Source organism: Salarias fasciatus, chromosome 7, assembly GCF_902148845.1.
Source record: "Salarias fasciatus chromosome 7, fSalaFa1.1, whole genome shotgun sequence".
Lineage (NCBI taxonomy): Eukaryota > Metazoa > Chordata > Actinopteri > Blenniiformes > Blenniidae > Salarias > Salarias fasciatus.
In genome coordinates this window covers 3742544-3875538 of record NC_043751.1, presented here as the reverse complement: position 1 = coordinate 3875538, position 132995 = coordinate 3742544, and the positions used below count along the sequence as shown (strand labels likewise).

At 45.8% G+C, this 132995-nt stretch overlaps 7 protein-coding genes and 1 long non-coding RNA gene across 9 annotated transcripts; 7 read left to right on the top strand and 1 right to left on the bottom strand.

The window, feature by feature from the left end:
- The first annotated feature begins 6859 nt into the window (after positions 1-6859).
- LOC115392169 (mixed lineage kinase domain-like protein) lies at positions 6860-17323 on the top strand. The gene is made up of 10 exons (XM_030096708.1): positions 6860-6928; positions 9231-9633; positions 10415-10574; positions 10792-10892; positions 10980-11115; positions 12954-13038; positions 13801-13940; positions 14800-14849; positions 15165-15302; positions 15791-17323. The coding sequence occupies exons 2-10, from the start codon at positions 9237-9239 to the stop codon at positions 15862-15864; spliced, it is 1281 nt and encodes a 426-aa protein (XP_029952568.1). The 5' UTR covers positions 6860-6928; positions 9231-9236; the 3' UTR covers positions 15865-17323.
- Positions 17324-20261: 2938 nt separating this feature from the next.
- On the top strand, positions 20262-25373 carry LOC115392170 (uncharacterized). The gene is made up of 2 exons (XR_003931826.1): positions 20262-22739; positions 23147-25373. It is a non-coding gene; the product is annotated as an uncharacterized LOC115392170 (long non-coding RNA).
- Positions 25374-30487: 5114 nt separating this feature from the next.
- LOC115391510 (zona pellucida sperm-binding protein 3-like) lies at positions 30488-34440 on the top strand. Its single transcript, XM_030095784.1, has 10 exons — positions 30488-30547; positions 30777-31073; positions 31863-31981; positions 32053-32156; positions 32239-32416; positions 32584-32701; positions 32776-32858; positions 32993-33081; positions 34278-34357; positions 34405-34440. Exons 1-10 carry the CDS (start codon positions 30488-30490, stop codon positions 34438-34440), a joined length of 1164 nt encoding a protein of 387 aa, XP_029951644.1.
- A 5016-nt stretch (positions 34441-39456) lies between these two features.
- On the top strand, positions 39457-49509 carry LOC115392318 (ceramide kinase-like). Its single transcript, XM_030096907.1, has 13 exons — positions 39457-39783; positions 41808-41963; positions 42267-42389; positions 42481-42606; positions 42684-42750; positions 42826-42971; positions 43054-43128; positions 43872-44024; positions 44091-44196; positions 44391-44470; positions 45021-45226; positions 45304-45524; positions 45604-49509. Exons 1-13 carry the CDS (start codon positions 39648-39650, stop codon positions 45689-45691), a joined length of 1683 nt encoding a protein of 560 aa, XP_029952767.1. The 5' UTR covers positions 39457-39647; the 3' UTR covers positions 45692-49509.
- A 10431-nt stretch (positions 49510-59940) lies between these two features.
- LOC115391509 (cadherin-related family member 5-like) lies at positions 59941-72627 on the top strand. Its single transcript, XM_030095783.1, has 13 exons — positions 59941-60025; positions 64918-65099; positions 65617-65703; positions 65968-66069; positions 66142-66321; positions 68213-68303; positions 68397-68494; positions 68630-68833; positions 68914-69024; positions 69143-69209; positions 70123-70383; positions 71508-71680; positions 71767-72627. Exons 1-13 carry the CDS (start codon positions 59941-59943, stop codon positions 72343-72345), a joined length of 2220 nt encoding a protein of 739 aa, XP_029951643.1. The 3' UTR covers positions 72346-72627.
- A 9798-nt stretch (positions 72628-82425) lies between these two features.
- Positions 82426-99110, bottom strand: LOC115391396 (GRAM domain-containing protein 4-like). Of its 2 annotated transcripts, none has more exons than XM_030095636.1 (19): positions 98887-99110; positions 93472-93747; positions 93291-93396; positions 92696-92816; positions 92548-92615; positions 92337-92469; positions 92222-92247; positions 92041-92132; positions 91864-91955; positions 91514-91562; positions 91217-91288; positions 91087-91130; positions 90862-90971; positions 90530-90684; positions 88145-88292; positions 87934-88027; positions 87696-87786; positions 84620-84688; positions 82426-84196 (listed from the first exon to the last, which is right to left on the bottom strand). In XM_030095636.1, exons 2-19 carry the CDS (start codon positions 93655-93657, stop codon positions 84092-84094), a joined length of 1761 nt encoding a protein of 586 aa, XP_029951496.1. In that variant the 5' UTR covers positions 93658-93747; positions 98887-99110; the 3' UTR covers positions 82426-84091. The 2 variants fall into 2 exon arrangements, with proteins under 2 accessions (XP_029951496.1, XP_029951495.1); XM_030095635.1 differs by having other exon boundaries at positions 93472-93703.
- Positions 99111-100350: 1240 nt separating this feature from the next.
- On the top strand, positions 100351-103052 carry LOC115391404 (cytosolic 5'-nucleotidase 1B). The gene is made up of 6 exons (XM_030095646.1): positions 100351-100548; positions 101083-101196; positions 101259-101394; positions 101464-101586; positions 101668-101780; positions 101986-103052. The coding sequence occupies exons 1-6, from the start codon at positions 100513-100515 to the stop codon at positions 102220-102222; spliced, it is 759 nt and encodes a 252-aa protein (XP_029951506.1). The 5' UTR covers positions 100351-100512; the 3' UTR covers positions 102223-103052.
- Positions 103053-104370: 1318 nt separating this feature from the next.
- Positions 104371-122069, top strand: drd4a (dopamine receptor D4a). Its single transcript, XM_030095643.1, has 4 exons — positions 104371-105831; positions 110836-110948; positions 114238-114827; positions 121704-122069. The coding sequence occupies exons 1-4, from the start codon at positions 105571-105573 to the stop codon at positions 121907-121909; spliced, it is 1170 nt and encodes a 389-aa protein (XP_029951503.1). The 5' UTR covers positions 104371-105570; the 3' UTR covers positions 121910-122069.
- The last annotated feature ends 10926 nt before the right edge of the window (positions 122070-132995 follow it).

Genomic DNA, 132995 nt, shown 5'->3' with positions numbered 1-132995 from the left:
TTCACTCTCAACATGCTAACAGCAACATTTTGAGGCTGTTTGGCCTCATTCTAGTAGAACCTCAGCTAAAGTTTATCATCAAAAACAGACTTATCGTCCCAGAGGGACCTGTTGCTTTTAATTAAAAAGAAATGCGAGTTTTATTGAAAGATGTGAAAAGGGATGAATTTTATATTTTTATATTTGAACTGTAATGAAGAAGAATGCATCAAATTAAAGAAACACAATTAATTGTAAGATAGGTTTAAATGTGCACACTTTAGTGCAGACTTTTTTTTTTTAATATATTTAGAGATGACTGCCCCTTGGTTCACAGCTCACTGGACATTTAACACTGAACATAGAAAACTACAGAGCCTGGGACATGATATGGTTAAAAAAAAAAAAAAAAATGAAATTGTGGCCACAAATTACTAATTCGTTCCCTTGAAATAATAAATCGTGTGCACAGGTAGGTAGGGCAGGTGGAGCACAGCGCCACCAGGAGTTGCCATAAGGAACTTTTCAACCTCAATAAAACATTTTAATATCTTTTGTGATGATACATCGACTTACAGCTAGTTGAATGACCCCTCTGTCACGGCCTGAGGGCGTCAGTATTGCTTTCACTTGGACTGAGCAGCTGTGAGGAGGGTGGTAGGAACCCTGCACACTAAAAAACTCCAAATGTGTGAACTGCTTTACGGCACATCATGATATAACATTATTTAGCCACCATTAGATTCATTACCTCGTCGCTATCCGTCCTTCACTCAGCCACTGGAAACAAATGAAGGCGAGTTCAGTCCGACAGCACGCCACCGGGAGCAGCATTTTACCACGCCACGCGCTAGGCCTCATGGGAACTGTAGTATTCTTTCAGCTTTTGTCCACTGGCGCTGCCAAAATCAACGAAAACTGAAAGTTCTTTAGTATTGAACCGAGCAATCTGTCCATACAAAGGTCCAAGATGTCTAGATGCCAGAGAACAATAGAGAGAGAGAAGCGTATTGCTCTCTGCAGGTATGTGTGTGTGTGTGTGTGTGTGTGTGTGTGTGTGTGTGTGTGTGTGTGTTTTCATTGTACAAACAAATCCCAGCATGATAATTTTGTCTTTTACAGTATTTCTGCCTTTGCTATGAAACAGACGGTGTTTTCAGAATGTTTCTGGTCGGCTAAATTTCTAAATTTTGGCCCAAAGGCAGCATGTTTCACATCCTCTATTCAACAAACGTTAAAGCCTACAAGTGTTAAACTGTACTTGAACTCCGGGTCCATCACTGAGGTTTGAACTGCCTCCATCCATAAAAAGAGCTGAGTGTCCATCAGAGCTTGAGGGGCTGTGGCAGATAAAACAGCCTCCAGCTCTCTAAGAAGAGGCAGCTTCCTAATATATTAGCACTAATAGCTCACTATTTATATGAGACTAATGTGGCGTAATGAACTACACTGTTAATTACAGCACGGTCGGTTACATAACCGACTGTGTGACCTTGTTTCAGCTCTGATGGGAGGAGATCCAGAGCACTGCGAGTCTGAGAAGACACTTTCAGGAGATCATCTCTGGTGACAGACGCTCCAATATTTACTGAGTATGTCTTAAAATAAAATTGCGTTATTCCACATTAGTTTAAAAATATATTTTCCTTCCATGATCACATTAGCTGCTTCTTCTAAAGACCAATGTGAAGCTTATCGTATATTCCTCAGTGAACAGTGTGGAGTAACTATATCTAACTATATAAAAGAGACGTCAACATACTGATGGTCGTCGTGGAGACGAAATGCTTTACTGGAATTACTTGCACTGAAGAAGTGTTATGTTAATTCACTTCAATGCAATTTTATCTCTGTAGCGCCAAACAGAACAGTCATTTAGGAGATTAAACTCGACATCACGATTATCCTGGGATTAGCAATATTCTCACGATAATCATCAAAATATGTTTACAACTCTGAAAATGTCATCAAAACATGTTGGAATCAGTTTATAGAACATTTTGAAGGAAAACAGTTATTTCTTATTGCACTTTTCTTCAAAGTGATGAGTGAAAACAACATGAATTAATTTGAAGTTGTGAATTATCCTGTAACAAAAAGCTCCTAATGGCATCGTGGTGCAAAAAACATCAGTGCTGCCTTCAGACTTGAAAACCTGCCTTTCATACAGATTTGATTCGGTGCTCATCAGGACACAAAGTGTTTCAGATGTGCGACGAACTTAGAGACAGACTCACGAGAACACACACGAAGTTCAGTCCAAGGCGAAGACGTGAGGAGGTCATCCACAAGGTAACGCCAGGACACAGAGCAAGTCCGGAAACGCCTACAGCATGAAGGTACGACGATCTGGCGCCGAGACACGAGGGAGGGGGGTTCATGTCCACTGGGGGTGGGGACAGGGGAGGGGACGGGGGGGACAGACGACACATAAAACTGGTTAATAAAATTGATTTGAAGCCTCTCTGGACTCAGTCGGGATCCTCGAAGCCTTCAGCTCACAGAGTCGGTGCTGGAGCGTAAAGAGCTGCCGAGTCATCAGGCTCCTCCTGGACCTCCTGCTCCTCCCGGACCTCCCGTCCCGTTCCATCTGCTCGCCCTGAGCAACCTCCCCACCCCCACCCCCCGCCCCCGCTGCCCCCCTGCTGGGAGGCTCGTCTGACGACGGCGTTCTGATGAGGCGTCAAGCTGACGGCGGTGACGAGTTTCCCGCAGACGCGCAGCGAGCGATCAGCTCAGCCAGACGTCAGCTGCTCGGGTCTGGAGTTCATCTGCGTGAGACGGAGGCGAAGCCGACAGGAAGTGGCTGCTGAAGTTTTCTCAGCTTTGTCTTGGAGGCAGGTTTTAGCTACAAGCTTCAAAAGCATCGACTCTTTCAGATGGAACAACAAAGCTGCCGAGGAGCAGGCTGCGTCACATCTCCAAGAGGTTTCGTTGAAAACGACATCTGTTTACACAGAAACGGCAGAAATGCTGAAAACGCCGAATCCAGCCGGAGCTGTAGTTTTTTCTGCTTCATGGACGACCGAAAGCAAACCAACGCTTTGTGTTTCCCGCATGAAAACGTTGCCGTGTAAGCGTTTGTTCCTTTAAAAGCAGCTCTGGCCAGAACAGCAGTCATTTCTCTTCTTCTTTGTATTTTTTTTTTTCAGGTCGACAAAAGTGGCGTTCATTAAGGTCGTCCCCACAACTCGCTGCCATCATCATCATTAACAAACTGCTTCGTTTTGGAGGAGAAAACAGCCGAGTCTGCGGAAAAAACAACACAGCATTAAGCATTAAACTCAAACGACTCAACACACACACACACACACACACACACACACAGGTTTGTATTTCTATCCTTGTGAGGACACTCATTGATATAATGCATTTACTAGCCCCTAACCCTGACCCTTACCCTAACCCTAACCCACACCACAACACAGCCGAACCCTAAAGAAACGGTTTTGACCTTTTACTTTTTTCAGTAACAACAACATGGTCAAAAAAACACTGTTTCCTCTCATTAGGACCGGAAAAAGGTCCCACAAGGCACATCGTGCCAGGAAAACGCGCGCGCGCGCACACACACACACACACCCCTTTCCACTGGCGGTTAGCAGTTAATAAATAAAGGAAATGAGCAGAGAGAGCTCATTAATATCAGTGAAGGTGAGCGGCGAAGCGCCCCGGGAGGCTGCGGCTGTTTATACAGGAAATGGATGGAGGCAGACAAGCAGAGCGAACAGTAACAGCAACACTCAGACTCAGACGGACAGACACACTCCTCCGGCACAAACTTCCTGCTTTTAGTGTGTGTATTTATACTGTACAAGTGTGTTAAACATAGAAACAAGACGGCACACGACCATCCCTGATGGAGACGGACAGCTGCTGTGAGAAGTTCAGGGTTAAAACATTTCAACAGTTTAAGTTTAATCATCAAAACAGTGTGAGATTTGAGTATATTATAATTAATGGAGCTCATCTGACCTGTTTCCACAGCCTATAGCCGTCAAACATCAAATTCACAATGTCACGTGCACAATATCTGTGTCTGTCTCCAGGAAATCAAGTCCTGGTTCTCCTCTAATTTTCTCAAACTGAATAGCGACAAAACTGAGGTTCTCCTCACTGGCTCCAAATCAGTTCTCACCAAAATCAATAGCTTCACCATCACCATTGATAACTCCACCTTTTCTCCCTCCCTGCAGGTCAGGAGTCTGGGTGTCGTCCTTGATGGCACTCTGTCATTTAAAACTCACATCAACAACATCACCCGATCTGCTTACTTCCATCTCCGTAACATTAATCGTCTCCGTTCCTCCCTCACTCCTGCCAGCACCGCCATTCTGGTTCACTCTCTTGTCACCTCCCGTCTCGACTATTGTAATTCACTTCTCTCCGGTCTTCCACTTAAATCCCTCCATAAACTCCAAATGGTCCAGAATGCATCAGCCCGAATTATCACCAGGACTCCCCTCTTCTCACCACATCACCCCTGTTCTCCAGCAGCTTCACTGGCTTCCAGTCACTCACCGTATCATTTACAAAACCATTCTGTTAACATTCAAGGCCCTCCATAACCTCGCCCCTCCGCACCTCACTGATCTACTCCACATAAACACCCCCAGCCGGTCGTTAAGATCCTCCTCATCTCTCAGTCTCACTGTCCCCACCGCCCGCATGACCACCATGGGCTCCAGAGCCTTTAGCCCCGCCTCTGGAACTCCCTCCCACCTGACATCAGAAACATCAACTCACTACACATTTTCAAATCCTCTCTCAAAACCCACCTGTTCAGACAAGCGTACTCACTTTGATCTCCAGTCCTCCTTCTGTTTTAATCTGGTAAACTTGTGTTCGTAAATTCATTTTAACACTTTTTATGTTTTAACCTATGTATTTTAAACTGTTTTTATCTTGTTTCGTTGTGCGGTGACCTTGAGTGTCTTGAAAGGCGCCTATAAATAAAATGTATTATTATTATTATTATATTTAAAAAAAGAATTAAAGATCATTTTCAATATTTAAAACAATCCCTCCATTACTGAGCTGTCTTCTTTTTTCTGTGGTTGTCATAAAATAATGTCTTTTTTATCCATGTATTTTTTATCTTCGTTGACTCTTGTTTAACAATGAATCATTAGCAGGCCTGTGAACAATCACCCAGGATCTCCACTGTGCTACAACAATGAGGTGATCTCAATGTCTAAAGAGGTGATTCTCTAGATGGAGCGTGTTTAGTTTATGTGTCCATGTGTATTCGCTCAATCTGTTTACCAAAAAAGTCCTGAAAAAATCACATGAACCTGTATCAGAGTATGTATGTGTCCATGTATGATAATAATGTGTATAAAATATTATTAGCTTAGTAAAGTAACGGTAGTTACTTTCTAATGAATGGTAGAGAATAAACACTGCTTCTTAACACACGCTGAAAATATGGCGAATTATTTTCTCCATTGTTAAATATCTATTCAAAGGCATCTCTATTAAAGGTTTTAAGATCATCATGTTCCACTCTCACATCAGCTACAAGGAATTATTTCAATCATGTTTTATAAAAATGGCTCCAAACATGGTTTCCTTAATTTGGATCACTTTCCATAAAGTGACCACCAGATGGCAGCAAAGGAGCAGAAAACCTGCAGAGCTGCTTCTGCACCAGGTCCTCTCCAGATTAGTTTTTCTCAGTGGCTTTGCTGCAATTCACACCAGAGATGGCAAAAAATAACCAGATTCATTACTTGAGTAGAAATAAAATAATGGCTTGAGAAAAAGTAAAAGATATTGATCCTGATGCCTTCTCAAACAATGTACAAAGTACAGGCTGTGTGATGTACTCTAAAGTACTTTTAAGAGTTCTCAAACAAACAACTCGGCCGTGGTTTGGAGTTAAAAAAGTATTGTGTGACTGTAAAAACGCTGGCCTTTGCATTATCCAGCAGACTGTAAACCTGTTGTGCCGAGCAGCGCCCTGGCTGCTTCACAGATGCACTCTGGGAAAGCAGCGGGCTGTTAGCTTAGCTCCCGGCGTCAGTGAACTGTTAGCTTATAGTGTCTCACTAATTTGTGAGTAGGCAAAATATTTACAGTAGCACACGTTTCAGTTGATGTTACATTTATAATTTGGAGTTCAGGAAGACGGACAGTGCAGAATCCTTGCACTGAGCTCTTTGTGCTTAATTTTCCTGAGTTTGCTGAGTTGCATTAGCACGTAGTTATGAACATGTACAGATATTTTGATATGAGTGAAAAAAGACTGCGCTATAAAGACTGTTTGGCCTCGAGCTTTTTACTTGTCTTTTGTGCCTTGGACACAGTAAGTGTGGGAACCACTGGCTTCTGGTTCCAGATGGCTAAAAGAAAAAAAAAAAACACAATTTCATGCGTTTCTACTCAAACCTAAACCACCTCAGCTCACATTAATGCTAGCCAGCCTTCAGCATGAAGGCTGGCTAGCATGAAAACATGAAAACAACTGAGTAGTTTACAATAAATGATTTACAGCAGTACAACAGACACTACATGAGCTGTTGAAACACACACACACACACACACACACACGCACACACACACGCACACACACACACTGATCTGACAGACGCCGGTCAGCCTGTTTGTTCCTGCACCTGTTTCAGAGACATGAGGAAAGGCTGTGATGGTGGTTAAACATCTGCCGGCCTTCACTGGGCCTCTTCCTGCGAGCCTTCAGCGTAAAACACCGGGCAGGCAGGTCATCAGGTCATCAGGAACCTGACAGATTTATGCTCTGTGCCTCCTGACCTGAATTCCCGTTTAGAATAAACACATCTGGAATGCGTCAGCAGAGAAGCACAAATCACGCCCAGCAGGACGGAGGAGGAGGAGCCTGGCGCCTCAAAAGCCAGTTTCCTTTTCCCCTTACACTCAACAGACACGAGTCAGAAGCCAGGACGCCGTCTGCACCGTTTTCCTCTCTCCGGTAAGACACTTTTCGTCCTCTGAAGCAGGATTTAGCTTGTTGCATATTTAACTTCCTAGAGTTTTATGTGGGACTTCAGCTGATACTTTACAGCATGGACGTTCTGGTCAGGTCAGTGGACTGGGTTCTCTGGACAGCAGGACTCCAGTCTGGCTTATTCCTGAAGGGCAGCAATCATCAGACAGCCTCAGACCAGGCGCCAGTCGCTGCTGCTGACAAATGAATCCAAAGCTGAAATGCCTTCAGAAAGGCCGGGTCTCATTAGAACCCATTCCAAATGGTGGATTCAGAGTGTGAACAGTCATATTAAATCCTGATTTCATAACATGTTCTGGTCTCTATCACTGGTTTCATCAACCGTGGCGTCTTCACCAGGCTCCCGCCTTCATATCAGTCATCTTTTCATTTGATAATAGGAGTTAAAGTTTAGCATAAATCAGCCAATCACAGCCCCTCCTCTGTCCACGTGATGCGGTCATGTGACAGGCTGTACCAATCACATTTACATCTAGTTTACAGAGTTCAGTATGGAGACGACCTTCTGGAAGCTTCAGAACGCTGTGGGGGACGCCCCGTTGGCTCCACCCACCTCTTATCTACAGTCACTGGGCGAGGCCGATAACTGAACACTCTGAGTTTTCATTTCCCTGCAGTCATGAGTGTCTCAGACCAGTTTCCATGTGTTGACTGGAGTTAATAAGCTAAATGAGGGAAATAATGTCTTTTTTGTGGGATTATGTTATATTATATTATATTATATTATATTATATTTGATAGTGTCAGTTTCTCACTGATGGTTTTAATTTAAAAGCTGTGAAGAGGACGGACAGCAGCGCTGAGGCTCTGCAGTGGTTTTTCACCTTTAACAAAAACTACTGGAAATCTGCTGACATGATATCATTCTACTCACAATCCTCTCAACTGATGGACTAAAACACATGAACACAAGCGTCCACATTTACACCAAATGAAGCAGGTTATTGTCTGAGTGCGAGAATCAGGGACAGAAAGGGGCCGTCTGAGGAAAAGGAGCTGAAAAGTTCTACAGGAACACAATCAGTCACGTTCTGGATCAGTTTTGCTCTTGTTTTTTCACTGAAAGAGGAAGAGAAAAATCACACTTTAAAGGTGCATTAAGGAGTTTTACAACCTTAAAAATACTTATTTTCCACCATAAATATGTTACACATGTTTAATGATGTGTACAATGTGCCCTGACATATTCATTACAAGTTCCACTAACAGCGCTAAACTGTCACTTGAAAGTTGCAGTGCCGGTCCGGCACCAGCATTTTTTTGGGGAGAATTTGAAAGGAATGATGTAATGTGCGCTCCGGCTGGTTAGGTTTTGATTTGTGCTCCATTACTCCGCTAGATGCTCAGTGAGCAACAACTGAGCAGGATCTTCCAGAAGGTAAGAAAATAACGGCTTCTAGCACTGCCACAGCTCCACACAGACTCCACCAGGTAAAAGAAACTTAAATCTTACTTGAGCGCTACTAAAAGAGTGAGGAAGGAGTTCCTCTCTTCCGTGCACGCAAGCAGGGACGAGTTTTTCACTAAGCTGCATTACGCCCAAGGCCTGCAGGGGGCGCTGTTTCGCATAAAATGTGCAAACTCCTTAATGCACCTTTAAATAATCAAAGGGTTGATTAGTAGAAACTCTTTATGTTAAATTGCAGTATTAAGGGTTGAATCAGGTGAATGTGAGGACCATGTCCTTCCTTCTCTTTTAGCCTGAAGCTTTGTAAAAATAACAAATGAAAGGGAGGGTCACTGCTGTGTTGTTCTCAGATCTTGTCGGTTAACGCCTGCGTTGGTTTTTAAGATCAGTTACATTTAATGTGAAGCATTTTTAAGTTTCTATCACTTTGAGGCAGTTGTTTCCTGTCCTGTTTCCTGGAGTCAACACAGACTTCCTCTGTAGAGACTCACTCTCTCATCTCTGACTTCCTCATGGCAAATATACCAAATACCAGAGAAACTTATCAAACACCAAGTCCCCCAAAATAAGAACAGCCCGCCAACGTCAAAAACGGAATCAACCAGAGTTCTTATGGAGCTTCTTTTTAATTTTTTTTAAATTTTTTTTCTATTTTTCAATGCAACAACTGAGAAACGTCTTGGTTCTAAACAGAACTGAGGCGAGCACGGGGCTCTTTCCTGCATGTGTGTCACCGCACTGGGTGAACTGATGCGACAGACACCCTCACAGAAAAACCCTGTTCACATGGACTATGATGGGATGTATTAGAACCAGAATGTTTTCCTCAGATACAAATGACTCTTTCTGTTTTTACAGCTCGTCATGGACTTAATAGATCCCATCTTGTCCCTGGCCTCTGAGATTCACACCCTGGTGAAAAATGTGAAGGACAACAAGGATCGCTGCCTCTATGTTTCAAACCGAGTCGAAACCTTGGAGGGCCCGGTGAGGGGGATCAAGGAGCTGGGGGCGGCCCAGCTCAAGGACAAGGCCATGGTAGAGATAACCCTCAAGGACCTCAGGGACACCCTGCAGGCGGCAAAGAAGCTGATTGAAAAATACACCTCGGCCAACAAGGTGAAACTTTTCTTTAAGAGCAGCATCTACGGAGAAAGGTTCACCATTGTGAACGATCATTTGAACGACGCATCCCAGACCCTGTGTCTGGCTCTGCACGTGGTGAACATTAACAAGACGCCTGAACAGACCGGTGAGGCAGGTGAGGGCTCAGCTGTTCACACTCATAATCCTCTCATCATAAGGGTGACGGTTTGATTCCTGTTCCCACCTGTCCATGTCTCGGCAGTGTCGTTAAGAACCACGCCGAATCCCAAAATGCCACCAGTGGTGGGCAAGGACCATTTCCACATATGCACTAGTATTTGTGTCTGTGTGAAAGTGATGGACCACCCAAGCAAGACTTAAATCAGGCAGCTATGTGACAGCATGAATAGTGCACAAATACCAAGATCACAACGAGTCTTGTGTCGTGTGTTTTATGCCGGAGCGTGTTTCTGATCCTTCAGCTCCTCCGTCGTGAGACAGGATAGTTTCACCCTGCTCATGATGTGTTGCTGCAATAGCCATCCAACAGTGCAATAGCAACAGGGATTTATTACAACTGCAACACATCACCAGCAGTGTAAAACTCATCTTTCTCACAGCAGTCTGACATGGCCCGCGTTCCCTGATAGTGGGTGAAAATCAGGGAGGATCTTGGAACAACTCACAACGGAAATGTGGTTCTAGCAAAGTTTTGGACGACATTTAGGCCCTGTATCTATCTGGATAACACAACAGGGAATATGCCAGGCTGTGTGTAACTAAGGTCATCATTAAAAAGTGTAAAGATATCAAGGTTTTCCTCTTTGCTTTTGAAAAAAATACTGTTGGGTTAGAAAAAAAAGTTAGTGTTGCATGTGATGGGCAAAATGTTTCAAGGTTGTTTTTTTTTTTAGCAGAAAAATGATTGAATGGCTTTTTTGTTTTGTTTTTTTCAGTGGATAAATCTGCTGTGGCCCGGATCATTGAGCCAAAAGAGCTGCAGTATGAAACGGAACCTTTTATGAAAACACCAGCTTCAGAGGTCTACAAAGGAGAATTGAATAGATCCACAGTAGCCATAAAGAGATACCTCAACCCCCAGAGCATCAGCCCAGAGTTAGTACCACAAACCTGTATAACAGTGACATACCAAGTCCTTTTACATCTGGACAGTGCAAGCAAGGCTGAAACTCCAGATTTTTGACACTGTCTCAATATGTCTCACCCTGATACAAAACCAGTCTTTAAATTTTCTCAGAAGGCCAAAAATGATAAACAACAGCTTCCCTCCCATGAAATTAATTGTCTATATCAACATTTTCCCAATATCTAGGGACTTGAAGCGTATTTTCAACAAGGAAGTGGATACCATGAAATGCTTCGAGTCACCCAACATCCTGCAAATATACGGCATCTGCATTAAGAACGAGCAGTGTGAGTGGACCGCAGTGTGACCGTCAGCTCCCAGCCTCACGTCCTCACACTCCAAGTCACCTGTTCTGTCCTTTCAATCATCCAAAGCCCCAAACCCCGAATTCCTCATCGTCATGGAGTACTGTGAGAAAGGAAGCCTTCGACAGGTCCTGGACAACGAGCGCGACCTCCCGTGGACCAGGAAAGCCCAGATGTGTCTGGACGCAGCTCGAGGTCTCTATCGGTCAGTACCAGCACACGGGTCAGACTTCATTAGGAACATGATTAATGATTTGATACAAAATCAGCGTAGACAGGCATAGCCACATTTTCAACAGGTTTCAATGAAATTTATTTGTCTTGCTGAATTTTTTTCTAAGCCTTACCTAACTTTTATTTGGCATGGTACTAAAACTTTACATTCAGAATATCTCAGTCATTAAGCCTGAATCCCATTTCACCCCTCAGCCCTCCCCCTTGGCCCTAGGGGGAGGGGGAGGGCTGGTTTTGCGCATTCACGTGGAGTGGTAGGAGTGTCCCGATTTTCTTTTTTTTTTTTTCCCTTGTCCTGTTCGGCAGCTGGGGCGTGCAATATTGTATGATTGTAGCCTTTTACTATCCGAACAGATTTTAATGTTAGCAGCAGGACGAGACTGAGTCTCCTCCTGCTGCTGCCTTTATTTAAAGCTGGCATCCGGCATGGCTGCCGGACAGGACCGGGACGGAAATGTTCAGAGAGCAGGAACAGAAAGAGCGAAAGATAAAGAGAAGGAGAACGGGGGGGGGGCACAACCTATGTACAAAGTCACAATATAAAACAGTGTTGTCGACGCACCACACGCAACCTAGAATAATCCCAAACCCCCAATCTAGACAACACCAAAACAGAGCCGACAACCAACACAGAAAATTACAGAACCATACATACATTTTTTTTTTTTTTTCCCCCGAACCATATTAGTGAACAGACCAGGCCACAAAAATAAAAGGAGGTGTAGGGGAGGAAGGAAATGCAAGGACATGCTGCTCGAGGACAGGATGCTCGAGGTCTCTATCGGTCAGTACCGGCACACGGGTCAGACTTCATTAGGAACATGATTAATGATTTGATACAAAATCAGCGTAGACAGGCATAGCCACATTTTCAACAGGTTTCAATGAAATTTATTTTTCTTGCTGAATTTTTTTCTAAGCCTTACCTAACTTTTATTTGGCATGGTACTAAAACTTTACATTCAGAATATCTCAGTCATTAAGCCTGAATCCCATTTCACCCCTCAGCCCTCCCCCTTGGCCCTACCCCTCCGTTTTGCGCATTCACGTGGAGTGGTAGGAGTGTCCCGATTTTCATTATGACGGACGGGTAGAGGGAAGGGGTAGGGCTTTACACCCCTCCAAACGGAGATTTTCTTGAGGCACACTCCAAACGGAGGGGTATGATGCAGTGGCAAGGGGCGGCGGCGGGAGCACTTGAACTAATGGCGTTAGTTCACTTCCGCATTGGCGGGAGCGCTTGCTTCCACACCCGTGCATTCCAGGCGGGCAGTGCTAAAGAAACCAGTTTATTGAAAATAATTGTCTGTTGTGTTTGGAATGCGCCCGGAATGCGCGGGTGTGGAAACGAGCGCTCCCGCCAATGTGGAAGTGAACTAACACCACCCGCCACTCGCGGTGTAGGCGGACAAAACAGGCGCTCCCGCTGCTGCCCCTCGCCACCGGTCGCCACTGGGTATGACAGATTTCCCAGAAAGCCTTGCAAGATTGGCAAGATGGCGGCGTCCGCAACAAAAGAAATTCACAAATGTAAGTATTTTCTCAACGAGTAAAGTTTTAAAATGTAAGAAAAACATTCTTCTTCGGCAAACAATTGTTGCATCTGCCTACATCATCGGCAGCGGCGACTACTGATGTACGCGATTGTCGAAGGGGTGTCCCAATTCAGAGGGTTTACTTTCGGCCCTACTCCTTAACACTCCGTTTCAAAGGGGTAGAGGCAAGGGGTAGGGCTAAGGGGTAGGGCTAGAAAGAGAAATGGGATTGGGCCTAAAACACAAAGTGATGTTCATGTCCGCTGTCTTTCAGACTGCACCACACCGAAAAGAAAAGTAAAGTCCATGGGTGCCTCACCAGCTCAAACTTCCTGGTGGATGTTGGCTACAGAGTCAAGGTACTGGATCCAGAGCAGAGTTGAGATCACCTCGAACTCCACCACCAGCACTGACGTTGTTGCTGGTCTTTTAAAGGGATACTTCAACATTTTGGCAAATTGGCCCATTTAGCGCAATTCCTTAGTCATTTGAACAGCATACTGACTGTTTTGTGAGGATGAGCTGTTGTTTATTCAGAGGCGAGTCCGGGAAGGTTTTCGGGATGGACACAATGGAAGTGGATGGTATTTTTGTCAAACTCATCAAATACACAATCCAACAACCCCAAAACACTTTGGTGGACACGTTATAATCCGCACATTCACTACGCTGTGGAACACCAACAAATAATATTGTAGCGTTACGACACTGAAGCAAATACTGGGAACTACTTTTTCTTTGAAATCACTACGCCCAGACGCCATGTTTAGTAAGTAGTTCCGTCTTAGCAATCTTCGCTTAAACAACTCAATCTCGTAATTTTGCATTAGTAGTTCACAGCGTAGTGAATTATAACGTGTCCACCAAAGTGTTTTGGCGTTGTTGAATTGTGTATTTGATGAGTTTGACGAGGGGAACCAAAAATACCATCCACTTCCACTGTGACCGTCCCGAAAACCTTCCCCGACTCACCTCTGAATGAACAATAGCTCGCCCTCACAAAAAAGTAAGTATGCTGAATTACGCTAAATGGGCCAATTTGCCAAAATGTTGAAGTATCCCTTTAATGATGATGATGTTGTTGTTGATGTTGACGATGATGTTGTTGATGTTGTGTTCAGCTGGGAGGTCTTGAACTGGCAACAACTGAGACTTCGCTGAGAAGAAAATCGAATGACGCAGAGATCACATCGCTGTGCTACTGCTCTCCCCAGATGCTCAGTAAAAACAGCTACTACACCAAAGAGTGCGACATATACAGGTCAGCAGTCTCAAAGTCGTTTGATAACCTGCAAGATAAGCGTACAACTAATTTAAATATAATAACTACAGTATAATGGCTATTCTATCAAAAGAGTTTCACTCGTTCCACATTTGTTATGTGAATTTTCCCACTAAATGGATTAAGTTTTTTGGTTCCCACAGAATTCTAAACACATAATAATAATAATAATGACCCATAATGACAATGGGAAAACAGCAACTTAGATCAAAAGTTACACAGTATGTTAAGATAAGATAAGATAAACTTTATTGTCCCACGAGGGGAAATCTGTCTTTGGCCCATAGTGGCAGCTGCATGCAATCATACATGACAGTGTAGTGCAGAAGAGCCGCGGTGCTGCAGACGGTCGCAGCGGATGGATCACGTCACGGCTTTACAAACAGCTTCCAACTTACTTACGTTTTTATTTTATTTTATTTATTATTATTTTATATTGATTCTCATGAGTCAGTCTACAACCCGCAACCCGACCCGCAAGCTATTTTTCCCACCCAGATTCGAACCCGAAAAAAAGAAAAGCTTTTAAAAACCACCTGCAAATCAGCTGTTTTTGCGGGTACCGAGTGCAGGACTCTGCCGTGGAGACGCTCCTGCTGTGATGGGGGAGAGGCAGGCGGAGGGTTGTGGCTGGTCAGAGGACAGGAGTGGTGGGGGATGGACTCAGGACTTATGCTTGCTCATGTGGAATTGTTGGGCTTCTTGTGAAAGTATCAAGGACTATCTGTGTTGTATTTGGCACTATGTAAATAAAGCTGAATTTAATTGAAAAATTCCAGGTCACTTACAAGGCTTTTGTGATTCAAAAGAATTCTAATGTTCTTTTGTTGTTTTTCAGCTTTGGCATTGTTCTGTGGGAAATTGCAACTGGTGAAAAACCATTTAAAGGTGTGTATTTGTACGTCATCACTTCATCAACATCAAGTCTTGGGAGGAAGTCCCACCGTTCAGTCAGAAAGCACCAGTTTACCAGCAGACCAGCGCACATTTTGTTGGTCTTAGGAATTGATTTCCCTTGAAATAACAGCTCTCCATTTGAAAATCTTGGAATAAGTGTCTTCTGAGCTCATGTCTGTTCGACTTCTCTGAATGCAACCGTTCGTAGGGATGGCGAGTCACGCTACGACTAAGCCTGTTATGAAATGGCTGACTGTGTCCTTACTTTCAGTTTGCCGGCATGAAGTGTTCTCACATATCTTCCAGGAATGTCAGATGATGTCATCTATCAGAAAGTGTGTAAAGGGGATAAGGAGCCTCTTCCAGACGACTGTCCCCCAGCCCTGGCAGAGCTGATCGACGCCTGCCGGGCCCACGACAGCTTCAAGAGACCAACGGTTGTCGGTAAAGACCAGCAAACCCAACATCGTCCCTGCACTCAGGCCGATTCACCTTCTGAAAAATGGTCACATGTGGCTTTGAACTCTTTCAGCACAACACATCAGTATTATTATAAATCAGTATTATGAATTGCTTATGAGTCATTCAATGAAAATTTGTGTTTTAGTTGATGAGATAATTTGTGGTGCTGATTTAAATTTGCAGCGTTGTGTGCTGCGTCAGTTTGAAATTCATCTCTTTCTATGCACGTTTACTCTCTGGCTTTATCACATTTTCAGAACTTCCAGTAGATTTTTCATTCAGCGTGTTTTTGGTCCGGTCCTCTGGTGAAATGTCTTTCATTTGAATTTGATCCGCCCTGCAGGTGGGCTGCGCAGACCAGAGGGAGGCTCTGCTCCTCCATCCTGAAAGCTTTCTGTGGAAAATCTAACATTCATGAAGAGAGAAATCTCTCCTGTTCAAGTGGGTGATATCTGGTTTATTTCCTCCAGGGGTGGTGAATAAACTCCTCAGAATCGTGGATTGTCTGGCGGAGGCACCAGGCTCTTCCTCAGCCTCGGCCTGATGCGACCAGCTGCAACAGAAGACGCTCGACTGAGGAACAAACCGGCCTCTAACATGGAAGTCATCAGGAGAGGGGAAAAGAACGGAGTCACATGAGCGTCAGGATTTTTTTCTTCTTTCTTCAGTCTTTATTTGTATAGCACTTTTTAGATATAAAAAACAACACAAAATGCTTCACAGCATTGATAACACAAACCAACATAAAAAAATAATAAATTCACCCCAAAACCTTCAAATAGGTCATTCTAGTGTTACGTTGAGAATCCAGGTTCAACAATGGTGAATTTGCAGTGTATTATAGTTCATTTAAAGCAACACTAAGGAACTTTCAGTTTTCCTTGATTTTGGCGGCGCCAGTGGACCAAAGCTAAGGTTGAAAAGTTCCGTAGTGTCGCTTTAAAGCATCCTGTTTGTGTTTGTGCTCTGATGAAGGAGCAGTTTGCTTCAGAATCTCTGTGTCTTAAGCTCATTGTGGCAGAAAGGCTTTATGTGTGAAAATACTTCAAGAAAAGAGTTTGCTCCAAACTCCAAGTGTAGTTTCATCAACAACTTCGCCATCAGTACTATTGGTATACTTCTTTAATATTGTTGTAGTCATGTACATGTAATCCACTTTTTACTTTTCGAAAGTAGCTTCAAGTAACCTTTTAGATTTATTACTTTAACATGAATAAACAAGCCTACATTTGTTTATGAATGTTTTTTTTTTTGTATTGTACTGGGTTTTTTTTTGTATTATTTGTACTGTAATTTGCATTATGACTGGATTTCAGAAAACCATATTTTTTATGCTTGCAGTTTTGTTTCTTTCATACACAGAACTTGTTGTATAATGCATTTACATTCTAACCACTATGCTGTGATCACTCATTAATCCACCATATATAACCACATTCTAAATCATTTTGCTGAGATTCACTTGTTTATATACAGTTTTAATCACATTCTAATGAATATGTACTGATTCAACTGTTCACTATATTTTTACTTCATATATACGTATTCTGTGATTGTTTCATGATTTTGAGGCCTTCAGTATAACAGGCTGTGACTGAAAGCTCATTCTGTGTGCATTCTGACGGTCCCAGGCCGGTTTCAAGGTTAGGAGCAGGGAGTAGATCTACTCCCTGTTCTCTCCCCACATGAGAAAAGACCTGATTATTTCCTTCAAAGTACATGTGACCTTCATGAAACAATTACTGTCTGTTGGTCTTCGAGAAAAACAACCCTGTGACAGTCAGAGTGTTATCAGAATGTAACTATCAATCATATGCAAACCCAACAGTATAACTTCCCAAGCAGAGGAGAGATCGGGGCCATTTTCTGCTGGAGACTCTGATGCTGTCAGAGCTCACGGACATGGTCCAGGACTCCTGTTTTTCTTTTATTGCTAGCATTTAGGTTATCTCCCTGTCTGATCAACTTTCTATTGAATTAAAGATCTTGTGCAGAGACTTCTACGTTTCGAGCATTTTTAATTACTCTTTTCTTCAAGTTTTTGCTCAAGTCTCAACAATTGGCGTCACGACACAGGATTCAAGGAGGTGGATCAGACAGGACCGGCGTGTCCGATTCGGTCAACCAGGACCTGAGTGACCTGAGCCGGCACCATTTAAAAGGTAAGGCAGGCCTGTTTCTGAAAAGACAAATTTGCCATATTGAAAATATCCAAATTTTGGTCACTCTTGTTTCTGTATTGACTGGTGTCTTGGAGAAAACCGACATTTGGCCCATGTAGTTCCTGGCTGTGTGCGGGTGATGTTTTAGGAGAATAACTACATGGAAGACGCGACGCCGGGCTGTGTGTGGGAAATTGAGCGATCGCGTAGCCTGGAGGATTTTCTTGTCTGTGTGCTGGCGTTCAAATTTGGGAAATTTATAGTATAAATCCTCCAGTGCAGTGGTATTATAGTCTATGATCTTCGTGGCTGTGTGCGGGGTTTTAGAAGGTGTTTTAAGATCATAATTGGCTTATCGGAGTAGTGGCCAGGCTGTGTGCGGGGTTAAAGTAAATATAGACCACGATTCGGAAACACTGTGTTATAATTTATATTTTGTGTAGGAGGAATGAGGCGTAAAAATGGATGGTGAATTTGACAGTGGATTGGAAGAGTTTGACTTGAAAGACGTGCCGATTGCTGATGGGTACATCCAAGTGCAATTGCAATCTGTTGAAAAAGGTGTTTAAAAACATGACAAAATAAGAAAAAATGGGTAACTGTTGTTGTAAAAAGAAAGGAAAATTAGAGGGAGATGCTAAATATTTGTAAAAAAGCATAACCTGTGTCAACCCATAAATTGAAGAGATGAAAAAGTAAATATGAGTTTGAAAAAAAAAAAAGAGCCCTGCCTGCAGTCGCTGCCGACAGCGAGGCTGTTGGGAGGGGTGAGTGAGTCTGACAGTCTCAGCCGAGCACAGTCAGACTCAGTAAATCAGCTTGGAATTCGTTAAAATGCCAAATTCTAAACTTTTAACTATAATTTAGTCATATGAAGAAAGAAAACGTTTTATGAGAAACCACATCCGACATTTGATTAATCTAAAAAAAAAAAAAAAAAGGAAAACTCATTTGAGTTCACATGCACTGTTGAGCTGACCTGTGGAGACACTGCAGTTTCCTGCTGTGATCCAGCCCAGCAGATAAAGGGGGTTAAATGGTGCAAATTGGAGCTGTTGAATTTGTGGTGAAATTTTTAAATGTTATTTAGAAAATTACATTGAATAATCTGTTAAAATAACTTGGAATTATTATTATTATTATTATTATTATTATTATTATTGTTGTTGTTATTATTATCACTATTATTATTTTATTTTATTTTATTTTCATTTTTATTTTTATTTTAAGCATTGATTGAAATGTCAAAAAATGTTTTTTTTTACTTTAAGTATATTTTGTTTGGGTAATGAGTAATGAGAAGGAGAGAGAGAGAAGTACAGTGATTGGAGAAAGGTTTGGGAGCTTGCAGAAGCGGGGCTTCGCTTATCTTGAGAGAAAAGATTTATGGGTGTGTTGTGGAATGTTGGCTGAAAAGGCTGGAGGAGTTGAGAGGTTCTTCCATTCTGATGAAGGGAAAGCAGAGCTAAGATGCAGGAAAAGCCCATAGGCGCAAGATGTGTACATTATCGCATAATCTGGTGAATTTACTATCGGGCTCCCGCGTCGCTGCATGCGGGCGTGAAATTTCGGGCTCCCGTGCCGCTGAGCACGGTCGCGCAGCGATGTCAGCTGAAAACACAAATTCATCGTTGTCTGAGCCCGGAATCACCCCCTCCCTACAGCTCTCACAATCCCTCATTGCCGTCAATGGAACCTGCACTCTTGACCGTCAAGAAACTACTGAAAGTTAATTTGTGGAACTAACCGCCCAGCCCAAGGGGGAGGAGCCGTGAGCTCCACCCATTGGCATGTCAACGCCCATCTCCGAACAAGACAACCCTACGGAGGGGGGGCAAGAGTTCTTTACCACTCCTAAAGACTCACAGGCTCCATCTGCTGGACACAACCGATCACTAAAACATCACCCTGAAGATCTGGAAATGAACCGGCGTTGCCTGATACCATTCAGCATTCACCCCCACCCCTGTGGATCTAAGAACCTCCACAGAATAGGATCTACATACTGGAACAACTCAGCAAGAAGCTTTTGTCATTGACTGCTGGCACTGCCCTGGCATTGGGTGGTGTAAGAGCTTTAATAAGTACTGCCACCTCCACCTTTACCCTGGCAGAGAGTGAGAAATTAGCTGGTACAATCCAGAACCCAGACGCATTCGATTACTGCAGTGTTGGTGAAGCTGTTAATAATGCAATTCGACAGACATTCCCTCCCCCTCTGGGAGTCATGTCGTCCCTCAGCTTCGACTGGGACATTAACACTAGCCCAGCCACCTATCTTGATGAAGCCACCACTAAGTGGACCACAATTACAGGACTTCCCATACACTCCTCTGCAGGGGACATGCAACTTTTCAGGCATCAGGTGCTTCAGGGACTCCCACAACAGATTAGAGACACAATGACAGCTACACCATCTATTCTCAGCGCTGGCTATACTGAACAGCGAGACAATTTAATCTTTTATTGCCGCAAATATGCAGACGATAAGAAGAAAGACTCAGACAACACTGCTAAAATGCAGAGAGAGTTACTTCATCTGCAACTACAACAAGCAAAACGCAACTCATCAGAGTCACACAAAGTATCAAAAAGAAACACACAGATGGCAGTCACAGACACTCCAACACCACCTCAACCACAATCACAACCGCAATAACTGCAACCACAACCTCATGTACCAAACCCCCAATACCACATGCAGCCTGGACACCCATCTTGGGCCCCTCCACCACCGAGTCAGCCTTTCCCCCAGCAATATTTTGCCCGCCGAGGAAGAGGTCGGGGCAGGGCACAGCGTGGTAGGTATCAGGGTCCGCCACCCAGCCGACACCAGTACCTTCCTCAATATTATTCAGGAGAATGCTTCAACTGAGGTGCGCTGGATCATTGGGCTGCCAGATGCCCACTCGGGAGGATGGCTGCGCCACCAACAGGCCCACCGCAACACCAGCAGCCTCCTCCACAGGCACCAGAACCACAACACCAGCTCCCACCGAGTCAAGGTGCACTGCAATGCCCCACCTTTTCATGGGCACCCAGAAACCAGTACTACTCTGCCTAGGGGTGCCCAGGAGGAGCCGATCATAGGACCCAGTCAGAGCCCATGATGAACATTGAGGTGAACGACCACACTGTTCCTATGATGGTGGACACTGGCGCTCGCTATTCCACCCTCACTGATCTCCCTGAGGGAGCACTACTGTCAGGTGACGGCGTCACACTCACCGGCTTCTCTGGGAAACCCATGATCGTACCTCTGACTAATCTGCTTCCCACACGACTGGGAACCACCTGCTGTGATCATCAATTTGTTCTACAATCCTCCTGCCCAGTGAACCTCCTGGGAAGCGACTTATTCATCAAAGCCAAAGCCTCGATCCTCTGCTCGCCAGATGGACTGGAAATAATGTTTCCTTCAGGACAGATGCTACAAGTGTCTGCCCCTCTGGGACATGGAACTGACCTCTGTCACATCCCAGATGAACCAAACCCCGCTGTTCTTCACCAAGGAGCCAACATCTATTGGCTGCTCCTGCCTGAAGCTGAAACTCCTGGTGAACTCTCGGTACTTAAGGTGTTTCGCGACTGGTGGCCCTGGATTTCTACGCTGCACTCCTACCACCCCCCGATTGATCCTCCGCATTGTACTCTATTCTATGACAGGGTAGGCGATGAAGTTTATCAAGACGCCTTTCGAAATGACTTGGCAGGGACCTGCCATGTTGTCCAGTCTGACTTTGTTGTGGTTGGCCCACAGGGTGTCGCTTCAGCTGTCACACTCACACCTGATACACTCAGTTGGTACATGATGTCATCCACAGCCTACCCACACATTTCACTTGCACTCAGTCCCAACCACCAAGCGAGAGATTTAGACCCTATGGTGAAATGAGCAGTAGAGGCCACTGATTGGGCTCCAACGGGAACCTCTGGTCTGCTCTACTCTGCATCAACCGAATTGTACAAAATTCAGCAGTCTGCCACTGATTCTGCGGTGGCAGAAGAAGAGTGGTTTACCCGCTCTTACGGTTGTGAAAAGTCTGACTCGGATGGGGCTGCGGCGCTTCTGCAATCCATTCCTAACTCTCTGTGGTCACAAAGTCCGACAGATGTTGGACTGTATAAAATTACACCTGTAGCTATAACTGTTGACTATTCACATTCATATGCATTCTGCAGTATCCTCGCCCACAACATGAATGCTTAGGAATTGCTGACACAATCACAGGTCTCTTGTACTCAGGAGTCCTGGAACCCGCATCTGACAATGTGTGGAACACACCACTTCTACCAGTCTGTAAGTCGACACATGAATATGGTACATGACCTCCAACTTAGTAATCATGTGATTAAAGACTGGACAAGGGTTGCATAATTTGAATGCAAAACTAAATTTTATTCCTCTGGCCGACTCCGCTTTTTCTGCCGTAGAACAGGCTCTAGCCTAAGCTGCCTCATTGGCATGACCTGACAATTCTAGACCATTCTTTATGGATGTTTCTGAAAAATCCGGCTCCATTGCCGCCGTTCTTTTTCAGAAAAGAGAGGGGACAGGAGACAGACAAATTTTGACATATGTAAGCTTTTCTCTTGATCCATTGGAAGCTAAACAGCCACCCTGTGCCAGGTATGCTGCAGGTCTGACAAAAGTCATACTCAAAATCGATCACATTGTAATGGACACCCATACAGAACCCAGACTACTCCTCAGATCTGCTTACGCAGTCGTGGCAGACGTTGGCCAACGGACTTATTATGTTCAGGAAGCAGACCTCATCGGAGGTACACAGTCAGCCCAGTGGGCTGAACTCATCGCTCTCACTAGGGTTCTAGAGAGGGCGGATGGTTGAAGAGTCAACATCTACACTGACTCAGCATACGCTGCAGGCGTAGCGCATGTGGAACTCCCATGTTGGCTAAGAAATGGGTTCGTAACATCACCCGGAACCCCCGTTAAACATCAAGACGACATTACCAATCTGCATGCTGCCCTACTGCTCCCAAAACAGGTAGCGGTCATTAAATGCAAAGCACACACAGGAGGGACCTCCTATGTGGACTTAGGCAACCATGCAGCGGACGCTGCAGCGAAGAAGGCTGCAGGCTACAAAACTTCAAATTAAGTGGTCACTGCAGAAAAAAAAAAAAAAAGAAGAAATCACAATCGACCTCATCCTGAAAGACCAAGCAAAAGCCTCACCTGAAGAGAAAGCCGGCTGGTGTACTCTAGGGAAGGCAGTGAAAGACGACGCAGGTATGTACAGACATGATCAACACAGTAGGAGGACAAAGATATCTTCTGGTCATGGTGGATGCATACACCAGATGGCCAGAAGCATATCTCACTAGAAAAGAGGACGCTTTGTCTGTGATCAAATCATTGGCTAATCACTAAATTCCAACACATGGTTTTCCAAAAAGAATTCGGTCAGACAATGGTTCACATTTCAAAAACAAACATCTGCAAGAAGCAGAACGCATGTTGGGGCTCCGACATTCATTTGGCTCAGTCTATCATCCCCAGTCCCAAGGACTGGTGGAACGCATGAACCAGACAATAAAAAAAAAAAAAAAAAAAAAAACTTTCCAAAGCGTTGGCTTCTGCCAAGTTGAACTTGGTTGACGCACTGTCTATGGTTCTGTTATCAATTCGTTGTTCAGTCTCGTCCACCACAGGTTCCACCCTGTTCGAGCTGGAACACGGACAACCTCTTCCGGGACCAGGAACAGACCTGTCTCCGTTACAAGACCAGGTGAGTGTACTCCCAAAAACTTATCTCGAGTCTCTCCATGCTCTAGCTGCAGGATTCCAGATCCAGAGGAAAGACAACCCAGGCCCATCAATCCAACCTGAGCCATGGGAGACGACTCGACGGTCCCCACCAGCATTGGTGGTCCTGAAGTGGAAGTAGGCGGAGCCCAGATGGATGGGTCCATTCAGAGTGACGGAGAGGACGTCTCATGCGATCCAGCTGGAGGGGACGGGTTCGACATGGTTCAACTCATCCCAGTGTGCCCCAGCACCAGACCTGGAGGAGTCGAGCCACCCAGCAGCCACGGAGGACCGCCAGACCAGGGAGCCAACCCCAGAGCCGGAGATGATGAGGTCCTTTGGACCTACCTAGGATCACTCGTAAAGGGGAGACACGGTGCAAGACCGATCTTCCCCGACGGCAGGAGACGGCGCTACAGGCGGAACCCGCCGGGTGTCCTCTGTTGCGGCCTTCTTCTGCTAGCAGCAATCCCACCCCTACTGATATGGGCATTGTATGAGCCACGCACCACACATGCAGTCCTGACAACCCATGACGACCCCCCAATGTCACACACTACACGCACAACTCCATTCCTATCTCCTGATGAACCCACACTGCATGACTTTGAACTGACACCGCAAATCACACATGGAGCTCACTCAGTCAGGAGACGAAGAAGTTCCCCCATGGACCTGAACTCCATCGCACTGAATGCCATTTGTGCACCTGGACAACCTGGACCGTGCATTATGCAACCTGATAATCAGCATGTCACATTCTTTATTGACCTGTGCTTTACCTTTCGTTGCCCGATGAGAGACGATGCAGAGTACTATCTGACCGTTCCCAACCACTCCTGGGACGAAGTGGTGGCTGACACAGAATCGGACTGGGCCCCCACGTGCGACGGCGCTAGGTGAACCAGAAACGGTCGTAAGCATCTACCCGATGTCAAACTATCGAAAGCTGTAACAGAAATTGAAGGGTTTGGTTTGTTTGTTTCTGTTGATACCTGTCATCACAACATCACGGACTGGGAGTCGGACAACCACTGGGGTAAAACTAGAATTTTCAACGCCCTTAGTCCTGTGACCAGAGAGCTCGTGGTTGGGAGACCTGTTTGGTCGATGGTTTGGGAAATTCAAGGGGTTCTTCCTGGCAGTTGTCACATTGATCGGTGTTTTTCTTGCTCTTCTCATTACCTGTTGTTGTTTCTGTGCTCCTTTGCTCAGATCTCTTATTGCTCGAATGATTGCGTCCATGATTGAGAAGAACTCACCCCCGTCCTATCAGATGTTGGTCACTGATGATGCTCCACCTTATGTCACATTGCCTGTTAATGATGTACCGCTTCCGCTGTATTGTGAGAGTGAGGAAGGACACACTCTGCTGTAAAAATGTATGAGTGTAGTGAACCCAGCTTAGCTGGGTTCAAGAGAGGGAGTATCATTTTTCCTACTGCTGTGTGATCGCAGGTTGACTGCGATCAAGAGAGGGAATTGTCGTATAATGCATTTACATTCTAACCACTATGCTGTGATCACTCGTTAATCCACCATATATAACCACATTCTAAATCATTTTGCTGAGATTCACTTGTTTATATACAGTTTTAATCACATTCTAATGAATATGTACTGATTCAACTGTTCACTATATTTTTACTTCATATATACGTATTCTGTGATTGTTTCATGATTTTGAGGCCTTCAGTATAACAGGCTGTGACTGAAAGCTCATTCTGTGTGCATTCTGACGGTCCCAGGCCGGTTTCAAGGTTAGGAGCAGGGAGTAGATCTACTCCCTGTTCTCTCCCCACATGAGAAAAGACCTGATTATTTCCTTCAAAGTACGTGTGACCTTCATGAAACAATTACTGTCTGTTGGTCTTCGAGAAAAACAACCCTGTGACAGTCAGAGTGTTATCAGAATGTAACTATCAATCATATGCAAACCCAACAGTATAACTTCCCAAGCAGAGGAGAGATCGGGGCCATTTTCTGCTGGAGACTCTGATGCTGTCAGAGCTCACGGACATGGTCCAGGACTCCTGTTTTTCTTTTATTGCTAGCATTTAGGTTATCTCCCTGTCTGATCAACTTTCTATTGAATTAAAGATCTTGTGCAGAGACTTCTACGTTTCGAGCATTTTTAATTACTCTTTTCTTCAAGTTTTTGCTCAAGTCTCAACAAACTCTAGAAAAGAAAGTTCAAAGTAAAAAGATTGGCCTCAGATGTGATGTGGACTTTTTTCACATGGTCCAGGATTAAAGCTGAAGTTAAAGTTCATTGTGAAATCTCTCCTCATGTACTTTATCGGGAGTGACTGTGTTTTCCAAGCTTCGGCTGATCGTAAAGATTAAAAATCATCTCCAAGGAAAACATGTCTGAACCCGCCGAGATGTCACATTTGACATATCTGATGTTCAGATGTGAGAAACAAGCTGAGTTATGAATACTACTGTTGTATATTTAACGTGTGTGTGTGTGTGTGTGTGTGTGTGTGTGTGTGTGTGTGTGTGTGTGTGAGACCCTGGCTGGACTCATTTCGACAGTGAACACAGAGGGAGAGCTCGCTTCTCTGCCTCTAATGAGTCATAAACAATTTTAACAGGATGAACTCCATCAGGACCTTAATTAGTCTGTTACACACACACACACACACACACACACACACACACGTTCCATGACCGTGTGTGTAAATCACATCTTACTGCGTATTGTCGAAGACACAGATGTCAGCAGTATAAATTTCACGGCGTCGTTACTGAAACACTGCAGAAGGCCAGTTGAGGCAGGTGTGTGTTCAGCGCCTCCGGTTCCACCGCATTCCGGAGGAGCGGGGAGATCCGGGCGCCGTGGAGGACGGAGGTCGCCTCAGGACTCCCAGCTCATCCACAGGCCCAGGAAACCAATCAGGGGTGTCAAACAGATGGCGTGTGGGCCAAAAGTGGCCTGTCAGCGGGTCCAGGCTGGGATCCAGGACACGCAAAAAACACGATTGACACTATTTACACGCAACTTTCTGAAAGCGGCTCTAACAGTGGAGCTTCATGACAGGAAGCAGGGCTGCGTGTCGCTCCTGAACCCAAACGTGGTATGAAGGGTCAGAAAAGAGTAGAAAAACAAAAACAAAAACCTCTTCATACTAAAAAGTTACTGTTTTGAAAGAATCAACAGAACCAGATCTGTGCTGAAAGCCTGACTTCTTCAAACTTGGATAAACTTGAGAGCAGTGAAACAGCGAAGGTGTGAAGAGACTTTCATTAAAGTGCAGTGAGAGCGAATCCTCGGGGATGTGGAGCAGCATCATTAGACCTGGACCCGGTGTGGGTCTGATCCCGGCTGAGCCGGGGTTAGTCTGGAGGAAGCCGCTTTGTTCTGCCTCCTTCCTGTCTCACGGCAGGCCAGAGCGCCGCTGACGAGGGGCTGATGTGTTCAGATGAGGAGACGGGAAATGAGGGGAGACGGCCGGTCTGAGTGTGACGTCCCAGTGTCCCCAGTGCAGAGTCCTGCACGGGTCCAATTTTCAAGACCCGCCCCGGCCCGACCCGGGGACGTACAAACCCGCAACCGAACCGCAAACCCGCACATCAGCCTGATTGAAACACGACCCGCAGCCCGACCCGTAACCCGTATTTAAAGTGATCATTTTGGGTCACATTGTGTGAATACTGAACAGCATATCGCCACAGTTCAGGCATCACTGAGTAAACGACGCACCTGAATGAAGCAGCTCCTCCAATAAAAGCCTGACTTCAGTCATGAACCATCAGCCCTGCTGTTCTTCTCCCATACAACTGGAAAAACACTCGTTTTTACGTTTAATGCTTTTAAACTTTTAATCTCTGAAAGGGAACTTTACATGTGTCTTAGTAGACTGACTTTCTGTCCAGACTTCAGCGGCGTTCAGCAGCTACGAGCCGTGACATGTTTTAGAATCCATCAAGGAGAGAAGTAATCCATCAGGGAAACACTGTAATGTTTGAACACTTCAGGAACATTAAAAAGTGATAGTTGTACGTTTTATCCATTTATTTCTAAAACATCTAAATAGCTATTAACTGTTTTGGAAGTGGCGCTTGTTAGACGGCGGCAGACCGTTTGATGCTCTCGTCCAATCAGAAATTGTGTTATTATATGGTGAAACGCAATTAAACAGCTGAGCCAGTGACTGTCACAAAACAGCGGACGCGACCCTCAGAGAGTAAATAATGACCGAGATAGTTTTCTGTAGTTTGCTCAACTAACTGAAAAGCCTGGAAATGGATGCAGAAGAGCCGCGGTGCTGCAGACAGTCGCAGCAGATGGATCACGTCACGGCTGTACAAACAGCTTCCAACTTCTTATTTTATTTCATTTTATTATTATTTTATATTGATCCTCATGAGTCAGTCTACAACCCGCGACCCGACCTGCAAGCTATTTTTCCCACCCAGATCCGAACCCGAGAAAAGAAAAACTTTTAAAAACCACCTGCAAATCAGCTGTTTTTGCGGGTACCCAGTGGGTACCCGCGGGTACCCGATCCAGTGCAGGACTCTGCCCCAGTGTCCCCAGCATCTTGTCCCTGGATCAGCGGCTCCACCGGCCTGCTCAGTGTTTACTGCTCCACTCGGGGAAGGCTTTTAGCTTTTCTCTCTAACAGCCTTGAATGTCTGACAGAGAGATTCACTTCTGCTCACGAGAAGCTCAGGCTTCGTTTACGTGTCAAAATCATTTTTGTGTTTTCGTTTCAGCAGTTTTTTAATGTTTTGAAATGCTGAAAATGATGTAGTTTGATGTTGAGCCACTAGTCGGCAGTGTTTTTGAAATGAAATCTGAAAGCTGTGACTCAGTTGGTAGAGTGGATAATCCCTCAGTGGGCCCGGTTCTGGTCCGTGTAGCAGGCAGGTAAGCGGCTGTTCAGCGCTGTGTCCCACGTCGTAGACCAGAGAAATCCTGTCGACCCACAAAACCACCAAGCGAATGGGCAAAAGATTCAAAGAAAACATTGATATTTCTAATTTCTAAAGAGCCCTGAGCACAACAAAACAGGAGACCCTTCAGATGGTGAAGTGCATTTTCATTATTTCAGCAGCCACAATTGAACACTTCATGTTTTAGTTATCGTGGAAACATTCTGAGAGAATTAAAGAAATCCAGAGGACGTCCTCAGGGGAGTCAGGATGAATGCTGTTTATATGTCTTTCTTGGACATTAGATGGATGTCTCGTCAGGTCGTTGTATTGATGTCAAAGAAAAGACATCTTTGGGACGTGTCTTTGTGCAGTGGGGAGTTTACAGACTTCTTGTTAAAGGGCCTGTATCATGCTTTTTTAGCTCGTCCAAACCCTATGATTGGCATTAACATGGTAATAGTTTATTTTTGGCGCTAAGGAAAAGTCATTTTGTGTGAAATAAAAGATTTTCTGGGGCTAATTCTGAAACCTGGAAGAGAAAACGCTCAGTTTCACTGAAAATCCCGCCTCTCCCCCTGTGGACTTTGACTGACAGCGTACTTCAACCAATCGGAGCTACGTTAGCGTCTCTAAGGGTTAGCTTTAGCTCTTTAGCTTTAGCTTCTCTACACGCAAAGACATGCGAAAACATCTTTTCCTGTTAGAAACTCACCAAGCGCAGACCCTTCAGACCCTTCAGACCCTTCAGACTCTTGCTCTTGCTTGATGGTTGCTTTCAGACGATGATAAAAGTTTCTATCCGTAATTGGAGATACAATAAGCAGCAACGCTGATTGCCGAGGGCCTGCAAGGGGGGGCGGGGGGGCGGGGGGGGGGGGGGGGGGGGGGGGGGGGCTCCTCAGTGGAAAATGCGAATCAGCTGCTGCTGGTCAGAGGAGAGTGGGCTGTTGTCTGCAGGGGTGGGGTGGGTGAAGAGTGGTGGGGAGGAGTTCAACTTTTGTGACGTACTTAGGTTTGAAGAGTTTCAAAAGAGCTGTTTTCTACCCGAAGGGAGGGGCTGCTGTAGAGAGCAGCAGACTGGAAGAGATTACTCAGACATGCGTGGATGAAGGCAAATAACCTTTTGGGGGTGGCTTTTAAGGGAATTCAACTTTGGGGCATGCTAAAAACCTTAAAAATGTGGATTTCGCATGATATAGGTCCTTTAAACAAAAAAATGTAATTTACTTTGCAAGTTGCATTGACAACAGCAGTTCCATCACTGGGTTGAAAAAGCCTCATAATTTACTTGTGATTTAATGTTGTCAGTGTTACTGAATCAGAAGCATCAGTGGATTACATCGGTATCACCATCACCAAACATTTGGTTTAAATATTTCAGCATATTCATTGTCGGCACATCTCCAAAAATCATGAATCACTACTATAAATGTTAACAATCACAAGAATATTGAAATTTGTATGGACCAGATGAGAAAGTTGGATTACTAATCCTCTGAATTCTAAAACTTAAGTCCCATTTTTAACTTTTAATGAAATATCTCAAGGCTTTAAATAAGAAAAAGTGTCTTTTGAATTGTATTTAATAAATGTTGACAAAAATTCCATATTTCATGCCTTGTAACTGAAAATTCATGGGTGAGTGCATGTTTGAAGAAAAAAGTTATGTAATTTGAAAATGTTTCATGTGTGCATGTAATCAAATGTAGTGTCCAAAAGACAAAATGCAATTTTGATTGCTTTAATTCAAAATTTTTAAGCAAAATTGTAGAAACATGCTGAATTTCTTTTTTTCTTTTTTTAACCAATCATTAGTTTTAAGAGTGCATGAAAAATGACAGAAGGTTCCAATATAACCTTGAAACATGGTCCCATCTTGAGTTTTCAAGTGGCCAGAGTACTTATTGAAACACTGGCACCTCATTAGCATTAATAAGTGAAGCCATGTTGAGGCTTGCATCACATTTTCAAAGATTTTCCAGAGAGAAATGTCACAACTCTGACCTCTGAATCAGAGGAAGTACAAAGAAGCTCCTGATCCGGTACTACAGCGTGTCATTTCTCCTCTTCAGATTTCACTGGGATGTGTATTTGCACTGATTTCCATCACTCAGGTGGCTCTTCAGTAAATGAGGCGCAGCAGGTGGGCCATCAGTCCATCAGGAGGTGGGCGGGCCTTCGGCTTTACAAAGCCTCCTGCTGCTGCAGCCAGTCTGTCTCCAACGGAGGAACAAGACAGAGGATGTTTGACATGAAGCAGGCCTTCAGAATCGCTTTCTTCCTGTTGTACGGCGCTTTAGCAGCCACTCAGGACTTTAGCCAGAACCTCCACCAGAGCCTCCGCCATGCAGCACACAGGGTTGGAGACTTCAGGCCAAACCAGCGTCAAGGCGGCGATCCAGCAGGTAGACCCGCCCGACAGCTGAGAGGAGCCTGAAGTGACTCATTGGACCAGAGGATTGAGAACTAAATCCATCCAACAACAGAAAGACAGAGGGAGTTTTTAAATCTCTAAATGATGAAACTCATCAAGAATTGATGTTAAATGCAGCAAAGTGAAAACTTTGATATGTGTTTTCAGTAGTTATTGCTCCCCTTGGTAATCATTTGGTCTAAATTCCAGGTGTCCAGCAGGAAAAACAATCCTTCGAGGAGCCCTTGACATGGAAGTTTCCGGAGCTGCCGACTAAAGAGGCGCCTCGGTTACCTCCCAACTTTGAGGTGCAGACTCCAACGGCGGCCAACACCGTCTCCGCCGTATGTGGGACGAGCTCTGTTCGGGTGGAGGCCAAGAAAGATCTGCTGGGAATCGGCAATCCGGTCAACGGAGCGGACGTCACCCTGGGCGGCTGTCCCGCCACAGGGGAGGACCCCCAGAATCAGATCCTGATCTTTGAGTCGGCGCTGCACGAGTGTGGCAGTCAGCTGCTGGTGAGACTTGCTGTTTGGGAACTCTTGAATATTCAATTCACGGCAACTATGGAGCGCACGGTGCTCGCATAGTGGCGTTCAGCAGAGTAAAATGCAACTCCAGTAGTTCTTAATTTGACTTGACCTGTCTGGAGTTTCTTCAATCAGCATCTGAGGTTTCTAGGTTTCTAGACCTGCAGACTTTTTTCAGCTCACTGCTGTAAATTGGTTCAATGAAGAAAACAAGGAAATTACTTTATAAATGATTACAATGGATGTGTCAATACAACTTGAAACTGTTTGTCAGAACCTGCAGAGATCGTCTGTTCCATGACTGCAATGAGGACTTTTAAATAGTAGCATTTGGGAAATTTATTCAGTCATGTTACTTGTAAAAGCACTTTGTCTGGCCCGACCACACTGGTTGTACTCGATGCTGGAAACTGCGTTTTCCTGAGTTGGGAGCAACCACTTCTTGTGTTATTAGTATACTGTTTAACTGCAGCCCTGAATACATGCCTTGGGTGTTTCAAGGTGCTTGGACAGGTGAAGCCGGAGTTCTTTCAGATGTTTAGTTGCATTGCAAAGCATAGATTATCAGTGATTCAACACTGAAACGGAATCATTGCAGTTATACCGTGGATGACTGCAGTAGCTAATGTGCCTTAAATGCTGACTAAGCAGATGAAGAACCAACCTGTTGCCTGGATGTGGTGGAGGTCAGGTTCATGGCTAGATCATAATCCATGGTTCAAACCTGGCGGTATACTGGGTCGACGTGGAATTCATTGCCTTGTTGACGCGTTTCAGGTGTCGGAGGACTCGCTGGTCTACGTCTTCACGCTGCTCTACACTCCCAGTCCTTTAGGAACCAGCCCCATTGTCCGTTCCAGAGAAGTCTCCATCAGCATCGAGTGCCAGTACCAGAGGTCCGACTTGGTTCAGCATCACTCTGTGTTTTCTGGGTGACTCTCTGAAGCGGCTGTTTTCTCTCCTTTAGGAATCATGATGTGAGCAGTGGGCTGGTGAACCCAACCTGGGTTCCCTTCAGCGATAAGAAAACCTCAGAGGAGAGTCTCCACTTCTCACTCACTGTCATGACTGGTGGGTTTTCCTTGAAGAGTCCAGTTCTCCTTAATCCACATTCATTAAACATGTGATCGACGGTTCCTCGGATTTCTTTCAGATGACTGGAGCTCTCTTCGTCCGTCCGCTCAGTTCCTCCTGGGAGACATGATGAAATTCGAAGCTTCGGTCAAACAATTTCATCACGCTCCCCTCAGGGTGTTTGTGGACAGCTGTGTGGCCACCATGGTCCCGATCACCGACACGGTCCCTCGATACAACTTCCTGGCAAACAAAGGGTCGGTTTGTTCAGTTCACACTCCGGACAACTCTGAATAACCTGTCGTTCAGGTGGCTGAATGAGAGAAACTGGATTCACAATATGTGGTCAAGAGGTTTTTGAAGTCTGGTGCAACAAATGTTACTTGTGTTGTTGAGTGTTTGTGCTCCTTGCTGCTGCCTTCAGGTGTCTGTTTGACGGTCAGCTCACTGGCTCCAGCTCTCAGTTCTTGCCTCGCTCACAGGACGACAAACTGCGGTTTGAGCTGGAGGCCTTCAGGTTCCAGAATGAGTTCCATGATCAGGTGGGTTACAGCTAGCTGCTTACTGTCGGTCTGATTTCTTCTATTCGTAAAAAATAATGCGGCCTTTGTTCCAGGTGTACATCACCTGCAGCCTGAGAGCCACAGCAGCGAGCGCAGCCGTCGACGCCTCCAGCAAAGCCTGCTCCTTCTCCAATGGGTAGGACGCTGCCACTCAACAAATGTTTGTCACATTAACATGAAGAGAGGATACTCGACTGAAGTAGTGGGACGATCGGTTAAAATCCCTCATGATCTCAGATCTTTCACTAATGCCATGGAAATGTTTGACAGGTGGAAGGAGGTCAGTGGTCGAAATCAGGCCTGCTCCTGCTGCGACACGGAGTGCGCTCCAGGGCGCAACGTGGACCCGATCGGCTCAGGTATTCATTCACGCACCAAGCCTTCACCGTTGACTGCTCCTAAACACACAGCTCGTGATATGCAGGTTCAGTTTGAGTCTACACAGAGGAAAAAGTACTCTTTTCCCACTTGAAGTCTGCTTATCTTGAGCCTGAAAAGTAAATCCTCTAGAACGGTGCTAATGCTAACTTGAAATGGCAGTCTTGGATTGAAACGGGCAGACTTCACATGCTGTATGGCGAGGAGGTTAAAGTCTTTCTTCCAGGTGATTTTGTGATTTTTAGTTGGCATTAATGCTGTTGAGGCAGCTATCGTGTTTCCCTTTGGCCACAGAGGCCTGCATAGTATTTGTAGTTGGCGATCCTGCTTCATTATGCAGCAGGGCTGAAGATCAGCCGATGCAAAGGCTTAATTTTGAAGCTGCAGTGCAATTGATGCTGTTCCAATGTCATCTTAACACTGTCTTGCAGGAGTTCAGTGGGAAGAAGAAAGGACTGTTGGACCAATCACAGTGAAGGACAGACCCCTCAGATGAGACCTTCGCTAAATAAAGCTAACCCCAGTGAAGGAGAGACCCCTCAGATGAGAACCTCCCTAAATAAAGCTTTTAAGAAATAATTTAATCGTGTGTTCACTGTAGACCTCAACTATACATGGAACTGCTGCACTGTGTGGACAAAGCACCTACTGAACATGGTGACTGTTCTATGGAGCCATGTGGACTGTTTAACCACACTGATCTTGACGGTACAAAATAACTGGGTCACATTTAGCATCATGTTCATGGATCTGCAGTGTTTGACCAAACTGAGTAGAACTGGTCTTCTCCAATGCAGTTGATCAAATTATCCTACCAACTGGTATGATAAAGTACAAGGAAATGGCCAGGTTTTCTGTAGCACTCATTCCAGTATGTGAAACTCCATGGTGTCGTTTGGTTGTGTGCTTGTGGGAGCTCACTGCTCCAGCCAAGCACTAATGTGCAGAAAACTCCATGTTAAAAATCCCAGTTTCAGTTTTGTAAACGCAGACCCCCAAAATGAGCGGAAGTTTTCCATTTTCACTTGAAAATGTCGCGTGAACCTAACCTGAGTTGATCTTGGCACATTCCAACAGCACAAGCATGCAGCGCAGCAGTCCATACGGGATGTTAGAAAGTCCCATGATCGCCACTTTGCGTGTTGACGCCCCCTCTGATTCTGTTGGCGTCATGCAGTGAATCGCTGTCATGAACTCAAACCTGAATTCGCCCGGTCTGGAGGAGCCGTGAGGCTGAAGCTGCGAGTCGGATACAAGGTCAGTGGTCATCCCTGGAATCGGAGCTCGGGCTCGTGTGGAGCCAGCTGCCCCGCTCGTCGGACATCGTCCATTTCCTGTGACACCGCCGGAGCGGCCTCAGCTGTGGAGGCGGCGTCGCCATGTATCATAGACAGGACTGTTTTCTATAATAACCCTGACCTCCGCCCTCTCCTCGCCGTGTTACTGAAGCGTCGGCATCCATCACGGGCCTGAGAGGAGGCGTCATCCGTCTCTCGGGGGAGGAGAGGACGACTGCTGCTGTACGACCTCGGACCGAGGTCACCGGTCCAAACCCCACTACAGAGCCCTGAAGATTAAAGTCTGGAAGATGAAAGTCTGCATTTGATCCGAACGCAGATTAGGCTGCAGTAATTAGGTTTCTCCGTCTCTGTTTTCCTATCGTCATGCTAATCAAATCAACTCTGCAATGACATTCAAAAACAAATTGAAACCAAGGGATAACTTTTTGCTCGTTTTGAAAATGGACGTCATTTTGTTCTACTCAGCGACAACAGACTTTATTCAGACTGGACTTCTTCCAAGGACGTCAAAAAGCAACAGCCCCAAATTCAAATGAGTCCCGTTTGTCTTCACTGCAGTGTGTCGGCATGGCAGAGATGAGAGAGGGAGATGCAGACTTTCTTGAAGAAGGTGGAGGAGCCGTCCATGGAGATGGTCTGAGAGCGTTACTTCACAGCGAAAAGGCTCTGGGCTCCATCGCTGTGTGTTTCCTGCCTGCAGTTTCTCTGACTCATCAACACTTCTCTGGATTTGACAGAAGCCTTTGTGCCTCTTTCTTGACGTTTCACTGAATCTGTCCAAATGCATCAAACCAGAGCAAGAGTCAAACTTCAAAATCAGCTGAGGCCATCGAGGAACTGCAGCTTGGAGAGACGATCAGAGCTCAGGACCAAGCATCGGTTCAGCCTGATGTCTCCGACGGGAGGAGGAGTTCCAGGAGAACCCAGAACCTGGGTGGGTTCTGTAGGGGAGGCCGGCTCTCAGCTGGAGGAGCCGTGCAACATTCAGTCCCAGTGCCGTTGGTTCAATTCCTCAGCTTTCCCTGTCAAAGTTTCTCCCGATGCTCTGAGAAAACCTGACACACACACACACCAGTGGTGTGTGTGTGAGTAAATGGGATTACAGTTTTTCACAACTGCTAAAACACTAAACCCCACTGCCTGAACCAAACTCTCAGGGGCCTAAACTCATTTTTCGTATCAAACACTCTTTTGGCAAAAACTTAAACACTGTTCAGGTCCTACGCTAAATTTTCAAAACCCATCTGCTCTTTTTTGCAAAGCCTTAGACACATTCTCAGTCACTAAACCACATTTCGCAACATTTTTGCAAAATTGTAATCACTGGCAGCAAAATGTGAACACAACTCCAACACAACTGTCATCTTTTACACACAACAACTCAAAACTGAACACACATATTTCTAATGATGTGATCAGACCAGGTGCGCACAGAGACAAGATGCTGGAGACTGAATCTCCAGGACCGTGACCATGCAGTAGTGTGCTTTAGTTTTGTTTGTTTTGGATTTATTTTTTGTTATGACAGTGAAGTTAGATATCACTTTGACTTAGATCTTTTTTTTTTTTTTTTTTTTTCTAAATGCATTTACAATATGTAAACTAAAGATTTTCTGTGCACTACTCACTCTTAAAACTGCTGGGTTACTGTAAAAATAACTCACATACATGGGAAATTGCTGACCCAGCGCTGGGTCCAAAAGGGACCGAGCCATGCTGGGTTATTTCCAGCCGTTTGGGTTGAAGAGTTGACCCTGATACTGGGTCAGGATTGATCAGCGGGTCTGGGAAGGTTACATTATAGTAAAAATGTAATCCCTTAGAATTCACACACAACAGCGCCCTCTGCCATGCAAGGCTGTCAAACCCTCCACTGGAAACCAGCTGGGGTTCAGTGCAGTTCACTGACATGTAGAGGAAAAGATTTGAACTAAAAACCTCACAACTGCTGGACAACCACTCTACCGACGTAGCCATAGCCACACATGTCCATAGGGAGAGGGATGTGATAAGTCTTTTCCTCTAACCATTTCAGTAATCCTCAGTGAGAACACAGGACTCCAGTTTTCTGTATGTTGCCAGAAGTCTCCAGATGCGAGAAAGAGAAGGAGTTGCAGGAATGTTCAAAATGGTGATTCTTCTCTTCCCTTCAGCCACAGAATCATCAACTCACTCTGCTGGGTCGACACAAGTCACCTCATTCTGGGTAAAACTGAACCAATCTGCACAAAAACTAGGGCTACCCAGAAAATGTGTTGGGAAAATAACCCAGCAGGTTTCAGAGTGAGGACTGCTGCTGTGTCCTCAGTTATTTCATGTAGAGTCTAATGAACGATCTGAGGTGAACATGTTTTTACCTGCTGTGTGTGAGATCTGAACGCAGAGTGTGGTTTGGAACACAGGAGAACTGGTTTTGAGGTGATAGTTAAAGTTTGACAGAAACGTCTGAGGTTTTGTGAATGTAGTGTGGATTTTTGGATTTGTGTTCAAGGTTCTGAGAAAATGGATGGAGGTTTCAAGAAATGTGTTTTAGCAATTGTGAAAAACTGTAATCATGGGAGACGTGTTGAAACTGCCTGAACAGTCAAAGAAATAAAGTCCAGCTGGAGAAGTTAGTTCAGACTCCTGCTGCCAAAGCAGATTTAAGAAGAGTTCCCCCCTTTGAGCCATTCTGTCTAAAAGTACATTGCGTGTGTGTGTGTGTGTGTGTGTGTGTGTGTGTGTGTGTTCTCGTATTTCTATCCTTGTCGGGGCCAAATGTCCCCACAAGGATAGCAAAACGTGGAACGACGTGCCTTGTGGGGACCTTTTTCCGGTCCTAAGTAGGAGAAACAGTGTTTTCTTGACCATGTTGTTGTTACTGAAAAAAGTAAAAGTGCAAAAACATTTCTTTAGGGTTAGGCTTTGTTGTGGTGTGGGTTAGGGTTAGGGTAAGGGTCAGGGTTAGGGGCTAGACATGAATGGGAGTCAATGGACGGTCCCCACGAGGATAGAAATACGAGACTGTGTGTGTGTGTGTGTGTGTGTGTGTGTGTGTGTGTGTGTGTGTGTGTGTGTGTGTGTGTGTGTGTGTGTGTGTGTGTGTTTAGGTAAGACTGTACAGAGTTTGTGTATTTCAAAAGATGTGATTGACTCAAGGAGCACAACTACAGACCAATAAGTGTAAAAGCTTTTTTATTTATTCAGAGTTTGAATAAAATCCTACAGTGAGTATCAGAAACACACAAAATGATCAATTCTCTGGATGTCTGAAGCTAAAACACCCACCAGGTTCCACGGTTATCTTCTCACTGTGAATCTGGACGAAACAAATAAAACTAAGTCCATCTTCTGGGCCCTGGTGTTAAAAGGAGAGAAGCTGTTCACTCAGGATTGTTTCAGATAAACTGGTCTGCAGCAGGGAGCAGCCAGAGCAGTGAGTGAGGCAGCAGCGCCCCCTGCTGGACACGACACAACAGAAGGCAGATTTCTGAAAGAAAAAAAAACAGCTTGAATCGAGTGAGATAGTTCCCTTGTACTGACAGCTACTAAATTAGTTCTCAAGTTATTTTAACCTGAACCGAATACTTGAATTTTGATTTGCTACTGACAGAAAGAGATCATTTCAAGCCTTGATGCAGAGCAGTACCTCTTCACGCCATGCACCTGCAAAAACACATTGAATAAATCCATCTGCATCTCCTTCAGTGGGAAGAGGAGGATGTCAAACACATTTTAGTTCAGGCCAAATCCATCTTGAGTGACTCAGACTGGTAACATAGTGCCATAATAGCCTTTACATTTAAACTTTACAATTTTATATCGTTGTGAATTTATCCATTTTATATTATGTTGTTATATATAGCCCATCGAGTAAATTGCATATTGCAATGGATTATTGTATTATATACTGCTAATTTCAGAGGTTTATGACACATTTCAGTGTCTTTCCTGTTATATATTGCACATTTTGCAGTGGCATGTTGTATTAGATATTGCACATTTCTCTTTTTTGGTTTGTAATTTAAATATAGTGCCCTTTTATCTTGCCTACATTCTGTCTTTATTATTTTAATTCTTTTTGGGATGAAGTATGTTGTCTTTATTCTCTGTTCTTTATTCAAGGTGATATACAGTCTGTCTATATCTAGCTACACCATCGCAAGAGTGAATGAATTTGGATTCTACTCTGTGTTTTTTAAGTAAATCAGAATTGACAACAAAGCTGACTTTCACTCTGATTGGCTGGAGGCGGGTTACACCCTGGAAAGGTCATTGAGTGTAGATTAGATAAATAGATGAAAGATGAAAGAAACGCCTGGTGATAAAAAGGCAGACATTTGAACAAAGGCTATATCACTGTCATAACTAGACATCAGGGGGGAAAAGTCAATGCCAGTTCAGTTTATTTATGGAGAGGACATTCCAAACGAAAGTGGGATTTTTAAAAAAAAAATATTATTCCACTGGGATATATTGATTAAAAGTAGGCAAAATCCAAAAAGTTGAGCCCTAAGTTTTCATACGATTTCATAGCTGACTTATTAAAATACAGTCTTATAGTTCCATACAAAAAGAGCATCTTATCAATCACTATTAATCCACGTGCTCGACTGACGTTCCTACGTCTTCATTGACTTCAGTTGCACGACGTGATGACGACACACGCAACAGATTCCAGTGCGTTCCAGTACAGTTTGTAAAGTTGGAATTATGACAACTAAAAGAGTTCGTTTGCTGAATTCCCATAGAGTGAGGCATTTCAGTTGAAATATGTATATACAGGTTTACATTTGATCCACATTTAATGAATTTTGCAATTGATTAAAAATAATAATCGAAATAATAATAATGTATGTGAAAAGGAAAAGTAATTCTAAAAATAATAAAAATATTTACTTTTATTAGATTTTTTAAAAGATTTAAAAGATTGACATAAAATAAATTGGTCATTCTTTTCCATGAAGAAATTGTTAAAGTCAAACAAGCAGCAAGAGCGTCTCTGAGTTCTATGACTAATTCGAGCTGACGAGTTGCACCTGAACGCACCACGAAGCCCCTCCCACATCCGGAGAGAACCGCTATCTGTCAGAGGAAAACATCCCGAGAAGGAATCCGCTAGTCGGTCGCTCGTCCCCCGCTGCCGGAGCGCATTAACACGCCGTTACCTCCGGATGTCGACGCTCACAGAGAACATGCCCGGGCGGAGGTAACCGTGTCCGGACTGCTGCTGCGCTCTCAGCCGGCTGAAGGACGCACGGGCGCAGATGGAGAGGCCGGCCAGGCTGCTGCTGCTGTCCGAGCTCCGCGTCAGAAACGCCGCGTACGATGTGAGCCTGTGCCGGTCCCTGCTCACCTGGAAGCGACGGGCCTCCAGCCCGGTGTACCACCCGTTCAGACCCAGTAAGACTCCCGCAGACTGCGCGCTGTGTGCGTGGCCTTCAGAGCACCGCTACATCCTGCCTGATAAACAAAGAACACACACACACACACACACACACACACACACACACACACACACACACACACACACACACACTCACACTCTTACATAACATCATCCAGTCACCCAAATGCATGGAGGTCGGGAACAATAGCAAGCACTGCAGTGGTGTCAAACAGACGGCCCGCGGGCCCAAAGCGGCACCTGGCTGTAGTATTTAGTTACATAATTAAAGTAAAGTAACGTCGTGATTAAGATCTTGATACAGTTGAAGACAGAGGACAGTGTCCAGTCCTCAGACTGGGCCGTCTGAACCACACACCTGACAAGAAACACACTTTTATGTAAAAGCACTCAGAAATATGTCCAAAATAATTAAATATGTTCATGATGAAAGTTCAGAATTCGGATTCATGACCGGTTCACGTTACGTTCACACGGCATCCCATGAAGATGTCAGTCCGGGGGAACGCATCAGGGAGTCATCCTGGTATTTTTAGGTTTTTCACTAAAAATAACGGCCTGTGGTTTTCTCCGTCTCTGTTGAAACGTCACAAAAAGGGAACAGCTCTGCATAGAAGAGAAAAATCAGCCCACAGATCATGCCTGTGACAGATCTTTGCTTTAAATGTAGTGGAGTTTACAGATAATTTTATTTTATTTTTGTGACGCCTTTAGTCCTCATCCATTTCCACCACCCGAGGTGAGGGTGGGGAAGTAGGACAAACTGTAAGCTGAGATCTTTTGCATTCAGTCAGGTACAGTGACCTGACAGCATAAAAGACGTTAGAACCAAGAATATTGAATTTTCTCTCTCCAGCAGAAGAGAACCAACCATCCTTCTGTGGCAGCATGCTGGATTCCGTGTTTTAGGGAGGAGACAAACTGTCCTGAGCTGCATGCGATGGATGGAAATGTCTTGATTTGAATATTGAAAGCAGCTGATATAAAGCTTCAGACTTCAGACTGCTGCTGCGGCTGAAGCTGTGTGTTGTGATTGTGTTTCAGCTGTGAATTTTTAATGTGTGTTCTTGTTTCCAGCTCCTGCTGAGAGCCGTTTTCACTTCAATCCTCCGTCCCTCTGTGTGTTTGGACTTTATTATACTGGTTAAGTGTGCGACAGTTCTCATGAATGTTGCTGTTTAGGCGTCACTATGTTTGGGGTTTGTCGTCTCAAATCACGGTGCTTTTCCAGTTTCAACACAGTAGCGTCCTGTTAGTTCGTATGAAATAATGACATATAAAACACTGAGTTCTTCTCGCCAGAATGTGAATCACTGAAACAACTTCCCTGAATCAGGTTTATTAAACCAGCAGGAGCATCTTTGGTTGGTAACTGTGTGGTTCTTCTGCAGGATTTTGCGTCCCTTCGCTCCGTCGCCACGCGGACTCAGGTAGGAGACGTAGCTCCCACAATGCAGTGGGCCTCCTCCTGCCGGGCCGGAGGCGTAGTCGTAGCGCTGCTGCACTTCGCTACATGTTTCTGCGTTTGATGGTCAAACTGGAGCGCCGGTTTTATTTCCAAAATGTGATTTTTTTGGAATAAACAGTGTAGTTTTCATGGTGCCGAGTCCATCAACATCGGCGCCCGCAGAAACATGCGGCCCTGTACTTCCTGGTTCAGTGTGTGCTGTTGTAGCGTAGCGGCTGTAGTCTGTAGTTTCCAGTCTGTGGTTCGCTGCTGTGATGATGTTTCCCAGACCTGCTTTCTCCAGTGGAACGCAGGTATCACTGCGAATGACGTCAGAGGGGATGAGCGCTGGTGGTTTCCATGGAAACGACAGCGTGGCTTCACTCCCGGGGTTGATGGGAGCGTCAGAGGCCTCCGTTCAGCTCCGACCATCAGAGTTTTTAGAGCTGCTCCATTCCAACATGTTTCTGTTTCACTTCAGTAAAGTGGCGTCCGCTGGCCGCAGACAGCCGGCGGCGTCTTCACTTCCTGCAGAGAGAAACGCGTCCAGCAACCTGTCGTCCGTCTGTCCAGGTGTGAGCCACGCCGTGTCGGTGGCAGAGATCATCTCCGTCCGCGAGGAGGAGGAGGAGAAGAGCGGCGGCCGGCGCCGGGACGATGGCAGCTGGAGGAAAATCCAGGAGGGGGAGGGGGAGGGGGAGGGGCCGGACTGCAGGCAGGCCTTCACAGGTACACACTGCTGGAGACACACACACTGCTGGACACACACACTGCTGGAGACACACACACTGCTGGAGACACACACACTGCTGGAGACACACACACTGCTGGAGACACACACACTGCTGGACACACACACTGCTGGAGACACACACACTGCTGGAGACACACACACTGCTGGAGACACACACACTGCTGGAGACACACACACTGCTCAGCCTGTCAGCTGTGTAGCTCTTCTGAAACAGAAGCTCCGGTGTGTCTTCTTGCTGAAGTGTGTGTCCCGGCGTGTGTGTGTGTGTGTGTGTCCAGTGTCGTACGTGGAGCGGGGTCGGCAGCACCGCTGGCGGTGTGCCCAGGTCACCTTCACCTGCCCCACCGAGGCGTCGTGTCAGCGCTGGGTCGCCGGCATCCGAGAGCTGCTCGCCGCTAACGGTGAGACTCCGCCTCTGTCGCCGAGCCGCTTGGTCCTGAAGCGTGTGTGTGTGTGTGTGACGTGTGAGTGTGTGTGTGTTCGCGCCGACAGCCAGCAGACCCAGACGCCTCCTGGTCTACATCAACCCGTACGGCGGGAAGAAGCAGGGCAAGCGGATCTACGAGCAGAAGGTGGCGCCGCTGTTCGCCCGCGCCGGCGTCTCCACGCACGTCATCGGTGCGTCCTCACTTCCTGTCCCCGTCCCCCGCCTCGCGGAGCACACCCGTCACCAAAGTGTGTGTCTGTTTCCGCAGTGACGGAGTACGCCAACCACGCCAGGGACCACCTGAGGACGGAGGCGGAGCTGAAGCAGTTTGACGGGTGAGAACGGACAGACGGAGGCGTCCGTGACAGGAAGCCTGAATGAACGAATGTCTGACCTCTGACCCCTCTCAGCGTGGTGTGTGTCGGAGGCGACGGCATGTTCAGCGAGATCATCCACGGCCTGATCTGGCGGACGCAGGTGGACGGCAGCGTGGATCCCGGCTGCCCCGACGAGACGCTGTCGCCCTGCTCGCTGCGCGTCGGGATCATCCCGGCAGGTCGGCCCTCTTCCATGAACCTGCGGTGTTGTGCTGCTTTTCTTTCTAAAGCCGTAAACATGACGTAATGTTCTCCTCCCAGGGTCGACGGACTGCATCTGCTTCGCCACGGTGGGCACCAACGACCCCGTGACCTCTGCCCTGCACATCATCGTAGGTCAGTCGCACTGCGGCGCTCCTGACGACTCATGATCCGGAGGTCAGGCGGCCACAGAAACCTGCTTTCAGCTCTCAGAACTGCTTTCCTATAGTTTACAGTATGAGTGTCAAACATGAGGCCCGTGGGCCAAAACCGGCCTGTAGGAGCTCCAGTGTATCCCAACAAGCCACCAAGTGAATGGTCAAGATTTCAAAGAAAACATGGATTATTTTCAGCAGATTTCCACCCTCAGCGGCGCCCAGATTCTCTGAAAACACCACATCTATACACAGCTATATCTAGCTAGCGTTAGCCTCAAAGCAGTGCTGTCAGGGTGTGTTTGTAAAAACTCCCATAATGCAGCGGTTTTCTGGACGTTTCACTGTATTTTGGACCAGAGGGTTTCATTAATGTTGGCTTTATGTTGATATTGTGATATTTTTCTGTGGCTTTGGCTTTGTGAAAATATAGAGATTTTTTTTAATCACGTATCCTTTTTGCAAGCAACAGAGTAAAACTTTAAAGTTTAAATGTAAAGGTTATTGTGCCTCTTTTCAGTGACCCGGCCTCATCGAGACGATATTTGGTTTAGTTATTAGTTATTATTAATATTTTCATTGGTTTTTCTTTAGTCATTTTTTCTTTAATATGTATTTGGTTATAAGTGAGTAAAGTCATAGTGTGTGTGTGCGTGTGTGCGTGTGTGTGTGTGTGCGTGCGCGCGTGTGTTTGCGCGTGCGTGTGCGCGTGTGCGTGTGCAGGAGACTCCCAGGCCATGGACGTGTGCTCCATCCACCACAACAACACCTTCCTGCGCTACTCCGTCTCGCTGCTGGGATACGGTTTCTACGGCGACGTGCTGACCGACAGTGAGAGGAAGCGGTGGATGGGCCCGGCCCGATACGACCTGTCAGGTCTGAGTTCGGTCCTCCGCCCCGCCGCCTCTCCGGGACCCGCCGTTAACTTGCTTGACGTTGCAGGTCTGAAGATGTTCCTCACTCATCATTACTACGAGGGAACCGTCTCCTACCTGCCCGCCAGAGGCATCCTGGGAACGCCGCGAGACGGCGCCAGGTGTCGATCTGGGTGAGAGAAATGGGAAAGGCTAGCTCTAGCTAACGGGTAGCGCTGCAGGATGTTTTCTACGTTCATTTTCTCAACCTGTCCACGTCCATTACCACCAGTAAACTTATTCTAAGCCTCTAAATGTACTTGGAGACAATATCTTTTCTCTCTTTTGTGATTTTTCCAGTAATCTTTGTGTCCTTGTACTTTCGCAGCTGTGTGGTTTGTCAGCACAACGGGCAGCTGCTCTCAGAGAAGGCTGAGAGGTACGAGACGGAGAAGCAGTCGGACGATGGTGAGTCCGACAGACGCTCGTCCTGAGCTCAGTTTGTATTGAGACTGGATGTGTTCTGGTCTCATTCCTGTGTCCCATTATTGGAGAGAAAAAACCTGTGTGGTCTTTAAATAGAGCCCTGAGGGACACCACGTTAAAAGATTATAATAGGTAAATGCATTAATTTGCATTGAGCTGTCTTTGAGTGTTCATGGAATCAGCCTTGGCGATTTCTTTCCTGATTTGTTGATGATCTGAGAGTCTTCATTAAAGTCAGGAGAACTTTTGCACTGTCAAGAACAGCCTGAGGCCTCGTGTGCACGGCGACGTTTCTGGTGAAAACCCATCGTTTTAGTTTTGGTATGAGAACATTTTCTCATTTACACGATGCTTTCAATGAAATCGCGTCATTTTTAGGTTTTCATTTCAGAAAGGTTTTGTATTTATGCTACAACTTTGTGAAAACGATGTCCGTTTCTGTTCAAAACGATGTAGTTAACACGCCACGTAAACAGACCTCCAAAACACACACTTTTCTGTTTCCACTTGCTAACTGGGATTTTTGTTTCAGAGAGTGACGGCGAGTGGAGGACGATCCGAGGGAAGTTCCTCGCCATCAACGCTGCCAGTATGAGCTGTGCTTGTCCCCGCAGCCCGAAAGGCCTTTCTCCCGCCGCCCACCTGGCCGACGGCACCACCGACCTCATCCTGGTCCGGAAGTGTTCCCGCTTCAACTTCCTGCGACACCTCCTCCGACACACCAGCAAGGACGACCAGGTACCGCCGTCCGGCCGTCTGCGGGGCCGCTGGGCGCCACGCTCCAGAAATGACCCCCTCCTCTCCCCACCTCTCAGTTCGACCTCACCTTCGTGGAGGTCCACCGCGTCCGCCGCTTCCGCTTCACGCCGCGCCACTGCCAGAGCGACTCGGACCTGGAGCTGGACCTGCGGGAGAACAACAAGGGTCAGATCTTCAGCCAGATCTGCACCGACCACCCGGCTTGTGGCTGCGCGCCCGCCTACAGCAGCTGGAACTGCGACGGGGAGATCCTGACCCACACGGCCATCGACGTCAGGTACCGTCACTCTGCACGCCGTCCAGTGAAACGAACCGTCTAGAAAACACTCTCTTCATCTTTTATTTTTTTTTCCCAGAGTGCACTGCCAGTTGATCAAGCTGTTTGCACGAGGGATCGAAGAGCCGACCGTGTTCGAGGACCTCAGCAACCCCTGTGCAATATAACCCCCCCACCCCCACCTGCCCCGTCAGACACTGGAACCCTCCACCCGTCTCCGGCCGCCGCCGCCGCCTTCATCTCTGCCCCTCATGGCTCGCCGCCGTCACTCTGTCAGCAGCATGGACAAAAACTTGCCGGTTCTCTGCGGGTCTGACAGCTCAGAGCGGATCTCCACATAAAGTGATAAGTAGCTCAACCGATTGGAAAACCAGCACTGTTGGAAATGAGGAACTTCCCTCTCGTTGAGGCTGTCGGTGTTTTCTGGAGCGACCGGTTGGCGTCTGGAAGCGTCTTGGTTCAAAACTGAACCCTGATCCTCAAACGTCCCTCTTCTACCAAAGGTCAAAGCAGAAGTCCAGCTCTTCTTCCTCTGTTTCCAGATGGTTTGGATGTTTCAGAGTTTCCTTTACGTCCGTTTGGATTCAGACCGGTTCAGTCTTGTTGGTTCTTGACCGGTCTGTCCAGTCTCTGCACCGTTTACTGTCGTAGTCCAGTCTTTTCTGATCGAGTTCCACGTGTCGAACCCTGAGCTAAATGCAGGGCTCATCGGTCCAGGTGGATTCTCCGCACTCACCTGTTGTCATTTCTGTCACCAACCTGGTTTTTACGACAACGCGATCCTTTAAAAGACGTTAAACTCTGAAGTACCGTACAGCTCCAGGACCAGGGGCTGGAGTTTGGATCATTTAACTGTTTCCACACATCTGAACGTGTTTCAGTCTTTGACTGACAAGACTTGAATCGGGCTTGTGTGTCACTGTTACCTGATCGAGGCCAAGCAGGAGAGTTGGACCGCTGCTGGATCTGGACCTGATCTATCAGGATCTCAGGTCTTGTTGATGTCTGATGGGTATTTAGACCTCTTCTTGTCATGATCTGGACCTCAGAGCCATGGCGATGTTGTGGCTTTGGGTTTAAGGTTCTATTTGAGGGATTCCTGTCTCTTCTCGGTTCTCACCAGTTGTGGTCGGAGCACTTTGTTTGGAACTTATCAACTTTATGACTTGTTCTCTGGTCGTCTTTGTCTTTCCTGAACTGGAACTTGTCAAGAACTCGACTCTTGATTCAGTTACACACTTCAAAGTCTTAAATCACCTCACTCTAGAGACTTTTTCTGGTCTTTTGAAAGTATTTCTTAGTTTCAACCCTCAGTCTCCTGTGATCCGGAGCTGGGCTCCTGATCGGGAACAAGCTGGGAAAGCGTCACGTCCTTCAGTTCTGGTGTTGTTCTGGGTGTTGATGGGACTTACTGTAAACAGTCGGCCTCTGCTTTTGGCTTTTGTGTCATGGAGTCTGGTGGACCTGAATGTCTTGTCTTCCACATTTTGAAGTTGGTGATAAATTCCTCATTCTTTAGCTTTTTGAGATGATCAGTTGGGATTTTTGGAATCTGGCGAAACTCTCCCGGTTCGGTATTTTTTCAGTCTATGAGTGAACGAGACATTGTTACTTGTTGATAATCCTCATCTGGAGCTGTTTGCTGCATGTTTTGAAGCTGTCCAGACGCCTGCTGCTCGCTCCCGGGGGTTCGGGGTTAATCGGGTAGATCTGCAGCACGTGGCGCCTCCTGACGCCATGAGAGGAGGATTTCTTAGATCCTGCAGAGTTCCTCATTTCCGACGCCTCTCAGGGCCGCCTGAGCTCCGTCGTAGCTTTCAGATCTTATTTTTTACAGACTTCAGAAACGCTCAGCCTGAAAATGTGACTCGAGGAGGTTTTGTGTCAAACTGCTGGCAGCTCAGAAAGCTGAACACACCAATGCTGTTGATCTTCCATTCCTGCTCCATATGCAGCTGAAGCCTCCAGATAATCAGCTGAACCTCCGAACAAATGTGTGTTTTCACTTGGTTTCAGCGATCGGACGTGTGCAGACGATGCCAGTAGCAGCTGTCAGCTTTATCCTCATCTCAAAGCAACAGTTTGGATCCTTTCAAACGGGGTCGTATGTGGTGAATATGGTATCTGTGGGGGGGGGCGGTGAAGATCAGGGGGTCTGCAGCCTCTACTAAACAAACCTTTATCTGGTTTTAACTGTGTTGCTCTGCAAACAGTCAAAAGGACGTTTTCCTTTCGCTGTAATCAATGCGGCTTTAGCTGTTTGTTAAATATTGGCAGAAAAATGAGAAAATGTGACGTTGAAAGAACTAAAAGTGCCAACACAGCCGAAAGAAGCTAAACCAGCATTCTGACGTCGGTCAGCAGGTTTATCTAAAAAAAAAACTTTTTACATTTCATATGTGCATCACAAACTAGTTTTACTAAATTAACTAAAAAAATAAAAGAAATTACAGATATGTGAAAGTTTCAAAGCTTTTATTTTGATGCTTAAATATTTTTAAGTGGTTGCAGAAGAATTTAATTTGATAAAATGAAACAATTGTGCAAACTTCTTTTTTGGCCGTAAAGGCCGCAGACCTCTGCTGCAGAGCGGCTCACTGTACCACCGTGTGGCAGGAAGTCACATTGCAAGACAGGTTGTTGGGTTTAGAATGTTGCATGTGATACAGTCACATGACCCCACTTCAAAAGATCCAAACTGTTCCTTTAACGTAACCAAATACCAGCCAGGGTTCTCCCATGTAGCCGCTTGTCTGATCTCTTCTCTTGTAGCTCGTTCAAAAACCGATTTTACCAAAACCGGTCAAAAAGAGCAATGCAGACCTGTTTCAGCAGAGGTCAAAGGTCACAGACTTGTTCAGACTTCTGGTCCAGGTCAGCTTTATCATGATGATTCTTCTCTCGCATAAATGTACAATCACTCAGCTGGAAAACCCACAAAACGAACCAAATGGTGAGGAAGGAGTGAAGTGGAATATCATTAGGAAACTGTAAGGAGTATTTATTTACATTTAGCTGCTTTAATCACAACTGAGAAATTCATTTAGGTGGTTTTTTAAAAGAAATATTTCATGCTGGACTGATGTTCAATGCTAACATGCTAAATAGCTCAAACAAGCATCCAATCATATGGAAAATTGTTAGCTTTTTAAAAACGTTACAGTTGTTTAAATGTGTAGAATGATAAATCTGAGCTTCATGTAGCATCAAAGTAAAGCAGGTCAAAGGTTTTTAATCGTTGGAAAAGTTTTAAGCTGTTGATTTTCCTCTGGCCACCAGAGGGCGCCATTAAATGGAGTGCGGACAGTCGATCTTACCATTCAATTACGGTTTCCTGCAGACTGTCTGAGCAAATACTGCCAGAGAGTGAAGTTCTGACTGAAAGCTGGATTCAAGTCCTCGGCTCTGTCATGCTAATCTGACGTCTCAGCGAAGACAAAGCCGTGAAACCACAGCGGACTCTTTAAAAGCTCACCTCCATGTCTAACTCCAGAATACAGCGATACACCCCATCATGTGACCACTGAACCACAGTATAATCCTGCTGCAACAACCACAAAAAAAAAAAAATCCCCTTTTTTGCTGTATTTCATTAAGAAATGTAACAAAAAAGTGGAAAAAAAAAAGTAGTGTAAATAAGAACGAGATTTGACAGATGTGATTTTAGTCTGGACACTAGAGTCCGCTTCACTGTCTCCAGCTTTTAAAACCAAATAGCAGGCGGTCGTCTTCATCCCCTCAGAGCGCCGCGACGTCTGGAAGAGCGGACATGGAGCAGTCCAGATGTTACGGTGCGAAATGCAGCTGTCTGCACTTTTATTTTTTGGAATCTTTGTTGGCAGTATTCATGCTGGACTCTTCTGGTTTCTCAGTTTGAAGTTTCTCTGTGAAGAATCGGTCGACCTCCCGCCGTCCTCCGAGCTGTACCTTCCTTTCTGCTGTAGCTGTTACATTATCAGGAATTAAAGATATTTTCAACACCAGACTCATTATTGCTTCTGGCGATCATGTGACCAAACGTTGATGATTTTCACTTTTTTTTTTAATCAGACTTCATTTTGTCACTCCATCCATTTTCAGAAACAAGCACTCAGATGTTTTTTACACATTTTCAAGAGAAAACGTAGAACTTTCATTGTCTTTTGCTGTGTTTACATGAAAACAGAGCTATTAGCCACTGACAATGCAACTACATTCTCTGCTTTTCAAAAATGACAAAAAATCAGAGTTTACACAGTAAAAGATGTCAAGCATCGAAGCATTCAGAGCATTTGGAGAAACTTTTTAGTCTTTAGCTGTCTGAAAGTGAAAGTGTTTAAAACTGAATGATCACAGCTTCAAACACTGAGTATCAAAATCACACGAGAAGGAAATGCAAGAAAAGTTTAGTGCAACAAAAACATGGAAAGTGAAAATAAATCCTACATTTATTTAACGATTCTAACCAGTAAGAAATAAATACATTCGATTAAAAAACAAACTATAGGGAGTAAATTCTTCTTTTAAAAAAGAAAACTATTTACAAAGCAGACAATAAGGGAAACGTAGATATGAAACACAAGGAAGAAGGAAAACATGTAAGCTTAATAAACCCTGTCATTAAGGAATAGTTTAAAACAAACTTCACTTACAGGCTGCAGGAACCAGTAATGTAATGACCTCCAGTAATGTCAGAATATTGTCAGTTTTGATTTTGTAAAGCCAGTAATGTAATAAAAGCAAACATTTTCTCCTACAAAAATGGAGAAATCTTCATGGACCATCCACTCTGTTTTCGATAAACTGAACATGAATGTGAGCACTGCGTCCTTCTCACCAGAACATAAATCACTGAAACAGCTTCTCTAAATCAGGTTTAGTAAAAAGACATGAGCATCTCTGGTTGGTAACTGTGTGGTTCTTCTGCAGGATTTTGCGTCCTTTCATTCCGTCACCACCCGGACTCAGATAGGAGCCATAGCTCCCACAATGCAGTGGGCCTCCTCCTCCGCCTGCCAGGCTGGAGGTGTAGTCGTGTAGTCGTTTGATTTTTAAGATACACAAAATGAAAGATGACAAACTAATTCACCCTTCAAACCGTGACACTGAAAAATATTTTATTTCTCTACTTTCCAAAACTTCAAATACAGATAAAAAGAAACACATGAAATTAAATAAAGGTGTTAGTTTTAGGAAAACTTTAAAACCACCACCTCCTTCAGCGTCTTCTTCTCCACCAAACACATGGAGCGTCCAGCGCGAGCCGTCCGGCCGACACGGTGGACGTGGTGTTTCAGCCTGGAGGGCCTGAAGAAGGTGATCACCACTTTGACTTTGTCCAGACCTCGACTTGACCTGTTGGCCTCCAGAATGTTCATCTTCTCGTCTTTGTAAAGCCTCTGGTTCCCCGGCCTCTGGTTCCCCGGCCTCTGGTTCTCTGGCCTCTGGCTCCCCGGCCTCTGGTTCTCCGGCCTCTGGTTCTCCGGCCTCTGGTTCCCTGGCCTCTGGTTCCCCGGCCTCTGGTTCTCCGGCCTCTGGCTCCCCGGCCTCTGGTTCCCCGGCCTCTGGTTCCCTGGCCTCTGGTTCTCTGGCCTCTGGTTCTCCGGCCTCTGGTTCTCCGGCCTCTGGTTCTCCGGCCTCTGGCTCCCCGGCCTCTGGTTCCCTGGCCTCTGGTTCTCTGGCCTCTGGCTCCCCGGCCTCTGGTTCTCCGGCCTCTGGTTCCCCGGCCTCTGGTTCTCCGGCCTCTGGCTCCCCGGCCTCTGGTTCCCTGGCCTCTGGTTCTCTGGCCTCTGGCTCCCCGGCCTCTGGTTCTCCGGCCTCTGGTTCTCCGGCCTCTGGTTCTCCGGCCTCTGGCTCCCCGGCCTCTGGTTCCCCGGCCTCTGGTTCTCCGGCCTCTGGCTCCCCGGCCTCTGGTTCCCCGGCCTCTGGTTCTCCGGCCTCTGGCTCCCCGGCCTCTGGTTCCCTGGCCTCTGGTTCTCTGGCCTCTGGCTCCCCGGCCTCTGGTTCTCTGGCCTCTGGCTCCCCGGCCTCTGGCTCCCCGGCCTCTGGTTCTCCGGCCTCTGGCTCCCCAGCCTCTGGTTCCCCGGCCTCTGGTTCTGGCCCAGAATGCAGCCTGTGAGCCAGTTTCCTGGTGTGAGTGACCAACATGAGGTGATCCTGGAAGGTCAGAGTCAGTGTGCGGCCGTCACGACTTCTCATTCTGAGAAACTGCTGCCGCAGGAAGGAAGCCTAGTGGGTGTTGCTGTTGTTCACTGAAGCGAAACTCTGCCTCCTCCTCACCATCATCATCAGCAGCAGCAGGTTTGACTTCCTCATTGGAATCTTCATCTTCATCGTCCTTCGCCGATGCGTCCTTTCTCCTCAGCCTTCCTCTTCTGTTTCATGGATCAAGGTCGTCACACTTGCCTTGTTCTTGAGCTGCTTCATCACCCAGTGTCTGCATTTCTACTCATCCTGCTCCCCCTAGTGGTCAAAGTATAGAAACGCCGTATGGCTCCACCCGTCATGTTTTCACATCGTTCTAAACTGTCCGGTAGATTATCTCTCACCGCTGTCTTGTTTTTTTCTTCTCCTCCACCTCCTTTCTCTTCTTTCTCTTCTGGCTTCCAGATGAGTAACTCTGCTCAATGATGCCTGAACGTCTATTTTTTGCCTGCAGCATTAATCGTGTGTGGTTTTTGTTTTTTTTTGTTTTTTTTTTTAGGAACCACATGTCAGACTCCAGTGGGGCCCCCTTGTGGGAGATTCCGGTAACGGTGTTGTTTGCACTTTCCTGCACTGACTGTCACAGATAGAATTAAAATGGGCGCTTGCACAGCCGACTTGGGGCCCCCAAGTTTGCCTGCCTTTGCTGCAGTTGAGATGTTTTTGTTTTGTTTTGTTTTTTTTTTGGCCAACTGTACTTGGCCAATAAAAATGATTCTGATGAACTGTGTAAATAAGGAAACGACACAGAGCTTATTGGAAATGGGATTGACTTTTTTTTCTTTCGAAAAACGTGATGTAAGAATAATTCTGGTGGATTATGATTATTTTCAGTTGAAGTACAATTTAGTACAGGCTGATGGTTATTATGGTAACTGTCAACGATAAAACTACAAACTTTTGGAGAAGATGGACCGGGGCCAGGACGAGGAGGATCTGGACTGGGAGTCATGACACTCTAGAGGAAAACATTCTTACTGCATCCATCGAGCGGGAGCAGAACTCCTCCAGTCTTTGCTCCGGCCGTGGTGCACATGTGTGTAGTCGTGTTTCCAGTAGAAATCCCCCCAACCTGCCCCGTTAAACGGGCGAGGCACGCGATGGGGAGCAAACATGGCAGGGCCGGCCCGGGCGTCTGAGGCGCCCTAAACGAGCCCGAGACGAGCGCCCTGTGGGTTGCTGAGCAGTGCCGAGAGTTGTTGAGGGCGGGGGGGTTAGGAGCTAGATATGAATGGGAGTCAATGGAAGGTCCCCACGAGGATAGAGAGATAGATTGTGTGTGTGTGTGTGTGTGTGTGTGTGTGTGTGTTTGTGTGTGTGTTTCCAGATTGTGTTTTTGTTGATTTGTTGTCGAGATGTTTGTTCCACATTTAAAAAACGTGTTGTTTAGAATGTTGTTTTTGTTTTGTTATTGTCAAGACGTCCCGTCAGTTGTTCTCGTGTGTTCAGGTGTGTCTTGTCTTGTCTCCACTCGAGGCCGCTGTTCCGTCGGATCAGCTTACCTCATAGTTCCGACTGAACAGCGGGTCTTCATCGTCGTTCCGTAATTAAGGCGACATGTCCAGCATATGAACACCTGCCAACAGTCTTAAGATCCATTTTGAATTAATTTTTTGTGTAAGCAGTGTTAAAACTGGAGCCAAATTCATTGTTTTGCATTTGATAGTAATTGAGAGTATAGATGTGTTAAAAGAAACATTTGTGTTTACTGTGTTGACGAAAATGCATAACCCGGTAATATCAACTTTCAAAGCAGACTTGATTTGGGCTGCCAGTTAAATGATGCCGCTGTGCTGCTTGATGAAGCTTCATTAGTCGGACTGAAGCCAGAGGTGTTGGAGGAAACAGTTTTCACTCAGTCGGTGTGGGACCGGGGACTCAGTGCTCGGTTCGGTTACGTTGATCTGACACTGAGTTTTGTCTCCAGTTTGTTCTCCTGCACTGCAGCACTCCCTACTCGCCCTGCCCTGACCCCAGCCTGACCCCACCCTGACCCCGCCCCGACCCCTGACCCCTGCTCCAAGCTGGTACCCCACACTGGAGGACACACTGAAGACTCCTGCAGTGGATTAAGTTTCATTGGAGCGCCCCTCTCTGCCGGAGCCTCAGACCCGAGCCCTGACAGGACGTCCCGCTCAGCAGATTTCAAGCCCGGATCTCGGTGTGGTTCATCTGTTCTGCGTGTTCTGGAGGACAACATAGAACACAGTCCCACCTGCTGAGATCAGATTAGTATCAACTGAGTGCAAACAAGCAAAAACTGATTAAAAAAATAAAAAAAAACTTCCCGACATGTGTCTGTGGATCGATACTCTGTGATACAGTGTTAATGATTTTCATGAGAGCAAACAGCTCGGGGCTCCTGCAGGCAATTAGGCCTCATTAAGGAAGCGCCGGACTGAGAGCTGAGGAAGTCAACAGCGTGAGGCGGCAGCTCCGGTCCGGCCCGGCCCTGTGGACTCGGCAAACAGTCCCACTGATAAGGTCAGAGGGACCAGAGGCCGGATCGATACCGGGGGGGTACAAAACCAGGGCCGGGTGGAGCCCGGCAGACAGTACACAGGTGGGAGCTGCTCCACGGCCAGGACCGGTCCAGGTGAGCCACCGCTTCCCCATCGACCACAACATTATGACCGCTGACCGGTGGTTTAGGTTTAGTGGGTTTGAGGGTCCGAGCAGCTCGGATCTCCACAGGGATCAGGGTCGATCTGGAGGGAATACGAGGCAGGAAGAGCTGGGGAAGGTAATAGAATGATGGGAGACAGTCTGGTTGATCCACAGACGAGCTCCAACTGCCGAGGGATTTCTGACAGAACTCAAATATCCTGACTGAACTGACTGAAATGTAATGATTTAAAATGTCCAGTTTGCTCCTCAACATGTTGAACATGGGTGAAACTCTAACTAGAACAGGTTCCAAACTTTTCCCTCCTTTTCTATGTAGATCACCTTATGATTATTATGATTATACACCAGTTTTCACATTGGGGGCCTTACGCTTAGTTTATTATTTCATTCTTTCATCACTCAGCCAAAGCGAGCTCATCTTTAATAAGATGTATTCAGGGTTTGGATTGGATTCATTGGATAAATAGATTTTCTTCTTTGAGTCTGTTTATATGAGTTTTCTTTTTCCTTATTAAAGATTCAATATACTTTAAGGACAGTTCTAAAGTATATTATTTTACAGTCTCTTTCTTTAAATCTTGTTTTACTTGTATCTATTTATCTTTTTATTAAATTTTCCAATCATATCCAGGGATAGATGAAACATATCACAGATTAAAAAAAAAAAGTAAAAAGTAAAATGTCAACTTCCTACCTTTAAATATTTTTGTTCTTTAAATTATTTGTACTTTTGTAAATGTGCAACTTTAGCTGTACTTCACTACAACATGGACTCTATATACACTTAATTCAACATCTTTTAAAATATGTTCCCAAATGAATACGCTCATAGTTTGAGTTTGTTTTCAGACTTTTCAATTTCATTTTGTGAATTACTTGAATAATTCACTGGAGAACATTACTGTCCAATTTTTGATTTTTGTTCACAAAAACAATTTACCATCAAATCATTCATGTACTCTAATAAATGAGATTTAAAAACTGTAAAATGTGTTGAAAGGGAAACTAATTAGTTCAGTATTTTTAACTGCAGGAGCTGAACTTTAGTACATAGCTTTTTTCTTTTTCTGTTCTTATTTTCCCCATTTTTTTTCTTTTTGTCTTATTTTCCCTCATTTGATTTTTCTTCTCTTTTTGTTTTCTCTATTCCCTTGTTTTTTTTTGTACTTTAGTATCAATCTTAACATCTCTTTTCACTTCATGTTTATTTTCTTTTGCACCACTTCATGCATCGTTCCTTGAAAGTGGAGAAAATATATTTTAAAATAACCGTTAGTTAATTACAGTATTTCAGAATTTGAGTTGTGATTGTAAAATGTCCTCATATGTAGATTTTCACAGTGCGTCCATTCATCTCCACAGGACATCATCTTCTTCTTCATCTTCGCCTTCATCAACCTCATCATCCTCACGATGCCGTCCGTCAGTGTGACCCAGGTGTTTCTTGTGCTGGCCGTCCTCAACCTCACCGCGTCACTTCCTGTCAGGTAGCGTCACGCCGCTCCAAGTCCAACTCCTGAAGTCAGGCTGAGAAACAGGAGAAACAGGAGAAACAGGAGAAACAGGAGAAACAGGAGAAACAGCCTCATGTCTTCATGTCAACAGGGACGAACTGGAGGTGGACGACTTCCTGAGTCAGATCCGGCAGTCTGACGGTCCGCGGCCGCCGCCGGACGCTCTGCTCGAGGCCACGCTCAGGTCAGCCACACACACCTTTCAGCTCACGCTCCACACACACACACACACACACACACACAAACAAACACACACACACACACACACACACACACACACACACACACGTCTCTGAAAAGCTGCGTCCACAGTGTGTGACGCTGGACGTCTGTGTTTCAGGCGCCTGGTGTCTTCGGGCCTGGAGCGCCGGAGGCAGCTGGGAGACATCGAGTTCTCCAACAGATACGCAGAGTTTCTACGGTCCAAAGCCAAACACAGCTCCATCTGCGCCTTCCTGCGCCGCATGCAGGCGGCCAAGAAGAGGTGACTCCACGTGCCCTCTTCTCTAGAACAGGATCAACTTTGGTCTTTTTAAATGTTTTTTTAGTCATGTGGCTTATATTAAGAAGCAACTTACATATCAACATCTCTGGTATGTACTATCTGTGACCTCTAGATGTCACTGTTTGGCAGCAGAAAGCTGCAACAGCAACATAGAAAAAAATCATTTACTGCTGCATTAGACTGACAGAGCCAGAGAGAAAATATCTACACAGCAGAAGGTAGAGAGAGAGAGGAGAAGCTGGAAATCACCAGAATCAGTAATAAAGCGCGTGTCTTCAGCATTTTCAGAGAATGACAAAACAGACTTCATTTACAAGGAAACCATTCTAAAAGAAAGCAGAAGTGTGGTTGTGTCTGGGAGTGGTGCCGGACCGGTGGCGTCCCTGCTGAGTGTGTGTCGTCTCTGTCCTCAGCGCCGTGGGAGGAGACGTGGAGAAGGTCAACCAGCTGCTGAGGCAGTACATGTGTCCGTCCGTCTACAACAACTGGCCCACCGACTTCTAGAAGAGACGGAGACCCGGGAGAGTCGGCACTCTGCGGACACACACGTCTCTCTGTCATTAAACAGTTCAAACCAGAAGAGCTCCGGTCTGCTGGCTTTATTGTGTCTATGATCTCTGCATTATGACCTTCTGCTGTAAAAAACAGGATTTCTTTTTTCAAGAAAAACTGCTCAAAGGAATAGGAATTCAGTTTAAACCAGCGAGTTTAAACTTGTGTGGAAGGCAAATTTCAAAAGTCATGCATTTGAGATTAAAGCCGGGCCAAGCCCTTGCAGAGGGGACGGTTTGAATGAGTTGGTGAGCAGGATGGGAGCAAATGACTCCATCACCACTGAGGTCCGGGCCACTAAGTCCTGCTGTCCGGGGTTTCTACGGAGACGGGGATGATGGTGGAGGCCTTGAAGCAGGCAGGGACATGGCATGTCTCCAGTGAGGTGTTGAAGATGTCGGTGAACACTGGAGACAGCTGAGCAGCACAGTGCTTCAGGACGGATGGAGAGACAGAATCTGTTCCACTGGCTAAAAACACAACCAGCTCAACTCTACTTTATTTCTATTGCACTTTAAAAGAACTGCTGGTGACACACAGTGCTGTACGTAGCCATGAATACTGTTGCTCTGCAAGATAAAATGCAATAAGCACAAGGAAACAATAAAACACATTTAATGAAACATTAAAAACTGGGCAGAGTCTCAGGCTGAAGTAAAAGTTAAGGAATAAAAATGTTTTTAAGATGTCTCTTAAAAATGGACAGTGAGACGGCCTGTCTGATGCACAGAGGAAGCTCATTCCACAGCTACAACAGAAAAAGCTCTGTCCCCTCTGAGCCTCCGTCTGGACCCGGGCACCTCCAGGAGCAGCTGACCTGAGCCTCCGTCTGGACCCGGGCACCTCCAGGAGCAGCTGACCTGAGCCTCCGTTTGGACCCGGGCACCTCCAGGAGCAGCTGACCTGAGCCTCCGTCTGGACCCGGGCACCTTCAGGAGCAGCTGCTGTAGAGGCGTTAATGAGAAGCGTCTTTCTTCTTTAATGGGACGTAGATCTGACTGTCGTCTGCATAACAGTGAAAAGAGCTGCCTGCTTTCTCAGGATGGAGCCCAGTGGCAGTAAATATGGTGAAAAAAGCAGTGGCCCCAACATCGAGCCCTGTGGAGCAAGGCTAACACACCTATAGAGCCTGAACCCCTGAAGTGCACGGCCTCTGATGCCGACCAGGTGCTGCAGTAGGGTAGTAAGATGTTGTGATCCACTGTGTCAAATGCAGCAGTCAGGTCCAGCAGAACCAGAACCACATAGTCACCAGAATCATTACCAGAAGGATGTGGTTTCAAACCCTGAGGAGAGCTGACTCGGTGCTCTGCACGGATCCAAAACCAGACTAGAAGACCTCTAAGATGTTATGGTTGTCCAGGTGGTTTTCCAGTTGCAGGTAGACAACCTTCTCCAGGACTTATGAAGTAAAGGGCAGCTTGGAGGCAGGCCTGCAATGATCCAGGACAGCCTGATCCAGGCCAGGTTTCTTTAGAAGGGGTTGTACCACTGCATGTTTCAAATGTACAGGGACACCAGAGGACAGACTGCTGCTAATGACAGCAAGGACAAGATGACCAATGCTGGGAAAATGTCTTCAAAGAGATGTGGGGGAACGGCGTCTCGAGGGGAACCTGAGGGCTTAATATAGAGAACCACATCCTGTAAGGATGATAAGGGAACTAGCTCCAACTCATCAATTACACCAGAGCAAGGCACAGAGCTGGAGGGTCAAGGTCAGGGGTCAAAACCAGGGTCCTGGTGGAAACAACCATATCAATGAAGCACTGAAGGAAGTTCTCGCAGGTTTCAGAGGATGGTTCTAAGCTGACAGGCTGTGGGGCGTTAAGAACTCCTTCTGAGCTGCCCGAGTTCTCTCCCTGAACCAGGGCTCAGGTTTGTCTTTAGGCTGCCTGGATTTTAATGGAGCCACCGAGTCCAGGATGGTTTGGAGTGAAACCCTGAGCCGAGCTTCTCTGGACCAGTCAGATCAGAGGTGGACACACAGATCTGCGTGAAGACACTAAAGACAGGCCAGCATATGATCAGAAAACACAACGTCACATATCTACATACCTCCAGGTCAGCAACAGAAAAGAAAAAAAAGCAACAGAACTAAAAGGTGATTTTAAAACAACTACAACAGAGAAAACAGAGAAAGAGAAACACTAATGGAGCTCAAAGAGCTTAAATAATTATAAGAAATTTAGAGGAAGGGGCAAGCAAAATGAATGCAAAATGGACAAATCCACCAAAAGTTGATTTATGGTTCAAGATTGATATTTGATTGAAAATATCATTTATGGAAAAAAATGAAAAATCTTTGATAGTGAAGGTTTCAGGGCTCAGAGCAAAGTGAGCTCAGTGGGTTCATGTTAAGAAAGTCCAGATTAAACTGTTCAAAACAAGACAAAATGCTTGAATTGCGCTCAAGACCAACAGATCTGAATGAAGGTACAGTTTTTTGTCTGCTTGATAAAAACAAACTTCAGTGAAGAACAAAACAAACTGAGTGCGACAGCAACGATACAGGATGGAGCAAATCTGATGAATCAAACTCTGGATCCTTCCTCTTCTGGTCAGGTGGATATTTCATGATGAATCTGATTGGCCAAATAAACTCGGAGGCAATTTTATGATGTAAAAAAATTCCAACATGCCAAAGGTGAAGGGAAGTAAACAGTAAACGGCTGGTGTTGTAAAGCTGAGGCGCTTTTATTGAGCTTGTTTACGTGTTCCATTGGTGTCCACCATAAATGTGAACCAGAACACTCAGAACCCGGAAGACACACAGCGAGAGAAGAGAACAAACATCTAAACAAAAACATCATCCTTTCTCCTTAGTGCCACCATGAAATGAAGTGAAATCAGTTTCTAAGGTTTTATCCAACAGATAAACCGATAACAGAAACGTCTTATTGGACTTCTCGGCGAACGCTGCCGCCCGCGAGGTTTTTTATGACGGGTGAAAGTCCGAGGCAGCCATAAAGCCAGCAGATAAGCAGAGCAGAGACAGAACATCCCCAGAGAGGACGAGACGACGGACGCAGACATGGAGGAGACCCGGACCGTCTTCACCCTGAGCGCCACGTTCGGCTTCCTGCTGCTGATTTTACAGCAGACCTCTACGGCCGCCCGTGAGTAGAGCTTCTGGGTCTGTTCTGATGTTTTCTGTCACAACACAGACACACAGGCTGGGTTAAGGTTCGGGTTTGGTTTAGGGCCTCCGTCAAGCGTCGGAACAAGTTGTTGCCGGTGTCTGTTCTACTGAACGTTGATCCACACACACCTTCAGAAGCCTCGCCTCTGAGACGACTCTCGGTTCTAAAACAGACCGAAGTGAACCTTGAAACAGATTTATGAACGCCAGAGAAGCCGTCATGTGTGAGGAGTCGATGGAAGATGTAGAGAAATGACTGAGAGCCTTCATCTGAGGGACTCAGTGGTCAAAGGAACTGCTGTTTGTCCCGAGCTCCTCTGATTACGCTGCGGTTTTATAACTCACAGTGACGTCCGTCGTTCTGACACCTGCTGCTGTTTGAGCCTTTTCTCTCCGCACTTTATGACACTTATTACAAAATATGTGACTCGCCTGTTTCTCCAGTCATCTGTGAGAGACGTGAAATGATGAGCTTGGCTTTATTTCATAGGGTTGAGATACGGAATCAAACCGCTTGCCTTGGTGTTGGAGACCAACCCACTCAACCATCGTCTCCAGGAATGACAGTGTTTTTTTGTTGTTTTTTTATTTGTTCCTGCTTCCTGGATTCACAGCTTTTATCAGAGGTGTGGGGAACTTTGGCTGCTGATAAAATATGGAGAAAATAAATGACAGCAGGAAAGAAGAAGAAACTTTACGAGTCGAGCTTCAGCAGAGAAGCTGCTCAAACTACTGAAACGGTCAAAAATGTAGAACAACTGTGAAAACAAATCTAAAGCCTCGTTTACGAGACGTTTCAAGTCAAACCAAATAGTGCTGAGGTTGTTATTTACACAGCAGTGTTCTGAAAACAATGTCTGTTTACACCACTAAGGAACTTGATGTAGCTGATATGCCAGGCCATGAGGTGGTGCAGTTGGAGGTTATGGTTTGGTCGGGTTTGTCTGTTTTGCTTGTCTGTCTGTTAGCAACATAACTTAACAAAGTGAAGAGTTTAGCTGTTTCTTGTACTGGTTTTGCAGTTTACATATAGGACAAAATAATATGATCTTCATTTTATTTGTACAATGTACTGTTAATATTTTTAAAGGGCTCTTATCTTTTAGGCAAATAAACAACAACAACAACAAAAGCTAATAAAAAGGCAAAGAAGCCAAACTGGCTAAAATAGCACCACCAACAACAAAATTGATAAAGTTAAAGCAGAAAAAGAAAAAGCCTCAAATCAGTGCAGCAAAAAGAAAAACACGCTTTTAAAAGCAAAATTAATCAAAATCAACAAAAAACATTGAAACAACTGAAACAAGTGAAAAATGTCAGGGGATAAAACCAGGCGCCAACCTCCGCTCATAAAACATGAAGATAATGCGGAAGTACAAAAAAGCTGTAATTCCAGGGAAATTCCAGCAGGGGGCGATGATGCTGGTTTCAAAAAGAGCCCCGGTGTCATTGGAACCCATTCAAAAATGCTGATTTTCAGAGTGAACATAAGCATATAAAGCGCTCGGTTCCAGAACATGACGTCACGAAAGCTCTATCCATTGTATTAACGATCTAAGGATAAAACAAGTTTTAAAAAATGACAAAAGTAGTACAAATGAAAAAACCAAAATAAAACAACAAAGTCAAAGCAATTTTAAAAGAGTGGCAATGGCTCAGACAACTAAAATGTCTTTAAAAAAAGATTAAATACCAAAAAAAACAAAGCAAAGTTAAGATGTCTGATGTTTGAAACTGTCGTCATGAAATATTGTCCTTTAAAGAAAATATTTAATTATTGCTCCAGAAAAAATTTATTTGGTAGAAAGTTACCAAAGCGGCTCTTTAGGCTGCAGACCGCTGGAGTGGACAGACCGGGATACAGTCAGGTCGGCACCAATCCAAGTCGGCCCTGGCCAACTCGGCACCGCCCCCGGGATACAGTCAAGTCGGCATCAAAGCCAAGTCGGCCCCGCCGGGGGGGCTCTCAAGTGGCCGAGTTGGTCGGTGCCGACTTGACTGTAAGCTGCTTACCAACTCGGCCAAAAGCCTCTTTTTTTTTTTTTAATCTTGATGCGGCTGCGGTGCGTCGATTTGCACAGTTTTTTGACGATGCACTCGGATGTAGGTTTTTTTGTTGTTTTTTGCCGCAGCGAGAGCGCAGATTTGCATTTGCACCAACCTAGTTGATGTAAACAACAGTGAAATATAATAAAATATTTGATAAAATTGAATAAAAATTTAAATAAAAAAAATTGGAGGAGTCTGTGCCTTCAGAGCGGGCAGAGCGGACGTATAATGAAACCCAAAAACAAAGGTTCTTTTCCAAAGACCAGGGGGGTATTTTGTTATTTACCTGACAAAATACCCCCCTGGTCTTTGGAAAAGAACCTTTATATTATATTAATATTAATATTAATAAACCTTTGTTTTTGGATTATAAATTGGAAAGACCTATGACCCTTTTTGGGCCCGTATAATGAAACTTTTCCTAATCACAGCGAAACGTGTTTTTATTCTGGTGTAAACTATCTATCCAATCTGTGGACAAAAATAATGATTTAAGATATTTAGTGATTTAAATAAGCAGCTTGTGTATGTCACACTATCTGCTCAAAAGAAAAAAAAACAAACACAAAACAGAAAAAAACACACACGAATAAGCTCTCTGATTATCAAATGCAGAGGTCAAATTCTAAGACATTTAACTATGTTTCCCTCCTCCGTACTGTAGAACTTAATTTTTCTGCCAGGCTCATCACAGTCCTCACAGTCTGCTGCGTGCACGAGAGAGGGGTTGGGGTTCACGCTGACGGAGATGCCGAAATGAATGAATGACCTGAGGGAATGAGCTCTCCGCTTATTCCTATAGTGGAGATGAACGTCAATATCGGAATGGAGGGAAATAATGATTAACACTAGAACTAAAATGATTAACACTAGAACTGCCAGCATTCTTACCCCCCCTCCAAAGGCCACAGCGCTCAGCCAGACCGTCATACATGTTGCAGTGTTTTTGCGCAGGAGCATAACAGTTGTTTTTCTGTAATCTAATGTATTAGAAATTAAGATAAATAAGCAAAATATTAAGCCAAGAGGATCAGCAAACCTTTCAATGCCTCATGTCTGCTGTATTAATGCCTCAAATCAGGTTTTAAAATGTATTTAATTTTTACGGTGCGCATTTCAGCAGCGTCACTTCTCCGCGCACTCATTTACCTGATAAACACGCACACATGCGCCAACGCACACAAAATAGTTGTATTATTAACCGTCAATAATAATCAAGAACATATTAAAATTAGTAAAATAAGTCTCCCCGGCTGCGCATCAGGACGGACACCTCACACGGTCCCGTCCTCACCCTGCTCATTTGATTCTGGGACTGCAGGCTCCACAGGACAAAGGTATTTATTCAGAAAATATATTCGTTCAAAAATTCATTTTTGGAAACGAAAAATACATGGTTTGCTGTGCTTTGATGGAGGATATAATATTTTACCTGAATCTGTAATTGGCACCTCTGGAGACACTGCAGTGCTCCTGCTGTCAACTACCGTGTTCGCTGTTGTGTTGAGATTTATTACATTAGTTTAATTATTTTTCACACCATTTATGTTATTATAATTTAGTTGTAAACTGACAGTAGCCTACAGTAATTCTCTATACCTGGAGGTGACGCGTGAGCGCTTCCATGCGCCACTGCAGGTTCTGCGCTGGACAAGCAGACACTTTCAGTGCACGGCGGGGAGCATAGGACCCTTATTTAGAAAAAGGGTTCTATGTTCCCCGGTCCATGCAAAGCGGGGATCGCCGGGGAACATACGACCCTTTTGGAGAAAAGCGGGGAACATAGGACCCTTATGTGGAAAAAAGGTCCAATGTTCCCCGGTCCATAAAGCGGGGAACATAGGACCCGGGGAACAGGTACGCTCCCATGTGGTCACGTGACCAGACAGCCGCTCGTGCTGCGCGCTCGTAGCTAAGCTACTCGATTCAAACAAGATGTCAAACATGAAGCTCCAGGTACATTATCCACCTCTAACCTGTCAGTCACCATAATCACACAGTTTGTCCTCCAGTCTCCCGCCTGCAAATCGTCGCGCCGCAGCATCGTGATTAAAAAAAAAGAGGCTTTTGGCCGAGTTGGTCAGCAACTTCCAGTCAAGTCAGCACCGACCAACTCGGCCACTTGAGAGCCCCCCCGCGGGGCCGACTTGGCTTTGATGCCGACTTGACTGTATCTCGGGGGCGGTGCCGAGTTGGCCAGGGCCGACTTGGACTGGTGCCGACCTGACTGCAATCCGGACAGACCGCCATGTTGGATTGTTACTACAGTGACTGTCAACTCTAAAACTACCAGGTCCAGGAGAGTACGGACCGGGACCAGGAGGGTATAGCCTGGGAGTGACTTGGGTTGTCTCTTGACTGAGCATGTGCATGAGAGTTATTCACCGGGGCAGTGGTGCTCATGAGCAATAGCAGCACTTCTGCCGCCTACTCGGAACAGAGTCCGGGAATTTTTCCAAAAATTCCACAATGAGAGTTGTTTTCAAAAAGTGAAATCATCAGTAGCTCCGACCACCGTTGTTGTGTAAACAGACTCCAGGACGCAACAAAAGTTTCTCCTCCTCACTTCAAATCGTCCCGTGTAAACAGGGAGTAAGTTTGAAGTCACATTTCAGCTCACTCCAAACCATCAGGACGTGTTTGCAGACCCTAAAAAATATGAGGGAACACTGCAAAAGTCACTGCAGTTCCACATTAGGAGGCATCTCAGAGCAACTGAACAGGCCACCTGGACCTGGTCTTATGTCTTCTGGGTTGATAAAGTACAGCACTCAGACAGGAAGGGGCACAAATCACTCATGATGGCTTTCTGTTCTGTAGAGTGTTCTGTTGCTAGTACAGAAGTGTATTTCCGGGAAAACAACACGGAGAATGCCTTGGTGACGGTTATCACGGTTGAGGACAATGTGGTACTTCGATTCAGACCCCCCCCTTACAACCCGGACAACCCCTTCGTTCTGGACGGGAACCAGCTGATTGCTCAAAGGGCTCTGGACGCTGAGGTAACTTCAGTCATTCATGACCGATCCAAACTCGGCGCTCACTCAAGGGTTCTCTTTGACCTGGGTTTTGTTTCATTAGCAGGTGGAAAGACCTTACAATGTGGAGCTCATATGTGCGAATACAGTTAATGGAGGAGAGGTAAGAACGCCATCGAACCCTTCCCTCAGGTTCTTCAAATGAATGATTCTTTAAGAGTCTCATCTGATTGAAGACATTTCAGGTGTCATTGGTCTTCTTCTATAGGTCTGATTTCTTTCCCTCCCCACTTTTCCAATTGAGCCGTCACTGCTGGAGGGATTAATTTTGACCTAAATGTTGGTTGATGAAACAGAACAGCTTCATAATGTAAAGAGTGAACAATATTCTTCAGACATGGATTCTTATTCAGGCTTCGTTTGTGTCTGTCCCAGTAGGTTTTGAGGCCATAATTTCTTTTCTAGATACATTTTAAGTAGAAAGAAACAAGAACAGCTGTGTGAAAATGTGTCATTTAAAACCTCTTAACTGTGTTTTCAGTTTCCGCTCAACTTTTTTGTAATTGTGACAAATATAAACGACAACCCTCCTGTATACGCACCTTCATACAGTGCCAACATCAGTGAGGTAAGAGTCCTCCTTCAGTGAAATGTGATCCAGTGTCCTGAATGTTTCAGTCAGAGTGAACCTGATCACCTTCACAGGTGGCTCCAGTCGGTACGTCTGTGGGAAGTTTTCCTGCTGAGGACTCGGACGGCCAGAATCTCATCTACACACTGATATCAGAATCTGTGAGATTTTATCTCCCCTTTGTCTCACAGTCAGTGTTTGCTAACGCCTCTTGTTGTGTGGATTTCCCTCATACCTTCATATCTCGTTCACTTTCCACAGAGAGATTTCACACTGCGGTCGCAGTCTGTCCCTGAAATCTTGGTGAACGCTCGACTCGACTATGACTCCGTGAAAAATGTCCAGCTGGTCTTGACAGCTCATGTAAGAATGACTCCAGCCTGATTTGACCTTTGTTTTCTCTCAGAGAAACTGGAGCTGTGGTGTTTTTTCCAGGACGCTCCGCTGGAGGATGGCGATCGGTCTTACACCGCCACCACAACCATCAACATCAACATCTTAGATGGAGACAACAGGCCGCCGTGGTTCCTGCCGTGCACGGAGCACTCATTCGGTCAGAATAAAGTCTGTGTGAACGGCGGATACACCGGCTCGGTCTTCCTGGATGAGCAGGAGGTGAGTCACTGCCTTTATGGTCTCTGCTATCTGGAAGGCGGCGGCCAGATCTGCTTCTGGATAACAGATTAGGCTGTTTGGAACAACACACCCTGCAGTTATAGAAACCCACAGCAGACACTTTTTTTTTAATTCAGTCAGAAAGTTAATCCATGATGAGCATGTGTGAAGCTCTGCTTGGTCTGCTATCAAACCACGAACACGGCTCAAACTGTAGGGACCTGATTTACCAGGATGTTATCCAACATCCTGAAGCGTTGCAGCAAATCAATCTGAAACTGTGGAGGAAAAAAAGGAAGAAATGAAGAAAAAGACACCATCTCTGCTGAAAGCTGAGCTTTCCTTGTGTGAGATCTATAAACATGCCCAATATGACATATTCATTGAGGCAACATGTTAAATAGATAGTGTGTGTGTTATTTTAGTGGTGAAACATCAAGTCTGCAGCAGTTTTTATGTACGCAACCATTTAGATCTATCGCTGTGTTAACTGTAAAAAGTACTTTCTTTGAGTCTGTCAGTCAGTGAGCTTGTAAACTTTACTAACACATAGAGCTGGGCGATATGGCAAACAAAATGATCACGATTTTTTTTTCGTATCATCAATCTCGATTATAATCACGATATGTTATATTGTTTTTAAACCAGTTTTAAAGCATCTGCACTGAAAACTAGAACTATAGAATAGATTAACATTTTATTAACAAACCAAGCAAATAGCAATGCAAATTAAATAATATAAACATAGAAAAATATAACAACAATCTCACTTAACAGTGCAGTAAATGGAAAAAAAAAAATCTAGCACCAAGATAACAAAATCTTGCGATGCACTGTTTTTTCAGTAAAAGAGAAGGATGATCGTTAGTTAAAGTGTGACAGTTTACAGCCCTGAGGATTTTTGTTGCTATAAAAGATTTAAAAAACTAAAGAAACCGCCTGGAGATGATGAAGGTGTTTTAGAATGTAAACATTATTTTCAAGTTCTGATGCTAAATATGCTGCTGCCATCATTAATGCTTGCATCAAATGTACAAAATTTAAATAATCTCGATTGGACAGATTAGACTTAAAATGTAACAGTACATAACTACGATAATATTAAAAAAATAGACAAAATTAATCGTTTTTTTCCTCTTAGAATGTTGCTCGTATGGTGCCGTGGCCTAAAAAGATGACACTGGCTACGTTTACGTGCAGTCAAGATAAATATTCTGGTTTCTGAAACATTTGGAATAACCCCAGGGAGATCCTCATTCAGACCACGGCGCACAGATGACGGCATGACTGCATTTGCACTTCATGCCACTAGGTGTGCTGTTTGCATGTTCAACCTTATTTTACACAGACACCACAGAAGAAGAAGAGCGCTGCAGCGCTGCAGGCTCTCTCTGCATGTTGTTAGCGGCAAGAAGTGGTGATATGTTCAATGATGCGATGCACCGTCATTTTCAGTAAAAGAGAAGAACTGAACGATCGTTAGTTAAACTGTATCACCAGTACTTCCTGGACTCAAAAGACCAGACTCCTTGCGGATCGGTGTGCTAGCAGCGGAGCGCTAGCGGCGGTGCGGGTGGAGCAGCCTTACCTGTCACCAGCAGCCTCATCTTCAGAGGATAACGCCGAGGCATGGCTGACTTCATCTGCTTCACTGCCCTCAGCTCCACGTTCAGCTCATCTCTGTTTACTTCTCAGACAACTTACAGGCGGAAGTTGAGCAGGAAAAAGTCAACTGTGATTGGCTGTGGTCTCGCACATTTCTGCCATGTCTGATCGAGTAAATGTGCTCACAGCTGATCACCGTGATCGACTGGAAATTAATCGCGATCACCAATCACGATCATATAATCGCCCAGGCCTACTAACACGTCACCGTTCGCTCCTCTTGCAGACTGAACCATTAGAGCTGACACCAGGACCCTTATTTGCCATCGATGGAGACTCAGGAATAAATGAGGAGATAAGATATTCATTCCTCGGTGGTGAGTGACTCAGGTCACATGACGAAGTCCGCGGCTCTCTGAGGAGATGACGGGTCGTTGATATGTGGAAGAACCCATCTGTCTGTGTCTCAGGAAACGGAGGCGGCTTGTTTGAGATCAACCCCACCACGGGGAACATCACCATGCTAAGAGTGGCCGATGTGGCGAACAACATCTCTTTGACAGTGCTGGTAAACAATTCAGTTCAATTCAAATCAATTCAAGTCGTTTGAAGCAGAGCTAGCTGTTTCAGGCCAGAGGGTAGGGATTTGAACTGTGGTTCAGGTCAGGATTTAGGAATGACTGATCTGTTTTTCCTCTCGCAGGCGACTCAGGTAACAAACAGTGACCAAGCCGCCACCACCACAGTTTCCATTAGCATTCACGTGAGAAGCGAGCACCCCCCACGGTTCGAGAGGCCGCTGTACGAAGGCATCATCACCTCGGTGGGCAGCACGGTATTGGACAAGGCGGACATGTCCAACTCACTCCGGATCGTTGCCACAGACGAGGACTACCAGGCTGCCGGGGTACGCTGTAGTATTACTAAGTTGCCACCTGACGGAGGAGGATGTCGGTGCAGCGCTGACCTCTCTCTGTGCTCAAACAGGGCATAAATCCTCACATCACCTACACCATCACCGGGAGCAGCGGCTTCACCATTTTCAACAACTTCCTATACATGACGGGGAACATCCCGGACACCACGCTAACTTTACAGGTCAGTTTCACACAAGATGAAAGCACTAACATGCTAACATGTCTGCAGTTGTTTGACAGTTGGTTTGTGCTTGCCGAGCTTCTTCGTCTCTTACTGAACTCCATCTTGATGTTTGTAGGTGACTGCAACAGACACAACTACCAGCGAGTCGGACAGGAGTGAGATCAGAGTGGAGGTGAAAGCAGGTACGATTCAGACCTCGAGAGCTAGCTCTGGGCCTCGAGGGCCGACGTCCTGCATGCTTTCAGTCTCTGATGTCAATAAGCTCTGTGTTACCGGGATTTCCACAAACCGGATGATCAACATCAAATTGAAGGAAGAGATCTCAAACATTTCAGAAGTCTTCCATAAGGCCTGGAGTTGAGTAGTCCTTGAGCTGGCTCTACACCGTGGGACCAACAGATCCAAGTCCGCCAATGTGACCATGAGATCATCCCCTCGGCATCCCGTACGACACCTGATCCAGACAGCAGGGCTGTTGACGGACCCATTTCATTACTGCAACTGTACACGCTGCCAGCCTCAGCATAAGGCTCCACTTGATAATCTGATTTCTTACTATGATTTACTCAGTTTGAATACTGGTACATGATATTTCTGGACCTGACAGGGGGACAGGAAGAGAGAGAGAAAAGAAAAAGAAAAGAAAAGAGAGTATTGGGAAGAAAAACAATGCAAAGTTACAACAATGATCTTTTGATCTGAACCGATACTCCGGACGACTGGCTACTACACCTTCACAGAGATACAGCAGAGAGCATCAATTTACAAACCAGAGCAGCGGGAGACCTCATACAGATAACCATTAGTCTAACATCCCACAAGACAACATGAAGACTGAGTCCACATGCAGAATACATTGCAGAGTGATTAAAGATGAGTGTGATCATGCAAATGTGACTGTGATCACGCAAATATGACCTCTGACCTCTTAGAAGATCAAAAGTAGGCCACAGAGGCCCTCAGGACCCAGACGACCAATTGCTTTGTGGTCATTGCTCATCAAACAATCCAAGCATTCCTTTCGTGTCCGATCTCACAGTTCAGCGACCGACTGAGTGAAACGGTGAAGCTTCAAAGTGTGCTCACTCCTCTCAGGTATCACTTCCACCGCTCGGCCACCAAGCACATCGAGCCAGACACCAAACAAGACACCAAGTGGGACGACAACCAAGACCCCGAGTGTGACACCAAGTCTGAAACCGAGCCAGACAACAACCAAGACACCGAGCCAGACTTCAAACACAGGAGTCTCCACCTCCACTGCCACTGGTGGAACCACCAGTCCTGGTACCATCACAAGCAGCGGACCTTCAACCGGCAGTGGGTCTGATTCCACTGGCGGCAGTGGTCAACCAGGTGCCCACCCGTCTTTCTTCCACTGATCATCGAAGCCGCATGGTCCGAGTTCCTGTTGCACACGCAGACAACTTTCAGAACCACAGCAAAGCTTCGAAAACATAGCGATGCAGAGAATATGAGCTAAAGAAAGCAACCAACCACAGAGCAGTGCCGTGTCAGTACAGTCTGCAGGGGTCTGCTGCCCATGGCTCCCTGCAGCTCGCACAAAATCCATGTGTCTCTAATCACACACTTTGAGTTAACAAGTGGTGACAGAATGGTTCAATAGCTTGTCAACTAAAACATGCAACCCTTGCTAAAATGTCACCAAACAACAAAAGGTCATGGTTGAAAATAGGAAATTATTACCAAAGCATAAGTTTCAATATCTTAAATGAAATCATTTTAACAGATACAACTGTTCTGACAGCTATTACAGCTTAAATTCCTAAAACAGCTAAAATAGAATAATGTTTAGATTAGATAGTTAAAATGTGTCATTGCTATAAAGGTTAAACAGCTAAAATATCTGCTGAAATGACTAAGAATACGAAATGAAAGAAACAGCTAAATAAAATTGCTGAAATGACCGTAACGGGTTGCAACGGCTGAAACAGCTTTAACGGCTAAAATATCTTTATCATGGCTGAAACGGCTAAATTCGGCACAGGACAACACAAAGCTGAAATATTCTACATTTAAAACAGCTGTCATGGATAAAATGTCTATAACATCAAAAACAGCTGAAATGGCTGAATCAAATATGGTTGTCTATCATATGGTTATGACAGATAAAACTTAAAATAACCAAGTCAGTCACAGTCAAATGGCTAAACAGCTTAAGCAAATGATTTGAATGGATAAAACTTCCTGAAACAACTGAAACAGCTAAAACATTCTGAATGAGTGAAATAACTAGAAGAGCACGATGCTTCTGAGGCCGTCTTGAGTCGTGTGTTACAGTCAGATTTAAAGGGATTTAAATCAGTGTTCTTTTGCATGTGAACCAAGAGCCACGTTCCAACCTGCTCTGCTTGTAGCAGCAAGTCGATAAAAGCATTCAGGGTCTGAAGCGGATTGATGTTTAGCTAACCGTCATATTGGTGTTTTAACCCTCTCACCTCTGACCTCTGTCCTGTCAGCGACCGGCGGATACTCGGCGAGCGACATGGCGGCGCTCGGCGCCACTCTGGGCGCCCTGCTGTTGATCTGCCTGCTGGTCATCGGGCTGCTCGTCTGGAAGATGAGGAGGGGGAAAGCAAATTCCAAGAAGATCTTCGAGGCCAGCGTGTTCGTCAGCTCTGTAAGTGAATCCGTCCAGACGGCGGAGCGCTGTGCCGGCACGGCGGCGGCGGCCCGAACACTCACCTCAGCTCCGCTCTGCCTCCGCAGCTCCGTCAGGACGGTCTGAAGGACGGCGTCCAGTACACCAACCAAGCCTTCCAGCACGACGACGACGACGACAGGCGCGACTCGGGCCACTCTGGCAAGACTCTCACCTTAGCTCCTCCTGAACCCGCCAAGCCTTCGTGGAGCGACCCTTCCAGGGATGCGGTCCTGAGGGCGTCGCTGCACGATCTGCTGCCCGACAACGCCAGCGACGCCGGCTCCGACAAGATGGACGGCGAGAAGGAGGTGAAGCCCATCCTGACCAAGGAGCGGCGGCAGGAGGAAGGATACAAGTCGGTCTGGTTCAAGGAGGACATCGACCCCAACGCCAAGGAGGAGGTGGTCATCATCCCCGACAGCAGGGAGCCCGAAAGCGACTACGAGGACCACGATGATGACGTCGACCATAGCGACCACGACGACGACGACGATGACCACGAGGGCCACGATGACGACGAGGACCACGAGGGCCAGCGCAAGACCCCCAAGGTGATGTTTGCTGACAGCGACCTGGACAGTGGACTCGGGGTGAAGATGGAAGATCCTGCGGAGGACTCAGACAGCGACATCGACCAGAACATCTTTCTGTGAGACGAGTCGTCGGAAACAAAACCAACCCGAGAGACGTCAGACCTGGACTGCCGAGCAGGACCAGAACCACAACTGTTCGCCTCAACGGGTTCCAGAGCCAATCATCAGTTTGAGTGATTTCACCGAGGTAGCTTCAGGCGTAACATTTACACTGCGAGTAGCATAAAACCCTCAACAAGCCTGAAATCTGCATGTAAATACAGCACAGTTAATGTAATATAACTTTATTAAAGATTTTATAAAGACATTCGCTTTTACTGCCAACTTTACTGCTGTTATTAAATGTTTAATATGTGGAGAGAAACTGGCACCTGGAAAACTATGATGAAAGATCAAAATAAAACAGCTAAAAACAACTTAAAAAAATTGCTAAAACTACTTAAATGTATTGAAGTCAGACGGGATAACATTGCTGAAACAACTGAAACTGATCTAAAATGCTAAAAATGCTGAAATGCCTCAAGTAGCTGAAATTATGTGAAATACGATAAGTGGCTGAATACTATTAAAATAATTAAAATCGCAAAAAAGGTCTAAATCTACTATACATGACTGGAATTTGATTTAGAAAAACCTAAGCTTTATAACAGAGAGAAGTGCTTAAAAAGTAAAAACTGCTAAAGTGGATTAAACATCTATAACATCCCAGGTGATATAAAAGACTGAAAGAAATAAAATGAGTGAAAGCTACACTGCAAAAAACACTAAAAACACGCTAAAGCAAATAGAAATTGGAGAAGTAGGATAAAAAATGATTGAAATGCCTACAACTGACAACTGCCATCTAAATAACAACTAAAATAGCTCATAAAGTAACTGATGAAATATTTCAAAAATATCAAAATGCTAAAAGAAATCACATTTCTTCAGTAGATAAAATTACTTAAAACAGCTAAAAACAACAGATAAGGTAAATCAACAAAAATCCTGACTGGATCTAACTGGATAAAATTTTAAAAATGGGTTGAAAAGCAGCTATAATCAGCTAAAAGCTGGTAAAACGGCTAAAATCTGAAATGAAAATGATCACAAATGGTTAAAATAGCCAAAACTGTCATAAACAGGATAAAACAAATGAATTAACTGTTACTGTGAAAAAAGAAAAAAAATTGTTTTAAATTCATATAAATTAAACAAAATATAGTTTTAGTAAATATGGGTACATAAGCAGCATCAGTGTTATTTGGAGGTTTAGAAATTTTTGAAGACTTTTATTAATTGGAACTGATGAAAACATTTCTTTTGGTTGTTGGTGTAGAGCAGTGGTTCTCAAACTGTGGGGCGCGCCCCCCTGGGGGGCATGCTTTTTTTTCCCGCCGGACTAAAATGAAGTGTAATTGCACATCTATTCCAGTAGTTGGCAGTGGCGCTCTCATTGTCAGAGTGTGCAGCTCTACGTGTAGGTTTTTTTTTTTGCAACGAGCTGTGACGTGATAGCCTCGTAAACCAGACCCGCTCACTGCTCATCCTCATTTGGATTTGGAGTTAAGCTTAGTCTGGATAGGAGCCCATAGAATCTTCTTGCAGGGGGCGTCGGTTACTCCTTTGACTGACAGCGCACTTCAGCCAATCAGCGCTTCAAAACAAATACGTCATCAAAATGCGTTTGCCTCTCTAAGGTTAGCATTAGGTGCGTTCGACATGAGAAAGCCAGAGGCAGACCTTTAAGACTTTTGAGCCGCCCCGCCCAGATTTGGCCCGGAGTCACTGATACGTAGGACCTACGTAGGGCATCGAAAACTCGCGAGACCCAAACGAGATCAGTCACAGAGGAAGCCGCGTGAGCTACTGGAGAGCAACTCACCGCGGCTACCTGGCCCACCTCTCTGTTTCATCCAGGCAGGGGATTGGACCCGAGCCCACTCGTCATCAGTTTGATGACAACACGCTTTATTTGCATAAAGCGCCGTCTGCTTCGTCTAGCTCCGTCTACCTCTGGCTTTGCCATCGTGAACGCACCTATTAACTCATTAGCTCTAGCTTCCCTACATGCAAAGACACGCGAAAACGTCTTTTCCTGTTAGAAACTCTCCAGGCGCAGACTCTTGCTCTTGCTTGATTGTTGTAATACTTGATATTTTGGCTATAACTTTACTTATTGCAGCTTTCAGACGACGGTTAAAGTCCGTCATCTCCGCTACGCGCAGTGAAAGCGTCACTTCCGTTTGGCCCCGGAATTCGCCACAAAATTTGAAAACAGAAAGCGGCAAACCTGATTGGCTCGGTTGTTTCACGACCAAGTCTAATCCCCTTCTGTGGGCTCCTACCAGACTGAGCCCAATTCCACAATCCAAACGCGGACGAGGAGTGGGCAGGGCTGGTTTACGAGGCAAAAGGATGTGAAGCGCAGTAAACAAACCCTGAGACAACATGAAGACACTTTTAACAGGGATGAAAAGAAAGGCGGAGAGAGACGACGACAGTGGGTCAAAAGAGAATTCTGGCTGAGTGCAGAGAGGCAGGATCCACTCGAAGAGCAGAGGGCTGTGGGCATTATGAGTTCCTTTTGCAACATCTTACCTTTGTGAAGCCAAACCTCGCTTTGAGAAGCTGTGCACTGCAGAACCTGCTCACTGTAGCCATTAATCCTGGCTTCCTCATTATATAAAAAAAGGGGGAAAAAATCAGTACAAATTGTTTTCTTTTCTTTTTTGTAGGTTAAAGTGTTTTATATATTGTGCTCCTGAGTTAATGTTGCTGAAGTGAATTTGAATTTGTTATTATTTATTGATTTTGTTCAATTTTATTTTCCAGCAGCAAATGGTGCAATAAGTCTGTCAAAAATGTTTACAGTTTAAACAAGGATATTATTATTTTTTGAATTTCAGGCAAATTGATGCACTTAAAATCTTTTCTTTTACAGACTAATAAACAATGTTAATAAAGTCACTCTTGCAAGTTGAACTATATCTCTTTCTTTTTTGTTTTCTTTAATGTTACCAAGGATGTTATGCAGAGGTGTACCTATAACAATTTTATAGACAAATGCTATTATTCATAGTTGCGGGGGGGGGGGGGGGGGGGGGGGGGGGGGGAGGGGGCAATTGTTTTCTTGTTGCTGGGGGGGGGCGTAACAGAAAAACATTGAGAACCACTGGTGTAGAGGCAGGTGAATAATGTATGGAAACTGCTGTGGGGACACCTGGTGGGGCTTTCTGGTATTGCAGATCTTCAGTTTTGCGATGATATTTAATCACTTCCTGTTGTGGCAGAATAAATGGGGGGGATAACCAAAACTCAACCAAATCAAAGACAACGCCACCTGGGGGCTTGCACCCCAGGATCTCAAATGCTAAACCAAATTAAACCAAAAAAAACAAGGGCCCGCAGGTTCAAAGGATTCACTGGGACGGGAGACGTGAGTTCAAATTAAAACAAACTTTATTAAATTCCTAATGTTAAAATCAACAGACTAACTCAAAATAAATGGGATTTGAGGCCTGCCAAACAAAACCAAACTGGACAGGGCTGGGGCTTACCACGACAGCGGTAACAGAAAGGGGGGAGGATCCAAAAACACACAGCACCCGTGACACAGCAAACCAAAAAGTGAAAACGGAACCACCACCAGGGAACCGCTGCCGCTCTGGGGCCCCCAGCACCTGTCAAAAGAAAAGAAAATCAACTATTAAACTCACAAAATGATGGCAGCCCTCATACCCCAAAAACAAAAACCCAATACCTAAATATTCAAACAAAAAGAGGAACAAAGTAATTTATACGAAATGAAAAAAACAAATCATTGCAAAATAACAACCAAAGGGATAGAACAGAAAACAATAAAGCAACGTAATCACTATTAAACGCAATCAAACAGAAGAAGGTAAAAAAGAAGAAAATCAGAAGGAAGAGTGCGTCTGCATTTCTAAAAATGCCCGAGCACGGCGCATGCCCAAGCTCCTAGGCTCGATGCAGGAGAGCCACACTTCTCAAGGAGCCTGGGTGGTCCATCAGGCTCCTAGGGCAGCAGGGTGTACTGAGGAGGCCGTGGTGCGACGAGCAGGTGTCAAGCACATCCAAAGAAGGAGAGCCAAAACAGCAGTAAAGCCCGGGGTCAACTGCAGCTGATGACTGCACCACTGTAAAACAAACCATGAAATCACACCAAAATAATGAAATTAAACAATAAATCACTGTTCCCTACTGAGGAGGGGTTGGCACACCTGGCAGCATGAAGGAGAGCATACACAACCCGATACAGCAGCGGCGGCGGCTGCAGGAAACACACCGCGCCCACACAGACTCCAGGGCAGTCCAGCTCCCAGTCAATTCACAGCTGTGAAACGCAGGGCTGGGGTAAATACACTGCTGAGGCTGCTAAGCGGACTAAAGAGAAACAGGACATGCGTACCTTTGTGGGAGGCCAAACACTATCCTGCACAGACACGCTGTCAGGACAGCAGCCACATGTCTGTCAGTCCCATGAAGGAGGAAGAGGAAGAGGAAGAGGAAGGGCGGAGCAGGGATATTTATAGACGCCCAGTAATTAGAAGCCACACTGCCTCAAGTGGAGGGGAGTGCAACTCCCCACCATGCCACATCTACCCCCGGAGTTTGTGTCGTCGTCCCGACGACTGACCAAGGGAAAGGGGCTAACACCAGGGTCTGAACACAGCTGTCTGTGCGTTCGACGCAGATGGCTGAGGGCCATCTGGTACACGATCTGCCTGCCCTACAGACCGGGGAAGATGGTGCACATTGGGATGTCGACCAGCAGTAGAGCGACCAGTCCGGCGCAAGGTCTGCCGACTGGGCCCAGGTTGAGCATCCAGCAGAGGAGGCCGAGCCCACTGGGCTGTGTCTGCCTGTGCGCCAGATGCACAGTCCACAGCCTGAGGCTCCAAGGTGACAACAGGTGAAGTGGCAGAAGCGAGCGCAACACTAGGAGCTGCTCTGGTAGGTGACAGGGGGTTTTCTCGCACCAGGAGCCATAGATCTTCCTCAGCGGACTCACTGTCCGACTGGACTGGTGCAGGTGGAGGCAGGACCCGGGAAGGTTCAGCCGGGGGTCCTGACCTGACCTGGGGCTTGATCATGTCTCGGTGGACCTGGCGCACTCTCTGGAGGTCATCCACTGGGGCAACAGAATAAACCGGCCCTTCCACAGGTGCCCGCACAATTTGGTAGACCGCAGAGTTCCAGACATCCTGGATCTTATGACGACCTCTGACACCATGATCCCGCAGGTAGACCAGCTGGCCAACACTCAGTGGGGCATCACGAACGCGTTGGTCATGTTGCTCCTTCCGGCGACTAGCAGCAGCTGACAAGCGTTCGCGAGCACCCTCAAAAGCTAACCTTAACCTGGCCTGATGCTCAGCCACCCAGTCTTGGACCTCTCCTGGAACTGGATCACGAACGCGACCTAGGAGAAAGTCTACAGGGAGCCGCGGCCAAACATCAGGAAAAAGGGAGACTCCCCAGTGCCCTGATGCGGTGTGGAGTTGTAACAGAACAGAACCTGTGGAAGACAAGAAGCCCAGTCACGCTTCCGTGAAGTCGGGAGTGTGCGCAGGAGGTTGTGGAGCGTTCTGTTAAACCTTTCACATTGCCCATTGCCTGCAGCATGATAGGGTGTGGTGCGGGATTTTGAAACCTTGTACAGGCTACAGAGATGCTGAATAATGGAATTCTCAAAGCTCTTCCCCTGGTCTGAGTGAATACGACTAGGAACCCCCAGTCTAAAGAACCACTCCTTGACCAATACCTGGGCTACAGTGGAAGCCCGTTGGTCTCGAGTGGGGGAGGCCACAGTGTACTTGCTGAAGACGTCGGTCAACACCAGGACGTTTTCCAAGCCATTTCGAGATGGTTCCAAGACTGTAAAGTCCATGGCCACAATTTCATTGGGCCTGGACGCCAGTAAATGACCCATAAAGCTGTGAGGCACCAGGTCCGAGTCTTTTGCAACTTGGCAACGCTCACACCCCTGGATCCACTGTTTTATATCAGTGGTCATGTTGGGCCAGTAGCAGCGTTCCCGAACCAACTCAGAGGTCCTCTCGATGCCTTGATGGCCATGTTCATCATGGAGCTGCCTGAGGGTTTCCTCCTTAAGGACAGCAGGTAGGAGCAGCTGAAGACCTTCTTCACCCCCATCTGGGTGGAAGAATCAACGGTAGAGAACCCCCTCCTTCTCCACCAAGCGGTCCCACTGACGCAAAAGTGCTACAGCTGGTCTTGAAAGCTGCTGGCGTTCAGCTCGGGACGGCTGGGCACGTCTCCTCCAAAACACCAGAACTGCCGCCAGAAGGGGGTCAGTTTCCTGCAAAGAGCAAAGGTCAGAGGGAGAATGCCCTGGGAGGACGGATACCAGGGACTGGGTTACCCCAGTGGGAGGGGCAAGTTGCAAAGTCTGTTGGAGGGCCACAGGGACAGATGTTCCGGGCACAGCGTGTTCAACTGAAGTCGCACCAGAGGTGTACTGCCGGGAAAGGGCATCAGCATTCCTGTTACTTCGGCCTGACCGGTACTTGACTTCAAAATCAAATGCTGCAAGCTGAGCAGCCCACCGATGTTCTGTGGCCCCGAGCTTAGCGGTGTGGAGGTAGCTCAACGGGTTATTATCTGTAAAGACAATGCACTTGTGTCCCAGTAAATACTCCCTGAACTTCTCCGTCATGGCCCACTTAAGAGCCAGGAATTCAAGTTTCATGGAGCTGTAATTCTCCATGTTGCGTTCGGTGGGTCGGAGTCCCCGGCTAGCATATGCCACTGGGCGTACCCCATCCTCCAAGTCCTGGGAAAGGACTGCCCCAAGGCCGCTGTAGCTAGCGTCAACCTCCAATATAAAGGGACGGGAGAAGTCGGCATAGGCTAAAACCGGGGCTGAGACCAGTCGCGCCTTAATGGCCTCAAAACTCTCCTCACACTGGCCCAGTTTACATGGGTGTTTTTTTTCAATCCGATTGTAAACAATCGTATTAAACGGAGTGTATACATGTACGGCATACAAAGCGATCCACGATGAATCCTCGTTTACAAGGACCCTGGGTGAAGCGGATTATACAGCGTCCTGTGACATGCGCACAAAGTCTCACGAGGAACTTGTAGGTCTTTAGCTCCGCAGCAGCAGTCCTCAGCGCTGAGCAGAGTGTTTTTATCTGCTGATATCTGCTCAAATAATGTCCCAAAAGTCCATGAAACGCTGCTGAAGGAGCGGCTGCTCCCCTGGCTGTAGCACCGCTGCACCGAGCAGCACGTCTCGTTGTGAGCTCTGCTCCGCGTGTCGATGTTTCGAATTAACTGGTGCCCGTGTTAACTTGTGACCAATACATGATTGAAAAATGTAGTCGTTCTGGCGAACGTCGGTTATCGACAGTTACAGTGAGTGTATACGTTTAAAGTAATTTGTGAGTCTTACTTTAACAACTGCTGTAATCAGCCTGTGTTTACACAGACCTCCGCCGTCATTCGTTAACACGGGAACCAGTTAATCCATAACACCAGCCGGCGATCGCTTGTATTCTGCTATACAGCTCTTTATACAACTCGCTATTGCGCGATTTGGTTCCATCTCGCCTCTCCAATGTTTTTTCTGTCGGGGTTTTTTACTAAAAAAGTGTTTTTCAACCACCGTGGCGTTCTCTGCTGGTTTTTTGACTGTGCTGCTTCCTGTTTACTGGCACGTCACAGGCATGCGCAGAACAAACACTCACCCAGTTCAATCTGCTCCGCTGTCAGGCTCGTTTATAAGGGACACGGAGCGGATTGTCGATCGGCGTAGACCACCTCATACAATCGGCTCCAAATTACAATCCGCTCCGAGTGAAGCGGATCCACTCTGTCGTTTACATGACACATTTTACAATCCGCTCCACGTACAATCCGCTTATACGTGGTCCATGTAAACGTGCCTACTGAGAGGTCCAGGAGGCACCCAGGTGCTTCCCTGAGCCCTTTTTGGATTTCGTACCCACCAGCTCAGCAACCAGCTTATGGAGGGGGCCAGCCAGGTGGGCAAATCCCTCCACAAAACGCTGATAGTAGCTGGCAAAGCCCAGAAAGGAGCATAGCTCTGAAACATTCTGGGGGCGCTGCCACTGGGCCACAGCCTTGATCTTGTCCGGATCGGTGGCCACTCCCTGGCTAGAGATCACATGGCCCAAGTATTTCACTTCTTTCTGAAAGAAAGAGCACTTCTCAAGCTTTGCCTTCAGTCTGTCATTTCTGCTGCTCCGCCTCACGCTGGCAGATTAACAGCTCGAGCGGAACTGCTCCATGAAAACCAGATTCAGCTCGGCTGTAAACGGAGCAGGGTGCTGATACCGAGGGCTGTAAAACTTCATGACTGACTGAAGTCTGGACCTCAGACGTCACTTCCCTTCATCACCACTGACAGGGTGGACGATGGACAGAGCATTCCTGGCATTTTGCTTCTAATATCTGAAAATGAGGCCAGCTAGAAGGCTGACTTGAGCCAGGAAAACAAAACTCATTGCTAGCTTAAAGTAAGCTAAACTTCATTTTCGTGCCACCATACCGTATTTTGGGGAACACTACACATCATATTGTTAATAATATATATGAAAGAGTAACCCTATAGTGGCAGTGCTGGTGATAAGCAGTCTGAATATCTATATACAGGGCTATCTAAATCTAGGTTCAATGGGGAGGTTATAGGCTGTCATGAAGCAATATGATACTTAGACTTTACTCCAAATGAAGCACAAATTGAAATTTGAATTGAAATATGTATTCTTCTTCCCTTCTTTTGTTTTTTTAATCAGTTAAATCACACAAAAATAGGAAACAAAGGTATTACAAATCCCAATTCAAACTCATATCTTAAGGATTTCTTGTCTTTCTGAGTCAAAAGTCAGCCAAAACGTTTCGTTTTGGTTCAGCGCTGTCCAAGTTCTTACAAGTTCTCTGCAGCCCATCCGAGATGGAGGACCCACGAAGAAGAACAAATTATGATGCACTGCCCCACAGTGGTGGACAAGAGAAGTGCGCATATTAAGTTACACAAAGTACACATAGTACACAAAGAGATCATACATTTCAGGAACATCATCAAAGATTAACTATAAACAAAAATACAACTCCAACTATTGCATGGGACAAAAAATAACAGGGTTACAAATGCAAACATTTACTAACAGCTAAAACTGGAAAACAGAGTCCTTTGAGGGTCTTTTAGAGCAGTTAATCTAGGAACTAGTCATGGTTACAGTGAACCTACAGCTCATTAAAACTAGTCAACAAACTGAGTAACTGTGGAAAATAACAATTATAGAACTGAATCTTAATGTCAGCTCCTTAATGTAAACCGTCTGAAAGCTGCTAGAATCTGTCAATCATTCCAGAGTAGACTAGTCAATCAAGTAGCCACGCCCCCCCATCATGAAAACTAACCCTATTAAAAAATTGATATTACTATATTTTCAGATGGACAACCTGATCTCTCTTCTGGACCATGAAATGCAATGAAAAAAAACAACTCTGAGCAGCAGAAAGTCATCATTTCATTTTGTCATTTTGAATTGTAGTCTATGGACTCGCAGCCCTTGTGGAGCCTGCCCCTGGTGGACACTGTGATATTGCAGGTTTTTACACACTTGGTAGGCTTCATGTTTTCCATCCATCTTACACCCTGTCAGTGTTCACCACACAAAGTGAAGGTTACACTGAAAAAAACTTGTTGCAGAAACATTTTTTCCAGGTAAAACTCATTTTTAAAGGTACGCACTTTCAGTCCTGTATGAAAATACCAAACATGAAACTGTGAAACCGATTCAAATCATGCCACACTCAGAATCTGCTCCTGAAAAACAAAAATGTCACTTCATGTTTGTTATTATGAAGTTTTATTAAAGGGTTATTTTGTGTGAACAGTAACATTTGTGTAATTATATGAAGTTTGTCATAATTTCATGTTGTTTTTATCGTGACGAACTGTAAAGAAACTGAGCTCCTGTTTTGATAAAAGGTCTCAGTGAAGGGCTGATCAGCTTCAGTATAAATTGGACAAGATTTTAAAACTTGTTTGAGTTTTTCTTTTCTTTATTTTTTGATGAGGAAACACCCTGAAAGAAGCCCCTGGAGGCTGAAGGAGGTACTGCACTCGAAACACAAATTATCACCAGGACACCTTTTAATTCAATACAAAAAACCTTCACATTTTAACAACAGGAGTAACATTCAAAAACTTATACAAGGACAACATTTTATAAAAACCCTCAAATTTCAAAGTCACCAGTCCACTGAGAAACAGTCACAACATGGCAAACAGAAATAAGACCTGAGAGACCACAACACAAAGAGACCGAACAGCTTTCAGTTCATGTGAGGCATCGCGGCAGAACGACCGGCATCAGGGTGCAAACTACAACCAAACCTCCCCGAGCACAAAGAAAAACTGAAAACAGCAGATTGAACTGATCCTATTCAGATTGTTCAAGCTGTTTTTAAGTGAATTTTGCTAAAATGTTTAAGAATAAAAATAATTTGGTTATTTCACGTCGTACAATAATCCATATTCATGCTAATGCTGGTTTTACAGAAATGGTGGAATTCCAACTGCAAACAGAAGAAAATGAAAACTAACTGCACTTCATTGTGTTTCTGCTGTTCGATTGAAAACCTTCACTCTGAAAGTCAGTTTTTTACGGCTGGTTTACAAATGCTGTTGCTTAACTGTTAACAAAAGCATGTTTCAGCTTTTCAATCAAAGTTTATTGATTATTGTAATGACACTGAGAATCAAAAACGTCAAATTTCAGGTTGTTAGTGAGGAGTTCAGTTCAGTTTGATCTGTGTTAAAAAGCTACTTTTGGGTCTCCAAGAAAAAAATACACATTATATGACTGTGTAACAGAGAGGAAATAAATTGATTTATGAATTAAATATGCTTCTTCAGACTATATGGAACAATTTAACAGGTATTTTAAGTTAAAAGCCTTTAATCAGCACAACTGACTAACTTAGCAGATTTGGAGTTTAACATGTAGAGTAACATTAACAAGAAGAAGAATTACAATATTCTTTTAGCCAAGTGGAGAAGTTACAATGTGGACAGAAGTGTTCCCCGCCATGCAGTGGTAAATACATGAGGCCGGTGTCAAATTACAGGTCAAACGATGCTGGATTCACCGCACAGTAAATAAAGGTGTAATTGTTTGGTTTAGAATATTCAAAATAACGAAACCAGTGAAAGGAAGATGCTGTTAAAACTCTCTTCAGTCTGATTTAGCCAGTTCCCTTCATCATATGTTAGCATGCTAACGCTACATGGATAGCATGATCAGAACTAGCTGGAATGTCCGCTGCTTCTGGTTCAGGAAGAATGACAGTAGAACTTTTTGGAGCTTTCACTCTGCAGGGCCTGACTGGACCCTTTGTAGGGCAGATTGTGGCCCATGGGCCTTATGTTTGACACCTCTACTTACAATTTTTACCCGTTCTTTCAATTCAGTAACAAGTCCAGGTGATTGTATAAGAAATACTTTTACAGTGTGACAGTCATTCACTTTAATGTATGCATTACAAAAAACAAAATGAAAAATAAACTAGTTATAAGGAAAATAATCTGTTGAAAAGTCACGAAAAGGACTTAAAATTTCACAATTTTTATAAAAAAAAAGTGTGAGTGGGATCAAATTCTCCCTGGAAGTTCAAAAAGTGTGTTACTTTCAGAAAAGCGATGTTTTGTAAGAGTTTCTAACTTGAAAAGGTTACTTTTAACGAGAAGAGCTGCTGTGTGAGGAGGCTGGTTAAGGCGGGATCCCGGTGGAAGGGGGCGGGGCTAAAGCTCCGGGCTGGAGGCGGACTTCGAGATGACCTCCATGTACTGGTTGAAGATGGCGTCGAAGGCCTCGTCTCTGTGCATCATGGCTCCAAACACCATCGGCTGTGGGAGCAGGACACAGATTCTGAACAGCACAAAGGAACAAGGCTCAAAACCACACGTGGAGTTCCTCAAGGCTCCGTCCTGGGCCCACCTCTCTTTAACACCGACATCCTCCCACCGGCTCAGATATACAGACTTTATTGTTACCAGCTCTGCAGACAACACACAGACTGATGCTCAGACTAGGAGATTATGTTCTGAGAGAGGGGATCGAACACGGCGACATTTGGATGTGCCAACATTTTATGTTCTTTTCAAATCAGAAGCCTCTTCTTTTTAATTCCTCTGAAAATAATCAACTCAGGGTTTGTGTTGATGACTCAAACTAATCAATGTTTCACCACAAGACCAGAGACACAAAGTGTGTATTTCATTGTAAACAACTAAAACATGGGTGGGGCTTCCCGGTCAAGGCGATCTGACCTTGATGGTGGACGGAGTGGCGATGGAAATGCCCATCCCAGATCCAGGAAGCACCGACAACACCTTGTACTGTGAAGAACGACGACAGACAAACAGAGAAACCTCATGGAACAGAGATCATCTCCACAGAGTTCTGGAGAAATATTCACATGAAAACAACAGAATCCGGAAAGTTTCCGTTTGACAGGAGTCGGTAGAGATGATGGAAATGATGTATGCGTTGCTCTTGATAAAAAGCTGCACTGTGCTTCACTTTTTATCGATCTGTCAAAAGCTTTTGACACTGTGGACCATGCCATCCTGAAGCATAGGCTCCTCTGCCTGGGTTTGTCAGGAGATGCCTGGTTCACAAACTATCTGGATGGCTGGACTCAGTGTATTAAAGCTAGGGTTGGCGATCTTGGAAAACTAGCTTTAGCATGTAGCATCTCCCCAAGGCTCCGCCTAGCTAGCTCCGCCCAGCTCCCACCCCATTGGAGGAGCTCCCGTTGGGAGCGGAGACGCGGAGACGTTCGCGGTGCGTGCGGTGCGCGCGGCACTTCCGCGTCCTGTGCGTTCCTGGCGTAACCTGTCCTCAGTCAGCGCTTTGTTTCTTTGTTTTTCTTTATTTGCACAACGCCAAGGTATGGCACAGTGAACAGTGAGTGAACCCCCAAAAATTCGTCTCCGCCGTTCAGCAACGACGCTCCGTCCTTCTACGCGCGCACTGAACCAGGGTCAGTGCACGGGTACATGTACGCTCAGGGGGCAGGTCGAACGGCGAAGGGATTTGATTGGTTTAAAAAAAGGTGTCCCCTCAAGACTATTGGTTGCTGTTTGTCCCGTTTTACTCCTGCTGTAGATAGCGGATATTTTCCAAACTACTTTAAAAACACGCCATGAATTGCTCCCCATCGAGTCATAAAGATCATTTTAACCAGTATTTTAAAAAATGTATCTCATTCAAATCGCCAACCCTAGCTTTAAGTATGATGGCCTCTGCTCTGACTACGAGCATGTCCACAAGGGGGTGCCACAGGGGTCAATATTGGGACCCCTGTTGTTCATTATGTACATCAACGATCTGGGACAAAATGTGCCTGATGCCAATATTCATCTATACGCTGATGACACTATTATTTACTGTTGTGGTTCAACAGCTGCCAAAGCGATTGGGTCCCTACAGAAAGCCTTTGATGTGGTTCAGCACAGACTTTTGTCGCTAAAACTCATCTTAAATGCTGACAAGACTAAGTTAATGTTATTCTCAAAAGCTAAAATGATGGCGGCCTCTTGTACTATTCCACCAGTATCCACGCTTGAAGGAAATGTTATGAGGTGGTTCACATGTACAAATATCTCGGTATCTGGCTTGATGACATTCTTACCTTTAAACCCCACATAGATAATATGGCAAAGAAACTCAAACTGAAATTGTTTTTTTTCTTTAGAAATAAGTTCTGCTTCTCTTTAACGTGAAAAAAGCTTGTCACTGCAACTTTGTTATCAGTTTTATATTATGGAGATTTGTGATATATGGATGCTACTGCTCAGTGTCTTCGCAAGATAGACAGTCTTTATCATGCTTCTCCAAGATTCATAACGAACTGTAAAGTCGAGACCATCATTGTGACTTGTATTCTCCTGTGGGATGGCCTTCCTTGTCCACTAGGAGACTTGGACATTGGTATACCTTCATTTACAGGGCCATGCTCGGTCTTTTGCCCTATACATCTGCGACTTAATCACTCAGAGAAGCGTTGACGCTCATTGTCTGCAGTCAAATGATTATTTGTTGCTCTCTGTTCCATATGCTGCACAGAACTCAGAAAAGAGCCTTTAAGTATTCAGCTCCCTACACTTGGAACAAGTTTCAAAATGACTATAAATTGAGTGAACTCATTCCCTTGAACTCATTTAAAACAAGGTTGAGAGAACTTGAGACAGTCTTTCACGTGTCATTGTTTTTCTTCATTTCAATTGTAATTTATTGTACTGTGTATTGTAATTTACGAGGGGGGACCCAAAAGTTTCCGGACTGATTCTATTAATAAAAAAATACAATGAATTTCCGACTTTGGCCGCTAGATGTCGCTACAGGATAGCCTCATGCATAACTGTGCCAGGTTTGGTCTTCCCCCATGATGCGGTCAGCTGACAGTCACTGTTTATGTTGACAGAGTGACACCCCGCTCTTCGATTTTTCAAGATGGCGGATATCCACGGATATGCGCTCTGTCAAAACATTTTGTTTTTTATTGGGAAAACAGCGGCAGAAGCACTCACCATGTTGCAGACATTCTTTAAGAAGGATTCTTAGGGTGTCTGAGTGGTTTGGACCCTTTAAGAGCGATCAGATTACATCACGAAGACCAGGCACGCAGAGGACAACAATCCACTTCCAGAACAGAGGAAAACCTCACAAAAACTGAAGAAGACGTCCTGGTAGATCCACGCAGGACTTTTGATGACATTGCAGATCTGATGGGAGTATTGTAGAGATCCAGACAGATGATCCTCAGGCGGTTATTAGAAGCAGGGAGACGAAGGCACCCGGAAATGGCCGCATCATAACAGACAGCAGACCACAGGACGCCCCGTTACGCACAGAAATAGCACCAAATGTTGTGCGTAAAGCATATTTTTGGACTAAAACCGCGACCAGCCAGCCTCCCCACCGCCGTATTCCCCTGATCTGGCCCCAGACGACTGCTTTTTGTTGTCAAAGATGAAACTGGAGCGGCAGCGGAAAGGTAAGACAGGCATACAGGCGGGGGAGGGAAAATCGAAGTTCAATCTTTCCGGCACAGTTACGCACGGTTATGGCGACTCTTCTGAACAGTGAAAATCTCGGGTGCAGCGTTGTATTCAAGCCAAAGGAGAGTATTTTGAAGGTGACAGTTTCAAATAATTGCGAAGATTAAAAAATAAAAAGTTATAACTACAGTCCGGGAACTTTTGGGTCCACCCTCGTATAACTCTGTAACTCCCAGGACTCCCTTGAAAAGGAGGTTTTTAATCTCAACGGGACTTTCCTGGCTAAATAAAGGTTAAACAAACAAGCAAACAATGAGTCTGGTGTCTTCAGGCAGCTGACCTTCTGGATGTCTGTGATGTCCAGCAGCTTGATGACTTTGTTCCTCTTGGAGGACCCGGACCTGGAGCTGGAGCTCTCGAAGCACAGGTAGCTGCCGGGTCCAGGAGAGATTCTGTTAGCTCACATATCACTCCTCAAGAACTCGTAAACGCCATGAAGAGGAAGTCCTGATCTGCATCGCCGCCACACACACTTCCCACAGCCTGACGGCCAGCGGCGAGCCCGTCCGGTTACTCACTTCTCGGTGACGTACAGGACTCCGTTCCGGATGTAGTCCGTGGGCGTCCTCCGGTCTCTGTTGATGAGGCAGCAGCGCCAGCCGTTCTCACAGACTGACACACACACACACACACACACACACACACACACACACAATATGTATTTATCAGACGACCTGTCAGAGGCTGTGTGTGTGTGTGTGTGTGTGTGTGTGTGTGTGTTGGACCCACCTGTCAGAGGGTGCTCGCTCTCAGGCAGGCTGAACACCTCGTGGAAGGCTCCTCTCTTGGTGCTGTAGTATCGTCCTCCGTCCTCGTCCCGGCCGACGCCCAGAGGAGCGGCGGCCGCGACGCTGCCTCGCCCCCCCGCCGCCGTCACCTGGACAGCCGGAGGATCAGAAACAGGCATTCCAACCTTTCCCAGGGTGAAGACTACCCATGATTCCACTGGACTCTCGTTACATAAGCTGGATGTGAACAACCTGAATGTCCGTCTCACCTGAACGCTGCTGCGAGCTACGACACACACCCTGCAAACGTCAAGCTTCATCTAAACTATTTCCAGTGTGAGCAGGAAGCAGGACTGAGGTCAGGGTGGAGGAGCTGGGATGGAGCAGTCTGGAGGACCCGACCAACACACACTCCTGACTGGGGGTCTACTGAACACACCACTTCCTGACTGGGGGTCTACTGAACACACTGCTGACCTCTACAGAACAGAGACCTGGATACTGAATACACACCGCTGGATCCTACCTGCTCACAGTCAGACGGCTGGGAGAGAAAACACACACACACACATCAGTTCCACACAGATCAGTGTGTGTTGCTCACGTGAACAGTCCTGTAGTGGAGTGACTTTAAAACATGTTTGTTTCTGGAAATATTCAGTCCCTGCTGGTGAGCAGATGAAACAAAGTGTCCATAAAGGCTTCAAGTCAGCTGATCTGTTCAGGTCTCCACCCGTCCGTCTGTATAAAGTAACACTCAAGTTATGTTCAGCAGTCAGATACGGCCAAGTTTCCCCTCCAGTGGTTCAAACTGGTACAATACTGCCAAAAACAACCTTTGAATTTAAACTTTAAAGTTATTTGTTGTGGTTCAGAGTACATGTAAGGACAATGATTATATTTTCAAAAAAACAAGCAATTGATATAGAAAATTAGTCCAATCACAACATAAACAAATGTAATTCTGGATTCACTTCTGGATGGGATGCCAAGTTACTTTTTGTTCCTCTGTACTTGTACATGTGGAATGACAATATATTTGGATCCTAATAAAGGTAATTTTTATTAAACCATCTGATGAAAAGTATATAAAAAACTTCTCCTACAGCTGTTGCACTCCGAGCACGTACATGGGACGTTTTATTCTTCTATAAATCTGAATAAAGCCTAATTCTGCTCTAAAATGACCATGTAAACGCCTGAAAACTTTATTCAGATTTAAGTTTAAATCAAATAGCCCGGCGGGTTTATTCTCCTTTGGAAGCGGAATTATATGCTAATTATTCCAAGATGGCGGCCCGCGTTTCGACTCGTATGAAGACGATTTAATTGACGGCAGTTTTAGAAGAATTGGATATAATGAAACGAGCGGATCGACGGGGGCTTAACAATGAGGACATTTTCAAAGCTGCAGTGTCAAAGTTAATCAAGAAAGAAAGATGAGAAAAACGCTGTTTACTTCCGGGAGACGTCAGTACGTCACGGCCGCCCCGTCCAATCAGAACGCTTCACAGACCCCGGCGTGAGAGAGGATTTAATTCTTCATTTGTCCCTTGTAAAAACCAAGCTCATGAATATAATTCTGAATTACTTGATTCAGAATAAACCAATTCCAAATGAAAAACATCCTGGAACCACACTCAGTCTGGGCGTTTTTACAAACTCCGCCTGACGGCAGGCTCAGGATAATGCTAGCTTGCTAGCTTTCATCAGCGATATCTCAGCTCAGGTCTCGGTGTTGTGTTGTTCCATCTACTCTTAATTCATTTATTAACAGTGGTGAATGGATTTCACTTACTTTCCACCACCGTGAGTCACATTCACCCATTCACACACACAATCACACATCAGTGGACTCAGCTGCCACCTGTAAGGCCTGGAAGCAGTTCGGTGTCTTGCTCAAGGACACCCCAATAGGCCAACAAGGGGAGACTGGGGAATTGAACCTGCAACCCTCTAGCTGAGAGACGACAAAATAAAGCCAAATGAAGCGATCCACGTTCAGTCCTCCTGTATGTGGGGATGCCAGAAATGGGAAGCAGGACTGATTCATTCTCCACATGAAGTGAGCATATCGTGCCCTGGCGGAGCGTCCCAGTTCTCACTGATCTGTTCCAGAATACTGACAGGAACCGTGAGAGAACCTTCAGTTTCTTTAATCCTGAATCCGTCAATCTGTCCATCCGTCACCGAGTCGGGTTGCTTTGATTGTTTTTCAGGGAGACAGACTGTTTACACGACTGCACCACCAACATGTCCAGCTGCCAACCAGCCGACGGCTGGAGGAGAGTATCCCGCTCTGACGGTTAGGTTCAGGTAAGGGGCAGGAAATGCACTATGTCAATGAATGTAAGTAAAAACGTGTGTGTGAGTGTGTGTGTCTGACCCTCCGGCTCAGCGTGGCGCTGCCGCGCTCCTTCAGCTGCAGGTCGGTGGGCAGGTTGGTCCAGATGATGTACGGCGTGTCGAAGCGCTGCCGCAGCTTCGGGCAGCTCTTGAAGATGAAGTCGATGATGAAGAATTTGATCCCGGCGTACACACCTGAAACACACACCCACGGCCCACCACACACACTCAGAGACCATCAAACCACACAACCATGACGTCTGGCTGCAGACTGGACATCAGTCTTCTGTTTATATCTTTTCATTTGTCAAAATCAACTCATTATTTTCAAAATAACACACGAAATCAGACGACTGTTGATGAGTTCAGTACCGATGATGAAGCCCAGCAGCTGGAAAGGGAGCAGGCAGGAGGAGACGAAGGCCACCCACAGGCCCACGTACAGCTTCTGGGTCAGCTCGGGCTGCACCCACATGAACAGGCTGCGCACACACACACACACACACACACACACACACAGGCAAACACACACAGAGTTCAGCAGCACTGACCGTCGTCCTGGTCTGACTTTGGGGCAATGAGAGCAGAAACACTCACTTCTTTATCTTCTCCAGTATGTTGGCCATCCTCCCAAACAGGTTCTGTGAGAACAGACAGAAGGAAAGGCTGGGTTCGGTTCAGGAGTGTGAGCCGGGGTTAAAGGTGGGCTGTGTCCACGGGGAGTCACCTGAGCCTTCTGAGCCACGTCCAGAACCAGCTGGAACTTCTCAGACACGGTCAGGTCTTCTTTAGGAGGCTCCTGGAGGAAACAGGAGGCTTGGAATTTTTTACACATCAATTCCAGCCTTAATCTCAAGCCTTCAAACACCAGGTTTTAGATGGAAAATTTAGGAAAAAGGGAGTTTTTAACTACATTCAATAGTTTTTTTTTCTGTTTTCCACTGTCGGTGGTCAGTCAGTCCTGATCTGGAATGTGGATCAGTTTAATGTTAATAAAGTGTGTGTGTTTGTGTGTGTTTCTCACCACCGGCTCCGACACTTCAGGGACGATGCTCCACTGGATCCTCCAGCCTCTGACAGCGGATCAAACAACAGACGGTTAAAATACAAAGAATACAAGGCTCTTCAAACCAATTTACCAATATTTCAGGATCAACAGTCCAGAGTCAGTACCACTCCACACCACTGGGTGGTGCAGTGAGGCACTGCAACTTTCAAACGTCCCACATCATACAGCGTTTCAACCACTTCACTGGCGTCTTCTTTACTACCCATGGTAGTTTACCGCTGCCGTTCGGCCCGTCTGGACCAGAACGTCACTCATTACTGTCAGAAAACCCGTAGAAAGAGGATTTTACAGAACACAGACCCGACCTGGCTATGAGGTAATTGAGGGAGAGGCGGAGGATGGCGAGGAACAGGAACATGGGGATGGCCCAGCCGTGCCACGCCGAGTACATGTAGACCTGCGGAGGACGTCAACGCCACACAGACACGCCGCTGAAGCATTTGGACGGCGGACCGCTGAGGTTCTCGGTGCGGAGGACTCACGATGAAGGCGATGGCCGACGTGTAGACGGAGTACCAGCTGGATAAGGCGGACAGGTTCCTCATGAAGTTGGTCACGGGTCTGAATCCTCGTTCTGGAAGCGGCGGGCAGAAATCACGGCGCGGCTCAGAGAGGTTTGTTTCAGAAGGAGAACGATGCGGATTCGTCGGAGGGAATACTCACTCAGCCTCCTCATGTTTTCTGTTAACCTGTGGATGTGAAGCCACACACACCAGCTTCAGCTTTCACGCGGCGATGAAGTGTGTGTGTGTGTGTGTGTGCGGCGCCTGCTGCTCACCTCTTGGCGCTCAGCGGCTCCTCCGTCTCCACCGTCGTCTCCTCCGGCTGGAAGCGGAAGTCTTCGATGTAGACGCCGAAGCGCTCGTACAGCCACTTGAGGCAGCTGTCGGACAGAGTCTCCGTCTGCTTCTCTGAGAACCGAAGGAAGAAACCGGTGACGCTGAATGAACGGGTGGAGCTCGCGACCGCGGGAAGGGGGCGTGGCTCACCTGTGCCGCTGCCTGCAGGCGGCGGAGGGGGCGGAGCTCTAGGTGTTTGGGCGGGGGAGTCCTCCAGTCTGTTGGTTTAAAGAGATCCCGTTACTCCAGGCGGTGGGGGAGCTCCTGAGCCTGTGGGGGGAGGGGGGACGACCCTCACCGGGACCTCAGAGCGTCGTTGAACCTCTGCTCCAGCTCGGCTCGTCGGCTGCGCTCCTTCTCCAGCTCCTGCTTCAGCGAGTCCAGGTTGGATTCCTCCCGGAGCTTCCTCAGCTCCTCCTCTGGAACACAGACACTCTCATCACCCCGCTGTCCCTCCGTCACCCTGTCAGCTGAAGGCTATCTGCTTTCTCCTCAAACACCTTCACTCTCATCGAGGCCATGAGGGCTTATTTCACTGCTCCAGCTCAACCTTTATTGGGCAGAACCTGGTGAAAAGTCGTCAGGCCTGCGGCCGTGCGGCCGTTCGCTCCCTGCTCCCAGCAGCCCGGTGCGACCTTTCCTCTGTGGCCTGATAACACGTCCGGAGTGAACTCGGACTTCAGATCAATATCATCCGGGATCAGTTCCATGTGACGTCAGCTTGGAAGTGAAGGTTGATCAATGAGCTGATGATTGGAAGCGACGGCTAGAGGAGCAGGAGGTCTGATCAGATCGAGGCGTGTCCAGATCGCTCCGCCATGACGGGACGCTTTGGACCTCTGACACCTCTGGGAAGATGTTGATAAACTGTATAATATGCAAAAGTTGCTCACGTAGGAAGTGCTTTTCCAGCAGAGCGATCTCCAGATGACCTTTGACCTCATTGAGGTCCGTCCTGGCGTCGTCCTGGAGCGCTGCGGAAAACGAGGCGGGTCCGGCCTGAACGGAGAGAGAGGGGAGTCACCGCGGGCCGCCGGGAGCGAAGGCGACCCGGCGCAGGGCGCCGCGCCTCACCTGGGAGTCGCCCGGCTGCTCCCCGTCCGCCTCGCGGGCCTCCTCCGACTCCCGCGCCGACAGGCGGGCCCGGCTCACCGCCTCCTCGCCGCATTCGGTGTCCGACGTGTTGGGCGACTCGCTCAGGTCCAGGAAGTCGTCCCGCCTGGAGCCCCGGAAGCGGATCCGGTCCAGGCGCCTCAGCATGGTGGCGGCAGGGAGCGAGAGCGGCCTCTACCTCAACATGGCCGACCTGTGAGGAGAGGCGCCACAGCGTGAGACACGGCACTTCACCGTCTGGCAGGAAACACACACACACACACACACACACACACACACACACACACACACACACACACACACACACACACACACACACACACACACACACAAACGAGAAGCGTTTCACTTGAAAACACTGCAGCGACCTTCCTATCAGTCAGCAGCTCTTCTCTAATGGCTCCATGAAGCTTCACTTCATTTCCTGGAATCAAACATTAATTAAAGACAGAGAGGAGTGAAACTCTCATGACGGCATGGAGGAGTTTCTGTCTGTCCAGGGAGGAGGTTTCAACACATGAGGGAGGAAGGATTCAAACCTGCAGAAACAAATGCAGCCTTACAGAAGTGTATGGACTGTAGACGAGTCTGAACACGAAGCGTCAGGCCTCCGAACAACATCAGGGCCGCTGAGAAATGAGAGGTGACACGTGGTTCTCACAATACACTGCTGGAGAAAACCAGCAGCTAACTGCTAACAGCTAAAAGCAGAAAATCATTAGAAGCTGGCAGTAAAAGGCTAACCGTTAGCAGCTAGCTGTGTCTGTTGTTACTGCACTGTTCTGTTCACTTCTGTCAATAACCATTCCTGAAATAAATGACTTAAAAACTGCCATGAACAAAGAGTCACTGGAACACATCAACAGTCAGGCGTCAGAGTTTTATTCACAGTAACGACTCTTATCACTACGTCTTGAATAGGAGTCATTAGCGTGCTGTAAAAACGCCATTATGTAACCTCAATAATCTCACTGCGTCAACACCGAACTGTCCTGGAAGCTGACCCCGGTTTGACCTCACAATAACCACGACACAGTACCCACGTGTGTGTGTGTGTGTGTGTGTGTGCTCATGTACGTATTCAATTTTGAGGACCAGAATGAGTTTTTAACCAACAGAGTGAGGACATTTTTGGTGGTTCTCACTTTTCGACATACGTTTGTGAGGGTTAAGACTTGATTGTTGGGTTAGAATTAGAGTTACGTTTAGGTGTGGGTCAGGTTTAGGGTAGGGAGGGGACAGACGTTTGTTTCTGATGGTCAAGGTCATGATAAGGGGCGAGGAAATGCATCATGTCAATGACTGTCCTCACAACTATAGAAGTACAAATGTACAGGCGTGTGTGTGTATGTGAGTGTGTATGTGTGTGTGTGTGTGTGTGTGTGTGTGTGTGAGTGGTCTAACAGCTTGTGTCTGAACAGGTCTGAGGACCGGTCTGATCACCTCTGGTGGCGACAACACAGATTAGAGCTTCTGTTGACTGACTGGAGGCGAAGAAAACACACACACACACAATCACACACAATCACACACACACACACACACACACACACACACACACACACACACACACACACACACCACACACACACACACACACACACACACACACACACACACAGTCTCGTATTTCTATCCTTGTGGGGACCTTCCATTGACTCCCATTCATGTCTAGCCCCTAACCCTGACCCTTACCCTAACCCTAACCCACACCACAACAAAGACTAACCCTAAAGAAATGTTTTTGCACTTTTACTTTTTTCAGTAACAACAACATGGTCAAGAAAACACTGTTTCTCCTACTTAGGACCAGAAAAAGGTCCCCACAAGGCACGTCGTTCCACGTTTTGCTATCCTTGTGGGGACATTTGGCCCCAACAAGGATAGAAATACGAGAACACACACACACACACACACACACACACACACACACACACACACACACACTTCAGCTGCTCTATCACTGCTGCTCATTCCACTGTTTGTCTTTGAAAAAAAAACCCGGGAGGGAGCCGAGGAAAACAGTGTGTACCTTGCTAAATCTGTTTAACTTGTTTTTTTTTAAGCTTGTACCTGAACTTATTCTTGTGTAAAAAATTAATTAAGTGAGATTTTTAGGTATCTCTTTGAATCTCTTCTCCAAAAACTAGATGGCTTGATTGTTTTCACCCTTTGTAATACTTTTATTCAATCGCCAGTTCATTTTCCTCTGGAATGTCATTGAAAATGTGAAACTTTACATTTGACATCTGCGACACATGAACGGAAACATGACAAGTTCATTTATTCTTATATTAAGAATAGTAATAATTAATAATAAAAAAAACCTCATAATCGTTCATCACACGAGATGGTTTGAGATGGATGGATGGGTGAATGGATGGATGAATGGATGGGTGGATGGATGGGTGGTAGCAGGTACTGGAAGGTGACCCACATTCGTCGGAGCTCCTGCTGTTCTAATGTGGATGAAATAATGTGAGCTGACCTGAATCAGCAGCAGAAAACTGATGGATTAACCCACTTAAAGACCATTAAAGCTGACAAACGCCGCGGCGCCGTCCACCCTCCATCACCCTGAAACCTGCACCGCAGAGGGAAGTCTCCAGCACGTCCAGAACCTCCACAGAGAGAGCTGGAGCTGGGACGCTTCCTTTCTTTAGACTTCAGGTAGTATTGATTACAGACGTCTTGGAGCATGTGTGAGCTCATAAGACATTTTTAGGAATTTCTACAAGTTTATTAAAAAAAAGAAGTGAAATCTCTCATGTGAGTAAGTACTGACTGCCTTTGCTGCGACGCTGAACCCTGAGCTCAGCTGCTTCCTGTTTCCACTGGTCGTCCCTGGTCAAGAAAGGCCTTGACCAGGGAGGTTACCCAGAACCCCATGGTCACTCTGAAAGAGCTCCAGCGTTCCTCTGAGGAACTGGGAGAACCTTCCAGAAGGTCTCCGCCACTCAGGCCTTGACGGTAGAAAGTCCAGACGGAGCCCCTCCTCTGAGGCCACGAGGAACCAGACTGTCTAGTCTGATGAAACCGAGTCCTGAATGTCAAACGTCCTGTCTGGAGGAAACCAGGCTGCTGATCACCTGGAGAACCCTGGAGGACCACGTCCCTACGGTGAAGCATGGTGGAGGCAGCATCATGCCGCGGGGCTGGGACTGGGAGACTAGTCAGGATGGAGGGAACAGAGACCGTCTGGAGGAAAACCTGCTTCAGAACGCTCAGGACCTCAGACCGGATCCACGGTTCACCTTCCAACCAAGGAGAGGCTTCAGGGCCAGTCTGTGAAGGTTCTGGAGAGGTCCAGAACCCAGACCTGAACCACTGAACACCTCTGTGAAGGCCCTGGAGAGGTAGAGAAACCCAGACCTGAACCACGCTGAACATTTCCTCATTTAACTTGATGAAGAATCTGAGAAAAGAATTCAAAATCTCCCAAATGCAGGAGAGCCGAGCTTCAAGCATCAAATCAAGAAGACCCGAGGCTGGAATCACTGCCAGAGGCGCCTCGCAAGGTTTGAGTAAAGGAAGTCAGCATTGATGGACGTGTGCTATTCCAGTTTTTCATTTAAAATCAATTTGCAGACATTAAAAAAAAAAAAAATTTCTAACTTCCTCATTATAGGGTGAAGATTGACGAGAGGGAAACAAATTAATTTATTACATTTTGGAATAAAGCTGTAATACAACATTAAAATAAATACATTTAAATAGTGAAAATAATGGGAAATTACAAGTTTATGAAGCAGTTAAAATGTGATAAAGATGGCACTTGTAAATACAGAAAATCAGTCTAAATGTTTTTTAATTAAAGGGGAAATCTAAAAAATCTATTCATACGTTTGAAACAACTTTTTAAAATAACTAATGAAACTTAAATGTTTTTAAAGGTTAACAAAAGCCCAAACTATGTTAAATATCAAAAGAAAAAGAGTCAGCAGGTTAAATTAAATTATCATTTTGATCGAGGTTGAAAAAATTAAAAGTTCCTAAACAAAAAACGTGTCACAAACAAAGACAAATTTTCTTAAAAAAGAAAAAACCAAGATATTGAAACAATAGAGATAAAGTGTCCAGATAAAATCAGCAAATTTAGAAGTAAGACAATTTTTTTAATTAAAAAAATATATATTTTACAAAGGTTAATTTACAGTGCTTATACTTGATTTACTGTTTTGCTATATCCCTAAAATTAGCAATCTGTTGCATAATGCAGAAAATAAAACTTAAAACTTTAAGGTTTTAGAAAAGACTGAAAAATACACACAAAAAACCCTTTAAAGCTCGGGTAGACGATGTTGTCCAAAAGCACTTCTTGTCATACTGAGTGAAACGCTCCCTGCCCCCTGGGAGAACTCAATACATTATGTGGACGGAAAAAGGTGCGGAAAATCTGACCACTATAGCGGCCACAGGAGTGTAAAAACTCCGACCAATCGTAAGGCGCGGACCGCTCTTAAGAAACCAATCTGATCCCTTCGCCGTTCTACCAGCCCCCTGCGCGTACATTTCAGTGGCGTGCACTGGCCCTGGTTCAGAGTGCGCGCTCGTTGCCAAGGAGCTCTCGGCGCTCGCAGCTCGCATGAAAATAGAAGGAAGCGGAGCGGCGCGCTGCGCTCCTGTGCGCGTTGTGTGCGGCAGTCAGAAAGGTTAATAACATTGCAGGCGATCACAAACTCTGTGCGTGTGGCGCTTCTGCGTCCAGTGCGTTCGCTCCCAACGGGAGCTCCTCCAATGGGGTGGGAGCTGGGCGGAGCCTTGGGGAGATGCTACATTCGAATACATGCTAGTTTTCCAAGATCGCCGACCCTAGCTTTAAATACGACATAATACTGGATGTTCAATGGGTTTGATTTTTCAAAAAAATTTGAATCCAATGAATTTTTGATTCAGTTCAAAGTGAGGTTTTAAAGACAACTCTTAAATTTTCTTTTGAAAGCCTGAATACTCAATCTCATGCCTTTTGAATAGAGAACAATATTAATGAATGTATTCACATTCTTAAGCAATTGCTTCCATTCTCTGAGGAAAGAGTCCCAATTTGAATCATTTCTCTTTACCTGTAATAAATCTACGATTACATTAAAGCCTGATTGACGAGCATTTTGTTTTAACTTCTATATTTTATTTACGTTAAATGGACCTTTCAGTAAATTCCTGACATCTCCTGATGGCCTTATAAGGCTTCCCGACTTCCGGCCACACCCCCCTCCACTGGTGGCAGTCAATCAGCTGCAGCCTACCTGCGGACTTCCGGGAAACCCGGCCGGATCCCCGCCGGTCCGCGGGACTCACGTTGAGCAGCAAGAGGAGCTAAACCAGGACGGTGTGTGAAGGAGAGACAGATGAGAGGACAGACGAGAAGTTTCTCACCGTGGACAGCGAAGACAAAGCAAACTTTCCCCGTCCTCTGTCTCCTCTGACGGGGTTGAAGCGGGTCGAACCCGCTCCGAACCGGACTCAACCCCGCTGGTTCCGGTCCACCGGACCCGAGCCTGTCCTCTGCACACACCGCTAATCCAAACCGGAGCTTAACCGAGCTCAGCCGGACCGTGTTTCTCCACCTGACGAGATAATCGCCATGTGGGCGGGGTGCGCCATAGAGCTACACACATAGAACCACAGCCTGGAGACGACACAGGCAGACAGACCTATGCATGTAGACTCTGCTTGGGCGTCTCTGACACACACACACACACACACACACACACACCCTGGGTGTGTCATAGACGTACACACATCAACACAAAGACACATTAACTTATAAAACTAGACTCCTTACATAGATATCACCACACAGACACAAGAAATCAACCGAGCGTGAATGTGGCCGCCATGTTGGATGAGGCTGTTATCTCAATCTCCATATCAGGAGTTGAAGCATCAGTGTTGACTGTTGCTGCCATGTTGGACGAGGCTCGTGTCCTCCAGCTCGGGTCCTGCTCCAGGATCCTGGGAGTTTAGGGTTTTCGTAGCTGGTCCTAGAACTGCGCTCTTCCAGACTGAGGCTTCAGATGTCATTCGTGGTTCTGCTGCAGCCACTCTCCTTGTTTTGCTGGCTGAAGTTCTGCAGGATCTGAGCCCTGTTGGTCTCAACCACTGGTATTTAGGTACTCCGAGTGCATTTTTCTATGCACAATCCGAGCCACTATGCTGAAACACAGTTAAGTTAAATTACTCTTCGTAACTTGACATTGAACAATTATTGTTTTAATTATACTGATTCTGACCATTAAGCCTGGAGATACCATCCACTATAACTATTAACTATAGCATTAACTATAACATTTTGTATGCGATTCTTCTTATTATTATTGTTCTTCTGATTCTTATTCTTCTTCTCATTATTATTATTATTATTATTATTATTATTATTATTATTATTATTATTATTATTATTATTATTATTATTACTACTACTATGAATATTATTATTAGTGTCATGATGTGTGTTTTAGCAAGGGGAGTGTAAATACTTAACTTTCAAACATTTTTGCATTAAGTATTTTTTTATTATTATTTTTTAATATTTTCCAACATTTATGTCTTAACAGAAGTGTTGTTGTAACCTGAGCTGGTGTGGAAAGTAGTATAAATTTAAATATATATCAAATTATGAAAATGTGGAAACTCGTAGAGTTTTGATGATTTTTCTGGTATAAAAGCCTCCTGATATAATAAAACTGAAGAGTGTCCCGCCACATTCATCTATCACTATCTATTTGACTTCTCATTCTGTATCTATTTATGTGTGCCTACTTTTATTTAAAATCCTTTTATCTACTTATTTTAGGTCTATGTTGGGCAGGCGCTGCCTGGGGGGGAAGTGACGCAATCACGCAGCGTTCTTGGGGTTCACGTCTCGTCTCGCAAGCGGAAGCAAAACAAACCATCCGGGACTTCTGTTTAACTGGAATGTGTGGTTAAACTGCTGTTTATGACGGACGAAACGGCAGTCCGACAACATAAAAGCTGCAGAGTCCCACCGGAGACGTAGCCATGGTCTCTACAGTCCAGAACACCGACGTAAAGCAGGTAAGACGGGGAGAAAAATAAAATAGTTCCATTCCTGTCTGAGTGAACGGAACGATCTCACCGTCTTCTGTGGTTTCCCACCAAGCTTCATTCATTTAACAAATAATTTAGCCAAAAGTCATGTTATTCAAAGAAAACCCCCCACAAAGTCTCCAATGTGTGACTGAATACATGTTTTTCTTGACATCGGCATTCTAATGGTGTGCAAAACAGCCCGCGTTTGCACAGTAATGTCATTTAAATAAGTGTCCCGTCGGGTTTGAACTAAAAGGAAACTGATAAAACTTGACGAATAGTTAGAGATGTGCAATAAATGGATGTGCAGCTGCTGAAGAGCATCATAGAGAACACGCAGAGAGTAAAGACGGTACTGTTTAACATGTATTCTTGATTGTTAACTTGTATTCTTGGGCCAAAATCACTCACACCTCATGGAGACATGCATCACTGCAAAGCATGCTGGGAAAAAAGTTAAATTATAAAAACTTCAAAGATGTGCATATTGGGATTCTGATGAGTGTGTCTGTCCCGCAGAAAGACGCCGGTCAGGCGCTGGTCGTGGCCTTGGCGTCTCACGCTGTGTTTGAACCAGCGGCTGAAGACCGTGATGGAGTGTACCGACCGGGCGTGGCGTTCCCTCTGCTGCAGGTGTGTGTGTGAGTGTGAGTATGTGTGTGTGTGAACTCTTCCCAGCATGCGTGTGTGTCCAGGCCCTGCAGACGGTGAACCGGCAGCTGCTGCAGGAGAACCCGGAGGAGACGCTGCTGTTCGACATGGTTCTGATCAGCACCGACAGCCCCCAGCAGCAGAGCCAGGAGAACATCAGGAACAGCACCAGACACCACGGTAACCCCCCCACACCGCAGTGACCCCACCCCGACCCCCGGCGGCTGCTTCACTCCTCCTCCTCCGCAGGTCTGGAGGTGGGCCGGTTCTGCTTCGCGGGTCAGGAGGACTTCGTCGGTTCTCTTCTGGAACATGGCGTCGGTCTCTTTCTGTCCACCGACCGGAGCGAGGTGTCGGCAGCGTCGCAGAAAGGTCGCCACTCGTGTCTTCTTCTGACTCTCTGAAGGAACCGTGGGTCCGATGTGACGTTCCTCTCCTGACCTGTGGTTCTAGGCGTGTTCTCGGCGCTGCTGGACGAGAACGCCGCCTCGGCGCCGTCGGAGCAGCTCCGGGTTCTGCTCTGTGGAGACGGCACGGTGACGCCCTCCAGTGGACAGACTGCTCCGGTACAAACAGGAACCCCCTGCTCATGTCTCTGCCACGGCTGTTCCTCATGTTCCTCGTGTTCTTCCTGCTCCTTGTGCTCCTGGTGTTCTTCATGTTTGTGATGTTCCTGTTGTTCCTCGTGTTCCTCACTGTTCTCCGTCTTCCTGTCTGCTCGTGGCTGCCACGGCTCCAGTACAGTGTTCCGTGTCTTCTCCGTCCCTGCAGCTCTTCCTGTCTCGTCTCGGGGAGCTGCGCCGGCGCTTCGACCTGCTCCACAGCCCCGTCCTCATCGGCGTGCTGACGGCCAGCGGCGGCATTAGCTGCTGCGCCGCTGCCCTGCGGGCGCTGCGGGCCTATGGGCTGGAGGCCGACCAGGCGCACTGCCTTGGGGGGGCCCCCGGGGGCCCCGTGCTGGCCGTGCTGCGGCCGCACCTCCTGCTGAGCCACGCCCTCCAGGACTGAGACCCCGTTTCCACCACAACCTCTGCAGGTCTCATGGCGTTTTGAGCGTCTTTTTACACCACAGCGGGACTTGGAGCCGCCGGAATGAGTGGAGGGGGGAGGGGTGGGGGGGTGGGGGGGCTTTCCTGAAACCTTGCTGCTCCGGATCATGCCTTAAAGTCATAACAGTTTTCATAAATTAGATTTTTTTTTTCCTGAAAGTTCCCAGATTTAAATGAGTAATAAGAAAAAACTGGACTCTTGGTTTTCTGTTATTTGTCCTTGTAATGTTGGAACGTGACCAGCAGGGGTCAGCAGAGTGATTCAAACTGTAGACAGGCTAAGAAAAGCTAAAGCAGCAAGAGAAGGTCTTCCCTGGTCTGATGCTGAGGTTTTCCTCCCTGCAGCGGGTCTGACCTCCCCTCCTCCCTCATAATGAACCTGTCCGTTTCTCCGCTGCTCACATAATGAGTTTCCTCCCGTCGAGGCTTCCTGACATCAGACGTCACGTTAAACGACGCCGAGAGGCGCCGCGCTTCCGACAGCCTCGTATCAAACACTCTGGATTCTTTGTTTTAATTAATCTGAGTGATCCGTGGAGCTGGCCGCCGGCTTCCTCTTCAGACGCAAACTCAGCGGCTAGTTCAGAAAAGCAGGAGTCTGAGGATGTTCCATTCAGAACAAATGACACGACGACCCAAAAATAAAGCATGCAGATTCAGAAATCTCGTTTCTGAGATGAAGTCACTGAGATTTCATCGTATTTCCACTGAAATTTCATTTAGTTCCAACAGTTTTCACAGTTCTTTACTCTTTTATTTGTTCCAGAATTAAACGTCCAGGTGTTTCGATTTCAGAAAAGTTTCTCGTTTACACGGTAACATTTTGAAAACGGTGTCATTTTCAGCAAGTTGTGTTTTGAGTGTTTCTGAGAGGCATTATTGTGGAAACAGCCTCAGAAACTAACCACGGTTTTAACACTTCACCATTTGATGAACACATATTTAAATATCTTTTCACAAATGTCACTTTTTTGTAGCACATTGTTTAACAAAACCCTTCTTTAAAAAGTTTTTGAACAATTTCACACTTTATCACATTTTTTACTAAGTAGGTCTGGGTACCGTTAGATATTTTTCGGGTACAAGTATTTTTTCGATACCTCACGTACGGTACCGGTTCCTGAATGGTACTTTTTTCGTGACTGCATATGCACTTCATGCCACCAGGGGTGCTGTTTGCATATTCAACCTTATTTTACACAGACACCACAGAGGAAGAAGGGCGCCGCAGCCGCTGCAGGCTCTCTCTGCATGCTGTTAAAAAAAGAGTGTGAGCCGGTAAGATGTGGTGATATGTTCAATGATGCGATGCAGTGTTTTTTCAGCAAAAGAGAAGAACTGAACGATCATTTCTGCGCATGTTTATTGACCGCCGCAGCAACTTTAAGAACCGAAACTGATACCCGTACGCACGTCTCTTGTTCAGCACCAGTATATACCGAGGTTTTTCGGTCGGTACCACTGAGGTACCATTTAACAGTACCCAGCACTATTTCTAAGTCATGTTTTTACAACACTTTATGTAGGATAATAAAAAATAGACCCGAAAGTTTACAGTGGCTCAAAACACCCCCTTGTGGCAGTACATAGTATTTCAGGTCTGCTGAACTTAAAAACTGAAGTAAATGACTTTTAGTTTGTTTTAATTTGTAAAAAGAAATGACTGAGAGGTGATGTTGCAAGTTTGAAAAGGAAAATATAACATGAGAAAAGTCTGAAAGTAGTTCAACAAAACAAACACCTGAAATTAAAGCCTCATATAGTTTAGGAGTGGTGTTAAAATGGGCTGATTGGTAAAGAGCTAAAGCTAAAACTAAAAAGAAAAATAATAATGAAATGGTGACATTAACAAAAAGTTGAATCAAAGCACTGAGAAAAATGATAAAACTGCTGGAATAAACGTAGCTGAAGCTTTTAAACATTTTATAAAACAAGAAAACATTAACAAAAGATAGAGCTAAAATGAAGGAAAGAGCCACACACAAAAATAAACCAAAAAAAAAAAAAATCTAAAACCATACAAGAAATTAAAAAAAAACAGATTAAAAAAAAAGCAGCTAAAAGATGGATAAAACAAAAAAAAAACGTTAAAAGTGCGAAACTAAAACCAAAAATGTTGTTAAATCTGCTAAAACAGCTGAAATACAGAGCAAAGTTTCAAATTTAGTGGAAATTACATCAAAACAAAAAGGTAAATCTGCTGAAAAAACATGGAAGGAAGTGGAAAAAAGGAAATAAATCTAATAATTACACAGATAAAAACAGGAATAAAACATTTATTGTCTAATTATAGTTCTTGAATTTCATGAATGCAACATAATCATAGTCCTTTTATGATTTCAGGTGAGCTTTTTGGTGATGTATGTTTAATTTAAAAAAATGTCTTGACTTTAGTAGCGTTGTCAGCTGGATTGTTTATTTTATTGGTGGTTCTTTTTTATATTTTCTTGTGGTTTAAAGTTGTTTTAGTCAGTTTTATTGGTTATACTTAGTATTAAAGTGAATTGTTGAATAATCTTATATATTTAATCACACACAGAAGCCTTTGAAAACTTTTGTAACTTTCCCCAAAAACGTTTTTTAGTTTTTATAACTTGATTTGTTGATATTTTTCGTCAGTTTTAGATATTTACGTTTTTATTTTTAGTTAAATTCGTGAATGCTTTTGAATCTCATGGAGGATTATTGATATTTTAAAATTTGTTGGGCCATATTTTGTGAAGTGGTGACTTCTCGGCTCGCACACGCGCCCGCGCGCGCGCTCCCAGATGGCCATCCGGTGTCTCCTGCTGGAGCTCAGGGCTGAAGGACACCGCGTAAAGCGCAGCTGATAAGCTGCTTTAATCGCTTCATGCGGCCCCGGTGGCCTTCAGCCGGCTGCAGGTGAACCCGGGCGGAGCCGCAGACACCTCCAGCCCGCCACCCACACGGTGCCGGAGACCTGGGGACCCGGGGAGGGGGCGCGGAGACCCACGGACGGACCGACAGCTCCATGCGTCTTTGGATGAACTTCTGCTGCTTTCTTTTGCGTGTCAGCGGACGCGGGGGTGTCCTGTGACTCGGACGGGGGAGGATTCCGTGTGTTTGAATGTTCATTTCGCCTCTCGGAACCTGTTCTCGTTCCGCTTGAGGCACAGTGCGGTTTGCGTAAAGCGCGCACCGGAGCGCACCGGAGGACGCGTCGCGGGGAACACCGGGATGAGAGCGCAGAGCCGCGGCCGGTGTCTCCCGGCTTCATGAGCGCCGGCTGGCCGAGCTGCTGTGGCTCGGACCGGGACGGACCGACGGACGAGCAGCCGCGGCGCGGATGGCGAACAACCTGAGCCTGAGCGCGCACGAGGCGGCCGAGGCGGCGCCGGCGGCGGGGGAGGCGGCGGGGCGCAACCTGCCCGCGCTGGTGCTCGGCGTGCTGCTCATCGTGGTGATCATCTGCGGGAACCTGCTGGTGTGCCTGAGCGTGTTCACGGAGAAGGCGCTGAAGACCACCACCAACTACTTCATCGTCAGCCTGGCGGTGGCGGACCTGATGCTGGCCGTGCTCGTGCTGCCGCTGTTCGTCTACTCAGAGGTGAGACGGCACTCCCTTCACACCTGATCACACCTGGTATTTAATACTCTGCTGTTTCAATAGAATCATCAGTGACCATGAAACCAGTCATCCTCCAGTCTCGTGAGGTGACCAGCAGTCCCTGCTGTCCTCTAGAGGTGTCCTCTGAGGTCCTGCTAGCGTTTGGACAGACTGTCAGTTACTGTCACTGGTCGTCCTGCTTCATGACAGGGTGAATGACTGCTGCTCACATCTGGTCTGTAATGACAGGGTGAGTTAGTCCTGCTCTCCCTCCCTGACCTGATCCCCTCCCTCCTGTCCGGTCCCTCTGGGACCTTCAGCAGACTGTAGCTCTGAGCTGCTTTTAAGAAGTGCTCACATCAGCAGCACCTGTCTTCAGTTTGGATTCCTTGAGTTTAAAGAATGAAGCCAGCTGTGCTCGCTGTGGTCTTTAATGTGAGCCTTAATTTAACAATTTGAACAGAGTTATTTGCAAATTGGATGAATGAATGAATTAATGAATCAATTTGTTTGTCATTGAAGCTGAAGCACAACAAATATATATGCCAACAGCTCAGTTCTTAGATTGTCCTTCCTTCAGGATGGAGGTGGAGTTAGCAGTCCAGGTCAGGAGGTCTGGCACCATCTCCACCCGGTCCTCCTTTACCATGATGGGCTGAACGTCCGGCTGACACCTCCTGAAGTCCACGATCAGCTCCTCAGGCTTGGAGGTGTTCGGGATGAGGCTGTCGGTGGTGCACCAGGCTGAGAGTGGCTCCACCTCGCCCTGGACGGCGTGGTGTCATCTGCAGATGGGATGATGGTACTCTCCGGGTGGGTGGGGGTGCCGTCGAGGGTTTGGAGAGCTCAGTACACTGCCCTGTGGGGAGTCAGTGCTGGCGCTCAGTGCTGAGGACAGGTGGAGTCCGAGACCCTCACCCTCTGGGAGCGCCCGGTCAGGAAGTCCAGGATCAGATGTCCTGTGAGAGACCCAGACCCCCTGCCACACCTGCCGACTGTTGAAATCCTCATCGATTGTCACCCTGTTGTCCGTCCCGGCTTCGCTGAAACCCTTTATGGGAGCAGCTGGTTCAGAGCTGTGCGTTACCCTCAGCCTCAGCACGGTTAGAAAGTCAAAATGTCTTTAGATTTCTGAGAAAAGGAGGAGTGTGTTCTGTGAATCGTGTCTTCATATGAAGTGTGTTCATGGTTTTGGTGAATGGGGGCTAGTTTTATTAAATATGCTCAGAGAACTGCTCATTTGATGTAGAGAATAGGGGTTTGTGTTCTAGCCGTTTTAAAAAAAAAGTGTAGAAACAGCCTTGGAATAAAAAAAAAACTTTGAAGCCTTTAAGTGCCCACCAATAAAAGCTCAATAAAAACATTAAAATTCTCAATTAAAGTATTAATGGGAAAAAGGTCAAATTGGCGTAAAAACAGCATTTAAATGGTAAATAAAATGATTTGAATGACAGACAAATAAAAAGGCTTTGAATGATCAGTTAAGTTCAAACGTTACATAAAAACAAGTGATAAGTGAATCAGTAAAAAAGCCTTTAACTGACTAATAACAGCTAAATTAAAGCATTTATATGAGAAATAGATTGTTGTTACAATGAATGACTCTTGAATGAATTAAATGTATTTTATTAAAATGTTATTTATTATTAGCTGATAATAAAGTTTCAGTTGTTTAGTTGAACATTTAGCGACCGGTCTTGGAGGACGTGATGCCTGCTGTCAGCAGCTGGACCTCCAGCCTCAGTTTGCTCCACATCTGTAAAGACTTCAGGCTGTTTTATCTTTAGGGAAACCTGAAGCAGGTGGATCGTCTCAGCTGCCAAAGTGTCACTTTTCTCAGTTTGAACGGCTGATTAGAGGAAGAATAACGGTCAGCACCGCCTGCAGAGCCAAACGCTGTGAAGACATTCAAACTTCTCCTGAACTCCTCGAAGAATAAACATTTCTTTATTTCCTCTTCTGAGAAACATGAGAAACAAATTTACCCATTACTTAATTCAATTTTGTTCTCAGCTTTCTATTCCTGGAATTTATTATTCTTTAATCATACTTTGATTTATCCTGTAATTACAGTTTTTTGTAGTTTTTCTTCTAATTAATTGGTTTTTAAAAATGTGTTTTATTGTTAGAATTTACTATTACTTAATACAATTTAATCTTTTATTTCAAATTAATTTGATTTTATTTAATCGTTTATTCCCAGAGGTATTTATTTATTTATTTATTTATTTATTTATTTATCCAACTTCCTTTTGTGCGTGCGTGCGTGTGTGTGTGTGTGTGTGTGTGTGTGTGTGTGTGTGTGTGGGGACACCAGACAAATGCCCCGCCCCCTCTGTGACATTGCACCTGAAAGGGGGAGGAGTCATCCGGTGACCTGATGTGACCTGTCACTTCAGCTTCTCAGTGTTGCTGCCTTCACTGACTGGTCTGATGCTTGTGTCCTAGCTCCTCACACACACACACACACACACACACACACACTCCTGACCTCCGGTTAACCCCTTGCTTGACCTGCAGTCATTGTGCGGCTACAGTGTGTAGTCTTTGTCCGCAGAGCTGAGAGAATAGAGTGTGTACATTCCTCCACATGTTGGATCGATTCCAGGGCAGCAGGGCGGCCGGGGCCCCTCACTTTCACCACCGTTCATCCTCCTTCTTTTAGATCTGTTTGTTTTTAATGGTCTCAGCAGTGGCGGCTGGGGGTGACATTTGTTGGGGGGGCTTACAAATGCTTGCATTATACCGATTGAATAGTTAACAGAGCTGCTAAAGCAACATCACCTGTGATACACAGTTACATCAATTACAGGTACACTACACTTTTTTAGTGGGGTCTCTCTCTCTCTCTCTCTCCCTCTCTCTCGCTCTGTCTCTCACGCACACACGTGCGCGCGCATGCACACACATATATATTTACGCACTACAAACGTGTTCTAATCCAACTTCAACGACTGCCCACAGATAGCCTGCTGCAGCAGTTTGGTGACATGTAGCCAAACACGCCTTCACTCAGCAAAAACAAGGCGTCGCAGTCCTTTAACAGGTCGACATGGGCCGACCTTATTTGAAAAGAAGCTCACATCAACGCCTTTCTGGGATGCAAACAGGTTAATCACCATGTCGTTGAAGTCGGGTAACTTTTGGATGAAGTCCATCTCGATAGACAGCGTGGCAAGAGCACTCAATCGAAGCAAATCATCCACCTGGTTCATGCTGACGCCGCCATAGCTGAACTTTTTCTCCCTCCTTCTTCACTCTGGCACCAACAGCAGCCCCGCTGCGTTAATTCGCTGCTATTGGTCAAAAGTCAGTAGCCTGTGGGCTAACTGAAGCTAGCCCAAAATGCTCAGTAAACCACGGGGGGCGGGACATGACACCTGTCAATCACTTACAAGAACGATATGAATGTATCTGCTGGGGCTGTGAAAAATCAGCCCATTTAGAGAGATTCTATGTTTTCCTTTTGACTGATTGGTGCTGGTGCTACCTTTGGTTTTATCTAAACTTAAAACAATCTGTTGTAAGTTATTTAAAAAATAATTTTCTCATCTCTTTTGTGTTAGCTGTCTTTCTGTGCTGGGAGGGCTCAGCCCTGCTAGCCCATTTATACCAGCCAGCCCTGGGTCTCAGTGAACATTTGTTTGAAAGTGATGAAGGTAAACCTCCCCTTTAAAGCACGGCGGTCCTCGGTCCGCCTGGGGAATCCTTAAACCGTCTGACAGCCACAGTCAATTCAAGCGAAAACACAAAACCGCGGATGTATTTTGGGTGTCTGTTTACATGACGATGCTGCTCAGACCAACTGAAAATGCAACATTTTGGTGAAACTAGTTGAAAATGTTATGATTGTGCAGTTTAGTTAACGGGCAAAAAAAAAAAAAAAAACCTAAATGTTTGGATTCAACTCCTTAGAGACAACGGAAATGCTGCACCTGTGCACCTGCTCCACGGTCAGAGTGAAGAGTTCTCCAGAAAACTGGACCCATACTGCTCCGTCTGCTGGATGTTGTTCAGCGTCACCGGTGAAAGAAACTCACTCTCTGCTCTTTCGCTTGAATGGAGGTCATTTTCAGAACGTTGCTGTGTAAACACAAAACTTTACTGAAATGAAATTCAAGACCGAGACAAGGTCAAGATATTATGGGGCCAACACCAAGTCAAGACCAGGACCAGAGCATCCCAAGACCAAGTCAAGACCAGGACCAGAGCATCCCAAGACCAAGTCAAGACCAGGACCAGAGCATTCCAAGACCGAGACAAGACCAGAACCTTAGGGGCCCGAGTCCAAGTCAAGATCTAGATTAGAGCATCCCAACACCAAGTCAAGACCAAGACTTTAAGGGACAAAGCCTGAGTCACAACAAAGACCAGGGCATCCCAAGAGCAACACTGTAAGGGGCCAAGATCAAGCCAAGACCTAGACCAGAACATCCCAAGACCAAGTCAAAACCAAGATCATGACAAAATTCATCACATTCTTACTTACGTAAGACAGGTCTTACTTACAGTAGTTGAATGTGATGACTTTTGACGTTAATGAATCATTAAATCTCATGTAATCACCGATGCTGCAGCTAAAATGTAGAGTTTTTTCTGTACTGAGTGTGAAAACGTGCTCCGATAATAATACAGAGACATGTCCTGATTGGTCACTGCGGCTCTGAAACCAGATTTAATGTGACTTCTGAGGAGTGTGTGGCTCTCCATGAGGCAGAACAAAACACAGCTTATGGGCTGTTTTCCACTCTGGAGCAAAAGGAACATTCGGAATGGAGAAGTGTCTCTCCAGAGGCGGGTTTTGTCCACAATGTTCCACTGAGACAAACTGAAAAGTGACCGTGTTGCAGCTTATGGGGAGAACTGAAGAATCCTGTGTTGGCATTAACAGATGTGTGTTTTGATGTGTGTTTTCCGGTGAGCCGTTTCAGAAAGCGTCAGATGGCACGGTGATCGCTGGTGTTCATACGTCAGCAGACTCAGCGTTTCTCTGGTGTGTTCCAGTTCCAGGACGGTGTGTGGACCCTCAGCACCACGGTCTGTGACGCTCTGATGACCATGGACGTGATGCTGTGCACCGCCTCCATCTTCAACCTCTGCGCCATCAGCATCGACAGGTCGGTGGCTCAGGTCTTTACTCAGACCAGAATCCTTCGTGGCGGACCTCCTGGTTCAAAAGTAAAGTCTTGCATGCCTGACATTAGCAATGTGTCATGAGGAAGCAGAGCTACGTGGCTGAAATAGGGAATCGAACCAGTAACCTTCTGACTGAGAAGTCACGGCTTTCCCCTAAAGCATGAGAGGTTTGACTTGACCAGCGGATCTACCACGATCTGCTCAGCAGGAATAAAAGAGAAAACGTAGGATCTGTCTGTTTCTATCAAGAAAACGACTAAACTATATCCCATTATTCAAAGTCCTTCAAAGACGAGAGCTGGAGCAGAGTGTGTAACGTTCCTCCCGTCAGACACGTCCTCTGAGGAACAGGAACACAGGTCCGTCCGGTGGTTCTTCAGATGGTTCACTATAAATACCAGCATCATGTGGAGGAAAAGTCCGTTTCGGTTGAGGAGGATTCGTCCTCTGGGGAGTTTGATATCTGGGTCAAGTGTTCGGAGCTGTGAAGGTTAAAGTAATGTCAGCCCGAGGAGCTGGGAGGGGGAAGCCAGTGTGATATTTTACAAAGAGAAATTTAAAACGAAGCCAGTGGTGGCAGGAAGCGCTGGAGAGAGTCGTCGGCGTCTCTGGGATCGGTCCGGTGGGACTGACGGGTATCTGGGTCGCGCTGAGTGAGATTTCATTCCACAGTTCTACACGTGCTTCACTCGAGGCCTCAGCATCACAGGACAGTGACTGGAAAAGTGAATAAACATACGATTCATCCTCTGGGTCGCCTTCTTCTGAAGAATATTTCAAAAATGGTTGAGATGACGTCAAGAAAGAGATCGTATAATGTCGTTAAAGGAAAGTCAGTGAAACACCACGGTCAGTCAGTGGATCAGATTCATCACCCGGGGAGGTTTCTGGGTCAGATTCTGGTCTCATTGGAGTGAGGGGGCGGGTGCAGATCCTTCAGCCAAACAGAGCTTCTTCAGGAGGTTCAGAGAAGCCGGGCAGCTGATTGGAAGGTTAAAGCGGAGCCACAACTCACAGACTGCGGAGTTGTAATCGGTCTCATGTCGGGCCGTTCAGGAACATCCAGCTGATTAATCAGCCTGGAGCGATGCGTCAGGAACAAGGAGAACGCCATCAGAACGTCGGACACACACACCACGGTGAACGCTGATGCTGAAATATGGCCACGACCTCTGAGTGTGTTTCCCTTAAAAGCCCTGAAGAGGGATGGGGGCTGAGGGGAGCGCTCGGCCCACATGACGGATGAGTCTCCGGCCGAGATCTGCTGCTCCACTCGGCTCTCCTCCCTTCTCCCAATCAGATTATCGGTCTGTGCTGATGGTGAAGGATCTGGAATCACATGCTCCAGCTCCAGAAAATGTGATTATGTGGAGAGTGATGGAGCGCGGTGACGCTAACGCCGACTGATGGCGACGCGCCGAAGCTTTTTGAAGAGGCCGGCGGTGTTTGGAGAGTTTAGCTGAATAAACCAGGAGAAGGTCTCCAGAGGGTCTGCGGATGCTCACACTGAGGGGAAGCTGCTCTCTGGAGCTCTGATGGTCAAACTGTGGCTCAACAGCCCTCAGCGAGGCGACTTTACAGGAAGTCCAACAGAAGGGTGAGGAGATCCTGAGATGATCAACGAAACCTTAACTGGTGAGCAGGAAGCTGGATTCGGATCAGAATGAGGAACTTCCTGGATTTTCTTTGACTGGCAGCAACCAGAAGCAGCTGGAGGTTCAGGCTGTGCTTCTCCTGCTTCCAGACGCTGAACTCTCAAGAGATACCAAGAAATAAAATGTCCCAAAACAACAAATTACAAACCTCTGACAGCGATTAATAGAATATATTCTAGAGATGCAGTTCCTCCGATCATGTCCTCGGACTTGGAAATTATATCAAATACTATGGGGGGGGGGGGGATTTCTGTGAAATAATTGAGTTTCTGTGCTCAAAGCAGAATAAGGTCAGCATCAAAATAAAACTAGGATGTTTGGAAAAGCTGTGTTTTGAATTCATGACACTGAAGAACTGAAGCTTGTTGAGCAACTGAGGCTTCAACGTCTGAGGAAACACACATTACGACACCACTGAGTTCTATGTTCTGTTCTGTTCCGTCCCATCCTGCCCTTCTGCAGCCACCTGTGGTTACCTCAGTGTTTATTCTCTGAACTGAACTTAATTTGTGTGGATCGATGGAGCGTCCCCGACGTGAAGTGTGACTAATCAGTATGAATGAATGAATTTCTGTGTTATGGTGTCTGTAAACTCTGAGTTAAAGTACTTTAATGTCATCAGTTCCACCTTCAGTCATCCTGCAGACATAAGTTGTGATAAACACAGAGATTAGCTCAGGAACAGGAACAGGAACAGGAGGACTCGGCCGTCACCCTGATCCAGTTTTTCTGTTAGCACTATCGGAGTGAAGCTGTCAGGCTGACAGAGGAGAATTATCTCTACTGACATTTATGGTCTTTCATTCATTCATTCTCTTTTAATTAAGGAACCTTCGCTGACGGCAGTAACAGGAGACAGAGGTGTGTCAGTCTGACAAACTTTCATTTCTCTATCAAGAAAACGCTTTTCACCACGCCTGAGGAAATCATAGCGTTATTAGTGTGTGTGCAGACGACTGAAGATGTGTGTAGCATCTTCAGTGTGTGTGCGTGTGTGTTCCACATTTAAGCTCCTCTCCGAGAACCTGTCAGTGTCTCCTCTCACCTTCGCCTCACTGGTGGATTTTCTCTTCCGCCGTGACACAGATTTGCTCAGACCTGTGGGTTTTCTTCGCCCTCAGTATTGTCTTCAGGCCCAGCTTGAAACCGCTAAACACTAATTCAGTGCTGCTCCACTGTGACGGTGGCCCAAAGATCATCAATCCAGAGTAAATAATAATCACAGCATCTAGAACAGCTGAGATGGAGGGATGGATGGAAATAACAGCCAAACAACTTCCGTTCTTTAAGCTCTAAATCTGTATTTTCAAGGTTTGAACCCGTTTCGTGACTCCAGGTAAATCATATTCAGTGCAGAGTTTGGAGAACAAGGCTCTTCTGGTGATACAGTTTGCAGACCTGTGGACTAAACTGGATTGACTTTGATCTGACGGCTGCAGAAATGTCAGAAAATAACAATGAGCGAGAACTTTGACTTTTTATTTCGAGTCAGCTGAATGACTGTGATCAATCTGGGTGATCACGAGTTAAACCTCTATTTCTGTGAGAATTCTAAATCAGATCCAGTATATGTGGAGATACGTGAGCCTAACGGAGGTGTGTTGGCGTTGTGCAGGTTCATCGCCGTGTCCATCCCCCTCAACTACAACAGGAAGCACGTGGACCTGCGGCAGGCGGTGCTGCTCTCCGCCACCTGGATCCTGGCTCTGGCCGTGGCCTCGCCCATCATGTTCGGCATCAACAACGTCCCGGGCCGCGACCCCACCGAGTGCAAGCTGGAGAACGGCGACTACGTCCTGTACTCGTCCGTCTGCTCCTTCTTCATCCCCTGCCCCATCATGCTGATGCTGTACTGCGGAATGTTCCGGGGCCTGCGGCGCTGGGAGGAGGCGCGCAAGGCCAAGCTGAAGAGCAGCATCCAGGCCTGCCGCAAGCTGCAGGAGGCGGCCGCCTCGCTGCCGCCGCTGGCCTCGCTGCCGCCGCCGCTGCCGCCCATCATCGAGCGGGAGCCCGCCGACGCGCCCGACGAGCCGCCCGCCTTCCCGTCCCCGGAGCCGCCCTTCCCCTCGCCGGAGTTCAGGGACGGCCCCGTGGCCGCCGTGAGCTTCTCCGAGATCAAGTTCAATCCCGACCCCCGCCGGAGGAAGAGGGCCAAGATCAACAGCCGGGAGCGCAAGGCCATGAAGGTGCTGCCGGTGGTCGTGGGTGAGTTCAGCCCTCCTTCGCCCCACATTATGGCCCAGTCCTCTTGCTGTGTCTGGTTGTGTGAGTTGTTACAGTTTGTACCAAGTAGCTAACGCTAGCTCCTGCTAGCTGTAAGAGTAACTGTTATCGTTTTTCTTATGATACTGAATTGATTCAGTATATCAGTACGGCAGAGCTCCGCCTCCAGAGGGCGGGGTTGTTGTCAGAGGTTGGGGGTATTATCAGAAGGTGTGGTTGTTTCCCCACATGACATCATGAAGGGAAACTCTCTGATTCGGCTGTCTGAGAACACGGTTAGAGAACACTGCAGCAAATGATGAAGATGACAGATTTCCTTCACACAGATTACTGTTAGATAAAGTTTCCAAAGTGGATTTTTTGAATAAAATGGGACCTTTAAAAATAAGTAGGTTTGTGTTCTTAAAACATTGACTTGTGAGTCTTATGTTAGCAGAGCTTGTTGTTGGTTTCATTTCAGACAATTTATCCACAAATTCCTGCTCAGAACTGCTTAAAAAAGTTGTGTTCTGGGGGATGATTCATTGACACATTTTCTATATTCCCGGTGTCCAGGTTGAGGGAACATCGTAGATCTATTTGTATCTGCTTGTCTGTGTTGTTTTCCCAGTTACATTGTCTCCTTAGTTTCTTTTGCCGGTCACACATACGCTGCACTGCTCAACGCTACATCTCCTGTTTTCTCCTCCTCTGTTTGAGGAGGTTAAATCTAAACCCGGCAGGTTAAACCTGAACAGATGAGCAGTTGATCACAGGACTGTTGGCCTCAAACAGAGGCCTGTGGAGCCGGCTTTACTGCGCCAGCTCCATTCAGGGGGCTTCACTTCACCACACGGCTACAAATCAAGCGTGCTTTCCTTTGATGAGGAGCCAGATCAGGGCTGCAGAATCAAACTCTTATCATTCCGACATGCGCGAGGACGGCGGCGGCCGTCGGCTCGAGTTTGAGCTGCTTCGGTACCAGAGCGTGACCTGTACTTGACATTCCTGCTTTGCTCTGTCCTCCATGCTGGCTGAAGACCGGCGGGTCGGCCGTGAAGTGAGCAGCGATCAGAGGCACCTGAAGGCCTGGCAGGCTCTGACACCAGCCGTGTCTAATAATAGCAGCCAGCCCGGGTCCTAATGCATGCAAGCGCTTCCCTTTAGCACACTGCTGCTAATCCTCGTAGCTACTTAATGTGAAATCCAATTATTACGTAAGGCTCGCTTAAACGCACGTTCCAGCGCGCTGCTAATTCTCCTGCATCGGGTCTTGTGGGTTGAGAAGACAGAAAAGAGGGGAATATTTGAATCAAAGTTGGCAGCAGAATTCAAAGAGCGGTGTAGAGGTTCTGCCAGAGGGGCGGCATTGACAGAGGTACAGGAAAAAGTAGTTTCAAATAACTTTGTGAAAAACGTATTGAAATACAACTCTGTCTGAGAATATATTCAGCTCCGTTTAAACGTCCTCAAGTGAAAGCAAAAGTTTCGGAGCATTTTGGGCTTCGTTTTACAAAAAGAGCCAACAGCACCAAGGGCCACGTTTCAGTGTTCCTGAAGTTTCCACGTAAACGAACATCGTTTTCAAAATGTTGCTATATAAACGTGAAACTTTTCTTACACAATAAACGATACGTTTTCACTTGAAACGTTGAGTAACCAAGGTCTCAGACTCAGAATATAAATTAAAAGGTCACTGCCATCATTTTATTTGAATTCTGAAACTTCATCCACGTCTAATACTGTAAAAAAAAAACCCAACAGAATTGTTCAATAAAATATTCTTGCATACAATATAAAATTATATATCATGGCATTTTGACAGTCTAAAGTTGTATATTCAGTGTGTTGACACTGTGTCGAGGTGGGAATCTGAGTCCATCCTCCCCTCAGTGAAACCAGATCCCTCTGGCTCATCACGCTCAGGATTCTGGGGGGTTTGGGGGATGATACTGCTTTCCTGGAACCATTCAGGCAGATATGAGTTTTCTGACATGTTGTTCATTCATAAAGTCAACAAGTCAACATGTTGATGACTTTGTAGAAATTCCAGGAGCAGGAAAACCTTTAGTGTGGAAGTTTTAAGGCGAAATCAGAAGGGCAAAAGCTCACTTGATCTTGATTTTCAGTATGAGTACAGACCATGAAAGCGGGGCCTCACAATCCTTCTGACTTTTTGGGTTTTAAGCAGGAGGTGTCAGAAATGTTCCCACAGGGAGAACTGGCTTGTGGCGGCCAAGTGTTCATAGCGACGTCGCTTTTTGATCCTTCGATGTCGACTCTTTTTTCAACAGTAATCTGTGTGAAGAAGTCTGTCATCTTCATCATTTGCTGTAACGTGTTCTCAGACAGCAGAATCAGAGCTTCGATGTTGGCTCTTCGCCCAGACAGCGATGGTCTCGGTGAAGGGAGCTCCAACCAGCTTCTCCGGAGAGCTGAGGACGACACAAACACACTTCAGTCACCATGACCTGGTCAAACGGAGCTGTCAGCTTCAGTTACTGACACAGATGTTCTACATCTGGAGAACAAAGTTTGGATTCTTACGTGTATGGGAGAGTTCCCAGCAGGTGGCCGGTCCGCCTGTGAGGGTCGCTGTGGGCCAAACCGAAGTCAATCAGTTTGACCCAGAATGGTTACTCAGCATGGTTGACCATTGTCAGGCTTCAGGTTGGCGTGGATCGGCCCCATGCCCTTAAGGAACGTAAGGGCTTCACCCATCTGAAACAGAGTGCAGAGCAACATTAAAACCACCTGCACGTCCCGGACTCCAGGGTTCCTCACTCATTTGAAAGAACTGAAGACACATGGATCAATCATCAATAAACCCGCTGAAGCTCTTTATTCTGACTCAGAGAAGAAAACTGTCTGAGGATGTTTTAGCTGGAATCATGAGTAAATCAAAACATGAGAGAAAAACACAGCAGCCCACAAATAAAGAAGGTAAGAAAGTCAAACCTGATGGATGATGGGGCGAATTTCCTGGAGTCCCAGAGAGTGATTGGCCAAGAAATCACGGAGTAACGTTCAGCCGCTCAAACTCCAGGCACTGACGCTGCCCAGCCATGAAGGAGTCAAACCACTGCACGACGTTGAGCTTGAGACAGGCCAACTGGAATCACAGCAGATCACATGCAGTCCCAGGTGGGACTCAGTGGTTTTGAACGGAGAGAAAACAGGAGAAATGTGACAGACTTCTCTTCTACTTCACCTCATGCTGAGAGTCAGCGATGGCTTGCTGGTCGCCAATGATCTTTATAGCGACCGAGCTCCGATCCGGCTTCCTGGTGCACAGGGCGACCGTCCCGAAGGCGCCGCTGCACAGGATCTCGTCCACCTGGTAGTCCGAGGTGGAGAAAGAGAGGATCTTTCCAACCAAGGCCATGTTGGATTGGCCTGACCTGTCAGAGAAGAGTTCGTTATCCAGAGACATCGAGATCACAAATAAAACTGCAGTAAAATTCATCCAGCTTAAAGTAGAAAAGGTTCATTCATCAAGAACAAGCTTGTATTCACACATTTTTTTCCTTGTGTGAGCGCCTGCCTCTGAAATTGGTGAAAAGCAATAACTCTTAAACCCAGACCCTCTTTTTTCCTTCTTCTCATTATCTTTCTTCCACCAGAAATATTTTTTTATACATTTTATCTATAACTGGTACTTCACTGACACTTTTTTCTGTATTACTGCTACTTTAATTAAACCCTCCACCATTACTGGTACTTTAATGATAATTTACTATTTTTATTGATACTTTATTGATGTTTTTTAATGATTACTGCTATTTTACTTGTACTTTTCCACTGTTATTGGTGTTTTATTGGCAGTTTTTCACTATCCCTGCTACTTTATACTTTCTCCTGTATTACTGTCATGACAAATGATCCTCTCTCACTCTCTTTCTGTGTCAGACACGCTCATACAAACAGTTTTGACTTTTCTGGACTGGACTGAGTGGTCCATAAAGATCTGATGAACTCACCAAGAGTCTCTGCAGACCAGGAGGTCAAAGCTCATATACATAAAACTGGATAACAAAGTTATGAAATACTGTATATTACGAGTGTATACAGCTGTCATATTAATACAAATATTTCAGTAAACATCTTCCTGAAGCATTTATGTGTCAAAATCTACATTAACAGGCTTTGTCAGCCTTCGGACTCATGGAAGCAAATACTTAGCGAGCTAGCTAACCTTACGGTAACGCTCTTTTGGAGGATACAGACACAGAAAAACAACACTAGACTATCATAAGAGAACTTACGAGGCAGTGAAAGAACAAGACTCTGTTGCATTTGAGATGGAGGGCGTGGAGTTTGTCCCATTTTTCCACAGACCAGTAAACTTTCTCCTCAATAGTCATCGTCTGTAGCAGAGCCAGAGTGGGGGCAAGGGGGCGGTCGCCCCAGGGCCCACAAGGTCATAGGGCCCCGTTTCATGTGATGTGTTCACATTTACTTGTAAGTAAATTATTATAATAAAGTGTGCAGTGTGTGAGAGAAGGTATACCATATGATTGTGGGCTCCAATTTGCCAATTCTTACATTATGACTGTCCATGAATGCATCAGAGCTGTAAGCCAGCTGAACGAGTTTTTTCTTTTGCACTTGATCTGAAGTCTTTGGAGGGAAGTTAAACAGTATGCTAAACACTATGCTAGCCGCTAGCGGTACTACCCAAAACCTAACATCGGAGCGACTGGTGAGTCAGTGAAACCTTCAAAAATATTATCTTTATCAGCATGCTGTGGTCTTAAACACCTGGCTATTTGAATGTGCCTTGAGTACAAGAGACTGCCGAGTCTTTTTTTTTTTTTGTAATATACGTGAATTCCAAAAGATATAGATAGCTGTGTCTATATCTATCTGAATAGATTGTATAATTTTAGACCAGCTGTGTTCATTTTATATTTAAGCTGTATCAAACATGGTACAGATGTAGCCCGTGACTTTTTATCTGAGTTTTCAGCACCATGGACAGCGGACGCTCTGAGATTGACGTCTGTCAGGCTGCTTTTGTGTGTATCTGTGTGTGTGCCTGTGTGTGCATGCGTATGTGTATTTGTTCTTCAGAACAAGTTTGTGAACAAAAAAAAAAAAAAAAACAAGTTAGTGAACTGGTTGTTTGTGACTTTATTCTGCTTTCTGAGGCATACAGGTTTGCTTGGCTCAATAAAAGTGAGCATTAGTGTGTTGTTTGATGGTACCATGAGGGATTGTTTGAATGGTAAAATTACTATCATAAGGGCCTGTCGAGAATGCTCCGTCCCCTCTGTACTGAGACCCACGCTCCGCCTCTGGTCATCTTCTTCCCATTATTTCTTATTTTAATATTTTTGATGTACCCCTCCACCACTACTGTGTGTCCCTGAACTCGGCTCCTGATTATAAGGAACATCTGATCCATTCTAAGAAATAATAAACTAAAAATCTGCTCAACAATAAAGACACACATGTCAACTCATGCACAGTCCACACAGAAAGATGAAATCCATCCATCAGACTTCATTTACCTTTCATTGGTCACTGATTTGACAAAGAACAATCATTTAACAACCTTGTGGGTTTAATTTTAATACAGACAGTCAATGAAATACCTAGAAATTCCAACGTCAATCTAAAGGCATGAAGGTGGGTTTTCTCCCCTGTCAACTCATAACAAGATCAATGCTCAGTAATGTTGTGGTACATTCAAAAGCATCATGAATGACAGTTTGATTTTTTTTCCAAAATACAGAATAGCCTTTATTGTCATCGCAACAAGTTACCGAAGTTACAAGTTACAACGAAATACTGTAAAACTTTCAAAAATGCTGCATTGTTGGTTAAAATGCCTTAATTTATAGTTTTATACTGTAAAAAAAGACTCGTAATGTAAAAACTGTGCAATATGTACCTGTTATATGTTCTCACAACACAATCTCCATGGACTTTTGAAAACTGCATAGTTACATCATGTCAAAAACACTACAGTACTGCTATAATACTGCAGAACGTTGACCTGTTGTTTTCAAAAAATTACAGTGATATCAAAAACTTTCTATATACAGTTTTGTACTCTCTAGATTACTAAAATATTATCCAAGAGACCATAAAATGTAGTTTAAAACTTTCAAAAATAGGATATATAATTTTGGGATGTAAAATAACTATTATGTAGATTTTTATACTGTGAAAAGGATCATTGAAATGTTATGATATACTGTTCACCTTTTTAAAGTCAAATTACCATGACCATCCATCCATCCATCCATCCATCCATCCATCCATCCATCGTGCTTCCTCCTGTCCAGATCACAGTCTTATTCGTGACAGGTGTCAGTTTGTTTTCTTTCAACAGAAATCCAGCAGCACTCATTAAAATGTGAACCACGACCATGATTTAGCCGTGTCAGATCAGAAGAAATGAGAAGAGATGTTTGAATTTCCAAGTACATAAAATCAATGATCAAATGTCAAAAAGTGGCTAAAAAAGGTCAAACTTGAAAAAACTAACGGCAAAACAGTTTAAAGGCCAAAATTCCACCCAAAACATCTAATAAAACATCTTCTCATAGATGAAGCATAAGACAGGGTTACTGTGTGCACAGCTGGGAGGTGCTAGTGATTTATTTTTGGGTCATGAAGCCCTCTGCATTTTAAGTTTTAAGAGGTATCACTTTTGTATCTTATACAGAATCCAACAAACTATATCTAACATATCGTGTCTTATGAAGAGGCTCCTCCACCCTTTTGTTCTTCCTGGTTGTGCAGCCAGTCGGGTGGAGAGAACATGAGCTGATGTCTTCCAGCATGTCTGACCATGACCTGCCCTCCTCCTCCTCCTCCTCCTCCTCCTCCTTGTCTCAGGTTCTCCTTCTTCCTCTTCTTCCTTGCAAGGTGCCTTCCTGTTCTGCTGGACGCCGTTCTTCGTTCTGCACACCATGCGGGCCCGCTGCCAGGACTGCTACGTCCCCCCGGCGCTGATGAGCGTGGTGACGTGGCTCGGCTACGTCAACAGCGCGCTCAACCCCGTCATCTACACCGTCTTCAACACCGAGTTCAGGAACTTCTTCAAGAAGTTCCTCAACAGCTGCTGCTCCTGAAGGGAGACGCTCGGCGCTCGCCGCCGCGTGGGCGGTGCTTAAACCCACTCTGGCCGCCAGGGACGTTGCCATGGCTGCGCTTTTTTTACATTCAGTAGCATGACTCTGTTTGAGCCTGGCGTTCCTGGTGAAGAAGCTTCGGTCGGAGGAACCTTCACATCCAAACCACACAGTTGTTTTATATGCTGAAAGTCATCTTTTGAAAATAAAAGTTTGCATTAAAGATGGAGACGTATTGGAAGGTGTTTGTTGGCAGAAACAGGAGGAAGTGCATCGAGTGGCACCGACTCAAGGCTCATCGATCGCAGGTTTATCCACACATTCACTCCAATCAGTACAGACCTATTTCCTCCTGAGTGAAATTGTGCCATATCAACCTTTAAATTTAAATTTGTTTCATTTTTCTGAAAATGCAGACGTTTCCATCATGTCTTCTCTGCAACACAATGGCGCAGAACTGCAGTTACCACAGAAAACCACGACAATCTGAACTTAGTGTCAAACTGAATGAAAACTTCAGGTAAAAAAATATGTCCCTAAAACTTGTGGGTTTTTTTTTGACAAACTCTTCCTGACAGCATGGCTTTCATGCTAATGCTAGCTTGCTAACCTTCATGGCAGCATCAACGATATGGAAGTTCAGGTCTGAGTGTTGTTGTGTCCACTGCTCTTCTTAAGAAATGTGTTGAAAAACCAATTTTCTCTTTGAACTTTTTAGGTCCGTGTACCTTACGGCCATTCGTTTTCCGGATTGATATGGGTAAACGAAAAACGGAAAACCATTCGATTTCCGATTTCCGTTTGGATTAAGGTAAACAAAAAACGGAAAACGAGCCGTCTCCCGTTTTTCGTTTGGAAATCGAAAATCAAAAAACGGAAAACGAGCATTTATCTGATTGCTTATTATGTGTTTATCAAACGAAAGTCGGGAAATAAAATACGGCCGTTTTTTAATTCAACCAGTTCTCAAGTTTGCGCTGCTGGAAAACCGGAAGTCGAGCTTTCTCTTCTTCTTCTTCTTCTTCTGCTGCTGCTGCTGCTGCATCCTCTTTGCTTTTGGTCCTCCACTCTCGACACCAAACTATTAAAAAAACGCGCATTTTCTTTGGAAATGTCTACGATTATACCCACTTAGTAGTGGACATGAATGTCAGCGGCATGACTGCAGGTGAAATCTCTGCACACCTGTGCAGTCAGTTTCGCCCGATCCGGGGGTTTTCAGACAGAAATGTCCGAAGATGGACCTCCGAGTGCGGCTTTGTAGGTAAATAACAGGGTCAACTACAAAATCAAGGCCTGCCTGACACATCTGTGACCAGGAAGTCCTGGATATGCAGGATGGGGTTGTCAGATTCTGCGTCTCAGCTCTATCATGCCAGGTCACCAGTGTTGGCATCAGCCGGTTTGTGGAGTCCTGGAATGCTCACAGAGTTCTGGTACTTTCATTTTCATGCCTCTTGTTTTAGTTTGTCTACATTCATGACAGTTTGAGGAGAAATAGTGACCAGTCACTGCAGATCTTGAGGCTGTTTGCTCATGTGTGGCTCTTGTCCCTTGAGTCCTTTTTGTAACCCAGTGCAGGAGGAGGGATCCCCAATGTTCTGGCCTCAGGTGGCTGTCCAGTCCAGCTTCCTGAGAACCTGCTGCCTTGTGCCTCTTGCAGCAGACTGGTACGATGCAGAGAGAGGCTCTTCCCTGACCAGGGTCTCAGGTTTTGGAGTCGACCCTTTCACAACAGAAGAGGCGAGACGACAGGCTGGAACAGGCGACATCTCTCCCCTGTTCGATGGCATCACCAATGACAACCCAACGGCCTTTCTGGATGCTCTGCAGCACCTCATCCGTGTCAGCAGTGAATGAAGATATCAGAGGACAGAAAAACAGCGTAGAAGTTTGTTCTTCCATTAAAATTCCTTGAAAAAGAGTTTGGATGGCTATTTTTTCCTTTTTGCAGCACAAGATTAAGACAAGGTTTGTTCATGAATTGAGAAAGGAATCAAGAACCACACATTTAAACAAAACCCAGGATATGAAATATCAATATATTTATTCTTTAATATTTCAGACAATGACATTACAAACATTCAAAAATTGACTGCAACAGCAAGATAAACTATGTACATTAAAAAAATGAGAACTGCAAAAACATGAAAGTGCATGAGAAAGGAGAAAACAATAATTAACTGATCTGCTTCACTACTTCACACAGGCTCCACACCCCACCAGTGAGCACCAGCAGGTCTAAAACATGGGCTCATCCATGACAGCTCTAAATACAAACAAACAATTCTAATACAGAAATATCACATTTAAACAGTTCATTGAAAATTATACAAAGTGTACATTAGCTGAAGGTTGTATCTTGCACTTCACAAGTCCCTGTGTTACTTATCTTTACAAACCAAGCAGGTGAAAGCTGCCACTGCTGGCTGGACATCAGCTTCCCGAATTTTCTTCATGGCCATCTCAGAGAGCTGATTGATGTTATCTGAGATGCCATGGAGATTCTCAGCAGCATTTTTTGGCTCATCAATTTTTTTCGATGACATTCCACAGATGGCCGTCTGGAGCCCTTCGACTTCGATATGTGGGAACAAAAAAGAAGCAAATCTGACGGAATAAACTACTGTTCAATTGTGATTCTCTGTAAAGTCGGCTTACATGTTGGTGAGCCTGGTGGTGCCAATGATGAACCGCTCCTAAAGCTGCTCCACTGTCCTCTCACTGGCAGGTCTGCCTTCAGAAGACAGGAATTTCCTCCCGTATGTTGGCCCAACCTATCAATTCCATAAACACACAATTCAGTAAGTTGATGAAAATGACACACAACAGCAAATAGAAAAACATCAGGTTGTTAAGAACGACAATAATACATTTTTGGATTGTATTATGAACCAGTAACCAATATACAAAATGGTATATTTAGTTAATTAGAAAGTGTAAATACCAAAGTGTAACTGCAAACAACCCTACTGATACTGAGAGCATTTGCAGTCTCACATTTGAGATTATTATTTTTGTTTTGATGTGTATTTTTCTCTCCTGAAATTGTTTCTTTCAACGTGATGAATGAGATCTGAGTCAGCAGAATCTGCAGTGTGCTGCTGCTGCCAGTAGGTGTCGCTATAAAACTGCAGTATAATCACTGAAAAGCAGCGATTTTAATCATACATATAAATTAACGAGGTTTGTCGCTACTTACCTCGGCAGACGCTGAGGTGACTTCGGCCTGGAGTTGGTCATCCGACACAAAAGTGGGAGAAGCCGCACTCGGAGGTCCATCTTCGGACATTTCTGTCTGAAAACCCCCGGATCGGGCGAAACTGACTGCACAGGTGTGCAGAGATTTCACCTGCAGTCATGCCGCTGACATTCATGTCCACTATTAAGTGGGTATAATCGTAGACATTTCCAAAGAAAATGCGCGTTTTTTTAATAGTTCGGTGTCGAGAGTGGAGGACCAAAAGCACAGAGGATGCAGCAGCAGCAGCAGAAGAAGAAGAAGAAGAAGAAGAAGAAGAAGAAGAAGAAGAAGAAGAAGAAGAAGAAGAGAAAGCTCGACTTCCGGTTTTCCAGCAGCGCAAACTTGAGAACTGGTTGTATTAAAAAACGGCCGTATTTTATTTCCCGACTTTCGTTTGATAAACACATAATAAGCAATCAGATAAATGCTCGTTTTCCGTTTTTTGTTTACCTTAATCCAAACGGAAATCGGAAATCGAATGGTTTTCCGTTTTTCGTTTACCCATATCAATCCGGAAAACGAATGGCCGTAAGGTACACGGACCGTCAACACCTGGACTCGTCATCTTTGGTTCTTTCCACCAAAAATTCCACAACAACAAACAGCAATTTTTATTCTTTTTTTTTTGTTGTTGTTGTTGACAAGTGGGGCTCAGACTGCAGCGTCATTTCCAAACTGAGAGCTGATTGGCTGCTGCCGATGGAGGCGGGTCCTGATCTCAGCCAGTAATACAGTCCTGAGTAGTGATTGGCAGATAGAGGGAGACGCTAAAGCTAAGGCTAACAATCGGAAGTCAAAATGGATGAAGGTCGTTATTTAAAAAAAGAACCGCCGTGCGCCTTTCTTTAAAGTGAGTCCGCAGCTTTGGTGAGTGAAAGCATATTTAGATATGTGCGTGCACACACACGCACACACAAATAGACCGCATATAAGAACTTTTACAATTGGTATAAATCTATGCACGTGCTACCCAGCACGGAGCATGCGCAGAACAGCTGGGTGTCTCCATGACAACCAGGAGACTGTTGACATCATCAGGAGATGAGAGCTTCCTGAGGTCCACTGATCGAAGGGTTCATTCTGTCCGTCTAGCGATCGAGCGAGTCGAGCAGTGTAGTTTTGGTGATTTTCCATGTCTTTTCAAGACTTTCCTCCAACGATTATGGAGAAATCATTTGTCCGGAACCTGAATTCCACCCAGGCTGACCAGGCCTACAGGCCACGGGTAAGACAAGAGCACTCAGTTCTTACAAACACAACTCAAAACTGCTTTATCGAGTCTGTGAAGAAACTAGACCAGCACTCTTTTTCTGAGTGTCACATTTCTTCCAGACTACAGAATGCATATTTATCTCTCTGTTTTCCCTCTGCAGAAAAGTTTGGATGAGGATATTCAACTTCGTCCTCAGCGTCTGGGATCATGGGCACAGGGATGCCGTGGATGGACTCCAGCTGGCATCTCTGGTAAGCTCTCCTCGATGTCTCTCTTTTTTTTGTGATCAAATATTTTATTTTATTAGAAAAAACTGCATACGTATAATTACATGGTCACAAAATGCCCAAGGCACAGAACACACCAATGAACATAGCACAAATATGAACAAACAACGAGTGAGAAGGACAAAAAGGCAAACAAACATGGATACATTATATCGGGAGAGGGTAGACATAAAACACAGAGGACAAACAAACACAAGGACAGACAACTAGTTGACACATCACTTTTATTGAATCAGAAGATGAAAATTAGCTTCTAGCTATATCTGGTCTGTGCAATACATTTATTGTGTAATGTCCTTGTCAAATAAATAAATACATAAGTGAATAGAACACATGCTTTAATTTGGGCTGTCAGTTTCAATTGCATTAATTGAAATTAATTAGTTTCTGTCTTTTTTGAGATGTGCTGCTGCATCTGAATGGTGATAATGAGGCTTTTCTTTGATTGATCTCTTGCAGAATCAAGAGTTTCCCAGGCCGCCGTCGCCAAACCCGACCCTGGGGATGAAAGAATCCACCTGCGCCCACAAGGTCTGGGGTTATGGGCTCAGGGATGTCGTGGGTGGTCTCTCGCTGGCGACTCTGGTAAGGTCTCCTCTTGAGCTAAGGAAACTCATCATGGAAGAAAACCTTTTTTTTTCTCTCAAATTGTATGTAAAATGTATTTCTTCCTTGATTTCTCTCTTTTGTTGAATCAGAACACGTGCAGAGACGACGAGAGGCCAGAGCGACATCAGCGACGGAGCGACCCAGGGTGGAGCCAGGTGAGCTGACGGTGTTCCTACCAAACCTGCATGACGCAAACACACGTTTTAAATTGATTGTTTCCTCAGAATCAGAGCAGATCAGAGCAGCTTGATTTGCTGATTGTTATTTTAAACAGTGTATAAAACCCCCCAAACTCACGACTGTGACTCTACATTTTCTGTTGACAGGGAAAGTGGCTCAGCTGGTGGAGCCAGAGGAGCCGGTGGAGCCTGAAGAACCAGTGGTGACACTGGAGCTGGTCGAGGCCGTTGAACCGGCGGAGTCTGTCGATCCGACTCCAGCTGGTGACTCTGGTAAAGTCTCCTCCTCAATTTCTCTCTTTTGTTGAATCAGAACACATGGTTTAATACTGGCTGTCAGTTTTAATTGCATGAATTGAAATTAATTAGACTCTGTCTTTTTTTGAGATGTGCTGCTGCATCTGAATGGTGATAATGAGGCTTTTCTTTGATTGATCTCTTGCAGAATCAAGAGTTTCCCAGGCCGCCGTCCCCAAACCCGACCCTGGGGATGAAAGAATCCACCTGCGCCCACAAGGTCTGGGGTTATGGGCTCAGGGATGTCGTGGGTGGTCTCTCGCTGGCGACTCTGGTAAGGTCTCCTCGTGAGCTAAGGAAACTCATCATGGAAGAAAACCTTTTTTTTCTCTCAAATCGTATGTAAAATGTATTTCTTCCTTGATTTCTCTCTTTTGTTGAATCAGAACACGTCCAGAGACGACGAGAGGCCAGAGCGACATCAGCGACGGAGCGACACAGGGTGGAGCCAGGTGAGCTGACGATGTTCCTACCAAACCTGCATGACGCAAACACACCTTTCAATTTGATTGTTTCCTCAGAATCAGAGCAGATCAGAGCAGCTTGATTTGCTGATTGTTATTTTAAACAGTGTATAAAACCCCCCAAACTCACGACTGTGACTCTACATTTTCTGTTGACAGGGAAAGTGGCTCAGCTGGTGGAGCCAGAGGAGCCGGTGGAGCCTGAAGAACCAGTGGTGACACTGGAGCTGGTTGAGGCCGTTGAACCGGCGGAGTCCGTCGATCCGACTCCAGCTGGTGACTCTGGTAAAGTCTCCTCCTCAATTTCTCTCTTTTGTTGAATCAGAACACATGGTTGAATACTGGCTGTCAGTTTTAATTGCATTAAGAGAAATTAATTAATTTCTGTCTTTTTTTTAGATGTGCTGCTGCATCTGAATGGTGATAATGAGGCTTTTCCTTGATTGATCTCTTGCAGAATCAAGAGTTTCCCAGGCCGCCGTCGCCAAACCCGACCCTGTGGATGAAACCATCCACCTGCGCCCAGAAGGTCTGGAGTTATGGGCTCAGGGATGTCGTGGGTGGTCTCTCGCTGGCGACTCTGGTAAGGTCTCCTCCTGAGCTAAGGAAACTCATCATGAAAGAAAACCTTTTTTTTTTCTCTCAAATCGTATGTAAAATGTATTTCTTCCTTGATTTCTCTCTTTTGTTGAATCAGAACACGTGCAGAGACAACGAGAGGCCAGAGCGACATCAGCGACGGAGCGACACAGGGTGGAGCCAGGTGAGCTGACGATGTTCCTACCAAACCTGCATGACGCAAACACACGTTTTAAATTGATTTCCTCAGAATCAGAGCAGATCAGAGCAGCTTGATTTGCTGATTGTTATTTTAAACAGTGTATAAACCCCCCCAAACTCACGACTGTGACTCTACATTTTCTATTGACAGGGAAAGTGGCTCAGCTGGTGGAGCCAGAGGAGCCGGTGGAGCCTGAAGAACCAGTGGTGACACTGGAGCTGGTCGAGGCCGTTGAACCGGCGGAGTCTGTCGAACCGACTCCAGCTGGTGACTCTGGTAAAGTCTTCTGGTTTAATGGTTTAATTAGGGCTGTCACTTTAATTGCATTAAGAGAAATTAATTAATTTCTGTCTTCTTTTGAGATGTGCTGCTGCATCTGAATGGTGATAATGAGGCTTTTCCTTGATTGATCTCTTGCAGAATCAAGAGTTTCCCAGGCCGCCGTCGCCAAACCCGACCCTGGGGATGAAACCATCCACCTGCGCCCAGAAGGTCTGGGGTTATGGGCTCAGGGATGTCGTGGGTGGTCTCTCGCTGGCGACTCTGGTAAGGTCTCCTCCTGAGCTAAGGAAACTCATCATGGAAGGAAAAAAACAACCTTTTTTTCTCTGAAATTGTATGTAAAATGTATTTCTTCCTTGTTTTCTCTCTTTTGTTGAATCAGAACACGTGCAGAGACGACGAGAGGCCAGAGCGACATCAGCGACGGAGCGACACAGGGTGGAGCCAGGTGAGCTGACGATGTTCCTACCAAACCTGCATGATGCAAACACACGTTTTAAATTGATTTCCTCAGAATCAGAGCAGATCAGAGCAGCTTGATTTGCTGATTGTTATTTTAAACAGTGTATAAAAACCCCCCAAACTCACGACTGTGACTCTACATTTTCTGTTGACAGGGAAAGTGGCTCAGCTGGTGGAGCCAGAGGAGCCGGTGGAGCCTGAAGAACCAGTGGTGACACTGGAGCTGGTCGAGGCCGTTGAACCGGCGGAGTCCGTCGAACCGACTCCAGCTGGTGACTCTGGTAAAGTCTCCTCCTCAACTTCTCTCTTTTGTTGAATCAGAACACATGGTTGAATACTGGCTGTCAGTTTTAATTGCATTAAGAGAAATTAATTAATTTCTGTCTTTTTTTGAGATGTGCTGCTGCATCTGAATGGTGATAATGAGGCTTTTCCTTGATTGATCTCTTGCAGAATCAAGAGTTTCCCAGGCCGCCGTCGCCAAACCCGACCCTGGGGATGAAAGAATCCACCTGCGCCCACAAGGTCTGGAGTTATGGGCTCAGGGATGTCGTGGCTGGTCTCTCGCTGGCGACTCTGGTAAGGTCTCCTCCTGAGCTAAGGAAACTCATCATGGAAGAAAACCTTTTTTTTTTCTCTCAAATCGTATGTAAAATGTATTTCTTCCTTGTTTTCTCTCTTTTGTTGAATCAGAACACGTGCAGAGACGACGAGAGGCCAGAGCGACATCAGCGACGGAGCGACACAGGGTGGAGCCAGGTGAGCTGACGGTGTTCCTACCAAACCTGCATGACGCAAACACACATTTTAAATTGATTTTCTCAGAATCAGAGCAGATCAGAGCAGCTTGATTTGCTGATTGTTATTTTAAACAGTGGATAAAACCCCTCAAACTCAGTACTGTGACTCTACATTTTCTGTTGACAGGGAAAGTGGCTCAGCTGGTTCAGCCAGAGGAGCCGGTGGAGCCTGTGAAACCACTGGAACCAGTACAGGCATTGGTAACACCACCACAGGTGGAGCCTGCAGAACCAGTGGTGCCACTGGAACCGGTAGAGCCTGTGGAGACAGAAAAGCCGGTGGAGACAGAAGGGCCGGTAGAGACAGAAAAGCCGGTGGAGACAGAAAAGCCGGTGGAGACAGAAGAGTCGGTAGAGACAGAAAAGCCGGTGGAGACAGAAAAGCCGGTGGAGATAGAAGAGCCGGTGGAGACAGAAGAGCCGGTGGAGACAGAAGAGCCGGTGGAGACAGAAAAGCCGGTGGAGACAGAAAAGCCGGAGGAGTCAGAAGAGCCGGTGGAGACAGAAAAGCCGGTGGAGACAGAAGGGCCGGTAGAGACAGAAAAGCCGGTGGAGACAGAAAAGCCGGTGGAGACAGAAGAGCCGGTGGAGACAGAAGAGCCGGTGGAGACAGAAGAGCCGGTAGAGTCAGAAGAGCCGGTGGAGACAGAAAAGCCGGTGGAGACAGAAGGGCCGGTAGAGACAGAAAAGCCGGTGGAGACAGAAAAGCCGGTGGAGACAGAAGAGCCGGTGGAGACAGAAGAGCCGGTGGAGACAGAAGAGCCGGTGGAGACAGAAGAGCCGGTAGAGACAGAAAAGCCGGTGGAGACAGAAAAGCCGGTGGAGACAGAAGAGTCGGTAGAGACAGAAGAGCCGGTGGAGACAGAAAAGCCGGCGGAGACAGACGAGCCGGTAGAGACAGAAGAGCCGGTGGAGACAGAAGAGCCGGTGGAGACAGAAGAGCCGGTCGAGACAGAAAAGCCGGTGGAGACAGAAAAGCCGGTGGAGACAGACGAGCCGGTAGAGACAGAAGAGCCGGTGGAGACAGAAAAGCCGGTGGAGACAGAAAAGCCGGTGGAGACAGACGAGCCGGTGGAGACAGAAGAGCCGGTGGAGACAGAAGAGCCGGTGGAGACAGACGAGCCGGTGGAGACAGAAGAGCCGGTGGAGACAGAAGAGCCGGTGGAAGAGCCGGTGGAGACAGAAGAGCCGGTGGAGACAGAAGAGCCGGTGGAGACAGAAGAGCCGGTGGAAGAGCCGGTGGAGACAGAAGAGCCGGTGGAGACAGAAGAGCCGGTGGAGACAGACGAGCCGGTAGAGACAGAAGAGCCGGTGGAGACAGAAAAGCCGGTGGAGACAGAAAAGCCGGTAGAGACAGTAGAGACTGTGGAGCCGGTGGAGTTGGTTAAAAAGTCGAGCCGGTGGACCTGGTGGAGGAATCTGTTCAGCTGTTGCAGCGGGAAGAGCCGGACGAGCTGGAAGAAGTGATTTCTGTCCACTTCGCTCAGCTGGACAGAAATTTGTAAATGAAAACAATGGAAAGGAAAGTGGGGACAGAGAAAAAGAAGACAGAGGGAAAGAAGAAATTCAGAACAAATTTAGGATAGAAAAGAAAAAAAGAGGGCTACATTCCAGGCATATTTAGGTTAAACCAAACCAAAAAAAGAGACAATTTCTAGGCACAATTCAATTAAACCCCCCAAAAAATTAGAAGAAAAAAAGGCACAAATAGGTTGAAAAAAAGTGTCTTTTATTAAGGAACAGCGACGCTGGAAAAGAAGAAGAATGGAGTTTATGTCACAATGTGTGTGTGTGTGTGTGTCTGCGTGTATGTGTGCATTGAGGAAAAAGAATAAAAAAAAAACATTATAAATTGACCAAGACTGCAGGATATTTTGTCCAGGGTTGTTGCTCATATTCTACGTATACAGTAGAGTTGTACAGTCTGACAGACAAAACCAAAAGCTTCCTGCACCCGTTCGTTAATTACAGTGAGAATGTGTGTGTCGCTCCAGTCCATCAGAGCAAATATCGGATGTGTAGCTGCTGATAGACAAGCAACAAAGAAAAGTTGCTCCATATCAAAAATAACAACAGAATTATTGCTAAATGTAGTTTATTGTCTCTGACAGAAAAAGATGAGATGTTGTTTGGATCAGAAACACTCGTCTCCAGTTTGCTGGTCGCTCCACCATGTTTCCATCACAAACCCTGAAAGCCTGAACAGCTGAGCTGCTGGAGGAACGAGGTTTGTCCTTGAAGAGGCTTCTGCTTTTAATCTGTGTGAGCACAGAGCAAACCCATTCATTCAAAACCTCCTGCGTGATCAAGGAGCTTAAATCACTTCACACTATTTTTCAAGAGTCCACAAGCCAATTCACAGATACGCATGAATTATTGATTTCACGTTTAATGATAGGATGATCAACATTCTGAAACAGGTATCAACTGAAATGACTGGATCAGACTGCGACTGGGTTTTTATTTCA

Excerpts from the sequence above, each read along its gene's own strand:
- drd4a (XM_030095643.1), top strand. The coding sequence starts at position 105,571 with ATGGCGAACAACCTGAGCCTGAGCGCGCACGAGGCGGCCGAGGCGGCG. Across the intron at positions 110,949-114,237 it reads TGCGCCATCAGCATCGACAG|GTTCATCGCCGTGTCCATCC; the intron begins GTCGGTGGCTCA and ends GGCGTTGTGCAG. Across the intron at positions 114,828-121,703 it reads GGTGCTGCCGGTGGTCGTGG|GTGCCTTCCTGTTCTGCTGG; the intron begins GTGAGTTCAGCC and ends CTTCCTTGCAAG.
- LOC115391396 (XM_030095636.1), bottom strand. The coding sequence starts at position 93,657 with ATGCTGAGGCGCCTGGACCGGATCCGCTTCCGGGGCTCCAGGCGGGAC. Across the intron at positions 90,972-91,086 it reads ATACTGGAGAAGATAAAGAA|CCTGTTCATGTGGGTGCAGC; the intron begins GTGAGTGTTTCT and ends GTGTGTGCGCAG. Across the intron at positions 88,028-88,144 it reads GAGCGAGCACCCTCTGACAG|TCTGTGAGAACGGCTGGCGC; the intron begins GTGGGTCCAACA and ends TGTGTGTGTCAG.
- LOC115391510 (XM_030095784.1), top strand. The coding sequence starts at position 30,488 with ATGCAGCACACAGGGTTGGAGACTTCAGGCCAAACCAGCGTCAAGGCG. Across the intron at positions 30,548-30,776 it reads TCAAGGCGGCGATCCAGCAG|GAAAAACAATCCTTCGAGGA; the intron begins GTAGACCCGCCC and ends GGTGTCCAGCAG. Across the intron at positions 31,074-31,862 it reads AGTGTGGCAGTCAGCTGCTG|GTGTCGGAGGACTCGCTGGT; the intron begins GTGAGACTTGCT and ends GACGCGTTTCAG.
- LOC115391509 (XM_030095783.1), top strand. The coding sequence starts at position 59,941 with ATGGAGGAGACCCGGACCGTCTTCACCCTGAGCGCCACGTTCGGCTTC. Across the intron at positions 60,026-64,917 it reads GCAGACCTCTACGGCCGCCC|AGTGTTCTGTTGCTAGTACA; the intron begins GTGAGTAGAGCT and ends TCTGTTCTGTAG. Across the intron at positions 69,210-70,122 it reads CAGAGTGGAGGTGAAAGCAG|GTATCACTTCCACCGCTCGG; the intron begins GTACGATTCAGA and ends CACTCCTCTCAG.
- LOC115391404 (XM_030095646.1), top strand. The coding sequence starts at position 100,513 with ATGGTCTCTACAGTCCAGAACACCGACGTAAAGCAG. Across the intron at positions 100,549-101,082 it reads AGAACACCGACGTAAAGCAG|AAAGACGCCGGTCAGGCGCT; the intron begins GTAAGACGGGGA and ends TCTGTCCCGCAG. Across the intron at positions 101,395-101,463 it reads GAACAGCACCAGACACCACG|GTCTGGAGGTGGGCCGGTTC; the intron begins GTAACCCCCCCA and ends CCTCCTCCGCAG.
- LOC115392318 (XM_030096907.1), top strand. The coding sequence starts at position 39,648 with ATGGAGAGGCCGGCCAGGCTGCTGCTGCTGTCCGAGCTCCGCGTCAGA. Across the intron at positions 44,025-44,090 it reads GGCCCGATACGACCTGTCAG|GTCTGAAGATGTTCCTCACT; the intron begins GTCTGAGTTCGG and ends TTGACGTTGCAG. Across the intron at positions 44,471-45,020 it reads GGAGAAGCAGTCGGACGATG|AGAGTGACGGCGAGTGGAGG; the intron begins GTGAGTCCGACA and ends TTTTTGTTTCAG.
- LOC115392169 (XM_030096708.1), top strand. The coding sequence starts at position 9,237 with ATGGACTTAATAGATCCCATCTTGTCCCTGGCCTCTGAGATTCACACC. Across the intron at positions 13,039-13,800 it reads ATGTTGGCTACAGAGTCAAG|CTGGGAGGTCTTGAACTGGC; the intron begins GTACTGGATCCA and ends TGTTGTGTTCAG. Across the intron at positions 15,303-15,790 it reads CAAGAGACCAACGGTTGTCG|GGGTGGTGAATAAACTCCTC; the intron begins GTAAAGACCAGC and ends TATTTCCTCCAG.